The sequence below is a fragment of the Festucalex cinctus genome, chromosome 13 (assembly GCF_051991245.1).
Source record: "Festucalex cinctus isolate MCC-2025b chromosome 13, RoL_Fcin_1.0, whole genome shotgun sequence".
Lineage (NCBI taxonomy): Eukaryota > Metazoa > Chordata > Actinopteri > Syngnathiformes > Syngnathidae > Festucalex > Festucalex cinctus.
This window is the reverse complement of record NC_135423.1, coordinates 20,726,628-20,870,806: the sequence shown is the minus strand read 5'-3', so window position 1 is coordinate 20,870,806 and position 144,179 is coordinate 20,726,628. Positions and strand designations below refer to the sequence as shown.

The 144,179-nt window shown below is 39.7% G+C and overlaps 2 protein-coding genes across 2 annotated transcripts in view; one reads left to right on the top strand and one right to left on the bottom strand.

Annotated features, from left to right (window-relative positions):
• Positions 1-29,482, bottom strand: part of lsamp (limbic system associated membrane protein) — a 380,427-nt gene extending 350,945 nt beyond the window's left edge. Inside the window, exon 1 of the mRNA XM_077494301.1 lies at positions 29,259-29,482. Within this exon, the coding sequence (XP_077350427.1) occupies positions 29,259-29,322 (64 nt within the window). The 5' untranslated portion in view covers positions 29,323-29,482. The remainder of the gene's footprint in view (positions 1-29,258) is intronic.
• Positions 29,483-92,979: 63,497 nt separating this feature from the next.
• LOC144033574 (uncharacterized) lies at positions 92,980-128,700 on the top strand. The gene is made up of 3 exons (XM_077541759.1): positions 92,980-93,051; positions 94,310-94,915; positions 128,397-128,700. The coding sequence occupies exons 1-3, from the start codon at positions 92,980-92,982 to the stop codon at positions 128,556-128,558; spliced, it is 840 nt and encodes a 279-aa protein (XP_077397885.1). The 3' UTR covers positions 128,559-128,700.
• The last annotated feature ends 15,479 nt before the right edge of the window (positions 128,701-144,179 follow it).

The window sequence follows — 144,179 nt, the reverse complement described above, 5'->3', positions numbered from 1 at the left end:
CACTTTTATATATATATACATACATACAATATATACTGTATGTGTCAAGAGTTAGATTCCGAAGCTGGCGGCCGGACCGCCAAAGCCCCCGCCTGATTCTGTTCGTAACCTATATGGACAGAATTTCTAGGCGCAGCCAAGACCTTCACGGGTCTGGTTTGGTGGTCTCAGTGTCTTGCTTTTTGTGGTTAAGTTGGCTATTCAAGCCTTGGTCTCGCTTGAGCTGCAGTGTGCAAAGTGTTGGGGATGAGAATCCACACCTATCAGTCAGAAAAGGTTGGATGCCATCTCCAAATCGGGATGAGATCCCGCTTTCAACTGGATGAGTTCAAGTATTTTTAGCTCAAAAGTCAGGGCAAGGTAATTGGAATTGGAGATCAACAGGTGGATAGATGAAGTTTGTGAAGTGATGTTTTCTGTTTCTCACCTTTGTGGTGAAGAGGAGCTAAGCCAAAGGGCGAAGCTCTCACCTTATCGGCCGATCTACTGTATGCTCCCATCCTCAGCTTTGGTCACAAGCAGTGAGTCGAGACCAAAAGAACAAGGATATTAAATGAATATCCTCTGCTTGGTGTTCAAGCTTGTGTTTACAAGACAGAGTGAGATGCTCAGTCATCTGAGAGAGGGTCGGAGTAGAGCCACTGCTCCTCTGTATCGCGAGTCAGACGAGGTGGCTTAGGCATCTGGCTGGGATGCCTGCTGGACACCCCCCTGGTGAGGTGTTCTGGGCATTTCTGACAAGGAGGATCATTCTTTGAAAAGATAGAAAAGCTGAGAGCTCTGTTCACAAGAACAATAAAGACTTAAACCATACAGAATCTATTGGAGTACTATCTATGAAATTGAATGCCAGCTTTGAAATATATCTGCAAACTGAATCTCGCTGACCTTACTTTTACATGTGCTTCACTTCTCAGCAAAAACCTTGCAGAGATTCACGTGTTGTCATTTTGAATTCCGATCACAGTCCAGTCTTTTATTTTCCCTTTTGGGGATGATTATGACACTTTACTCCCAACACAAACACAGTTGCCATCCTGGCTTCTCCTGCTGTGGCAGGCTGCTTCTTGTCATTCGCCATTGCTAGAGGCTTTTAATGTCAAGCAGCTGGTTCAATGATGGGGGTTCTTCTGACAGATGGGTTACTCCTGGCTGTGTTGATGTGAAATCTTAAGGAGATGTTGCCTCTCCTCCTCTGCTTTCTATTGTGTTTCTTAACATACTGTGGCTCACATTTACGAGGGTAAATTCTCTTGACTTCTTACACCTGAACAACAGACATGGGCGTCATAGAGAATGAATGTGTCTTTAGACATCATTTGGTCAGGTTTTTGCTCTGAACAACAGACTGCAGCAACCCAAAATACAAACTTTGTTCTTTTAAGCATCAGATCTGGCATCGTAATATTATTTCAAGATATATAACATTAGGGGTGTGCTCGAAAAAGCGATACGGCAATATATCGTTGCGGGCCTCATTACAATACACATATCGATACGCAGGCATCAGAATCGATAGTGCTTGTTAACTTTAAATAGGCAGTTAACGTTTGCCTTTGCAGCTTGCATTGTACCTAAAAAATAAAAACCAGCAGCATCTTTGAAGTTAATTGCCTTCAATTAATGCAAAAATAGCTCACCCGTGATTGGACACTGTGTCTTGCTAAGAAAAATGAAAGCAGAGGAAGAATATCAACATTTATTTACTTATAAACTTAACATGGCACGTGTCTTAATGCACCGATTTTCCTATATTTTGTTTAAAAACAAAATAGAATGTGCTACATGAGAAAATGCTGTTTTTATTTCCCCAAATATTTCAAATAAGCACATTTTAGAGCTGTAATTTTCATACTTTGGTATTTTTGCTCGGCTCATGCCTATTAATAAATGTTCCCGGTGTGTCTGTGAAAGCTGCTCCTGGCTCTGCACACATTTTAGACCAGGCATGCCGCTAGGTGGTAAACCAGAAGTTTGTGTTTATATATCACACAAAACTGTTTTATCTACTCACTTCTTCTTAATCTATTGGTCATGCAGCATTCTACCTCCCACAGGTTCTGTCTCTTCCCCTGCTCATGAGGGAGGCACTCATCAGGTGGCACTGGAGTTGACTTATTACCTCTCGAAATCAATGGCCACATTTAATCATCGAGCATGGAAGGCAGTGGTTTTAACAGAGCTCCATGGTCGATTGGTCACAATCAGACAGCAATGATAAATGACTTGTATGCTCACCATAGTTCAAAATATTTGAAGGGAAAACACACAGATCACATCAACCAGTCTTGACACGGACATTGCTGGCAAAATGTCTCTTGAGTCATTGAATACCACCGGACACCGAATTGTCTAATGTTTGAGTACAACAACATTAAGACAAGTTAAATTCATGATATGTTAAAACCATTTGAAATTTAATTTAAGACGATGTGACATGCTTGCTTGAGTTTCAGTACATAAATGACATGCACGTTTTAAGAAAAACATGACTGTTTTGTTGGTTCTGCTGTCACTAATGCACAATGCCAACATGAGAGTCATTGACTATCGGTATCGGCCTTGAAAAGGAAAAACAAAAGCACAAGGGTCTATCTCTAAAATTTACAGCAATTATTTTATGAGCTCTAAAACGATCACATGCAAAAATCTGGCAGTGCATGTGTCTTACACTTGCCAATATCCCTTCAGAAAACAGGTGGAGAGTTTAAAGTGGGTCACAACAAAAACTGTGAGTGTGGAATATTTGGCGACGATGGCCAAATATAAACTGGTGTTAGGGTCATGATGGAAAAGGGACAGCTCACCGAAATGTTCCCAGGTCACGTTTGCACTACATGCAAGGTTGATCGCACAGATTTCAAAAGTTGACAGTAAAAATAAGAAAATAATGTGTTCATTATTCGAAGAAGAGAGGGCATACTTCATTTGGCATGAAATATGAGAGAGTAAAGAAGACAGGATGATGATAGCACAGGATGTGTGTCACAGAACAGGCAGATCTGGTAACAGATGAAGGAACAGTCCTTGCTCGCTGAAGTTCACTTTGTGTTTTATACAGTACATGCATGCAACTATTAACTAAATGATGTTTGGAGTTCAACTCAAATTGGCCTACTGGTGGAAATGGCGCCTAAAATGCTACATAAAAAATGCGATAGCGGAGAGACAGAAGTGCCCAAATCTGGTTACAAAGATACTCTGGGAATGATGTACTATTTTGAAATTGTTTAAATGCAGAAGACTAAAGATGAATTGCATAAAATGGCCTGCATTTATAATGAAGGGAATGAATATCGCATGAATCTTTCATGTTTCACACTTGATCATGCATCTACATTTACAGGAAGGAGCTTTTTATACAATTTCCAGCAGTGTGTCTCATTTTCTGTGGCCAGTAGTGCTGCAGCCTCCACCTACACAAAAACCTTTTGACCCACATCCTGCTTCAAAGCGGGCAGTGCCTGAGCTGCGGCCACCTGCCCGCTCACCAGAACATTGCCGCCTCCTGCCTGCCCTTCACTCAGAGTTTTCTCTGGAGGTGTTTTGTCCCTGCTGGGCCTTCAGTTCTCGCTAACTTCACCCATATGTGGGTCCATCTGCACATCACACCACATACCAAAATAATACTTTGGGCAAAGGTCTACAATTTTTCATCTAGATTGTTTTCGTTATATAATGAAACAATAATAAATATTTTGAATCGCTATACATTTCAGACCACATGTACCAAGAAAAAAAAAAAAAGACTTTTAGCCACCCTAAACCTAAACCCATTCTCAGATATCTATAGTCTATTGTCTTGAATCAAAATACACCATTCGCAAACAAACATTTGTTTTCACTTTGGAAAACAATGATCATCATTTTTGCCTACTTTCTGACATGTTATGGACCAAACCAGTAACTGAATGTTAATTTATGTTTGTGGATTTTCTGCACTGCCAGTTCAAGATAATGTCTTGCTTTTGAATAAAGGAATGTAAATTAAAACAGATTTTATTTTATCCGATTAATCAATTAATACACAAAACAATCAACATATTAATCAATTATTAAACTAATAGTTAATAGTTACTAATAGTTAATTGATTTTTTATGAGATTCTTATGCGTCACTGCACATTTGAATATCAAGGATTATAGCAGGGCGGCACGGTAGTCGAGTGGTTAGCACGTCCGCTTCCCAGTTCTGAGGTCTCCGGTTCGAGTCCAGGCTCGGACCTTCCTGGGTGGAGTTTGCATGTTCTCCCCGTGCCCGCGTGGGTCTTCTCCGGGTACTCCGGTCTCCTCCCACATTCCAAAGACATGCATGGCAGGTTAATTGGACGTTCCGAATTGTCCCTAGGTGTGAGTGTGAGTGTGGATGGTTGTTCGTCTCTGTGTGCCCTGCGATTGGTTGGCAACCAGTCCAGGGTGTCCCCCGCCTACTGCCCAGAGCCAGCTGAGATAGGCGCCAGCAGCCCCCGCGACCCTTGTGAGGAATAAGTGGTCAAGAAAATGGATGGATGGATTATAGCAGTAGACAGGGCTTAAGTTGCAGAGTGGTAGAAAGAGGTGTGATTCTTTGATTTCTTGCTGCACTATTTATTTTACCACATTACTGTTTCACTCTCACCCAACCCTCATATTAAAAACATGCACACACACACACACACACACACACACACACAAATACAGCTAGTGCTCCTGTGAGGGAAAACAAATTACCCAATGACAAGACATTAGTTCTCAAAGGTGGCCTGGCGCCATAGATATGAACAAGAGGTAGATATGAGGCGCCACTTGGTGATGTCAAGCTACTGGGGGGGGGGAAGTGTCAGCATCTTCCTTCTTTCTTAACTTCGCTTCTTCTCTTCTTCCGATCATAAACCTTTTCCAGAACATGTTTATTTTTGTTAGATATATTTAATTAGGTCATGTCTCTATTAAGTTATTCAATATGAATACATTTAAAGAACACGTCTCAAAATATTGCTATACTCTAGGCTACATTGATTCATAAAAGTACTAATAAATCCTAGAATCGCCGCTACCACTGAGTTTGGTGGTGGGAAAATAACGAGCACCAAGCTCTATTGGGAACAAACCCAAGATTGTAATGCGCACCCCTGGTTATACAAAGTAGTGCTCAGTAAAATGTTTACTTCTCTTACATGATTGGATATTATATGCATTTTAGGTTTTCTTTATTCAAAAGCAAATTGTAAACAGTTTCTCATTTACATTGACAACTTGGGGTTCCTGCCTTGCCCAAGGACACTTTGATAGCGATTTAAAAATACTGTTTAGCATTCAAATTGAATAACAGTGCATCAGGATCGCACAGTACATAAAATAGGCTGGCAATTAATTAGATCCATTGCATTACATCTGTCATCATACGTTTACTAAAATAAGTTTGGATTGTATATAACAAATGTGCATATAGTAATGTAGATAAATATACAGTATGCATACCATAAGGTGAAAAAAGCAGACATATTCCCTAACCTGCTGTGACGCTTATTTTCCACATCCTATTGCGTATTAGTTACATTTTATGAAAGCCTGCATTTCAGCATACCCACAGCTATTATGATGGGAAGCAATTCGCTCCATCTGCCCTCTCAAAATTGGAGAAGTACAGAATCAAAGTACAGAGGGGAAAAAAAAATGCAAAGCAGATCACTGTTGCACAGCTGCATATTGCAAACACACTTCACTGTGCTTGTTCACTGCACCACTTTAAATTATTGATCTAATTTTTTTGTCATCATTTGTTCAAACTAACTAATCAAATGTCTCTGGATCAAGTCTGCTCTACTGTATCCAAAAGAACTTCTCGATAAAATCCGTTTGTGTACTTGTGGTTTAGGAATGTCTTGTGAAAACACATTTTTGCTTGCCAAGTCTGCTCCTTGGTTGAACCAAATGTCTCAGCAGCTGTCTCTATTCTTTCAAAACTGCCATTTTTAATCAGTTAAAAACCATTCATTAATTTTACCCAGATGAAAAAAAAAGAGAGCAAGGATTCATAAGCATATAAATCAAACATATATGCAAATCATTCATGACCGCCGTTTCTAATTTGCAACAATTATTAGAAAGCTCTTGCTAACCCAGGACAGGGAGGGCTTCAATCTCTCTGGCATGCTTCATTAGTCTTGTTAATTAAAGCCTAATTTGCAGTTTGCAGAACAACAGCACTCTCTGATTCACTTTGTTTTTTTTTCCCTTTAGAAAACAACCATCATACAAAAGTAGTACTGCAAGTAGCTAGAGCAAATTGCAGTCATTACTAGCTTGTCAGAATGTAAGTATTGTTATTTGAGTCAGAAAACCAGCTAGCCAAGTAAAACAGTCTCTCTCTCTCTCTCTCTCTCTCTCTCTCTCCCTCTCTCTCTCTCTCTCTCTCTCTCTCTCTCTCTCTCTCTCTCTCTCTCTCTCTCTCTCTCTCTCTCTCGCTCCTTCTGATAAAACAACAGCAAGTCAATCAGGTAGAGGTGAATAGGGCATGCAGCAAAACATCGCACCTGCAAAAATGATTGAAACCTTCAACGAGAGCAACCTGAAGGGGACTGAGAAACCAAGACTACAAGTTGCTCAAGTTAACCTTGGATCTATTTTTCTTCACTATAGCCTTGTGAATCACTCACAGTGATTCATGAAGAATCTTTGCACTTTCCTACATACTGTAGATACCCAGATGGATAAGAGCTCCCGGAATGTGCTTCCCTCTTGTGTTTCTCACCTCTTTCTCAGTGCACACTGTTTTCCGATTTTATTCACAGTGAGCGGATCAAGTCACAAATGTACAAGCCTCAAGCAAGGCAGAATCTTCAAGTCTCCAGCATGTCACAGTGTCATGTTCACTTGGGTAAGTCAAGTGATAAGTCAAGTCCCCAGTCAAGTTACCTTATTGATGCAACTGTAGCACAGTGTCTGTTTGCAAGGAAAGAACCGATAGATTTTGATCACATGATCACATGGTCTTTGTCACATTGGAGGTCGAGATTTGAAGGGCATACTCGGCTTGAAAATGAAAGACTAGTAGGCAGAATCACGTTTGTTTTCTCTGTGTAATCAGTTAATAACTATGTTGTACATTTTTAAGTCTTGTTAGATGTGATCAAATGAATACTTAGAAGTTGACAGGGTCATGAGAAACTTTGAAAGTCGTGGCAAAGACATGATACAAATACATGATCTCTGATTGTGGTTCAAATTGTAAACAACAACCACCAATACATCAGGTCATGGGAAGGAAGAGCATGGCAGTCCATTTAAGATGATGCTAAAAACTAAAACATAAACAAAAGATGCCCAAACAGTACCAACAACAGCTGGTAAATGAGTATGTACAACATCCTATCAAAGCAAACGTGATCAAAAAAGTGTTCACTACAGGACACAACACAGAGAGAAAGGTTGGTAAATGTTTTGCTACATTATCAGTGAGTACTGAAGCTAGTGGTTAAACAACTGCAGCAAAGGTTTTCATTAATTTTTAATTACTCCAAGGTCTGGCGTAACAGGAATTTCATTAAATCCATTGTCTTTTATCAGGCATTCCTCCTTTATGGAAAAAAATAATAATCAAGGCTGGTATGAAAGTAATTGTCCACAACAACAAAAATGGATTATTTTCTACTGTTTCACATGCAGCGACACGGTGAATGACTGGTTAGCACTTCCGCCTCCCAGTGCAGAGGACATGAGTTCGAGCGCAGGTTTTTGGGTGCGGTGGGTTAGTTACCTGTGTCTGCGTGGGTTTTCTCTGGGTTCTCCGGTTTCCACACACAGTACATTCCAAAAACATGCATGGCAGGTTAGTTGAACACTCTAAACTGTCCCTAGGTGTGATTGTGATTGTGAGTGGTTGTATGTCTGTGTGTGCCCTTGATTGCCTGGCAACCAGTTCAGGGTGTACCCCGCCTACTGCCAGGTGGAATAGGCTCCAGCACCCCCACGGCCCTTGTGGGGAAGAAGTGGTTCCGAAAATGGATGGATGGATGGATGGATGGATGGCTGTTTAACATGCATCAGTGTTGAAATTACAAAAATGATGAACATTTTTAAGACAATGTTATGAAATAAAACTAATAATAATAGAACACTCAAAAGTTGAAACTATACACTTTAGTTCCTTCTGACTGTTAACATGTTCACAATTTAATTTCTCTAATTTGAGTTTCAGTTGCAGATCAAAGCAGAAAATGAAAAATGGTGTGTTTTGGATTACAAATTGATCTTGTTTGCTTTGCATTCACACAGTTGTTGACATCGGACCAAAAGTTCCCAAGTAAATAACAATAGGATTATTCAATAGATAAGATAGTTAGTGATGAATGTTGTGTAACAAAATTCAGACTTCCAGGTTACGTATATTTAATTTGCTTATGTAATGCCACACTACATACCTCTCAGGCTGTCAGAATCAGATAGAATTCACTATTAATTAGTGATGCTTGATCACGTCAACAACCAAGTCCCAAATAAACTCAAACCGCTTACATCTTTGACTTTTCCCGAAAAATGCTTTATAGTCCAACGTATGAAAAATCTAATTTGAGCAAAATGTTAAGTGGTAAATTGAGTGCACTTTAAAATCGCTTATCTTCATATGTTTACAAAGCCATATTCACTTCCCTCATTCATCCATCCATCCATTTTCTTGACCGCTTCTTCCTCACAAGGGTCGCGGGGGGTGCTGGTGCCTATCTCAGCTGGCTCTGGGCAGAAGGCGGGGGACACCCTGAACTGGTTGCCAGCCAATCGCAGGGCACACAGAGATGAACAACCATCCACACTCACAAGCACATCTAGGGACAATTCGGAGCGCCCAATTAACCTGCCATGCATGTCTTTGGAATGTGGGAGGGGACCGGAGTACCCGGAGAAAACCCACGCGGGCACGGGGAGAACATGCAAACTCCACCCAGGAAGGCCGGAGCCTGGACTTTCCCTCATTCAAACATTTTGAATTGTTGGTACACTGGCTGTTGACACAGTGTACAAAAACCCACAAAAAAACTAACTTTAAAGGGGCTGTCTGCCGGTTTCACTCAGGAAAATTCACTTTTTAAATACAGGATTTAAACAAACAAACTATCAATTTATAGATATGGGCTTTTCATAACGTGTGGGGGTGATTTTGTCCTAAACTCCCACACCCCCAGCCTGTATTTTGCCATTTTGTATTTGTTTTGTAAACAGCGGGGCCGTTTCTGTGGAAAGACAGTGTTTACACATTCACACATGTAAGCTTCTGTGAGTGAGTGAGTGAGTGAGTGAGTGAGTGAGTGAGTGAGTGAGTGAGTGAGTGAGTGAGTGAGTGAGTGAAAAAAACAAAATAATCCGTGTGTGCTTTCAAATTGCCGCGGGAGTGACGTCACGCAGCCGGCTAATTCGCCCCGGCCTTGTTTGCGACACGCCACCCCCCGCTCTGCGATTGGCTGGAGGGGTGTAAACACTGTCTTTCCACAGAAACGGCCCGCTGTTTACAAAACAAACACAAAATGGCAAAATACAGGCTTAGGACAAAATCACCCCCACATGTTATGAAAAGCCCATATCTATAAATTGAGAAGTAGTTTGTTTGTTTAAATCGTGTATTTAAAAAGTGCATTTTCCTGACAGGAAAAGCTTTAAGTACCAGTACCTAAACTGGCCGACAGGAGAAACAATTATGCAGTTTTGTCGCTGGTTGGTATGTAGCTCGAGCAGCAAGCAAACATCTATCCATCTATCTATCTATCTATCTATCTATCTATCTATCTATCTATCTATCTATCTATCTATCTATCTATCTATCTCAAACTGCCTTATATGTTCCACAGTGGATTCACTTATGGAGGAAAAGGTAATATCGGAAATATAAAATGAAATGTTAAGTGGCATGCAGGCGGTGGATTGATAGTTATTATTACAGTGTATTTCCAAATGGCCACCTTTCTATGATGACGGCTGTGCGCATGCATGTGCGTGTGTGTGTGTGTGTGTGTGTGTGTGTGTGTGTGTGTGTGTGTGGGTGTGTGTGTGTGTGTGTGTGTGTGTGTGTGTGTGTGTGTGTGTGTGTGTGTGTGAGAGCGATAGAGCAGATTGACAGTCAAGGAGCAGAAGAAATTGTCAGATAAAAATAAAGTTATAGACTGACAGCTCATATGAAAACCTGTCAGATGTGAGACCAGAGAGCCCGAGTCTACTGACCTCTCAAGCTACGACTCAGGGACTGAACAAACTAATTACCCACAGTCTGCGTTAAACAGCGGCAACATAACTGTCAGTCCAAACGCACATTACTGCAAAGTGTATAGTGGGGCAAAAAACGATTTCTCCCCCTTAAAATGATGACAGTGGTCTGTAATTTTCAGCAAAGGTATACACTTCACCTGTGAAGGGCAGAATGTCAAAACAATAATATTTCCTGAAAATCATATTGTAGGATGTTTACAGAATTTTACATTACGTACTACATTATTCATTCTTTCATTCATTTAAATACAATTTACTGTTCAGGGTTGCTTTTAAACTGGAACCTATCCCTGCTGAGATGCATGAGGGTGTTTTTTTTTGCCTGATCTGTATTTGACTGGATAATTCAACTTCACATTCTCGAACCCTTGACAAAGAACCATTGAAACTGCTCAAACTGAATGTAACCTTTCTACTTAGTGGAATGGATGCTCATCCACTCGCTCACATCCAACTCTACATCAACTATCATTATCTTACAGTGCCGGAAAATATATCTAAAATTGAGGTTATTTAATTACGGTATTAAATCCATCTGCCAAACCAAATTCAGCAGCTTAATTCATAGATGAACAATACTTTGAGGAGACAGCATCATTTAAGGCAACAAAAAAGGTTGCACAATGTCATTTACACAATCAGATTTTCTTCCAGGCATGGCGCTATAAAATAGGAACAAAGAACACACATATCTGACCCATTCCACAGACACAGAGAACAATAAAAAAAATAATTACAAATGATCCACAGTGGTAGGATTGTGTGGATGCTAAAGATTACAGTTAAAAAAAAAATGAAAAAAAAATAAAAAATACCTAAATAGTAGAGAGGCTGTATCAGTTGACAACATCCTAGACTCTTCTACTACAGATGTGCTCAAATTCTACACACAAGGCACGTATTGAAAGATGCCACGGATAACCCCCCTCTAGATTCTGCTTCAGTTGAACTATTGAGCAGATGTTACATGCAGAGAGAGAGAGAGAGAGAGAGAGAGAGAGAGAGAGAGAGAGAGAGAGAGAGAGAGAGAGAGAGAGAGAGAGAGAGAGAGAGAGAGAGAGAGAGAGAGAGAGAGAAAGAGAGAGAGACTCAAAAACAAAGACCTCCATCTCAATGATTTGGAATCCCCTGATGCCATGCATTATTTTTCCAAACATCAGCACGTTCAGAAAACCTGAGTGAGACTATATATCAATGTCTGAGTCTCTAAAGAGTTTTTTTTATTACTTCAGCTCACACCTTTTTCAGAAATGACTGAAGAATCCCTATGCCTGAGTTTAAAAGTGCTATATGTGTATTTTTTTTTATTTTTTTTTTTTACTGTACAGTAACTATGCAGCCCGATGTGATGTGTATATATATATATATATATATATATAAAACATCCACACATTCTCCTTTATTCTCTGCTGTTTCCTCAGGACAATCTACTTTTACTTCTACGTTTTCCTTTAACATTGTACCCTGTTAGCGGTTCAATAAAAGCATAATACAGGATATTTCCCAATTAGAACACCAGGGGTTTCTGTTTTCCCAATTGTGGTACATCTGTAGATGTGCGGTGGACGTGGGGAGGGGTGGTAGGGTCGCAGACTGTAATTTGAGCCCCTTGGTGTGCGACGGCCAAAGGGCTGACTTGGAGCCAGTCCCCCATGACAAAACTCTTTTCAAATGGGCGTCTTCTTGCTTCTGGGTCACTGGCACACGCCGACAATTGTCTAGTTCCGACCTCTACCAGAGCTGTTTTTCATGTGTGCTGTCCCACTTTTTAAACGCAATGGCATGCAGGATGAGCACTCAGGACACACTAAATCAAACAAAGAAATACTTTTATGCAGTTGCATCACAATTATTATATTTTTAACACTTACAACTCCATCACTTCAAACTTGTGGTGCTCTCCCGTTTGCGTGAAAACTATCAATGCTATCTAATGCGCAAAATCTCTTTTTAAACATGGGAAATCACTTGCAACATGTCCCCATATAAGAAGTGCAGTCTGTTAGAGCACCTACCGCACAGCCACAGACAAGTTCAGGACTGCAGGACATTTGGTAACAGGCTGCAAAGAAGACTCAGGCACGGCCCAAGCCAAGTTTTTTTTTTTTTTTTCTCTCTCTTGGGGTTTAGGGGGGTCTTGACCGATAATCGATTTTCATCACTTCTCTTTATTGAGAGGTTCTATTTTTTCTTTCAATGAAAGAAAAACAAACAACACAAGCATACTCGATATACAAGTACTTTTAACTGGATTTGGCCAAAGAACATTCAACAAAACAGTTAAGACAAATACAAGTGACCACAGGGCTATTACAAAATCTTTAACCTAAAACACAAGTAAATTAAAGACTCCCACAGCACTCCCATCCCATCCTCTCACAAACAGGTGCAGCACAAACATGGAAGCAGGGCCTGAATTGTCTGCTTGAACCCTGACATGGGTTTACATGGAGTGTGAAAAGATTCAAGGACGTTTTGATTTGAAAATGATGCGACTTGATTTGGGTCAACTCAGTGGCGTTACAATTCAATCCGATACGGTCCAGCTCAGTTCGAGAGGGTATGATGCAATGACTTCTTTGTTGTCATTTTACATACATTTGAATGAACTTATCAGTACTGTGAATGTCTGATTTCCTTCTAAGATATGTATCTTCAATATAAGATGATATGTATCTAAATGATTCAATTTGGTTGGATTCGATGCATACATATTTTTTAAACTTAAAAAAAGAAGATGAAAAAAAAAAAAAAGTTCAAAGCGGGTTTTGTTGCACCCCGATAGGTCGCCTCCGATGGCAGGTCACTCGTGTCAGAATGAAAAAAATATTTTATTGTGAAAATCAGATACGTCCGCAGGCGCTAAAACACTCGATCATCTCGGTCACTTGATTTGGGGAAAAAAAAAAGTTAGCACAAAAGCTAGCCAAAAAGAGTAAATGAATGAATGAATGAATGAATGAATGAATGAATGAATGAATGAATGAATAAATAAATAAAATTACAAATTGGTTCAAAGAGCTTCTTTGTCAACAAGAACTGACAAACTAAGAAAAAAGAAAAAACAAAAAATGATGAAGATTGGAGCAGCTCATTGAAAAAAAATAAACACAGGCCTCCCTCTTATTAAAGAGATACATTGAGCCTCTTTCAGTAGTTTCATATTTTGCCCAGACTTAATTTGATAACTTCATTATTTTTCACGTACAACTAATACCTTTTCAAACAAATTTTTCCACTTGCTGTCGAATGAAGGTGACGTCACTGATGAGGAAATCGTGAGCCATGATTGGTCGTTACCCTTTTCCCGACCATGTGTGATGTTATCTTCCCATGACAGCAAAGGGCAAAATATTGTTTTTAAAATGTATTAATTGTTCCAGAAAATAGTGAAGTTATCACAATAGTTATAGACAAAATATTATATTCTTACTAGGGGTGTGAATTGCCTAGTACCTGATGATTCGATTCGTATCACGATTCACAGGTCACGATTCGATTCGATACCGATTAATCCCGATACGAATTTATAAGTTGATTGTTGCGATTTTTTTTCATTCAAATTTAGAAAATACTAATCAGTAAGCTTGTCGGGTGTAAGATTTATATGAAAATGTATTATTTATTTATCTTAAATTTCAGTCTTACCCCGGGTTTTCACCGGTTGCGGTTGCGGTGCGGTTGCGGTGCGGTTGCGGTGCGGTCCGGCGACGCAAGCAATTAGATTCCATTCATTCGAATGGTGCAGTTTACACCGCTTGCGGGTGCGTTGCGTGTCGACTGCGGAAGGCCTGCGGCGTGCCGCAAGCCTTCCGCAAGGATAGACCTATTTTCTATTTTTGCCGGACGCCGCAGCGGTAGGCCTCCGGCAAATGGCAAGCTAGCACAAAACACATCGAGCGGGAAAGGAAGACCGAGGCAGTTTCAAAATAAATTTCCGGTTACCTTTCAGAATAAAACACTCGCCAGCTCCTATTTCGCAAGTTTTTCAGCAAAACGTGACGTGGGCGTCGCCGGGCCATGTGCTCATTCACGGTTTAGACACCAGCGAACATGGACGAGGAGAGGTTTATATTGGAGGTGGAAAACCACAAAATAATATATGACACGGCACATCCTTTTTATAAGGACTGTAATGTATTGTGAGTTTGATGTTCGCGATTGCTTGTTGTGCCCGTCTCGCTTGCCGTACTGAGCGGCAGCCGGACGGGGAAGACAGAAATAAAGAGTGGACCCGCACTGACCCGACTCTCGTTATTAATATACTTTACAAGGACAACCAAAAAAAGGATGCTGCATGGAATCTCATAGCAGAAGAAGAAGAAAATGTTAAATAAAAAGAAGTCCACCTCTCGTTGTGAAATGCCACATGATCGCGCGCGCGCGCGCGCGGTCCCGCGAGACACGTTGGGAAGTGGGCGGCGACGGAGCTGCCGGACCGCAGCTGTCCGGTGTGGATTGACAAAAAAATTGACCCGTCCGGAGCACGCAGTCAAGACGCACCGCACCGCAACCGCACCGCAACCGCATCCAGTGAAAACCCGGGGTTATAGAGGTTGTAATCTGTTTCATGTTTGAACAGCATTAAAATAAAATATTAAGGCTTAATGTACCGTTCATATAACATTCTTCCATGCTCAAGGTGTGAATCCTAACCCGAAGTCAGACGTTTTGTTGAATATTTTTCCATTAAAAATGGAAGTTTAAAAATCGATTCACACACACACACACAAAAAAAAAAAAAGGCAATGATGATAAGACGTTGAATCGGTAAGACTACCGAATGAACAATTCTGAGCTTTAAAAAAAATAAATAAATAAATAAATTTGATTTTTATTATTGAATCGATTCGAGAATCGCGCGATGTAGTATCGCGATATATCGCCGAATCGATTTTTTTTAACACCCCTAATTCTTACTGTTGTAATTGTAAATGGCTAAATGAGTCAAATACCCCTTTAAAAGCATGCATTAATTGTAAAACCAAGTAAATACCATAAGCATGGGTCTATTTATTAAAGACATATATTTATCCATGTGTTTGCTTGCAGGAATTCTCTGAAACCTGTAAAGAATTATGCTGTTGAACGTTCATTAAAGAACATATCTAATAACTCCTCCACAGTGCCTTAAATTAGACCAAGGAAAAGATTTATTCATAAGAACTGCCAGTGAGTGAAGTCCAATGACTGCACTCACACAGTTCAAGTAATTTCCTTTTTTGAAAGAAAGTGATTATTATTCCTCACCAAAGTGACATGCACATTAATTATAGTACGGGTCATTTATGAGCCACTAAGGGAGAAATGTAGGTTTGAATCATTGCAAATGTCAACATCTGATGTTCATCTTAGTAAATGTGTTAAAGCTCATACAGAGGTTCTAACAGAGTCCAGACGGGACTTTGTGAACATAACAATATATGGGGAGAATAACAGATTACAGCTGCTCAAGTAAAAATGATGTTCAAGCTCCCAAAATATGATGCGCTTGAAATATTTTGTATTTATACTTATGTGGTTCAGGAATGGTTTAACATAACAGGGAAGTTTCGGAGTGATTAAAAATGTCACTCAGAGTGTCAGGCGCATCGGGTCTTAAAAGAAGCCAGAAATCTAAATGAAATTGCATCGTAAAGATGTTTGCTGGTTGATAGCGATAACACGTACAAAATCTCATTTTCGTCAAGAATAAAGTTATTTACATTTGCGTCATTCCTTCAGTTCCTTGACAACTAACAGTGCATGAATAACAACATGCAAATGGAGAGCAACACTTTTCCACCAAAGTCTATCTCCTGCTTCCTCCTCTCCAACACCAACTGCCATCATGTCTTCTCTCACTACATCCATCAACCTTCTCTTTCAGTCTTCCTCTTGCATCTCCATATCTAACGATATACTTTCTATCTCTCCTCTGGATGTGTCCAAAACATTTAAGTCGGTTCTCTCTAACTTTTCCCCCAAAACATCGAACCTTGGCTGTCTCTCAGGTGAGCTCATTTCTAAACTAATCCATCCTGATAACGCTGAAAGAAAGGTTCGACATCTTCATTTCCACCACCTCAATCGCTGATTCCTGTCGATTATTTGGTGGCACTGTTTCCTTCCTCACCACTGTCTTCGAAACTTATGTCTTACTTCTGCTAATCTTCATTCCTCTTGCATGCCTACACCTTTCTAAATTTCCTCCACCTGCTTCCATTACATCATAATGTCATCTTCAAATATAATGATCCATGGGAATATCAGCCTAACCTCATCTGTCAGCCTATCCATCACTATTGCAAAGAGGAAGGGGCTTAGAGCTGATCCCTGATGTAGTAGATCTGCACCTGAAACTCCCGTCACACCAACAGCACACCTCACTACTGTTCTGCTACCTTCATACATGTCCTAATCAAACAGTTCTCTGTCATAGGCTTTCTCTAGATCAACAAAGACACAATACAGCTCCTTCTGACCTTACTCCTCTGTACTTCAATAACCTCAAGCCAAACAATGCATCTGTAGTATAGGTAGGCATAAAACCATACCGTTATTAACAAATGACCAACCGGTATCTCCTCACCCTCTAGAATTCTATTTAACTACTTGATCAAAAACTTCACATCTACCTATCCAAGATGTTCCCATGCCCCCACGGGCCAACAAGTAAAGATCTTCAAATGGTAATAACCATTCCTACCATAAAAAAAAGACACTTCAACTATGTTGATTATCCCTTTGATGATTGCATATTTTTGCATCCATGAAAATGTGGGTTGGGGTTAATTCTATTTGCTTCTGTAATGGTTCAGTTTGGGTTTTGTTTGAGTTTTTATTATGTTACTTCAGTTTTGGTCATGATCGGTGTTTTGTTACGTTGTCCTTTTGTGCCTTCATTGTCTCGTCAAGCATTATCATGTCCACCTGTGTTTGCCTGCCCTTCCTCGTGTGTCAACCAATCAGTGCCTTCAGCCACTTCTGTCTTGCCCAGGTGTGTCTCGTTAAGTGTATTAGTGTTTGTGTTTGTTTTGTCCTGTGTTTCCGCTCTGTCGTTGTCAGCCCATTGTTGTTGGTGCCATTGTCTGTCATGTTGCTGAGCTCTCAGTGTGTTTTCCTTGTCTCACAGTGCCTGATTAATGAGAGGGGCGTGTCCCCTGCACCACACCTGCAGTGCATCACCTATTAGGCCTTCATAAGGACTGGGACTCCTTGCAGCCACTGTCGGGTCGTTCCTCCGTCTGCTCACAGCCATCGTCTAGTGTTTCTACTGTTTTTCGCCTTCGCTAATTATTGTAGTCCAAGATTCTCGATTTTCATCTATGTAAGTTTTGCTACGTCTCTTTTTGTTCCCACTTTTATGTGGCGTGTTTCATAGCTATAGTAAGTTGTTGCTTTCTTGTGTTTGCGGTTTGTAGCCTTCGGGTGTTTTTGTGTTGTGTTAATTTCCCTCCTTGCAATTTGCAAGCACTTTTTGTTAACCTTTTTTCTGGCTGTGTCCAGCGCTTTATGTTCATATTCACGTGTTTTGGTGAATAAAACCTCTCGCTTACTCCTCTGTGTTCTGTGATTCTGGGATCCACTCTCCGGTCGCACCGGAACCTTAACATTGTCCCTCCTCGCCTCGCTTACCCTGTTTGGAATTTGTTGTTTTGCTTTCCCAACTTGTACCTTATTTTTGCCTCCTTGTTTTGTTTACTAAACATTTTTGGACTTCATACCTCTATCTCCTCACTTAAGCCTACCTACACTTGGGTCCTCCACCACCACACCAACATAACAGAAAGTTGACATTGCTTTTCTATTTCAAATGGTGTTCCCTGGGTTTTCCGCTGGGGTTAGGTTCCAAAAAATACCCGCAATAAATGAAATCCGCGAAGTAGTTAGCTTTATGTTTTACAACTCTTATAAATGTTTTAAGGCTCTAAAATCCCCGACCGCACAATTTATACACTTTTCTCATTGAGGCATTTACATGTTCTCACATTTCTCTCTTGTTCAAACATTGACAATGTTCAAACCTTCATAAATTTTATAAAATGGGTATATTACTGTAAAAAAATATGCAAAATTGCACTTAAAAAAAAAAATCCGCGAGACCGCGAAAAGTGAACCGCGTTATAGCGAGGGAAGACTGTAAAACATACATATCAATGCTTTAAGATTGTATTTGGATTTTATTTTATTTCAGTAACATCCTGATAATAGGTAACTGAAATACTGCTGAATGTCTAACTGTGCGATAGGAATATACCTGCCCTTTCGGTGGCCCTTTCAATTTAAAATGAGGCACTATGAATTAAACTTTAATAAACTTGTGCATTGACATTTACCAAGCATCTGGAGAAATGCTACAGTAGTTGCGCTTAATGTTCTCAATGTTCTCAAATACAATCTAGTACTGGATATCTGGGTTTATCTGTAGAAAGAACATATCCAAGTTGTTCATATGTCCAGCTGTACAGTCCAAATTACATTTAATCTAGAAGGTTTCCAGTAGCTAATTAAAAGAAGTATCATCACTGAATTTGGCTAAGAAGATTGCATTGTGTGCCGCCTGTCCAGCTGTCCAGAAATTTGCACAGTGGATTTATTCACCATCACTTGACATCATGCCGAATGCGATTGCTGCAAAGCATTAATTAGACACAATTTGCCTCATGAAACTCACACAGGCACATTCATTTCTCAGAGATTCACTAAAATGAGAATCCATCAGTATGTGCCAGTTGTATTAGCTGTTGGAATGACATTAATAGAATCCAGACATGTGGGTGTATTTAACGGTTGAACACACAAACTATTAAATACCTTTAATCCTGTAATCCCATTTAAAAAAAAAAAAAAAAAAAAAAAAAAGCCTTGCGCCTTCAGAAATTCAGATTCCGATTATTCAACAATACTCAGCAGTGTGACAGAGTATGTTGACTGGCTGTAAACCCACTGGCCACAAGATTAGGTAGAAATGCACAATCAACATATTTCTTCTGTTTTCTCACACAATTAAAAAAAAGAAAAAAAAAACAATCCTGAAAAATGTTGAACATGCGTATTGCGTACCCCATTTTGTGAGCAATGGGGTACACAGACTGATACTGCAATATGCGTATAATATATTATTCCTACTAGATAAACAAACTCTATTTGCATTCATTATTTTATTTCAATACATTGGCAATACATACTTGAAACCTATCTAAAAAATATACATCTAGAATAAAAAATAAACACTAGAAACACAACTGCCTCACTTATCCGATGAACCCAGTTTAATACTGTGGCGCTAATAAGCACCATAAAAGCCACTCAACAAAGACTTGAAGGCATTCTAAGCAGACGCATAGTCATTAACATTCATCAGAAGTTAGATGTTCTGTCAGATTGTTTCTACTTCAGAGTGGCTGAGCTCATCTAAAGTAACGACCTATTTTCCTCCTACATTGCCAATGTGACAAGTGTCATTGTGTTAAAAATTCAATGACTATTTTACATTCAAACCACAAATGTGCTCACTGTCCAAACTGTGAGCTTAGACGTTGGTGATGAACAATGAAGCATAGACAGAAATAATGTGACTAACAATGAAAAAGAGAGAGAGAGAGAGAGAGATCAACATCTCCAAAAAAATAAAAATAAAAATAAACAAATAAATACCGGTAACTTGTTGGTCTTTTCAAAATTGAACAGCAGGGGAGGGAAAGATTTTTATCAGAAAGGAGACAAAAGTTGAAAAAAGAAAGATTAGACCTTTCTTCACTGAAATATCAATAAAAGTTTTTTTTTTTTGTTGTTGTTGTTTTTTTTCTATCTGAAATCAACTGTTGAGGAGTGGCGGCTTGTCAATAGATGGCGCTAGGGCATCGCCCTCACGCACACCTCAGTCACACTGAAAGGGAAAAAAAAAGTATTTTAGAATAAAACTATTTCAAAATGTATGTATACTGTATACAGTGTGACAGACCAACTGATCAACGATTACAGGTTGGTTCATCTTGAAAAAAGCTAAATGCCCAGGGCGCTGATGAATGATGGACCAGCAAAAATATGTTAAATACCCACTTCTGACAATTAACATGTATATGAGAATAACTCAGTCTGCTCACGGGCTGGCATGGCTCAGTGGTAGAGTGGCCGTCTCCCATTCGTGAGGTTGTAGGTTCGTTCCTCACCCCTGGAAATCATGTGGAAGTGACACTGAACCCCAATTTGCTCCCAGCGGACCTGGCAGCAGTCAACCACTGCTCTGTGAATGGTGGAATGTGAGGCACTGTAAATCGCTTTGGGCACCATATGTTGTAGTTAAAGCGCTATATAAAAAGCAGTCCGTTTACCTTTTATGTAAACGTGGCCTGGCAAGCCACACCCACTTTCTTGAACGAAACAAAGTTGATCTGGTCACTCGGCCATTGAAAGCGATTTCAGTCCCTCTCAAAACGAACCATGCAAACAAATTAGCTGTGACGTAGAGTATTTTGTATTCTTCGTGAGCAACCTCACTCTTTGATGACATGAATCATCAAGTTTTTAACGGAACGGGTCATTCCAATTCATCCCTTACTCATTCCAAGTCATCCATTATGCTCGTCGAGTAGCTATGTTGAATTTGCTCCGTATCCGCCCTTGGCTACTATTTACTTGCGGACTTACATTATAAATATTATATGTTTCATATGTACGTCTGTGTATTTACTGCTCTTCCACACATAGCCTACTTCCTGTTTTTATGATGTCATGTCCGCTCTTTGCTGATTGTTTTGTAAGGTTTGCCCCACCTCAGAAATATGCTTGATGCCGTCAGTGACTAGACTCATCCATCGGTTACAGCGTTGAGTCTGGTTTCCAGACCAACCCCAACGTGCGAGTACCCAAAAATGGCCCGGGCTGCGAGAGCCCTTCATAGCTGCTCGCAGCTCTAGTCTTTGTTTGTTTGTTTTATTTATTTATTATTTTTTTTGTACATTTCTGCAATGGTTTTAATTAACCAGTTTGTAAAGATGAAACTGTATGAAACATTACACCATGATTATCATGGTGGAAATTATAATTAATAGTACTATCAGATTATCAAAATAACTGTAAACAAAATATAATATCACAGTACTTTTTAGACTTTAAAAACTGTCAACAACAACCAATCCAGCTGAATTGAAAATTCTTGTTTAAGGAAGTCAAAGAAGTGCATATCAGACCCAACTGGAACAAAATGTAAGGCTGGAAACAGGGCTTACTATTTTAAGTTAGACGGTGGCATAGACAGAACCCATTAATTTATGCACAGCATCACCATATATTGAGGTACCTGTGCAGTAAAGAAAGACATAAAGACAATGAGTGACGTCTCTAAGGAGTACACTTCACCAATAGCAATAAATAAATTGTAATATGACATTTCATAGTGTTACTGGAATGTATTAAAAACAACAAATGGTGAAAGTTGTATTGAGTATGCAAATTGGAGTTCAGCTGTTGCACAAAAAAAAAAAAAAACTCCTAAAGTACCTTTCCACACAAAATGTGCAAAGCAATATATGGGCAACAGCATCCACAAGCAATGTTGCTGAGGCAAGATCAATAAAGAATGTGATTGTAAATTGTGACAATTATGTCTGAAGTGACTTTCTCAACCAAAGCACACTTTCTCACACGTCTTCTTCATGGATCGTCAATCAGACTAGGAAAAAAAAAATAACAAAAGGCATACAGGATGAGTCCAGAGTCTAGTTTACTGCTGTATTCTATTTGATGTCCTCACTGAGTGATTTTGATAAATGCCTTTTGATCTGCATATTATTTTCTTTAAGAATAATTCAGATCATTTTCAATTCTAAATGTTGCAGATTCAAGATGACTGCAATGATTTTACCATATTATATTTTATGTAGAACAATACTATATATATATATATATATATATATATATATATATATATATATATATATATATATATATATATATATATATATTTCATTAGGATCAAACTGCTACCCGTAAAGACAAACTATGAGCACAATGATGACAGTGTGGTCCCATGAAGCCAATCAGTGATTAGCACTATGGGAACTAAAACCACAAATATAATCTATTATCCCTCCTATCTCAAAAATCTTGTATCAGACACTACAGCGGAATACATACTTCAAGATAATCCAGTCGATTTTGAACCGTATCCCCCCTTCTGACCAAAGCCTGATTATCTGATGCCCCTAAAGATGATCGAGTGGATTGTGTTACCTGTGATTTTCATTAACCCCTACACCTTTGCGTTGGATAGCCCTCTGACGTAAAGAAGTGAAGTCCAAAGTGCATACATTTTTAGTTTTAAAACATTAATGAGGGACATGTAGGCAAATAACCAAACATTACTTTCTCGGGCAGAGAAAGGCAATTAATTTTTCCAAAGAAGCCTTGGGAGGAACACAAATAGTTATAAAGAAACACCATGCTAACCTAAATTGTGTTTGGTATGAATTTAATATATTTAATTAGGAAGTAAAAATGTTCAAAATCCTGTGAAGTGAATTCAAAGATTTATTTCTAAATTAATATAACTGTTGAAAGTAGAATGAGAACTACATAGTACTCAATAGTCAATGTAGAGTGTTAAACACCATTAAGTTTTCGTGATTTTCTTGGGGCGTGTCAATAATATTATGAGTCAACCCTCCCCCATTATATAACGGTTTTCTGGCTCAATTATAACATACATTTCAGAAGCTAGCTACGGCGCATACATGCAATTGTGAAAAAGGCAGAAGCGGACGGGGACTTTTTTTTCCCTTTAAGTCCATCTTGACTGCCAGTGTGTGGACTTGGGTTTTTGGATGGCATGGCCTCATTGTTGTGACTTGGAAATCCTCGCAATGACTCAGTAGGATTTATTCCAGCCACTGCAGGCTTTTAGCATCTATCTTTCTGCGACTAAACCATAAAGTTAGGTGAGGGCATAAGAAATACTGTATGCTAGACGAAGTATTTGACTGCCAGTTGTTAACAACAGTCTTCTCTGCGGTGTGTCAAATTTAGACAGACTTATTTTCACTTAACTAAATTGGAAGTGGTCATATACATACAATATGTGAAAATATCCTCAAGGAAGGCCGAAACCTGGACTCGATCTTATGCCCTCAGCACTGGGAGGCAAATGTGCTAACCAGTCAGCCACTATTATTATTATTATTATTATTATTATTATTATTATTATTATAGTCATTCCAAAATGTAACATGGGGGTGGGGACCATTGCTGCCATTGTTTTTTCTTTTTTTTTTTTTTTTTGCTGCTGGAGTACGACGGCGTATTAGGGCCACGTATAAATATATATTTTTTAGAGGGCGGGGGGCAATATTCCGAGAATTTTTTTTTTTCATTTTAGAAAGTCACAAATTTACGACCTTATAAAGTGGCAAATTTGCGAGAAAAAAAATAATGTAAATTTGCAAATTTATAAAGTGGCAAATTTGCGAGGAAAAAAACTCAGAAACGAGAAATACAGTTAGCGTACTACTCGACTGTTTGTGCCAATGCTTTTCAGTCAGATTTTCAAATAAAGAGATCGTAATTGCTTTAGCAGAGATTAACAAAATTATGATGTTAAGCATTCCCTCTTTGAAACGTTTACGGCCACTGGCCAGCAACAAAGATGCTCACTTTACGAAGGTCAAAAATCCTGATGATCAAGCATTTATTTGTTAAAATCTATATTTACTTGTACATTTATGTTTCCAGAATTATTATTTACACGTTCATACATTTTGGTATTTTTTTGTACAAGTATCTTAGTTGATGTGTTGAATCTGCTGCTCTCCGTCATTCACTTGCATTTACCTAAAGTAGGCTAGCTTCTAATTGGTTAGTGTTAGTCAGCTGATAGGGAATCAGGAAGTGTTGTCGCTGTAGCTGCCTGTATGACGAGTAAAGTTTACATTTAAGTATGACTCTGTCTCCAGCTTGCCTTTTCATTTTATAAACAGTGTCCCACACCAACGAATCCATACATGATTAGACTATGTCACGGTTGGTGGATGAGGAGTGAACGGGGTGGATGTGAAGCAAGGACCCAATGGTGGAGACACGTGACGGAGAGAGGAACGTGAGGACTTTATTGTCAACAATCAAGAAACGAGAGGACGGGACGGGCCAAGACTGTGACGAGGTGAGGGATGACGACAGAACGTGGACGACTTGACAGAGCGTGGAAGGCTCGACAGAACGTGGAAGACTTGGCTGAACGTGGAAGACTTTTACTGAACATGCGGGAGAGTTGGCTGGACGTGCGGGAGACTTGGCTTGACGTGGGGGAGACTTGGCTTGGATGCGGGGAGATTTGGCTTGATGACAATGACACTAACAACAGGATAGGATAGGACAGAACAGGACAGGACAGGACACAACAATGTTCCCACACCAAGTGAACAAACACCACTACATACCCACACTAACAAGACACACCTGGAAGACACAGTAGGCTGAGGGTACTAGCTGATTGGCTACACATACTGGGAAGGTAAGACACACAGGTGGACGAGGTTAACTATGACGAGACAAGGGGAGACAAACCAGACAAAAGACAACATAAACACTAGGGCTGGGAATCTTTGACTGTCTCACGATTCGATTTGATTACAATTTTTAGATCTACGATTCGAATCAGAATCGATTTTCGATTCAAACAATTTTTGGTTCAAAATTATTATAATGATTTCTGCTTCAATTTACAGATATGTCATGATGTACTCCAGTCTGCTTTGCAAGACAAAATGACAAATAGAGACATTAAAGTCTTTTTTTGTTTTTTTGTTTAAACATTTATTAATTTTGTATTGTAAGTGCCTTTTTCCACAAAAACAGCATGTGGGCTACAACTGCCTTTTCCCCTTCTTCTTCATTTCTAATTTAAATGAAATTGATTTTTGGATATTAATATCGATTCGATTCAATTAATAAATGAGAATCTCGATTCTCTTATGAATCGATTTTTTGGCACACCCCTAATAAACACCCAAAATGCAACAAAAACCCAAACCCACCAAACCGAAACATGACAGACTATAGCTATGCTACGTGTATTTCTCGTTTCTGAGGGTTTTGTTTTTGTTTTGTTTTTTGCAAATCTGCCACTTTGTAAAGTGGCAAATTTGCCACTTTATAAACTCAACAATTTCTGAGTTCATAAAGTCGCAAATTTACGAGTTATTTCTCGCAAATTTGCAACTTTATAGAATGGCAAATTTTTAAAAAAAGAAAAAAAGTTTTTTTTGTTTTTTTTTCTCTGAATATTGCCCTCGCCCTCGGAAAAAATATATTTATATGTGGCTCTAATACGCCGTCGTATTGGAGGGGTCGAGAAGCAACTAAATAATTTAAGTCACTAAGCTGATAACATCTTTTTTATTTTGCAAGGGCCGGTCTGAGACTGTTGGTGGGCCAGATGAGACCCCCGAGCCGTACTTTGCGTAGCCCTGTAATATGGCAAATAGAGTCCCATTTTTTTTTAGACTCAAACCACATGGAGGCTGCTGGAAATCTTTCCAAGTGGGTTATTAACATAATATATTAATGAGTTCAAGGACTGTATTGATTATTGTGTTTCTATCACTGACACACTCCTTCTTCAGTCACCATTTACTTTATTAAGTCTCAGGTCCAACCACCATCCATTAGTGTGTTGCCTGTGCCCCTGCATTACTCAGCTGATGCATTCAAATGCGTAATTGCTGGCATTTAATTACACAAACAGGCAAAGACATTTAAAACAATCAGGCACTGAGCACATTATCAATTACTGCAAGATGCTGGTCAACCTCAATGTTCTTCGTCCTAAGATTTCCTTTTTTAGAATTGGATATAACTCAACTCAACTTTCTTCATATAGAGCCCTTTAAGAAGGTGTCAATTTGAGCCGTTTTCAACTGTGTTTTCTCTATCTAACAACTGGGTGGCACACACGTAACAATAGCTGCTTTTCCACCAACAAGCCCAGGATCTTTGAGTTTTGGGTAAAGGCAGTTCTTGTTTGTGAAAGTTCGCAGGGAATTTACAATTGTGTTTCCACAGCGTCTTAAGAGTTTTCGGTAATTAATTCAAATGAGTTTGATGACATATGAATTTGATGAGCCCAACTGAAAAAAACATCCCCCTCCCCCAAAAAAAATTTGACCAACAAATCAGTCTTGGTCATCGCAGCACGCTGCCAAAGTTCCTGCCTGGCTCAGCGAGAAGAAACCTGAAGTGACGTCATTACATAGCGTTTTGCTACACAGTTGTACGTGAATAAATAAAGAAACACAAGACAAAATATTGACAATACTACAGCAACCAGACGTGAATGTCCAATACATTTGAGAAACTCTTTGCAGCGATTTGCGGAGGTTTCCAATTGCTGAGTGTAGCGCAACGAGGCTAGATGCTAGTCTAGATAATGCTAGCTGCTAGGCAATGCTAGGCAAAGGCAATGCTTGTGTATTGAAAATAAGGCATCAATTGCTTAATTCAAATCATTTTCATGAGGCTGTATTTGTTTTCAATGTCAAAACCTTTCCAATCAATACACATGTGTACCTACATCTTTGATTTGCAGAGGATTTGTGACGCCAATGAACATAGCACGCTTCACCACTTTGCCGGCCTAATGCACTAAGAAGACTGCACAAGTGTGTCATATCTAGCCACATAAAATTTGTGAAGATTTAAAGACGATTAACCTTATATATGTGTTTGTGTTACTAGTTGAACGTGTGTCATATTTAATTCATGTCAGGTTTTTTTTTTTTTTTTTTTTTAACAAACCGTGTAAAATAGTGACATCCAAGTCAAGGTCAATTCCTTGCTTTGGACATTGCTCATCAAAATTACATCCATCCATCCATCCATTTTCTTGACCGCTTATTCCTCACAAGGGTCGCGGGGGCTGCTGGCGCCTATCTCAGCTGGCTCTGGGCAGTAGGCGGGGGACACCCTGGACTGGTTGCCAACCAATCGCAGGGCACACAGAAACGAACAACCATCCACACTCACACGCACACCGAGGGACAATTCCGAGCGCCCAATTAACCTGCCATGCATGTCTTTGGAATGTGGGAGGAGACCGGAGTACCCGGAGAAGACCCACGCGGGCACGGGGAGAACATGCAAACTCCACCCAGGAAGGTCCGAGCCTGGACTCGAACCGGAGACCTCAGAACTGGGAAGCGGACGTGCTAACCACTCGACTACCGTGCCGCCTCAAAATTACATTATATATAGAAACATTTACATATTGTGTTACTGATTGTGTCATTAAAAAGGAACAAAGTCATGATGTACATTTCTCTGTGACAGAATATCACATCATTGTTAATTGTTTTCAGCTGCTGCAAATGGTAAGACTGCATAATGATTAAGATCAATTGGCCACTTTAGAGCAATCAATCGGCCATTAAAGGCTTTGATCTTCAACCACCAATCACAGACTTTTTTTTTTTTTTTACGAAAACTGGCTGATCACGATCGGTAGTCGATGGATCAGAGCTCCCCCAATCACCACTCTACAGTTGATAACAATTTAAGCCACTGGTGTAGGCCCTACTTATCAATGGCTCACTTGTTAGCTGCTAATATTGCTTAGTTAACCCTTTGGTGCTGGCTGGACTGAGCTCTCGTGAGGTATAAATCTATAGGCATAAATCTATTGCCAATCATACTACAGAATAATAGCTTGGTGTTCAACTAAAAGACCCACCGTTCACAGTCACTACATCCATCCATCCATTTTCTTGACCGCTTATTCCTCACAAGGGTCGCGAGGGGTTCTGGAGCCTATCTCAGTTGGCTATGGGCAGCAGGCGGGGTACACCCTGAACTGGTTGCCAGCCAATCACAGGGCACACAGAGACGAACAACCATCCACACTCACAGTAACTACATTTGTGTGTAAATTAGACGTGAGGTCATACATTCGTCAGTACATACTTCATCTGACATGAATTGTTTGGTGGTGTGTCGTGACAGATTGCTAACATCTGCCTTGGCTCTGTAAAGGTTGGGAAACGCTTCTAGTGTGGTATCAAATATGATGACTTTAGACACAAAATGTTTTTTGAGAGACAATTGAAGTATTATAATGATGCAACTTTTGTGGCATTCATCTTTGACAGAGGCTGTAATCAAACATGCTTCACCAAAAAAAAAAAAGGTCAAAAAAATATATAAGTCCCACGAAATTTTGATGTGGATTATGGTAGTTGTTTTTGTTTTAGTATTGCAGGCACTATACTGGCAAAAATGTTTTTTGGATTTGTATATTAAAAAGTTTGGAAATATAGGTTGCACACAATAAAATTGTTTCATCAACATGACTATAGTGCACAAAATCAAATTATAGCCATGTTGGTAAAAGATGATTTTTATTAATTGTAACCAATGCAATACTTTTTAAAAATGTAATTCAACAACGAAGCTTCTTGTCAGTGCAGTTTCACTTTTCGGCAATAAATCCATATTATTTATTACAGGCAGTCAGAAAATGGGATTGGATATCTCTCTCTCTCTCTCTCTCTCTCTCTCTCTCTCTCTCTCTCTCTCTCTCTCTCTCTCTCGCTCTCTCTCTCTCTCCGTGTGTGTCAAAAAGCAAGTCCACAAAATGTAAATGTAATGGGTCACGATTCGGTGTTCCAACCCATATTGTAGCCATCTGAAGTGAAAGGGAGTATGAATCTGCAAGTCTACGTGTATAGTCTGTCGAGAGGCGCGCGCGTACACACACACACACACACGGCACCCACGCATACGCTCACATCCACACACACTACTGTATTTGTGCAACTTTGTTTTGGGAGAACGCCTGCAGCTGATGCGCTCATGAAGCAGAATAAAAGTCAGCGATGCCAACAGCGGGACTTTCAGACAGGTGTTTTTACATGAACAGAAAGTCACCTTATCAACCCGAATCACAAGCAACACACAACAAACCATCCTCTGGGTTATTTCTCTCCTCTTAGAACAGTATTTGCATGTGAAAAAGGCGAAGAAATTAAATAACAATTAAGCAAAACGTTTTCTTGCCTTGAAATCCAAAGAGGAACGCGACTCCAGAAATCCATACGGTGTGTATCCACAAGTAAGCCATGCTGTAAACTGGTTCGGTCCGAAAGCTCCGCGCTCAGCCCGAAGATGTTCCGTCTTCAGAGGATAATTTCCAGCAGAGAAAAAAAAAAAGCGCTGCAACGGAGGCTGAGAGAGCAGCAGAGACGAAAAGCCCAACTGGACTGAGACTGTCACTTCTTCCTCCGGTGCCTTCACACACACTGAGATATTAGCGACCTCTAGCGGAAAGCGGCTCTCTGGATTTTATGCATGTGCGCGTGCTCGTGCGTGTAACGTCATTTTGATCATCCTTGTCAATCATCCATTCTCCACTGTCATGCTGATTGTATCAAGTCAAAGATAAATGTGTAAATTCTTGGCTAAAAGTGTTTTGAAGATGTACTAACCACACACGGCACTGCACTGCCCTAATAAAATACAATTCATGAATAAATCATGACTTTTGATCTCATGTTATTCATCTTAAGGGGTCCAATTCAGTGCCAATGGTCTAGTTAGGTTGTGTGGGGAATATTGTCAGTCCGTCTTATATTTTTGGTTCCTGGCAGGTGGAGTTTGCTGGATGCACTCTGCTAATCTCCCTGAGTGCATATGTCCCATTCATTCTCCTTCTAGATTGCTCACGCTGCAACCACCTTGACAGTAGTTAGTTTATTTTGGAATATTTAATGATACTCCATTGCTGTTTTCATTTCATTTTTATTCATTTATGTATTTGTTGATTTGGTGTTGCCATTGCCAACATTGATATTTACTAACCGCTTTGTAACTATTTAAAATTTACAGTGACAAATCCAGAAATTATTTGTGTTAGGCCTATTTGGGAATCATTCATATGATATTTTCACAGTTTGGACCTTGACAGAGAGCAGAAAGGGTAGAAAACTATTTTTGCTTGTAAAGATTCTGTTTATTCGCCACAGTGTTATAAAGTGTAATGTTACTCTTTAAATTGCAAATAGTTTGCATTTAGAGAGGCTTTACCGTATACAAAACACATTCATTAGTAGCAGATGTAATTTTTAGTATATGCCATGAGCCCTTAAAAATGGATGGCGGGGCACAAGTAGCCCCCGGGCCATAGTGTGGACACATTTCATGAGTTTGGGCTCATTCATGAGACGCATGAAGAAAAATTTCTTTCAAAACCAATTTCACGTGTATTGTTAGTCTTCTGCAATTGGCTGGCAACCAGTTCGGGGTGTACCCCGCCTACTGCCCAAAGCCAGCTGGGATAGGCTCCAGCACCCCCCGAGACCCTTGTGAGGAGCAAGCGGTTCAGAAAATGGATGTATGGATGTTAGTCGTCTTTGGTCTCAAATGAGACCAAAGCATGAGAATATGCTTTTTTTCTGATTTTCTCTGCAAATCATTTACAAGACTGAAAGTGATGCACAAAAAAACACTAGGAATCATAGTTCTCTGGGGATATATTCCTCGATATGCAATACTTTCTGCTGATGATTGTGTTTAATGAGGAATTCTATTGTGGGCAGATGGCAAATTTAATGCATTTGTAGAAAAAATGGTTCCTCATTAGCTTATGCCACTAATAGTTTTCCCAACAACAATGAGACGTGCAAATGTTGAAGGAGAAAATTAACATGATGAAAGGAATAAAGAAAAGTTGTTCTTGTCGATCTGTATATTTGAGGTTTTGCACAATAGCTTTCACACAAAATCCTTCACATTGCTTTCTTTCATTGAAGACAAACATTGTCATTCATTTCACAGAAAGGAGCACATTCAAGTCTTACACAGAACACAAAGTTCAAAGCTCCTGGCTGCTACGTGTCTTGATTCATTATTAATTGTGCTCTTACTGTGATTCGGTCCTCCAGCAAAACCTTGAGTGTCAGTGTGAAGCCGCAAGCGGGTTAAGGTGGATATGGATCGGCGGCTACGTGTATACGAATAGAATCTACTGCATTCATCCACAATTAGCGGCCCGTGGGCCACCACACCACATTTCATGGCATTATACACAAAACATTGCTGAGCATTAAAACAAGTGGAGAAGTTTGGTAAATGATGGATACTCTGACAAGAATTGTTGACTTGGTGCATGAACGTTCTAGTCTACAATGTCTTTTCAGAGTATTACTGGAGGAGATGTCAGCTGAATACAAGGATCTTTTGCTGATTAATGACCTTTGCTGGCTGAACAAAGGCCGTGTGTTGAAGAGAGCGTGTGACCTGCAGGATGAGCTTGTATAATTTTCGTCTTATCTACAGAGCAAAAAACCCCACAATCATTTCACTTTTTAACTGATATGTTAAGTTATTTCATCATGTCCTATTCAAATCCCCCTGATATGCAACTGCAGGGTAAAAACCACATTGTTGTCAACATGTACAAAGCAGTTGAAGCTTTCCAGTCAAAGCCGAATCTCCTGGAGAGAGAAACTCATGCAAGAAAGCTGCACTTTTTCTTGTCTGTGAAAGATTTGTGAAAAGCATCACATGCAGGAACATCCAGCGCTGAAGGATTTTGTGTTGAGGGAAGTCTGGCAGAAAATTTTAAGGAACAATTTGAAAGCTCCTCTGAACTCTCATGCAACATCTTACTTTTCCTAAGACAGCCGTTCTCTGTTCCAGCTGACGGCCAGTGGACAGCAGAGGCCAAAATACTGAGAGGCAACTCTTCAGATGGTGGCCTTGAAGCACAGCACAAGGATGTCGGGCTGAGTGACTTTTGGTACCACAAGCCCTATTCAAAAACACCAAAGCTGCATGCTCCACATATTTATAAAATATTTGTCATAATTTCCATCAATTAACACTATTAAGTTAGGACAGACAAAAACTACAGCGACGTAATAGTATTTTTGTAATAATGGACTCTTGGTGTGCATTCTACTCACATCAATTAGGCCCACTTGGTGTACATGACCTGTTGCTAGATTTCAGCACCATGGACAGAGGCACTAACTGATTTCCTGACGTTCTCACTCAGGCAGAGGCAGCATGTGTTCACTTCCCAATAGCGCGAATGTGAATGAGTGGTTGTCTGTATATGTGCCTGGTGACCAGTCCAGGGTGTAATCAAAATCAGGTGGGATAGGCTCCAGCTCCCTGCAACTCTAAACTTGATAACAATGGATGGATTAATGTGAAGATACAGTATCATAGGTCTGCAATGGCTGTTTGTCAGGACGTCACTTTAGACTGGATGTAGAATGTTAGAATCCTGCAGCTGAGACTTTCAGCCAAGTCTCTCAACCAGTCTCAGTTTCAAGACAGAATGCTTAACTAACATAGTAGACCACCAGCTCATGTGACATTAATGCCACAGATTCCCTAAAGTAACAGCAGCATTGGTAATTTAAAAAAAAAAAAAAAGGAAAAAATGGTAAAAACAATTTGCCCTCACTGTTTTTGACCATTTTTAAAAAACATTTTTGTGTACACTTGCTCGAAGAGAGGTCAATGTCATTTTGAGACACACATAGAGGTCACAAACACCAATAAGTCAATTCTCTAGAGAGTAAGAAAGGAACTTGAGACCTCTCTAATGACTCCTCCCTTTCGCAAACAACTGTGCCAGTCCAGCTCAGGAACTCAATCATGTTTATGTTTGGTTTGATTGAGAATATCAGGATCAAGTGCTCAGGTCACTTTCCTCCAATAATATCATACACATACACATTCTGAGCTAACAAGACATTTAGCACCAGTAAGGCGATCACACCACACTGTGAGATAAGCACTTCCTTTCCTTCAGTCCCATCATCTCTGTTACCTCAAAAATGGATCATAAATAAAAGTTTCAGAAGTAAGGTGGTACTGTTACTCTTCTAATGAGTCTTGCAGCTCTAGTTTTTGCCGTTGCGCTCTGTCCTGAATAACAACTTTTCTGTCTATTTCTAGTGACTCCATCCCAAAGGTTTTTGTCCCACCCGACCCACAGCTGATTACCTTAGACTCTACTGAGAGAGTTTGATTTATGACTGTTTTCCTCATTATGGTTATACCCTTAGCACCAAAACGGTAACTCTCATCAGTAAAAACTTGGGGATGGTTCCCGAATGTGTCTTAATTAAAAAAAAAAAAAAAAAAAAGGAAAAGGGAAAAAAAAAAGTCCCCAAAGTGACCCATATGACATGATGTTCGAAGCATTACTGTCCCAGTGAAACACTTTGGTCTTTTTTTATTGGGCCTATTTTCCACATAGAATAATATCCTATTGTAAGCAGTAATTTCAATATTCATAAAAGATTTTTTTAATGCAAAACTGAAAATGATAATGCAACTAAATGTCTTTAGCCATCAATCCATTTCCTGTTCCTATTGTCCTTTGGGTAATCTAAGCCGAACCCTTCTGACATTGAGACAAAAAAAAAATATTTACACTCACTCACATTCATACTCATGGACAATTTTGGGTCTTCAATTAACCCTTGAAACAATTATTTGGGGATATGAGAGGAAACCTGCTTACCAGTTAGCAAGAGAGCATATGCAAACTCAAACCTGGACACCTTGACTACCTCTTGACTATGAGGGTGATCACTAACACTGTGCTACTGCTAAATTTGCAACAATTAGAAAATATAACATTTCCTGTATTATGTTCTTATTCTGAAAGAAAAAAACGCACCATTTTCATTGGTCGAAGTAGGAAATTATTTCACGTCAACTTTCACTAATTGGCAGCATGTAAAACATTATATTGATGCATTCTGGTGAAACAAGTCGCAACTCGCATAGTCATTGACAAACACAGGCCAAAAAGTTTTTGACTCTCTACAGACTCAGTCGCATCCTTTGTGACACCGGCTTGTCAGAAAACATCTATTTTCGTATTTTAAAGAAGTTAGTAAAATGTTTTTTTCTTTAGTTACATAGTAGAATGTCTCACCACCATAGGTGTAACCACACTATATATGAATCCCAAAATTGTTAAATAAACAAGGATATTCGTTTAGTTAGCCTTTGTCACAAAAAAAAAAGAAAAGAAAGAAAAATGTGGATTGGCTCCCTCACAAATTGAATAATTTAAAAATGATTTAACAATATTTTTTTAATTGGAAAAAAAATATGCGCATAGATGAATCATCTGGTGTATGTATACAGGGGTCCATTGTATACAGCAGGGTTGTCCAAACTATTTCGGTCAAGGGCCACTTTGAAAATTTCCAATTTAATTAAACACCATTCAATCACACAATTATGCAATATAATTATTTTAGCTGTTTTTATTTTCATTATTTTGACACCTGTTAAAGGTTATAAGGGAAACAGTTTATTATTATTATTATTATTATTGTTATTATTAGTTCGTCTCTGTGTGCCCTGTGATTGGCTGGCAACCAGTCCAGGGTCTCCCCCGCCTACTGCCCAGAGCCAGCTGAGATAGGTGCTAGCACCGCCCGCGACCCTTGTGAGGAATAAGCGGTCAAGAAAATGGATGGATGGATTATTATTATTATTATTATTATATTTTATTTTATTTTTTAATGATTTTGGAGTGGCCCAAAGCACTAGAATTGATCCGCCCCTATCCTGAGCAGATGTCCACATAGAGTTAAAGGAAGGGTAATCAATAATAAGAAAACTATTTTTTAAAGCGGTGTTTACTTGGGGAGCTGAGTTCATTACAAATGTGATATGTTCACGTCAGACCTTGGCACAGACAGCAGAAAGTGGAGGAAAACATTTTCGCTTCTGAAACTGAATTATCTTCATTCATGAGGCATTACAAAGAAAAATGCTATTACTATTTTAGTTGGATATAGTTTCTGTGCATATCTAGAAAAACTGATTGGGGGGTCGGCTGATGGTGGGTGGCTCTCATGTTGTATTTTGGACACTCCTGGTATACAGTAACCACTATATATTCTTAACTGATCCTTCCACAATATATAATGAACTGTTTAGTTATACCACAAGGAATTGAGTCCCATTTAATTCAATGTTTCTTAGGAGGTACTGAACCCCACCAGTTTACTATGCACATTTTTTCTTAATTCAACACATACAGTAGGTACAGGGTTTACTGTTGAATAAAATTAACAAGGTGAGCAGTAACCTTTTCATCGAATCTGACTCTCTTCACCTTGAAAGCAGAAAGTGTTTTGTTCTTGTATTCCCCATCTCCATGCAGCTTAATGAAGTGTTACTTTAGTTTTGCTTTGCTCAACTCAACTCTAGAGCACTTTAAAACAACCAACACTGTTTTCTTGTAACCCAGCGGCATCAGATACAATGAAAACAGCAGAGGCCCCAGAACTGAACCCTGTGGAACCCCATACGTTCCGTTATACATGTGAATTCATGTTGCACATATTCGTTTGACAATTTCTTTTTTTAACTTAAGGGATTAAAATAATACAGAAATTACAAGACGTACCATCACAAGAGCTACAAGTCGACTACTAAGTGCACCAAATTCCCTGCAGCAGATAGGCCAAGCAATGTAGCGTTGACCTGCAGTCAGTGATGGCTGAGCGAGGCGTATCATCAACAATCATTTGAATCGGGTGTTTGTCTTGAACTCTTTATTTATTTATGTATTTATTTATTTATTGTTTTCATTATTTTTGTTAATCCTCTTGTACAAAGAACCAAGCAAAGGCAGTGTTTTACTACAAATTTTGCTTTTGTTTTTAAATGAGTTACCATTTTCATGTGACACACCAAAGCCCTTTTCAAGGCATCTTGTCAACTCAGTTCAGTATCAAGCCAAATTCTTTTTAGACAAATAATCCCTAAAAGTTGTTCCCCTTAAATGTGTATGCATACAGTAAATATGTGCACGTATGTCAACATTTTTTAAGCATAACATCCTGTTGAGGGATGTTTATTTGATCATATTTATGATTATTACTACTTGGCTTCCTCCAAGCAGTATGTGGCCTGACTGAACGGAAAAGAAGGATACATCTCTTAAGGATTTTCTAGTTAGGTCTCTGCAGACTTGTTAGCTCGTTTCCTTCCATACTGTTACTGTCAGTGTAAGCCCCCAACACACATCAAAATGACTGATTGTGTGCCGTCTAATTGTTTTTCCTGAAACATACTGAATTGTTTGTGGTCTGCTTAGTTATTTTGGATTCCATTTCATTTTGTTAACTTACTATAATTCAAAATTCAAATCTTGAGGGAATTGTTGACCCATTCTTGTCTTCCATTTGTGTCTCTTCCTGGTTGAATGGTTGCAGTGTTTTAAAAATAATATGATTGATGAACTGTTCTTGAATGTTACGGCTCTGTGTAAAACATTACAGTGATACTGTGCGTTTGTCACTTGGACATTCATGACATAAATGTAACATTCCTTCCACTACATCCCAATGGAATAACTTTTAAATAAGATTTAATGTGTGTCTTTCTTGAGTTATCTTTTCCCATATTAAGCAATACGTAGGTCTTCTCGGTGTCTCAAAAATATCCCCCAGTAATACCTTCCCTTGCCAGATTACAGAATGTAGCCCTGCTTTGCTGTACTTTAGTCCAAATTTCTCAACCATTGAATGTCAGCAGGGATTTTTGAAATCACTGATATATTTCCGGTCAGGTTGCTTCCTACTACGGTAGTTTAACTATTCTTCTCTGGCCTTTACCTTCCAGATTCTTTTCCCTGGAAAACTGCCAATCACTGGAGGTTTTTCTTTCCCTTACTTTACCCCCCTTCCTTTCATTTATGAAATGTGTTTTTGTATGAAAATGCTCACGGTTTAGTAACTTCTTGAAATAAGATCATGTCTCGCACCAACAACAATGCCAATTTAAAAGTTGCTTACATCGCTTTTCTTGAGCAGTCAAAAAGCTTTTCTTAAACAAAAGTGTCTGCCGACTATTGTTGTGTTGTGTTGTCATTAGCAGAAAAAAAAGGGTACTACATAACATTGGTGAAACTGACTTGAAAGAGGCACAATAGAGTGCTGCTCTATTGTTGACAAATGTAGGGTGCGCTTAATTAAAATATAATTGTGCTGAGATTCACAGAACTGCACTAATTGTTTAACATATTTTTTTTTATGGCTGTCACCCACTTTCAGTCACTTAGAGCTAACCAACAAAAAAGATTAAGAAAAAGACTATTGATCCCACAGTGGGAAAAATTCACGGTTGCAGCAGCAAATAAAATGAAGAAGAAAAGCATGATCAAAATCAACCTGTTGCGAGGACAAAAAAATGTGATTTACAAAAAAAAGGCTCAAACCAAAAAACAGCAATAACATAAACCTTGTACAAGATGTATTTCACCTTGTGTGTTTTACTGCACTGAATAAAAATTACACCGAACTGACGGAATAGTGCAATTGAAAGGACTTACTGCTGTGCGCAGGAATGACCTGCGGCATCGCATCAACACCTCTGCCGTGCAAAACATCCCTGCAGGCTGCTGGCCATTTCATGAAATAACTTTTAATGCCTCCTGTTGGTAAACATCACATCATCTCACTTGCTGCTCAATATTTGGTTCGTATAATCAGAATCAAGGAATGTTTTTAGGTAGAATGGGGTATCAGTAACATGCATCAGTAGTTCCAGTTTCCTGCTGGATGTAGTCTGCATTGTGGTCGTGGTTCAGTCACCCGCCATGCAGGCAGTGTGGGTTCGGTTGTTACTCAGTGACGGTGAGTGTGAATGTTTGTATGCCATTGATAGACTGGCGAGCAGTCAAGGGTGTAGGGCGCCTTTTTGGAAAAAAATACAAATAAAAAATCAGCTGGGAGAGGCTCAAGATCCCTGTGACCCCGAAAAGCTGGGTAGATAAACATTTACACACTACCTTTGGGAGTTATAGAGTTTAGGCTACAATGTCTTAAAAAACAAAAAAAAACAACAACAAAAAAAACGGAATCTTGAATCATTAGAGTTTGATCCTATTTATCTTGTCCAAATCCTCCAAGACTTTATGCTTGTCAGTAACTCCGCACCTGTTTCTCGGAGCACGGATGCACTTTATAACTGTTAAGATGAAAACAGAGTAGTGCTCCTGATTGGAACACAATCTAATTGAAGTGGAATAACCCAAATGTTAATTAAGCACTGCTTTTAGATTTGTGATTGTGTCAGCGAATCTGTGTCAGGTACATGCAAGTACTTGCATGGATGGATGAATGAATCATTTGTGACTAGGTGAGTTTTCCTGACAAGTGTGGATAGATTCCAACAATAAAATTAACAATTAGGTGAATTGGCAAATGTTGAATCGCAGATATGTGGGGCATCACTGCATGGTATAATTTCATTGCAGTACAATAGAGACATATAATAGAAGAAACAAACAGGAATGTGACCTTTTCCAAACTGAGATTGCTGATGTGAGACAAAAGTTTTCAAAGAGATGCAAAAGTGGCTTAAGTTTTGCCGGACAGGTAATTTATCTTGATTATCCTGCATACAAGCTTGTAAACTGTGAAATAAGGGACGGTTGCACCCTATGAATAAAATAATAATAAAAATAAAAATAAGCAGCTACTGTCTGGACCGCCGTAAATTCCCAAGCCAATTTTTGGCCCCAGTACATCTATGGGTGATATTTATATTCCTGTTTCTGTGCCCTAGTAGATTCCTCACCAACTCCAAAACTTGTACATTGTTTTGAATCAATGCTGATTGTGTGCAGGCATTATTGTAATACGAGTTGAATGGACGCCTGCCTCTCTTTGTTAGTGCTTTGACAACTTGATGGTCAGTCCATGTGGAATTTTATCATTTTCAGTATGAATCTTTTTTTTTTTAAACATTTTTGATGACTTTGATTTATTTCATCTTTATTTATTTATTTATTTATTTTTTTCTATTTGCGCTTACTGTGTGAAGTCATTTCCTGCCATCACTTTGCCTTATTATTCTTATTTTTTTAGTCCTTCTGTTATTCTTTTTTTTACTACAGTATTGGCAGTTGGGGGCCTTTTTATATAAATAAAGCCTAACAATTGCATACACCATGTTTCAAGGCAACAGTTAAGAGTTCCAGATATTAAAAATACAACTTGGTGGGAGAATGTGCATACCTCAATGCAAAAAAACAAAATCAGTGTTTCCAACTCAACGTATGTGTGTACTGCGTATACACACTCTTGTAGTATGAATCCTGTATGCGCTTATATAAATGAGATGCTTGGCACTTCCGTGCTGTGTACTTGGTGCTTTGCCACTACATCTTCAATTTCCTTGAACAGAGACCAACATCTTCATTTGTTGTGTGAATCAGAGGGACAAGAACAGGGCTGGTAAAAAATAAATGAATAAATAAATAATCGATTTGTTGAGCCAATGGTAACAAAAGGTTTTGGTCAGCAATTCACGGCCTCTTTACACCACTGCATAGATGGATGAACGAAGATATTTTTTTTACTTTTCGGACCAATAAAGTGAATTGCATTATTTAAAACACAGCTGATGAGCTTTCTCACTAATGTTCTGTCCATATCACAGTGGTTTGGGAATAATTGTTTCAGTTCATGCATCCAATCCATGTTTTTTTTTTTTTTTTTTTTTTTTTTGCTCTGTTGAAAACCAATTTCCCCCAAAAATCCCCTCATATAGCTAACTTCACCTCATTTAGTCCTACACTTCCCTTTCCATCATTCTTAAATCACAAAGGACATCAGTCAAGCAACCCACATTGACTGCAGTCAATAAGAGACAAAGCCATGTCTGCTCGAGCACCTCCTCCTTCCTCCCATTGCTTTGTCTGTTTTATGCTGTTATAGCCAGCAGAGCTCAATTTACTGCAGAGCACTAGTCTGTTGAAGAAAAGAGAACCGCATCTCTAGTCCCTAACACTTTTGCTTAATCTTTAGTCAAGTTGAATATGTCCGGGCTTGGCAAGAAAAATAGAGAGGGAGTAGCATTTAAAGTGGGAGGCTTGATGGACGCTGTTGACTTCACATGCTTTTAACCATTATTTACTGTCATACAGTTGTAAAAGTAAGTTGTACAGTAAAACTAAACAATAAATTGCGTACCCTCAATTAACTATGGTGATTCGTGAAGTACACAGTCAAATGTGTGGAAGAAGGTAATTAAGTGATGGGTTTGTGATGATTCTCTTCACATTAACGATCCACAGTTTTTATCCTAATATTACTATTATTGATGTTGACATTCTCGACCCTTTGTTACTTTTATATATACATTAAAATATATACATATTACGAGAAAGGTATGTAAATTTCATGGCATAATTTTTCCAGGACTTTTGTTTGCTGGGTTTCTCAATTGTACAGCCTTTAGGATCGATCCAAGTTTAAAGGTTTAAGAATAATAGTTGGCCTGGCTGCCATCTTTAATACACAAAAGATGTCTGTATGAACGGACAGCCAAAACGAGGAAGAATAAAAAAAATATGTAAATATCTGACTCTCATTAATTGACAACAGTTGTCATGTCACTGTTTGTGTCCTCCCTCTGTCTTGTGCTTACCTAACCCTTATTGTGTCATGTTTCCACACTCTTGTCTCATCAGTTCTGGTTATGTCATTTATTTAACCTCGTGTCTCGCCACCAGTTGGTTGTTCTTCATATTCATATTCCAACATTTTTTCTCATGCGACTGACTCATGTAAGCTTTTTGACCTTGCCCTTTTTCCTGACATTTATGATAATATTGCCTTGCATGTACCGGACCAAACCTGTTCATTATACAGTGCGTTTTGTTTTTTCTTTTTTCTTTTGCCTTGAGTCGTGTATTTGGGTTCACAGCCTCCATGGCAACAATTGGTGGCATCAACTCCAACTTGCAATTCCCTGACAGTGTGTACAGTGTGCTGCTGAGTGCAAAAGTGAAATAGGTTGTTGCGGGGGCAAAAATGTCAAATTTAATTAAATCAATTGTTGAAAATGTGTGTAGAATGCACAACATACCCTTAAATGAATGAATAAATACATTCATTAAAATACCAACAATGGTAATAGATGATGTATACAATGTAAAAACAATAGTTATGAAACACAAACAAAAAACACAATCAATAATATCAATTCTGATGTGCATTTAGAGTAAGTAAGAGTGTCGCATTTCTGTGTTTAGACTATGTGGTTGAAATCTGTTGAGAAATGGTGACACTTTTTAGTGATAGTGCTTTTAACTCATTCACTCCCAGCCATTTTCACAAAAGCAGTCCCGTTCGCTCCCGGCTGTTTTACTGGATTTTGACTGATTTTGCAAGGCCCACAGAATATTGTGTTCTATTGCTATAAAAGCATGGAACCTATCAAAAGAAAGATTAAAGTCTCTTCTTTCATCAGGAAAAAAAAAAAAAATTCTATCTGTTTCCGTTTTGCAGCAATTAGCATTAGAAGAGAGCTAAGTTTCATCAGTTTTCACAAATCTATTTAAAATTCTAAGTAATTTAGCTTTTTTCTAGTTGGCCCTGGTTGACCTCCTTTGTTCTGCTGCCACCTGCTGGCCGTTTGTGTAATAACTACCATTTCTGCAACCGTTCTTTGTAGCTGAGAGGCTGCATCAAAGCCTTCTGTATGCTCTAGCATAAAAAAAACAACAACAACAACAACAAAAAACGTATAAATACGTCTTTGGGACACCTACAACATAAAAAAATGTATTTACACGTTATTCGGAGCAAATGAGTTAAGTGAACTGAATCATTAGAATCAGCGCTTTTTGAAAGAATCGTTCTTGTTGTTGATTGGTCGTTCGCAAAGATTGACAACATGCGTGTGGCTGAGATCAAAAGAACTGACTTCTGGAATTGATCCGTTCACCCACGTGCACTGAAAAGATTTGTTCCTTTGAACAAAAGCGTTCATGTGCGACACAACACTATTGATTTTATGTACTACTAAAATGAGCATGAAACGGATAAAAAAAAAGTGCACATTAGCATTTGAGAATATCTTCTGGTCATTCCTGCTCTGTTTTTTTTGTTTTTTTTTTTGTTTACAGCACTTCTCATGCTCAGTCAAACAGCGAAGATGTTCTGAATGGTCTGAATGTTTGTCCTGCTTTCAAAGGACAGTCGATGGAGGCCAGTTTGTGTGTGGATGTGATATCATCTACGCGAAGAGATTGTGTTCCGCTATTGATTGGCCTCAAGAGAGCAGCTTCATCTCTCCGTCTCTGACAGACAATACACTCGGTGAGACAGTTGGATAGCTCTCAATATGGAATTATTTGAAAAGCCTGCATCAAGGAAGAGGTAAAGAGCATTCTAATCATCCCTCTGTTCAACCATGACTGTGTAATTCCACTAAATTCACAGTGTGATAATGTGTTACATGTCATGTAAAACATGAATAAAAAAAACACACAATACAATGATATGCAAATCTTTCAAACCTATATGTATTCTATTGAATATACTACAAAGATAAGACAAATTAATATTCAACCAATGGTCATTATTTTGTGACAAATATTCTCTGCTTTTGAATTGGATGCCCTCCAAAAAAGCTGGCCACATAGTCTCAATGAGAGGGAGGCAGGTCTGGACAGGTGGCGGCCTTTTGCTATAGGCCTATGTACATTTTATTTATCAAGTCAGTTAATGTAACTCCGTTTGCCCACATTATTTCGTCAAAATCTACATTTGAACCCAAACTAATAATGCAGACAATTCCATTTTGAATCGCTACTGCCACCTGTGGCCGAACAATAAATCTGCACACACCCTTCTTCACGTACACAATTCGCAAATGAATTTGCAGACAGAGGGTGGGAAATTCAAACCCGAATCCATTCTGAAAACCAGCCAGAGGTTCGCAAGAGTACCCACTCTGAACAAGTAAGGTGTTAATCTACGAATTGGAAGATGCTTCAGTCATAAATTGTCAAATAATATATAAAGATATTTTTGGCCAAATTGTTAAAGACAACAATTTATCATCATGAACTAATTTTATCTTGGTTTAAAGGTCCCCTTTCATCATAATCCAAGTTTTCCATTTTTTAAATGCAAAACATAGGCCAAAATTAGTCTGTAACATAGTAAGTTTGTCATTTACATCTAACGGTCTTTGAAAGGCAAAAGCGTGCAGAAATGAAGTGCCGTTGTAACGTAGGATTGTGGCCCATTATTCAAGTAGCTACACTTTGTGTTTGCTACATACCCACTCAGCTCAGCAAAAAATGACTGATGGCAAAAACGCATAAAACTTTACATCATCTGCCAATCTCAGAGGAGTTTGAGGAATAGTTTACCTTGTGGAGAAATGCTTTAACATGGCAATCAAGAAATGTAAATACAACATTTAGCCATATTTTGCAAAGGATATGCACATTCTTTAAATTCTAGCATACTTGTACACATAAGCAAAAGTTTTCAAGCTCCCTCATTCAGATTCTCTCTGTCACAGCTGTGTGTCAGTGGGATTTCTCAGTGCCGCTTTGTTTGTCCAAACAGAACAGTGATAATTAGATTCTGTCAAGTGATTTGTCTGCAGACTGACATGCACACATACACACACACTGTGTTGGACATCTTTCACCTACTTTGCAGTTGTGTAAGGACTGAATAAGGTGAAGAGAGGACTCAAACATTGATTAACTCCTCCTTTCTGCCTGGTTCCACTCCACTGGTTATCAGCAACTCCTCATAAGAAAGTGTCAGAGGTTACTAAATCTGTCTGAAGCTGAGGCTTTAGGAGCCCATGCTGAAATAAAATGGACAGTCTCTCTTCTAGAATGTCAACAAATACACATCAGTAATAACTAACACATTGTGTAGTTGCACATTTCAAATAAATTTGATTTAAAAAATTGTAAAATTATTTAGATGAAACATTGCCTTTAACTATCGGCAGGAGTGTGCTGAAAAATACTGAATGTGGACCAGATTCCTATGTGATGTGACGCTACACATTTGCATAACAAGGATTTGAGTGGATTTGAGGTGCCAGGTGAAGCGACAAAAGAGGTCTTTAATTTCTGACCACTCCCAATCCAAACACTATCAGAATACTGTTTCCCTCTCACCCAGCCCTTATAGGGGGGAAAAAAAAAACCCTGCTAGCTCTCTCTCCGGTGAGAAAACAAATTACCCAATGACAGGGCATTATTTCTCAGAGGTGGTCTGGCGCCATTGATATGAACAGGTAGATACGACAAGCCACTTTGAGTTGCGTGCCTACGGCGACGCTACGCCAGTGGGTGCAAAGTGTGAGCACATTCCATGTTTGTGGATGGCATGAAAACGAAGATAACAAGGATGCTTGCACATTGTGCTGCATACGGATGCACACAACGATGTATATCAAAACAAGACTGGATGGAAAATTTATGGCATTAAGTCGAACACAAACGAGTTACTGTTTTATCTTAACTCCTAGTTTTATCTATTATCTTAGTTCATTCTATTTTGTACATGTATTCTCCGACCAGAAACCTTTTCCAGATCATATTTATTTTGGTAGAACTGTTTAATTAAGTTAGACAATGTGAATACATCTAAAGATAGGAATGTAACGATAAGGGCAATATCGTGACATTAAAACTGCCACAATATTGTTGTTGTCATGTTCACAATATTTAAAAGAACACATCTGTAAAAAAAAAAGTCAGGTTGATTTCCATGTATGTAGTTCTAGCACCCTCTAGAGGCTAGTTTATTAGTGCAATTTAATTTTCATTAGGGATGTTTTGGCCTTCTATGTTTAAAATCTATGCTAATTGTCAGATGAAGGGGAACCTAATTTGCTTGTGAAGCGATCAATGTGTGATTGCATTACCAAGTAAGTGCCTCAATATTGTTATTAGCCATTGTAGGTGGTTTATATGCATTGCTGTTATGTACAAAAGTACAATATTGTGCTTGTATTTATTTTTTTAGTATGAGCTCTCTTTTTTACAATATTGTGAACTTTTTTAAATATCGCCAACGCCCCCACAATATCGTGATAGTTATCGTATCGTGACCTTCATATCGTGATAATATCGTATTGTGATGTTTGGATATCGTTACATCCCTATCTAAAGAGCACTTGTCAAGATATTGCTAATGCAGTAATTGATACTAATAACCTAGTACTTAATCCTAGAATAACCACTGCCGGTGAAGTTGGCCAGTCAGGAATAAAATTAGCGCCAAGAAAGCAACCGGAGCTTCTTTGAGAAGATTTTTAGGTGGATCCTTGACTATAGTTATCCATCTATCCATCTATCAATTTTCTCTTCCGCTTGTCCTCACAAGGGTCACAGGTGAGCTGAAACCGGTCCCAGCTGACCAATTGCAGTATTTAGTTATACATAATAATTTTGCATTAATGTGCAGGTAACCTTTGCTAAAATAACCAATCAATATGCAGATGTAGGGCATCAAGTTAATGTTAACACAGGATGATTATTCCACATTTGGCAAAATAAATTATCACTCATACTTGCCACATAATTGGCATGCTAATAGCAGGTATTGCCATCAGAACTGTTGCTTGTGAACGGAATGTTAATTACAAAATCACAAGAAACAGCAAATATATTGCTTGCAATGGCCTGTAGACTTCGAACTTAAGCTTAATTCGTTGCATGTTTGTTTTTCGTTTTCAAGCGTGCATAAGGATGAGTAAGTACAATCACAAATTTTATTTTATTACTTTTATTTTATATTTACCAATGCCCAGTAACGATGCCATTATAGAATGGAGCAATTTTAAATGTTTCGCAATTAAAATTCTAACCATTGTAAAGGAGATTCGTGCCCAAGTCAGGGGTATGGTGGCCAATCGCAATTTCGAGAGTTTCCCGAGCGGCAGCTCCATGCCAGGGCCAGCCCCACATCTGTATTTATATTTTAATTTTACCATAATAATTGTGTCTGAAAAGGTGACTGGTTTCACAAGAGACATATTTTGGATGGATGGAAGTTTTCCCGCTTGAGCTTGGGAAAGGGGGTGGGGGATAGAGGGGGGTAGAAAGGATTCTCCAGCACAACAATGTTCTTTTCAGCCAGGAGCTTTTGGATGCTCATGTTATTGCGAACAGATGCGCTGTCATCGTAAAGCAGCCTTGAGTTGTCCTGCCACAATTTTCACCTTTTCTTGTGTGCTGAAAGCCAAAGGATTGCTTTGTAGATGCGATGGTCGATCAACTCGCCCACTTTGAAGGAGAAAATTAATTGGTTGTCGTTTGGGTTCAAATTAATGTATACCTTTTGTGACACCTGGACCCTTTCTGGCACACATTGAATACCTGATAGCTGAGTGCAGCTCTGCATTGCGTTAAATTTCCACATAGTTTTATAGGCAGCTTTGCTTGAGGTGTCATAAGTTATTTAGAGATCAAATCTCCTCCACTTGCAGCTGCTATTTCAATAAAAGGTCTTACCCAGCCACAGCCAGCTGTAATATTAGATCACTGAGGTCCAGACCTCAGTAATCGTATTCCTCCTCTCAAGCTGACAGTTGCATTCTTCATTGCGTGCATGTGACTTGACAGACTAGTTATGTGATGCAACAAACCAATATGATGGTTGTCATATAAACATTTTTATCCTGGTTTGACAGTTAGAGAATTTGGTTTAAGAAACACTGCCAGTAGACAGGCAATAATATATAGTAGCTTAAATGGATGAATACTGGAGATACTAAGGTACGAAAAAGTCAGACAAGAAATAATTTATGCCTACAACCTTGACGCATTATTAAAACCTGATAAATATCTGAACACTGTCATTGACTGCCAATGAGTCCAGGGTGTACCCAACCACTCTACAAAAGTCAGCTGGGATAAGCTCCAACTCACCCGTGACTCTAATAAGGACAAACAGTATAGAAAATGGATGACTGGGTTATCTGAACAGGAAAACAAGGATTTGGAGTGTGAACACTAGTTATTAGACCTTCACAGTATACCATGTGCCTAAAAGTATGCAGATCTTCAGTAATAAGGACAGGGTATACTGAAATTAGGTGGGGACAAAGCAAAACAAATTAAGTTGAAAGTGACAGGAGCGAAAAATGAAAACATCACAATCTTGCCAGCAGATAATGGGAGATGTGTGTCCTTAACACAACAGAGTACTATAGAAATGTGCTCGCACTTCTCAATGATGCCAACACATTACGAAAGACTGAAAAGAGACCCAATCAGCAGGTACAAGAGAAAAATCACGGAATACTTACAAATGTTACAGAGGGCTGGAACCATCTGCCGTGCACTATCCACTGGAGACCAAACCTGGCATTTATGGTCTGCCGAAAATACACAATGAATATCGACGATAAAAATGGGACCTCCCTGCTTACGCTAAGATGGTCAAACATAAGTGAATACATACATACATATGTCTATATATTACAGCTTGGGGAAAAAAGTCAGTATTACCGTATTTTCCGCACTATAAGGCGCACCGCATTATAAGGCACACCTTCAATGAATGGCATATTTTAAAACTTTTTCCATATATAAGGCGCTACAGTAGAGGCTGAGGTTACGTTATGCATCCATTAGATGGTGTTGCGCTAAAGGGAATGTCAACAAAACAGTCAGATAGGTCAGCCAAACTTTATTAATAGATTACAAACCCGCTTTCTGACAACTCCATTCACTCCCAAAATGAATAAACAGCTGTTTTAATATTTTCTCTGAGGTAAAGTATTGTCACGCCGCCACCAGGCGTGGCGGTTCATGCTTTTATTTTTGTGTTTCTGTTTCCTGTTTTACGTTGAAATCCCAACTCTCCTCTCACCCCAGGTCACTTGCCCTTCCTGCCGCTCCATAATTACCGGTCCCCGCCCTTGATTATCACCACCTGCCACCAATCACCTACTGCAATAAAAGCCACCTGCATTCTCCCCTCAGTGCCGAAGTGTCACCGTCAGTGCATGGAAGCGTCCCACAGTCCTTATGTCCTTGTTCATGTTGCCTAGCGTTGTTGCCTTGTTTTTGTGCCTTTTCCTCCCTTTTGGAGCGCCTTTAGTTACCCCTTTTGCCTTGTGCCCTTTTTCCTCCCTAGCGGAGCGCTTTCTGTTGTCCCCAGTACCTTTTGCCTGTTTTTTCCTCCCTAGTGGAGCGCTTTTTGTTCTCCACTTTTTCCCCTCCCTGTTCTCCTCTCAGTTTGAGAGGAGACCTCTGTTGGCCGGAAATAAACCTGCTGCCTTGGTGGCCTACCTTACGCCTGCGTCTGAGTCCTACTTGACCCCGCCTTGTCAGTACACTTCGGCCAGCATGGACCCAGCAGGCACGGTCGAGGCCGCACTGCAGAGCCAGGAGGCCCGGCTCAACAACCAGGACCGGATCCAACAGACCATGCTGTCCCGGATGGAGGAATTGACCAGCCAGGTCCACGAGCTGGTAAGCCTTTCACGGCGTCGAGCGCCAGCTCCCACTGGACAGATTCCTCACCCTGAGTTCTCTGTATCGACCACGCCATTCACCGGGGTAGGATTGAGACTGGCCTCCCCAGAACGATACTCCGGTGAACCCGGACGCTGTCAGACTTTCCTCACGGAATGCGACATTGATTATGAACAGTTACCACAGGCATTTCCCACAGCCCGATCCCGAGTGGCCTTCATGGTGTCTCACCTGACGGGTCGGGCCAAAACCTGGGCGACCGCGGAATGGGCCAGGGGTTCCTCGGTCTGCCAAAGCGTACAGGACTTTCAAATCGCTTTGCGCCAAGTTTTTGATCCAGAAAACAATGACCGAGAGAAGGCACGAGCACTGAGCCGACTTCAGCAAGGCAAAGAATCTGTCAGCGACTATGCAGTTCGCTTTCGAACGTTGGCAACAAACAGTGGCTGGAACGCCATCGCACTTCACGACCATTTTTTGAAAGGACTCTCACCTGCCATTCAAGAGCTTCTGGTTCCCGTAGATCTCCCCGCGGACTTGGACGCCTTGATTTCCCTCACCATCCGGACCGATCATCGTCGTCAGGAGCTGGCCAAGATCGGCGGACCGCGAAGGAGGGAGGAACCCACCCCCTGGACGCGGCCACCGGAGGCCAGAAGGCTGCGACCCATCTTTCCTTCCCGACCGGAACCAGGAGAGGTGGACCTCGCCAGCGACGAACCCATGCAACTGGGAAGGGCTCGGCTTTCGCCGGAGGAGAGACAGCGCCGACGCCGAGAGGGCCGTTGCTATTATTGTGGTGGTCTTGGACACTTGGTGGAAGCCTGCACCACGAAGGGCAACCCTCCGGTGAGTTCTCCGTCACCCCGACCAGCCAAGAACCACAGACTCACGCAAATTCAGATAACTCACCACAATGTCACCACAGTTCTGTCAGCCCTTATCGACTCCGGATCCGACGAAAGTCTCATGGACTGGGAGCACGTAAGGCAAATACGATGCTCCACCGAACCCCTTTCCGCGACCATCCTGGCTAAAGCGCTGAATGGCAAGGAGCTCTTCAAAATCACCCATATTACTGAACCTCTGGAAGTCCGAATCGGACCTCACTTCGAGACTCTCCGTTTCCACGTTTTCCACGCTGCTTCCCCCACTTTGGTGCTGGGATACCCTTGGCTGTGTCTACATAGCCCCAGAATCGACTGGAACACTGGAGTTGTTCTGGAGTGGGGAAAGGACTGCAGCTCTCACGGGTCGGAACAACCCGCACTCCGAAACTCCACAGCCCAGGTTCACCAGGTGACTCTCGTCCCACCGGCTCAAGAAGAGTACCCGAACTTGCACACTGTTCCCTCCTGCTACCACCATCTGCGGGAGGTCTTCAGCAAGACCAAAGCCATGACTCTCCCTCCACACCGCCCATATGACTGCCCGATCGATCTGATTCCCGGTTCAACCATTCCCAAGGGGAGACTGTACTCAGTCTCAGGACCCGAACGCCAGGCCATGAACAACTACATTGATGACTCCTTGAAAGCCGGCCTCATCCGACCGTCTTCCTCGCCTGCAGGAGCAGGCTTTTTCTTTGTGAGTAAAAAGGATGGATCCCTACGCCCCTGCATTGATTACAGTCCTTTGAACGACATCACTGTCAAGAACCGGTACCCATTGCCCTTGATGTCCTCTGTGTTCGATCAGCTGCAACAAGCCAAGATCTTCACGAAGCTCGATCTGCGGAACGCCTATCACCTCATTCGGATCCGTGAGGGAGACGAATGGAAGACAGGCTTCAACACTCCTCGGGGACATTATGAATACCTGGTCATGCCATTTGGCCTCACGAATGCTCCCGCCGTCTTCCAGGCAATGATAAATGAGGTACTCAAGGACTTCATAGATCACTTCGTGTACGTTTACTTGGATGACATTCTGATCTACTCACCTGACCTAATGAGCCATCGAGACCACGTAAACAGAGTACTCCAACGTCTTTTGGATCATCATCTGTACGTGAAAGCTGAGAAGAGCCTATTTCATGTTAACACCATCTCCTTCCTGGGATTCATCGTGTCACCAGGGAAGGTGAAAATGGACGCGGACAAGGTCAGCGCCGTACGAGAGTGGCCCACGCCAGACTCCCGGAAGAAAGTTCAACAGTTCCTCGGATTCGCCAACTTCTACCGCAGATTCATAAGAAGCTTCAGCACCATTGCCGCCCCCCTACACGCCTTGACCTCCCCACAAGTCCGTTTTTCATGGAACCCGGAAGCCGAAAAGGCATTCAAAGACTTAAAAGCACGCTTCACCAATGCCCCAATTCTCAGAGTCCCAGACCCCAAACGCCAGTTCGTGGTGGAAGTAGACGCCTCCAGTGTTGGAATTGGGGCGGTGCTGTCCCAGCGTTGTCAAGAGGACGGCAAGACACATCCCTGCGCATTTCTTTCACGAAAATTATCCAAGGCTGAGTGCAATTACTCAGTCGGAGATCGGGAGCTTCTCGCTGTAAAAGTGGCCCTAGAAGAATGGAGACACTGGCTGGAAGGCGCTGAAATGCCTTTTGTGATCTGGACCGATCACCGAAATTTGGAGTACCTACGCCAGGCCAAAAGACTCAATCCCCGACAGGCCAGGTGGTCCTTGTTTTTTAACCGCTTTGTATTCTCGTTAACTTACAGACCAGGCAGCAAAAACGTCAAGGCGGACGCATTGTCAAGAATCCACGAATCCGAGCTATTGGAGGCCGAGCCTGAGACCATCCTGCCCCGGGATTGCATTGTTGGAGCCATGAGATGGCAAATTGAGGACGATGTCAAGGAGGCATTGCGCAACGTCACTCCCCCCACGTCTTGTCCACCACGTCGACTCTTCGTGCCTGAGGAACTACGATCTCAGGTGATACACTGGGCTCACACTTCACAGCTGTTTTGTCATCCTGGAGTCCGCAGGACCGTGTATGCTGTTGCCAGGAGATTCTGGTGGCCGGCAATGGAAACCACCGTAAAAGAGTACGTCGCTGCCTGTCCAACTTGTGCCCGCAACAAGTCCTCAACTCAGTCCCGGATGGGCCTTCTTCAACCACTGCCGATCCCATCCAGACCATGGGCAGAAATCTCATTGGACTTCGTAACCGGACTACCCTCATCCCATGGTAAAACCACAATTCTCACAGTTGTCGACAGATTCTCCAAGATGGTTCACTTCATTCCACTATCCAAGCTCCCATCCGCCAAAGCAACCGCCGACGTTATGATCCACCACATATTCAGATTTTATGGTTTTCCCTTGCACATCGTCTCCGACCGTGGACCACAGTTCGTCTCCCGATTCTGGACACAGTTCTGCAAAGCCCTAGGAGCCAAAGCCAATCTTACTTCTGGATACCACCCTGAGGCCAATGGACAGGCAGAACGACTGAACCAACAGCTTGAAACCGGTCTCCGATGCCTTGTCTCCCAGAACCCGACCGCCTGGAGCAAGTATCTGGTATGGGTCGAACTTGCGCACAACTCATTGCCCACATCTGCCACAGGTCTCACCCCGTTTAAATGCGTCCACGGCTACGATCCACCATTTTTCGCTGAACTGGAGGAGGAGGCAACGGTCCCCTCGGTCCAGGCCATGATCCGTCGGTGCCACAAAGTCTGGTCGGCGGCCCGGACGGCGCTTCAACGCCAGGGAGACCGGGTGAAGAGGGCCGCCGACCGAAAAAGGAGACCGGCACCCGAATACCGCCCAGGCCAGCGGGTGTGGCTATCGGCCAAACACCTCCGACTCAAGGTACCGTGTCCAAAGCTGGCCCCGCGATTTGTGGGGCCTTTCCCAGTAACCAAGTCCATAGGACCTGCCGCCGTTCGACTCCGTCTGCCACGATCCCTCAGAGTTCATCCTACATTCCACGTCAGCCAAGTCAAGCCTGTTCAAGAAAGCCCGCTGGTGCCCTCCGTACCCGACCCACCCCCCCCGGAGATGATTGAAGGCGGCCCCGTTTACAAGGTCAGAAAACTTTTGGATGTTCGTAATCGGGGCCGCGGAAGACAATACCTAGTAGACTGGGAGGGATACGGCCCGGAGGAGAGACAATGGGTCCCCTCCCGGTTCATTGTTGACCCCTCGTTGATTGATGAATTTTACGCAGAGCACCCTGACATTCCTGGGCCGTCAAGAGCCGGCCGTTGAGGGGGGGGTACTGTCACGCCGCCACCAGGCGTGGCGGTTCATGCTTTTATTTTTGTGTTTCTGTTTCCTGTTTTACGTTGAAATCCCAACTCTCCTCTCACCCCAGGTCACTTGCCCTTCCTGCCGCTCCATAATTACCGGTCCCCGCCCTTGATTATCACCACCTGCCACCAATCACCTACTGCAATAAAAGCCACCTGCATTCTCCCCTCAGTGCCGAAGTGTCACCGTCAGTGCATGGAAGCGTCCCACAGTCCTTATGTCCTTGTTCATGTTGCCTAGCGTTGTTGCCTTGTTTTTGTGCCTTTTCCTCCCTTTTGGAGCGCCTTTAGTTACCCCTTTTGCCTTGTGCCCTTTTTCCTCCCTAGCGGAGCGCTTTCTGTTGTCCCCAGTACCTTTTGCCTGTTTTTTCCTCCCTAGTGGAGCGCTTTTTGTTCTCCACTTTTTCCCCTCCCTGTTCTCCTCTCAGTTTGAGAGGAGACCTCTGTTGGCCGGAAATAAACCTGCTGCCTTGGTGGCCTACCTTACGCCTGCGTCTGAGTCCTACTTGACCCCGCCTTGTCAAGTATTAGTATTAGCTAGCGATCCAAGATGGCGGGATCTTCTGTGCATGCGCGTCACCGATCATGCAGGGTCACCAATAGCGTCTTGACAGCGAGACCTGTTGCAGCTCAATATTGATCCATATATAAGGCACACTGGATTTTTAAGGCGCATGGTCAGCTTTTGAAAAAATTGAAGGCTTTTAGGTGCGCCTTATAGTGCGGAAAATACGGTACTTGTTTTTAGTGTAAAAATAGTATTTTCAAGCTGTAGTTGATATGGGCCTAGTATTTTCTTCCATCCATCCATCCATTTTCTTGACCGCTTATTCCTCACAAGGGTCGCGGGGGCTGCTGGCGCCTATCTCAGCTGGCTCTGGGCAGTAGGCGGGGGACATCCTGGAGTGGTTGCCAACCAATCGCAGGACACACAGAGACGAACAACCATCCACACTCACACGCACACCTAGGGACAATTCGGAGCGCCCAATTAACCTGCCATGCATGTCTTTGGAATGTGGGAGGAGACCGGAGTACCCGGAGAAGACCCACGCGGGCACGGGGAGAACATGCAAACTCCACCCAGGAAGGTCCGAGCCTGGACTCGAACCGGAGACCTCAGAACTGGGAAGCGGACGTGCTAACCACTCGACTACCGTGCCGCCCTAGTTTTTTCTTATTTTTCAAAATATTGCCAAGTAAAATTTTCTTGTTCTGTTGGCAGATATTTTTGCTTATTTGAAGTAATACGTTTTTTTATTTACTGTATTTCTTTCTTAAATTTCCTACTGTCACTTTTGCAGTGCAATGCTCCCAAATTACATCAGTCCAGTTAACGTATTGTGTCAATGTCTCCAGCAAATTAACAACTGGTTGAACCAAAATGTCCTTCTGCTAAACCAAAACAAAACGCAGGTAAATGTTTTCGGCAACAAAGAAAAGAGGATAGATCTTAGCAAACACCGAGAATCAGTGTGTTTTAGCATGGGATACATGAAGCAACCAGATCGTCGATACCAAATATGGCTTGGAGGCAGACACTACCAAATGTCATTGCGAACAACCAGGACAAGATCCTGTAGGACCCTGAAATTACAGACAGAAAAACTGGTGACAGCCAACCAGCCTGACATTATAGACATAGCAATTCTGAGAGACAACATCTGGGAAAAGAAACACGGAAATCTGCAGAAAAATCAAGGACTGAAGGAAGAACGACAGAAAACGTGGGTAGATGGTGAAGGCAAACAGTTGTCTCAGGGCACTTTGGACAGTAACCCCCAAGCTGGGTGGATGGCTCCAAAAGTTACCCGGACAGCTAAGACCATGCGCAGAACCCTCAAGTCAAATTAGCTACAACAACAGGTGCAGTGTAGTTGAAGTTTGTAATTAATTAGAGCTATGTTTGTTAAAAAAAAATACATTCTATCCATTATAATCTACGCATAATATATAGATTAATACAGGAATAGACTCACTCAACTATAGTGCGCCATTTTTTCATTTCTTAGCCAAGAAAAGGCGAAAAAGCACCAGTGAAAAACACATTTCTGGTGCATTATTCATGGTGACAGAAACACAATAGGATTTAAAGAGAGCTCATTCCCATCACTGAGTTCAATCTAATGTGAAGTGCAATTCAGCTGAAGCTCTGCAGGTAACCCTGCAGTGACACCCCCATGACGGGGCCCTTTTCTATCCTCATAGTCTAAAAGGATTATCAATGCAGCTGCTTTGAATGAGAATCATATTATCTGTCACAAGGAGAAAGACACATTTGTATTATAACATTACTGATGTTTTGATACATATTGTATTCATATCACTCCATATATCCACTAAGATGTTTAATGCACTAAAATTACTATTTTAAACAATAAACACCCTCCCCCTCACCACCAATTTACAACTTATTTCTGTTATCAACCAGACAACAAGGACCATGGAAAGACTTAATTAAACTTCCAAAGGTATATAGTTATATAGTTTTGTTTTGTTTTTTTTGTTTTTTTTTTAGCTATACAAATGAACATATGCTCAAAATCTTTCTCCATGTCACTTTGCATATTTCTGTGTCTCTGTAGAGTTAATTGGACTCAATCACAAATGCTCTACAGGCCAAATAAGAGAATAATAGAGTAAGACAATAATTTCACAACTGAATCACTACTCTGTATATAAATATGACAAATTTGGGAGATAAACAAAATCACAAGAGCTACTCTATGATGGGTCACTGACTCTCTGGCTTGATGGCAGAGTTGCCACTACTGCGCCGTTAACCAACACATTTACGTATAATGTTAGTGGTATAATGGCTGAGAATGGTAACATCATAAAACTTTAATGTATTCAATCAATAGGCACACTAGTCTACCCCATTCCCTTTATTTTTCTCAATAAATTGCTAAAGGTTAACTGAAGCATCTCAAGATCCATGCATCAATGAAAACTATAACACACCTACACATAAGGATTTATTTCTTTTCCACATACTGAATTTCACACCTACACATAAGTATTTATTTCTTTTCCACATACTGAATTTTGTGTCGTTCAGTAGAATTGAATTGTTTAGTCATTCCATTCAAATCTACAGACAACCCTCATCCATCCATCCATCCATCCATCCATCCATTTTTTTTAACCGCTCATTCCTCACAAGGGTCACGGGGGTGCTGGAGCCTATCCCAGTTGGCATTAGGCGGAGTACACCCTGAACTGGTTGCCAGCCAATCGCAGGGCACACAGAGACGAACAACCATCCACACTCACAAGCACATCTAGGGACAATTTGGAGCGCCCAATTGACCTTTCGCATAAGCGCCCTTAGTTACTGTTGCTAGTCCGTCAAGCTTGGTGACTCCGACTGCACAAGCCGTGACCGGCGTGTATTAGTGATTTCTTTTGGAGCAATACCAGTGCAATATCCTCCAGATCGAGGCAAAAAGGTTTACAATATGCAGTGGAGGAATATTAAATTAGCCAGCGAAGGGGAAACGTACAGGACGCACGCTAAATCTTAGAAAACCCCATGACCTATACTTCAGATGCAACCAGCGCAGCATTATGGACCAGTCGTGCTCTTGTACTGCCGGGTAAGTTTTCTTACTTATATTAATCTAGTATTGTTAAAATATGAGGATTACTGTTAGGTCAGCAAGTTAGCTAAACCTCGATGTTTATAGCTAGCTAAACATTAGTGGGGGGGTTTTTTGTCTTTGAAAGCATCAGATCAGTCATTGTTATTCTTTGTCCATTATAAAAAAAAAATATTTATGTCACCCTAGCCATGGATTTAGTTAAGGTTAACAGCCTTCGAGCTGCTCCCTTGTCTGGTTCAACACTTGTACAGCAAGCACAAGGTTGGGATACTCCGGAGACGGGTGTCCGTTCACAAAATGCTGCATGAAAAATGAAAACAAGATAAGCTCGGGGCACTTATTAGGACGCTAAGTTTTCCAAAATTGACGAAGCTTTGTGTTAACGTTAGCTCGCAACATTTAGACAATTGCAAAAGCTAACAGAAGACATTAAACTAACATTAACCACTGACTGAACAAGCTTAACTTAGATGGCAATGACATTCTAGTAATATATATTATTCATTAATAGTAACTACAATAACTTTGATATCGTTTTGTTATTGCCCCAAAAGCAAACTACACTACAGCTAGCTAGTTAGCCCGATAGAGTTAGCATAGTCTTACCTTAGCACAGTCCGATTTACATACTCCGTAGGCACACCGCTTCATCATTTTGGAGGTCCGGAGCTTGTTAATGGTGGTCACTCTTCTTCCGTAAAGTTTTATAGTGGTTAGCAGTCTCGTAAGCCATCAAATAAAATCAATCAGACTATGGACGTCATCGAGAGCTGAGTAAAGCGTGACGGACTATGCTTACATAGCAACGGTTGCTAAATGTGTGATTGGTCAATGCTCGTTTGAGGGGCGGAGTTTGCGAAATGTCAATTAACCTGCCAAGCATATCTTTGGAATGTGGGAGGAGACCGGAGTACCCGGAGAAGACCCACGCAGGCACGGAGAGAACATACAAACTCCACCCAGGAAGGCCGGAGCCTGGACTCGAACCCGAGTCCTCAGAACTGGGAGGCGGACGTGCTAACCACTCATATACCATGCCGCCCTAACCCTCATTCAACAAAATCAAAATTTAATCCAGAGAACACAAACTTTTGAACATTAGCCATCCATTTTCTACATTTTTAAAATAATTTTGACACTTTTATTTCCAAACCCTTCATACTAGGAATGACATTACACTGTTACCAGAATGACAAATTAACTCGAGAACCGAAACCTAGAGGTTAGTTTAGATTTATCTTAATATTGAATATAGAATACACAAAAGGAACACTTTACTTAGAGCAAGTGAAAGCAAAACAAGAGTATCCGAACAACGTTGAACAATGGCTTCCAGCAACCATTACAGGTGCAGTGTAAAGCATTGGGACAGATGTTGGTATCATGGAAGAACTTGCACTTCACACTTTTATTATTATTTTTTGGTGTGTGTGTGTGTGCGTGCGCGCGGGCCGAAGCGTTTAACACTTCCCACATCACAAATATTATAGTCATAAGAGTTGAAGCACTAGTGTGAGTTTTATGCAAAGAGAACAGATGTATGGCTAAAACATAGCCCACAGATTCTAAACAACCTTCACAGATATACTTTCCACCCTTTGAATAACAACTACAATTCAACATGTTCAAAACACACTTCCTGAAACAATTGAAGCAATATTTCTTCCATCATTGCCTCCATGAATATTGTGAAAAATAGGTACAGATACGGTAATTTCTTGAGAATAACATACAATAAAAAAAAAGAAAAGAAAATGGAGGGGCCGCTGAAGTGGACAGGACCGGCTGAAGAGTCCCCCAGAGGACCAGAGGGTCTCTGTTTTTTTGTCTTCAGTGGCCGACATCTTTGTTGAAACCTTTCGTCTTGAAGCATCAGGTGCAGATCAAAAATCAAACAGGCTAAAATTGAGACTGGACACAAAAGGCTGAGCTGCTCACAAAAGGATTTATTAAGCAGGAAAATAAAATCCTGAGAATTCTGTCCCTGGAGAGACTCTGACTCTCAATGAGCAGTACACAGATTTTCATACAATAATCTTTGAACTTTTTCCCAATTGGTCAAAGGCTAATGAACCTTTCTCTGATTGGTCAGGCGATAGAACGAGCTGACTTCTAATGGCGTCTCGAGTGACGGTGCCCACGCAGAATACATCACAGCAAATAGACACATTTGACCGCACAGTTCATTTTGAACCTGGCTGAGCCGCGGTCAAGGGCAGGCTCACCAGACTCAATTTCTTTCGTGTAAGAACGTGTGCTTGCCAGCTTCTTCTTTGGTTGTGTGAGATCACATGTGATATGCGACAAGGCTTCGTGAGTCACACCAGGATGCAGTGACAGCATCAACAAAGGCTCGAGATTTGTCAGCTGAAATTGTTAGGACAGGAAGAGAATGATTTGATTTGATTTACATGCACAAAACAAGTGTCTGAGCACATAAAATGCCAATGTATCAAACTTCTATGAGGATATTTCAATTTTGTGTGTACATACCAGCAAAATGAGTACAGTACAAACAAAAATCACCTTTTAATGGGTGATTTTCATGGTGCGTATAATATATGAGTATGTGTTATGTGTTAGAAATTACTATATTTGAGGGGAAATGTGTCCAAAGTGGAACAGCTGAAATTTCAAATTTAAATTCAGTTAGGATTTCAACCTTTTTCCTATAAATGCCCCCTTCAAAACTATAGGTTTTCCAATGAAGAATATTTGCATATTTGTGTAACTGAACAAGCTGGGTATCACAGTTCCCATTTACAAGTCATGTTTAATTCATGTATAGGTTATTTTTTGTGACAATTTTAACTGAGAGTGTGACACATTTGCCGTGTTTTTTTCTTGTTTTCGTGCTGCTGCTTGGTACAGGAAAAATATGTCGTTGACAGCTCAAATTGACACATTTGTCTCATATCCCAGGATGTCAATAACCAACGGGATATTTTCACTAATTCCAATGTGCAATTGCACCTGAAGACACATTTTTCATTCCTCATCCAATGAGCTGCAACAGAAACTGACATTTTCTCAATAAGATGGCAGGTTGTTTTTTTTTCCCCCCTATGATGGATTTTAATTACAGTGAATTTAAAATGGAGCCAGAAATGCAAAGAGGCTAATTTAACATCTTGTAGTTAATATACAAGTGTGCTTTGTGTAATAAATGAAGGTCAACATGGAAAAGTTGTGTCTTTTTAAATGTGATAGATAACTGAAATGCAATAATAAATACATAAATAAAATAATAAATATGCTATGATACGATAAAGGTGACATAAGTGTATTAGAATGAAGAGAACGAAAACTGATTGACCAAATGGAATGTCAATGCTCCATATAAACAACTCAATCAAAATAAAAAGGCAGAATCTGAATGCATTTCATTCGGAATCACAGGTGTGGTATATTAGTTTTGCCAACCCAAACAGACATCACCCAACAGGAAATCCTCGGAGGTGAAATGCTAGTGTAGACTTGCGTGCTGCCCTTTCCTGATAATAAAATGTCTTTAATCCCGCCGAATGGCTCGATTCCCTTTCTGTATTATCCAGTACGATACAGTGGCTTTTATTTTTCGCCCGTGGGATTCTTCCAATCGCTGTGAACGACACCGATTTGTTAATGTGCACAACAATCACTTAACTTTCGGGTTTTGTGAACAAGGTCTATGCCTCTCGCATTACCAGCCAAAATGGCTAGTAAATATTTATGACCACCAAAATGAAGTTTAACCCGCATTTGGCGGTTAATTTATAGCCCTTCTTGAAAATGTGGCTTCCTACCACAACTTGACTTCGACGAAAATGAGTGTTTTAAAATACTTTTTATCAAGCTGTTGTTTTGACAAAAGTGTAGGAACATTTACAACTATTGTGCTCAATAGATAGCTGAGCTCCATTTTGATCAATCACCTGATGTTTACATCAGTCTGTGCATCACATGCCTGTTCTGATTAATGTGATGGCACATCATCGCGGCAGACCGGGACAGACAACGTCTCATCGCTAACAGTTGACTAGAAATCTTCAATCGGAATGACAAAAATGTCTCCATGTAAACTCAGTTGCCTGTAAGCCATTTGTTGTGCCTTTTGTTTTTAAATTATCATTTGATGCATTTTATCTTCTTTTTTTTTTAGCTCACAATTTTCAATCTTTGGTTACATTATAATCAAATGAACCTCAGTTGAACCCCAAGAAGTGTGAAACTAATGGCTGACAGCATTAAAGAGAAATAGAAAAAGTCACAGAATCAAAGAAAGTCCTGCCAGATGGATGGAACACACTTGTGAAGAAGCAAGTCCAAGATAGGATTGACCAAATATGGTCTGTTCTATGACACAATTATAAATCAGGATTATCCAATGAAAATAATTTGGAATCATTGTATTCTGTTTTTATTTACATTTTACACAATTTTTAAACATCATTGAAATTGGGGTTTGATTGTATTACATCTTGATCTTCTATTGGAGGATAAGCACAGCCATTGATCACTATACAGTATTGAATAGAAGAAAAATGTGCTATTTAAACAGTGGAAATTATTGTTTTTGTTTTCATAACATATGCTCATTGGGTGAGCTTGGGAGCCGGGATACACCCCAGAGTGATTGGCAGCCATTTAGACAAACACAAATCACATTCATAGACAAATGATAGTCTTCAATGAACCTTAACATGCATGCATGTGTTTGGAATTTGGGAGGAAGCTGGACTACACAGAGAAAACCGCAAAGACACGGGGAGAGCATGCGAACTCCACACAGAAAGGTCAGAGCAGATATTCAAAGTCCAAATCTCAGAAATGTAAGGTAGAAGTGCAAATCATTAACCCACCGTGTTGCCTCTGGTGTATTATTGTCATATTAATGCATTTCAACACTGACATGATCCAGTTGTATCATTGCATATTACCGTTTTTACCATGATAAATATAGACAAAAAAAGACAAGATTTTTATGGTTAAAACACACATTTTCCCAAAGAAAGTAACTTTATGCCATTGTATAAATCTGTATTATTATTATTATTGTTGTAAAACATCTCAAACTATTATGTTGAGTGCCCAAATACATCATGTTCTTGCTGATAATGAAAGGCTCTAGGGCTGGAACAAATGTACTCAGAAAATAGTTTTGTTGTGATATTGTAATCTCGTTGCTTGGAGCAATTTTGTCCTGTGCCTGACACAAGTGATACGAAGAGTGAGACTCCAGACCATGCAGCTGCCTCTTTGATATTTATGTGATAGTTACATGAACAGGTTTGTTGTTGAACATGTCCCATTATGATAACCGTAGTCCACCGTGACAATTTGGACTTTTTAAAGTCACAAGATTGTTCTTGTTCTTGTCACGCCGCTACCGGCGTGGCGGTTCATGCTTTTATTGTTGTGTCCCTGTTTCCTGTTTTACCTTGAAAATCTAACTCTCATCTCACCCCAGGTCACTTGCCCTTCCTGCCGCTCCATAATTACCGGTCCCCGCCCTTGATTATCACCACCTGCCACCAATCACCTACAGCAATAAAAGCCACCTGCATTCTCCCCTCAGTGCCGAAGTGTCACAGTCAGTGCATGGAAGCGTCCCACAGGCCTTATGGCCTCGTTCATGTTGCCAAGTGGTTTTGCCTTGTTTTTGTGCTTTTTCCTCCCCAGTGGAGCGCCTTTTGTTACCCCTTTTGCCTTGTGCCCTTTTTCCTCCCTAGCGGAGCGCTTTTCGTTGTCCCCAGTACCTTTTGCCTGTTTTTTCCTCCCTAGTGGAGCGCTTTTTGTTCTCCACTTTTTTGCTTCCCTGTTCTCCTCTCAGCTTGAGAGGAGACCCCTGTTGGCCGGAAATAAACCTGCTGCCTTGGTGGCTTACCTTACGCCTGCGTCTGAGTCCTACCTTACCTCGTCGTGTCAGTTCTCAGGTGTTGGCATTCTGGTCATTCGCACACTTCATAATTTGTGGATGCATGGGTGGATAGTTTTTTTGTTGTTGTTGTTCTTCAATGTTTTTTTCCCTTAAAATAATGTATTATACCAAGAATGCAAATTACAATAGAGAAACCATGTTCAATACTATATTAAATACTATGAAAGTGCATGTGTGTTTAGTTAAACAGTAAAAATAGTCCATAGCATCGTCTCTGTGATGTAGCCATTTTGCCTTGCCAATTGCCACATTCTGATATTTTAACTGAACAAAACAAATTAACAACACAATATGTATGTAAGTGAATAAGCAAATAAAATAAAAAGAAGAAAAAGTGTCCTTTTTTGAATGTCCTTAGTCAGGGAGTTGACCAAGAATCTGATGGTCACTATTGTCAGAGCTCCAGCAGTCCTCTGTGGAGAGATGAGAACCTTCACAGAAGGATAACCATCTCTGCAGCACTCCACCAATCGGGCCTGCATAGTAGAGTGGTCAGACAGAAACCACATTACTCATGTCTCACAGACCATGAGAAAGAACATTCTCCGGTCTGATAAGACAAAGACTGAACTCTGACGTGAATGCGTCGTGAGGAAACAGTGAACCACTCATCCCTACAGTCGAGCGCGGTGGTGGCAGCATCACACTGTGGGGATGATTTTCAGTGGCAGGAATGGTAGTGATTTATCACGCGTTAGTCACATTTCATAAAAGAGGCTTAGGAGGATTGATTAGAAGACACAGATTAACCAAAGATGCTGTTTATGATGTTAATAATGTGTTTCCAACAACTGGAGTATGACACATAAAAAGCTGTCTTTTGTTTGTGTGGCGGAGTTTTTTTCTTTAGAAGGATTTAAAGCTTAACTGGCTTGCTTTACTCCACATAAAAATAATTACCATAGCAGTATGATTGTCCATATCTTCCTACCTTTCCTAAGATAGTTTGTCCTTAATTTTAGAACATTCCTATTTTAATAAATACTTGTTTTTAGGAGTAGCATTAGAAATGTCAACATCAAACCTATGCTGTGCCTGTGACCACATTAAGCACTGTGCAAAAATTATGCACAAACATGAAGAGTTGATGATGGTGTTGGCTTGAAGCTAAACTTAAAAAGCCTCCTGTTACTCAACTATAATGTGAAGTAATTGGATTACAATTTACTAGGCAAGATTCTGAAGTACCTGGTTAAGGCGAAGGGTAATGGGATATTTATAAGGTTTTAGGTGAATGAATGAGTATAAATTTATACGTATTTGCACGCACGCGCACGCACGCAAACGCACGCAAATGCACACACGCAAACGCACGCACGCACGCAAACGCACGCACGCAAACGCACAAAAAAAAAAAAAAAAAAAAAAAAAAAAAAGAGCAATGATGACAAGACGTTGAATCGGTAAGACTACCGAATGAACAATTCTGAGCTCTTTATAAAAGAAAAAAATAAATAAAAAAAATTGACTAGAGTTGTCAACAGACATAAATCCGTCAAGATTTGGGAACATGTTTTCCCTTTAGATGTGGCAGTTCGCTGATCTTTCGATGGAAATCTAATCTACAGTACTTAAGTAAACGCAATGATATGTTGAATTTTCCAAAGCAGTTACATTATCTATCACCTAATAATGACTATATGGCAGTATTTCTCAATTATTTTTTTGTTTTAAAGGAAGAAGAAAATGTGAATTCTTCATTTTAAGTACACCTCTGCAGAGAAGCTAATACTCCTTGCGCACTCTGACAATGAGAGCGCTACTGCCACCTACTGTAATGAATGTGCAATTACACTTTATTCTAGAAACATGTTCCCTGAGGAAATAGGTGCGCCTCATTGAAGTCTGAGGCTCGCTATAAATTGGAGCATTGAATTTTCCTTAGACTTGTGAATGCCAAAGAAGTCAATTTAGAAATCACAGCACACTTTAAATGTGAAATTAACTCCTGTAATGAATATGTTGTCTTGCTCCATGACGGCAGCCTGGCACAAGGTTACATCAACAACATATTTGAGCTGACGAGAATGCGCACAGCCAGAAGTGTGCAGCTGCGTGCCTTTTCTAACTTGACACACCACTTGGGAGAATGTGGCCTTTCGTGTTGGAGTTTCAGCAACTAATAGTAGTTCGGATCAGCACTCCACAATAAAATCTCTTTTCAGGATACAATGGAGCAGGTCATAAATAAACACACTCGTATGTTAATTGCGTATTTTGATGTGTCTGGGTCATATTCACCAAAATATGAAAGTGAAGAATGGCCAAGTGTATTTAAACTGCATGTAAACAAGAATTATGTGTGTCTTATTTTGCTCTAACACTGTAAATAAGACGGAACAAAACAGCCAATTAGTGCTGTAGAACTGTTTGATATATTAAGGTTGATGTCGCACACAAAGCTGACCTAGTTACTTTCTGTGAAGCCATTAGGTAAACAAATCACTCATTAAAGATACAGTTCATGATTGATCCTGATTTGTATAATGCTCCTCAAACATCAATAATGTGCAGAATGAAACTACCAATTGCATTACAAGCACCATCTTGGGCAATATTAGTGGTGCTAATGCAGTATAAACTGCAAATGTTGGATGTCTTGCATTTTCTCTGGTCAAGAAATGCTCTCTTCTTCTTTGCTGACCTAAGCCACATTCAGTGCTCCTTATGTATTTAATGTTTTACATTATACTAGGTTCTTTTCACAGGGAGGAAAAAAAAATATCCAGAGGTCAGCAGTTACGAAAAAGCATACACAGCAAGTATTCTATACTGTATGTGGAAAACAATGATCAGGATCAGATACATAAAAAAAAAAAAAAAGAAGTTTTTTTTTTCTTTTTTTCTTTTTTATAACAGTATTAAAATGTCACAAATGAGACAACCATGAAGACAGAAAAATCATCTTCATCTGTGCCCTCAAAACATTCCCAAGAAGAACAAATAGCTCTTCTTGACAGGCATGTTTATTTTTCCTCATCTTAAGGTGTAATATTTTCAGCTGCAGATAGCATTTGCTGTCCTCGCCACAACCGTCTTAGCAGCTAATCGATCTCAAAGCAGCATGTGCTGCCACTCCATTAACACACTTTCACTTTCAAGTGCTATTTAGAACTAATGCACTTACAGTCTGGAGCACATCATTACTTACTGCTGACATTTAATTAGAAAAGAAGGCTTGGAAAAAAATGTATGGAGAGTAACACTATTACTGAGTAAGGCTCATTCATTTTTCAGCCCCCAAAACCCCCCTTTTTCATTATTATTGACTTTTTTATTTGGTGTGTCACAATTTGATGAAACTGGCTTCTAGCACTTGTTTTGTTGCCCAAGTGTCTGAGTGTGTTGTATCTCAATTTGTTAGATAAGTAGACTAAGTGCAATTTCTGGAGAAATTGCGTGGGAATGCTGAAAGCTGAATGCTAATAGCTGAATGCTAAGATTTGAATGCACGTGGAATGCTTATGAAGCAAATTGAGAGATAAATTATGAAATTATAACCTCCTGGTTACCGGACAATGTGCTTTACCAACTCTACCACCAAGCAGTATCAGGCACCTGGTAAGGATGATGAGTTATATGTTTGGAAGTGGGTGTGGAATGTGATACTGTGAATATGTGATATGGTAAAAAGTTCAATGTCTGTCCCATTGAAAATGAATGGGGAAAAGTTGATATTGAATGTTAAATTGTGCAAATACTGTAAGTAATGTGAAATCAGACGATATATACCCCGGGAGGCGTGAATTTTTTAAGCTAGTTGAAATTTGAACAATGTAAACTGGAAGTATTATGTGGGGGTTGTTACGCGGCAAAAAATAATAAAAAATAAAAATCACAATTACATATGTGGGAATGCTTCAGCATTCCACAATGATATTTCAGGATGTGACATTACAAAAAATTTTTGTCAATCAGTAATGTTTGTATGGAGTTATAGCCTACTTATTATATATATTTTTTCTAACACTTAATAAATCTGAAGCTTACTTTTTAAGCCTAATAGTGAAATCATTTGATTAGAAAGATCTGTTTCGGAACATAACCAAGTTGGTGGAGCCATGATGTTGTCATGTTGTAACATTTAATAATAATAATAATCATCATCATCATCATCATAATCATAATAATCATAATAATCTATAAATATGTTCCTTGGTCAAACTGTTGCCATCATAAACACTTGCAATGTTTGAAGTATATTTGACATTCATCACTGTCATGCCAATGACAAAAGAAGGCAAGCTGCTAAAATAGTTTATTTTAACACGAATACTAACCATGAAAGATCCAGCCTACTTAATGTAAATGACATTTAATGTGAAGGCAAAGGTGGCAAAGGTGCTCACACTGTATTTAAATGGTAAATGGACTGACACTAGAAGCATCCATCCATCCATTTTCTTGACCGCTTATTCCTCACAAGGGTCACGGGGGGTGCTGGAGCCTATCTCAGCTGGCTTTGGGCAGGAGGCGGGGTACACCCTGAACTGGTTGCCAGCCAATCGCAGGGCACACAGAGACGAACACGCATCCACGCACACAAGTACACCTAGGGACAATTCAGGGTGCCCAATTAACCTGTCATGGATGATGTCTATGGAATGTGGGAGGAGACCGGAGTACCCGGAGAAGACCCACGCAGGCACGGGGAGAACATGCAAACTCCACCCAGGAACGCTGGAGCCTGGACTCAAACCCGAGTCCTCAGAACTGGGAGGCGGATGTGCTAACCAGTCATCCACCGTGCAGTAGAAGCACAGATACTTTAAATAAAGACAAAAAGTACAAGAAATGATTAATTCTGTTCAGACTACGGCATGTACAAAATGATGAGTGAAAAAAAACAACCTGTCAATTATATACAATAACCTTTTGATAATTTTGCACAAAAAAAAAAAAAAAATCAGTGCAACCAAAATAATGTCTTTTATTAACTTTAACAAAGCAAAGTGATAATAATAAGATAGCGGTGAGAAAAAAAAAATCACTGGAGATGCTATTAAAACAGTTTTTTCCCATGGCTTTGCTAACATTGTGAATGCCGTGTCGCTGCTGTCACTGTTTTTGCCGCCTTAAAAGTCCCCAAGCTCTCAATCAATCAATTAGTTGTGGTTGACTCTACCCTCTTTTTATAGTGCCTCTTTTTTTTAATGGGTGTCAAGCTCTACAGAGTAATTAGCTTATTTTGACAAGGTAAGGAGTAGAATGTGCAATGTTTTCAGATGTAGGGAATACAAGCAAAACTCATCAGAAAAATAGGTAAAAATGAAGCTAGTAAAGTGCAGATGAAGGTGATTTATGTCACAGAGAAACCTCACACAACTGTGAACATTAGTTAATGACAGGAAAACAAAAATACACTGCCATAACTTTACTGTGCTGTATATCACATGACAGCATGCTGGAAGCTTACTAAGCATTGAGACTGGTTGTTGTTTTTTGTGTCAAAAAAAAAAAAAAAAAAGCTACACACTCTCGCAGGCTTAATCCTTTGATCCATGCTAAGTTGAAGTGAGGGATGCTCAGATCCCACGAGACATCCCAAGTCTCAAGTGGCTGTGCTCCAGGTCTGTGTTATACAGAGGTACGTTTATCCTTAAAATTTAGTATGCTTCTTTATTGTATGACCACTGGGGAGCTGAACTTTTGAGGTTCCACAGTTAAAATTTGATTCTGCACATACATTTATTGATTTCTTTTTGTCCTTGTTTTGAAAAGCTTGATTACTTTTTTCATAATTACCAGTTACTAATTGTGATTGGATGCAAATCAATAAAAATATTGCAGCCATGTGCAAAAGATTACAAATAAAAACCCAAGCAACTCAAGAAAAAACTTGTCAACCTCCGCATTGTCAAAAACAGTCCGATTCTGCCTCCCACCCAACCTGCTGTGCTGACACCAAAGACCCACAAATGACCTGTGACAATAAACAAACATTTATAAACTGACCAATGAAAACCAGATATTACTTTTGAATTGTGGCTCAACAAAATGATTATTAAAGAAAAAAAAAAAAAGAAACAGGCCAGAAAAAAAATGATGGTCCTCTTAACTTCGGATTTTGTTACACAACTTTTTGCGATATCAAACATGTTTTCTAAAATGCTTGTGGATATTCTCATTCATTCAGTTCATTTCATTCTCAGGGAATTTAATCGATCACAAATAGACTGCCCTCGTCGTCTTTGAAGACAATTTCCATTTTTTTTTTTTTAATAACTTTCAGTGAGACTTGTGCAACTCTCAGCAGGTGATTTAGCCCACTCTTCATGAGAAAACTGTTATCCCAAGTTTGAAGGGTGCTTTCTCTGGGTGGCATGTTTGTGCTCCTTCCACAAATATTAAAAAAAATAGAAATAAAAAATAGATCAGGTCTCATTGAAGGCTACTTAATAGTAGTGCAATGTTTTTACGTAGTTTTTCTTTGGTATTTGGACCATTATCATATTGCAAGACTCAACTGTAACCACAGGAAAATCAAGCTGCTTTGAGACGGTCTTATAGCCTTTTCCTTTAACATGTTGTCTATTATTTTCTTTGTAACCACCTGGAACAACTTTCTCCTTCACTTCCTCTGGTCCATGTTTAGTGTGTTTACACACCATGTCACCAAACAACACTGAGACTACTTGTAACACTAAAGAAACTCACTTCTTTCTTTCTTTCTTTCTTTCTGTCTTGCCACACACCTTACTTGTGATTTTTTTTTCAAGTGGTTAGCCTCTTTTACGTCTCACTAGTAAGTATGTTAACAAAAAATGACTTCATGAGTGCTTTATTTACACAATGGGGTATATGCCACATCGGAAGGGGGACTTTCCGACTTCCACCAGCTTTGTTTCCACTTCCTGTTGCGGACGTGTGGGCCACGTCCTAGTTCTTGTGCTTCCGCCTGTGTGCCCCCTGGTTACGAGTGTTGTAACGCGGCCAGCAGTGGCCGGAAATGGCGCTGATGTGTGAAACTCGGAAGTTGGAAATCTGTGGCATCTACCCAATTCCCTATTGCAAAAAGATGAATCAGATGAACCAGAAAGGATTGTGCTTGACCTCAGAGGTTCCACTGCTTTGTACTCTTCTGATTATATTGAACAATATTGTATGACTAGAACAACAAATACATGCCATGTAGGGGTGTTAAAAAAAATCGATTTGGCGATATATCTCGATACTACATCGCGCGATTCTCGAATCAATTCAATAAAAAAAAACTCGATTTTTTTTTTTTTTTTTAAGAGCTCAGAATTGTTCATTCGGTAGTCTTACCGATTCAACGTCTTATCATCATTGCCTTTTTTTTTTTTTTTTTTTTTTGTGTGTGTGTGTGTGAATCGATTTTTAAACTTCCATTTTTAATGGAAAAATATTCAACAAAACGTCTGACTTCGGGTTAGGATTCACACCTTGAGCATGGAAGAATGTTATATGAACGGAACATTAAGCCTTAATATTTTATTTTAATGCTGTTCAAACATGAAACAGATTACAACCTCTATAAGACTGAAATTTCAGATAAATAAATAATACATTTTCATATAAATCTTACACTCTACAAGCTTACTGATTAGTATTTTCTAAATTTGAATGAAAAATAATCGCAACAATCGACTTATAAATACGTATCGGGATGAATCGGTATCGAATCGAACCGTGACCTGTGAATCGTGATACGAATCGAATCGTCAGGTACTAGGCAATTCACACCCCCATGTCTGTTTTGGCAATGCTTATTTCTGACAACATTCTTAAAACATGTATGCTGGACAACAGAATAATGTTAGTCAGTTGCTAAACGTGTACTGTACCCTGCCGGTGTGTTCCATCTTCATCCATCCAGGTTTCCTGCTGAGTGGCATTAGGACACAAAAAGCCACCATGTAGGGAACTCTGTTATATTATGACACGTTTTACAAAATGGTGCCAAGACATATTTAGCTATCATCTACAGTGTCAAATTTGTCTCAGGTAAATGAATGCCTTGCTAATTTATTGTTCCTGGCCATAAAAATGTTATCATGTCAGCCAACATGGTTCATAATATGTTTTAAAATGTCTCCTTTATACATATCCAAAATGAGAGTAGAATTTTATTTTAGTGGCTATAAAAACAAGAGATAACAAATAATATAAATAAATGGTAAACTGCCCCCCGAAAAATGTGATCCTTCTACAGTGATACCTCGGCTCACGAACGCTTCAGCTCACGAACTTTTCGCCTCACGAACATTAAATTCGCGAGAATTTAGTCTCTGCTGACGAACTACTTTTCGGCGGATGAACCAAACCACGCGGTCGAACAGCACCACGGTGGCGGCCACAAGAAGCTGACGCACGCTCACGGCGTCCCAGTTCGTCACCCCCTTTCTTTTAGTGCGGACGCGGTTTGTGTTTGATAGACATTTTGAGTGTACTTTTGCTATTATGTGACCGAAAAAGACCCCACCACAGGCTAGTGTTAAGCCTAATGCTTACCAGCGAGGGACGGCGATTCGGCGGCGCGTTTGCATTGTAGTCAATGGAGTTCGCGCCACTAAAAAAAGCGAAAGTGTCATCACGTACCTCAAAAAAGGAGAAAATCGTGCCACGGCTGTTTAGTCCCAGGAAAGAGGTGAAAGTAGTTGACGGTGCTCACTTGTTGACTCGCTAAAGTGCTCCACTTCCTTGTTCACCAAGGGACACGCCTCCTCCGCTCCAGTGAGCACGAAAGTGCGAATGAGCGACAACCGTTCCATAAACACTCTACGCGGTGAAACGCTCGCGAATGAAGTAAGTCTACCATTGCTACTATCCTTAAGAACTACCATCACAAAGTAAAATAAAACGACTTTATTATACAGTACAATTTATTTCTTTAATTACAATACAATAAAAAAATAATAAAAATAAATAATAAAAATAAGGTATATTTTTGTGTAGTTTTAAGGCTTATTTAGTAGAAAATTATGTTTTATAGGGACCTTGGAACGGATTATTCTCATTTTAATGGTTTCTTATGGGAAATAAATGTTCGGAAGAAGAACTTTTCGGTTTACACACACTCTCTGGGAACCAATTAAGTTCGTAAACCGAGGTATCACTGTACTTAAAAGCCTAACCGCTAACTGTCACAGTTCATTACACAATGCAGTACAGTACACTTGAAGTCGAGCATACTTAAATACACTCGGGACCGATTGGAGGCACCAGTAATGAGAGGTTAGTGGATTTTTTACAGTCATACAGGGACATATAGTATGTTTCTTTTTACTTAATCCTCCTGTCACATTTCACTTAATCCCTTATCCCTTCAGATTTCATACACTGTCAGAAGAATCTACTAGTTCATTCATTCCTCTCTTTGTCCACTCATCTTCCTTCCCATGCACTCTGAGCTGATTAGCGTCAGGATTCCTTTTCTGAAATAAGAATTCAATATTGTGCCTTTATAACAATTTGAAAAAAAAAAAACAGAGTTACTTCTCTCTAAATGTATTTGTGAATCATGTCTCCTCTTCCATCGACAATCCCTCATCAAAATCATTGTGGATTCAGATCAGCATAGCAAAACAAAAACTTGCTTTTGTACTATTGCTGGCTCTCTCTTGGTCTCTATTCATGAATCTTCTTTTTTAATCTTTATTTACACCTTTATGGTTTACATAATCTGGATTTAACATTTATTTGGCTTTTTTCTTTTTCCAAGCATGCATCATGCCTTTAAGCACATTCTTATTGTTTTATGAATCTTCCCATTTAAAAACGCATCTCCAAACCAACACTAAAATAAAATCATGAATAGAACGAACCTGAGATGAACTGCACATAACTGACCCTAATCCTTGAACAAAACAGTTGACAGCACTTTGGCTCCAAGCACTTAAACGTGTGCGTGTGTGTGTTGGGAGGTTCTTCTGTAAGAGGGTCCAAGGCAAAATTATCAACAGAAACTAAATCACCCCATTGTACTGCACACTAAACGTATATCATTCCATATCCTACTCACAACCACTGCAGCATCTCTCAGCAGAAATCATGAATACACTGTACATCATACAGATATATAGTCTACAAATCAACCTTTAACCAAGCAGCCTTATACTTCATCCACTGATTTCACGACCATATTCCTTTCGAGTGTCTGCCTGCCTGACGTCAACCTCCTGTCTCCACCACACCAAAATGCACTGGACCTCTGCGGACAGATATATGCTTAAAGTGACAAAGCGATCATAATCGGTCACACACGCACACGCACACGCTCCTGGGCATACACATCGTAGTCAATGGGGGAAGGTTTTGAAATGTTTCATGTAGAAATAAATGGACAGCTTCAGAACATGCAGACAACAAAGTCAAATTCGCAGTGTTAAGAAAAAAAATGTAAACCTAACTTTTGTTCAAGGCAGATTGCAGTCATTAAATCCTTTTGTAATTCTAAGTGTACGTTCAGACCATTGATGCGAGCCTTGAGGTTTACAATGCTTAAAATGATCAAAAAGTTTATGGTGCAGAAGAAGAACATAAAAAAGTACTTTGAGGCTCTCATTTAAGTTCAGCTGTTCTTTATGTTTCCCAAATGTGTCCTTACATGGCTGCAGAGCAACAATAACTTCATTTGTGTACTTTACACTACCGAATTACCTCAACATATTCAACCAATTTTAAGACAAGATTAGAATTTATATCTCATACCTATATTTTATATTATTTGGTAAATAATTGTGTCACTGCATGAGGATTTTTGTTCCTTTCAAGAGTTAGACAAAGAACTAGAAATGCACGGTCAGATGATCACAGCGTACTTGTTTTAGTATATTTGCTATATTTAATATTTTTAGCATAAACATTGTTTGGCAAAACTGATGGCCATATATATTATATATGATAATGTTCTATGGAGAATGGTCAAAGTTCAGAATTACCCAATCACAATTAAACTCACGTTAAATGGGAGTCATCACACTCCAGAAACCCTTGAAAGTGCTTCTGATTAACACCAAATAAGTTTCAAGTGTTCTAGTAGGCCATTTCATTTCTGATATATCCATGCCTGAAGGTTTTGTACTATTTGGAACTGTTCATATAATAGTTCCCTCCGTCTTCACTAAGGCCCCTATTCCAGCCTGAAAGCATGATGCTGCCACCACTGTGCTTCACTGTTGGTATGGTATTTTGCTTATGAGCACCATTTATTGTGCTTTTTTGAAATTATGGCTGAAATGTTGCTCTAAGTTTTTCATCAGACCGTAACAGATTTTGCTATGGTATGATTTCTTAGTAGTCCAAGGAAAATAAGGCCTCCACAGACCCGCCAATTGCTGTGGATTGTCCGTATTGTTACGGTGTCGGTACCATATGTGTTCGGCCTGCCAGATCCATTCGGGGGCCTTCGCGTCTGGTCGGCGCTTGCTGATGACGTCAGTACAGCAAGCGAGCAGTGTCAAATGTGTTCACGTTGGTTTGGTTTCCGAATTTTGCGGTTCACGTATCACAATACATCACAAATACAGTCGTAATGATTTTAGGAACACATTAGCACGTCAACTGACAATATTTCGTCCCATCGCAGTTTTACTTTTTTGCATTTATGTGCTATTTTACCTCAATTTTTTACATTTATTTTATCTAATGTATTTTTTCAATCTATTTCATTATTTAGTCAATCTTAAAGTATCCTGCTTTTATACTTACGTTTATTTACGTTTTGCAATCTCAGCCCATACATTTTGTTATTTAAATGACATCTTTAATATTTTCTTGCCAATGTCACCTCAGAGGTGACACTGCACTATGAGTTGCGGAGGGTCGTGCGTATTGCAGAAAATAATTACCATGATGATGATAATAAAATGATGGAATTATTGCCTGAGATGTGACATTTCCTCACCAATATGTTCTGTACTCAGCCTCAGGTTATTAGGTAACTACGAATTTATTTGTAACCTTCATGTGTGTGCATGTGTGTCTCATGGACTATTGATATAAATATTAATCAAAGGTAATGGCCTACTACCGTAAAGTCGAAACTCATAAGTTAACTTCATCAACTACAGTAGCACATTTTACTTTTTCTTTAAAGATGTCAAATGCATTAACAAATCAATGAATGACACATGAATGAATGAATGAATGCACAACTTTTCTTTATATGTTCAGTATTTTTTTCCTTCCACAAAACAACAACAACAAACAAGTCTGAAAGGGTTTCACGGCAAACCTTTAATCCTAGACAAGGGAAGATTAGAATAGCCACGGTGAGATGTAATTGATTGATGATGATTGATGAATGATTTTGACGCGTTACGAATCCTTGCCTTTTGGGTCGCCGAACAGTTTGATCCAGTAGTGCGGCTGTGATAAGTCCCATTAGATAAATAATAATAAATTTCTTCGTAAAAAGCGTCAATGTTTTCTCTCCAACGACTGGAAAGTTGCCTCACCAATCACAATCGCCGACATCTCAGCCAATCCTGTAGCGTAAAACGTCTCAGCCAATCCTGTAGCGCAACGTCATCTGTAGGCGAAGGACCCCGAATGGATCTGACAGGCCGAACACATATGGTACCGACAACGGAATTTACTTAATTACCTCGTTACGCCCATAACACTGATTGTTCTGGATATTTATAGAAGAAATCATGTGTCCCGTTGCTCAAACGGGTTGAGAATGAGCAAAAATACTTATAGCGACGTCGCTTTTTGATCCTTCGATGTCGGCTCTTCCTATCATTGTGAAGCAGAATTCACCAAGCGTTGGATTGTTCACCCACTAATAGGGAACGTGAGCTGGGTTTAGACCGTCGTGAGACAGGTTAGTTTTACCCTACTGATGATGTGTTGCCGCGATAGTAATGCTGTGGAGCGGCAGGTGCAGCGGCGGGAGTGGCAGCAGGGGCAGGCGCTGTGGCAAGTGTTACGCCCGGCTCGTCAAGGGGAAGGGAAGTAACACAATAACAGAAAATATAGAGTAGATAAACACGGGGTCGACTTAAACATCTGAGTAGTTTTAATTGAAGTTTCAGGCAGGGGTTTGACAAGGGAGTGAAAGTGGAAGGTGAACAAATAATAACCGCATTTGACAGAACTGACAGAACGGAGGAGAAACAACCATAACCAAAAGGGGAATAATACAAGGATACACAAGAGCACAAAATGGGTTACCCAGCTCACGGGTCTAGCGAGTGTCTCACACCAATAGCAAAACGAAAGAGACACGAACGAGGCGAGCTGCACTGGGAAGTTCCAGCCGCCCCGAGGAGCGGCAATGCAGCGCTTTTTATTGTGGAGCAGTCCGGCCAGGTGGTAGTCGGCGATTGGCGGAGAGGGCTGGAGCTGCTCCACCGAGGGCGTAGGGGCGGACGACCACCGCCCAGGACGTCGCGCCAGCACATCCGTCCAATCAGCGCGTCGCGCTGGCACAGTCGTCCCATCAGAGCGTCGCGCTGGCACAGTCGTCCAATCAGCGCGTCGCGCTGGCACAGTCGTCCAATCCGGGTGTCGCGCTGGCGCATTCAAACTGCAGTACCATTATACGGGCACCAGCCGACACAAACACACAGGTACATACTAGGAGAGCGTAGCCGGCGGCGGGCCCGAGCCGCCAGCCGTAACAGCAAGAGCGGCAGGTGCAGCGGTAGCAGGAGTTGGAGGTGGTGTTTCAGCAGCTCTTTGATGCAGGAGAGTCTGCGTCAAGTTCTGCAGGCCTTCAACTTCCTCTAGCAGCATTTTCAATTGTTCCTTCACCATAGCCAACCCAACGGCCACATGGGTCAACGTTAAACTTTGATCAGCTGCTGCTTCTGTGGGAGCCATCGCCACTCGCCCGGGGGATGGAATGATGAGGTTCCTCCCTGGTGTCAGTGGCACCTGGCACCCGGTAAGCTCCTCGCGGTGGGGTGGTGTGCTGAGAAGTTCTGGGGGAATTTGAACCGCTTCTGCTTCTCCTTGTTCGGTTTCTATAATGTTCCTCAATTGCCGCTTAATAGCAGCTTTTTTGGCTTTTGCCATAATTTTGGCCAATGTCTTTCCCTGTAGAATAATAAGAAAAGATTGAACATAATATGAAGTAAAATTACAGTGTGTGTTTTACAAAGTTGCTGTGTAAAGTGTACATACTGATTCAAGTCCATGGAACGAAAGGAGGTGCTTATCGAGTCGCTTGTATTCTTTGGAATCGCATTGCTCCACGGGGCACCTGAGTTTCCCGCTGTAGCTATAAGTATATGGTAGATAATTGCAATTGTTTGATAACATGCGACAGATGCATCGTTCTGGTGGTGGCTCAAATGACGGAGTGCTCACTGATGGGGAGTGGAAGTAAGGATTAAAAGGATTGTACGCATTTTCTGCATTTCGAGTTGAATCAGAATCAGAATACACACCCAATTAAGATATCATTCTTACACCACCGTGGCACTATTCCGTGCACCTGTTCTTTATTTTGAATGAGAAAGTTGGCACCCCTAATACATGTTTTGGGAACATAGCGTCCAGTGACGCACGCTATGGAAGATGTTGGCTGTCAGTAATCTGACTCCCTGCTTATTGAGATAAATCCCATTGCGTTGGAAAAGATGGCGACGTTCACAAAACATAGAAAAATTGTCAATAAAGTTCACTGAGTAAGAAGCACAGATGCTTTTCAGCCATCTCGAGAGTGATATAATCCGACTGAAACGCTCATCACCTGGTCGGACAGTAGGCAGAGGACCACTCAGAAAAACCTCTGCGTTTAGGTATATTATCTTGTGTAGAAGGGTAATAAAGTCTTGCTTCAGTATCTCCGACTGTTTTTTCAACACATCGAATGCTCCTGTGTGAATCACAATCGATCTCACAGTCGGGTAGTCAGTAGCAATCTTGTCGACTTTTTCAGAAATGTCCAGCACCATGTCATTAGCAAAACACAGAACTTTGGTGTTTTTTCTGCTGCACAGACGTTTAACACCAAACAAGGCTTTGTCGCCTATTATCAGTGTTTGTGTTTCAGTAGCTGAACGGATTTGCTGAGGAGGTCCGGTTTCATACCTTTGACTGGTGCTGTGATCCCCCGAGGCTTGCTGGCTCGGCGACAGCACGGCAAACCTGTTTCTCAGTTCGATATCAGTATTTTGTCTTCGTCGGCCAAGAGACGGTTTCCTTTTTCTTGCTGGTACCAACGTCCAAGACTGATTTCTTGGGGTTGAGGTAGCCTTTTGCATAGGCCGACGTGTTTCCTCAGGCATTAGTTGGCGGTCAGGTCCAGCTGTTGGGCGACGACTCCTCAGTTTTGGCTTTGCTCCCAGCACATTCCACAGAGGGTCGGTGGATGGAGCTAGCTGTTTGTTAGCATGCTCATGACCACCGTTTGGAGACATTGGCAGTGTGGTGTCATTCCACGATTTTCCATTCACCTCCACAAACATTTCAAGGCGGTGCATTCTTGTCTCCAGCACTGCCATCTTCTGAAGAAGTTTGTGGTATTCATCGGTCGAGATGGAAGGCATCATTCGTCCAGCCATGCTGCTAGTAGCAGTCGCGTGCTGATTAGCAGGCCGTGCTCACGTTATCGTGAGGAGTTTCCAAAAAGATAAAAATAAAATGTTGAAAAATGCGCCCAGCTGGTTGTATCTACCAAACAAAAAGGTAGTACAGGCACCTGGCACCCGGTAAGCTCCTCGCGGTGGGGTGGTGTGCTGAGAAGTTCTGGGGGAATTTGAACCGCTTCTGCTTCTCCTTGTTCGGTTTCTATAATGTTCCTCAATTGCCGCTTAATAGCAGCTTTTTTGGCTTTTGCCATAATTTTGGCCAATGTCTTTCCCTGTAGAATAATAAGAAAAGATTGAACGGAATATGAAGTAAAATTACAGTGTGTGTTTTACAAAATTGCTGTGTAAAGTGTACATACTGATTCAAGTCCATGGAACGAAAGGAGGTGCTTATCGAGTCGCTTGTATTCTTTGGAATCGCATTGCTCCACGGGGCACCTGAGTTTCCCGCTGTAGCTATAAGTATATGGTAGATAATTGCAATTGTTTGATAACATGCGACAGATGCATTGTTCTTCTGGTGGTGGCTCAAATGACGGAGTGCTCACTGATGGGGAGTGGAAGTAAGGATTAAAAGGATTGTATGCATTTTCTGCATTTCGAGTTGAATCAGAATCAGAATACACACCCAATTAAGATATCATTCTTACACCACCGTGGCACTATTCCGTGCACCTGTTCTTTATTTTGAATGAGAAAGTTGGCAACCCTAATACACACATGCAATCAGAGGTGGCAAATCCAGGTCCAGAAAGTAAAAACCCTGCCACAGTTTGGTTTTAGTCTAAGGTGCTAGCTAGCAAGCTCCCTAGCTAGCTCCCATGGTGCTCGTTTTCCTGCTTGGGAGCTAGCTTGCTGGCTCGATAGCTAGCAAAAGCCAAATTGTGGCAGGGTGTTACGAGAGACAGAATGCACTCCCCTTCTATGGATTAATGAGTGCACATGTTTTTGTTGTGACAAATGAGGCTACTGTAAACATTATAGCTACGTGGCTCTTTTAGTATCGCTGCGGCTAATAAACAACCGGCAACTTCAGAAAAAGTTAATAATTTACCAACTTGAGTTGTATTTACGGTACAAAAATGATGAATGAGATCATTTAAATCCCCGTCAGTCCACCACCATTGCATCTTGCCTGATGTTTCCATCATTAGTCCCGCCTGAGGCTCTGGTCGCTACATGTCCCCAGTCGGAGAAGCTACAGTGTTCATTCACTCCTATTTGGTGCGCTCTGAATAACTGAATGGCACATTCCAACAACACTGTGTTTATGAATGGTCGGAGTGGGGCAGAGCACGCTTGGAGTATATTTACGAAAGCACTCACTAATTGTTACCATACAAAAAAAGTGTAAGATTCATTTCTCAAAAATGTCATACATTTTGTAGAGGCTTGCTTTGCATGTACGCCAGAATTGTTGTTTACGTTGCAATGCATTCTGGGTAGCGATGATGAATGTTGCTGCTCAAATTGCGGCCCTCTGTCAACAAAGCAAAACAATTGCAAACTACTAAGAAAAAATGCCGTACTGACGGAGTTTTGGATGTTATTTTCAATCAAAGGGGAATTTAAAAAAAAGAAAAAAGAAAAAAAGGCCATGTTAAAACCTGCACACATATCACAGTGACAAAGACTAACTTAAATTAAAGGAGGAAAAAGCTGCAGTAATAAATAGGTTGAATAGATTGGGATGAGTAGAGGATATCCTTATTAGCGCTCTAAAACTCACTAGGCACTGCAGATTAACATTCAACTGCAGCTGCTCAAGTAAAAAACAAAAAACAAAATAAGTTCCGGTAATGCAAATGCAAGATGGCTAAGCAGCATGAATGCCTCATATAATGATGTGGTGAGACTCCATTTGGGATAAAAGATCATCTTGATCATGATAGCGACGCATAGTTGAACAAACTGATTAAAAGCAGCAGATGAGATCTCAGAAACTGATCTCTTCTAGGAAGTTAATCGTGAAGTGCAGAAAAACTGTCTGTGATGCTACATGGCTGACTATTTTGATCTCCAGTGAGTCTTGTGGATTGTTTTAACATGAAAAATCAATTACAATTATTACAAACCCAGCTATTACTGTTTAATTCCATTTCTCCAATCATTCTCATTATTCTTTATGTCATTTTTGCGTTCTCTAATCACCCTTAGTTTTACCTTCCCTGTCCATCAGCATTTATTGTATGTCTTCAAATTGCCTTTTATTAACTGTTATTATCTGCATTTTCTTGTCCAATCTTTCTTCTATTTCCCCACTTATCACTGTTTACAATCTTAAACCACATCTCCACACCTCTGTTTAGGACAATTTGGTCACCAAATGCCACACCTTTTGTCAAATAAATACGCTTGCTCACAAATCTATTTCATTGCGCTCCTCATCTTTAATGCATACATTTCTCTATTCATTCACCTCACCCTACTTATTGCCAAACTGATAAGGAAAATAGATTTAACTTCTTTGACAAAAGTTGTATGGAGATGCGATTGAGGTAGAAAAATATCTCAAAGGGGAAATACTGCATTGATGTTGTATTTGTTGTATTTTGATTGAATAGATCACCAATAGAACAGTTTAAACACCACCATACAGGTAAGTAGTCTTCATAGGACATATATATATATATAACATGCACTCTCACACGGACACAAAATGGATGCTATTTACATTCCAAGTAAGCGATGTGTGATGTGTTTCATTGGTGAATTACCATATAAATAGGTGCCACTGCTTATCAAGCTTTATTTAAAAAGGTAGAACAGAGTGATTGTGAGAAAGACAAAAAAAAAGAATGTAAGAGACTTAAAAAATGCTTGTTTGTTATCCCCAGTACTTCTGTACTTTATAAATCTCCATACAGCAATGCATAGAAAATGACCCTTTACATATTAAACTAGGATGCAGGACGACCCCATTGCATAAACTGCTACTGGCCGAACGAATCATCATATCCTATACACTGAAGGAAATCATTCAAATTAAAAGCTTTCATATTAACAACATTTTATTGTAAGGCAATAATCAACAAGTGACAAAAAGATGGGTCATTATGTGCATTTACTTTACACCATGTCACCAAGTTACACTAGCGATATACCGTATTTTTCGGATTATAGGTCGCTCCGGATTATAAATCGAACCAGCCAAAAACTGTATAATTAAGAAGAAAAAAACATATATAAGTCGCACTGGAGTATAAATCGCATTTTTGGGGGGAAATTTATTTGGTAAAATCCAACACCAAAAACATACATGTCATCTTGAAAGGCAATTTAAAATTAAAATAAAAGAGAGAACAACAGGCTGAATAAGTGTACGGTATAATAACGTTACATGACTGACATGCCTGGTAATGTCAGTAATGGGAGTCGGAGGCGGAGTGTTGAAGCACGGAGCCAAAGGCTGGCGTTTTATTGACATCAGCTTCTGAGGTCTTAACAGCAACTCCCCACTCAGCTAGAAGCTAACAGGCTAACTCCCCTTTTCCACATAACAAAACCTTCCCACCCGGAACTCTCCCATACGTCCCAACGTTCCGTGGGTGAATTATGTTCCCATCACTACAAGTTATTCATATAACTCTAGCATAAAGAACATGCTAACAAGTTTACCAAACTATCAGTTTCACTCCAAATCACTAAATCCAATGAAATCTTCATCCTCTGTGTCACTTTTAAACAACTCCCCCAACTTGGGAGGTAGATGATGCGCCGCTTCCTCTTCTACCGACAATGTTGAAATTATCAACACAGGCCTAGAGCGCCCTCTTGCGGTTTAGTGTGAAAATAACATGTGAAATGATAATGTGAAATGATGATAATCATGTGTTGATAATTTCACACATAAGTCGCACCAGAGTATAAGTCTCACCCGCAGCCAAACTATGAAAAAAACTGAGATTTATAATCCGAAAAATACGGTAACCCGAATTTTGACTTAAGTCAAATTTCGCTATTAACTCTTTGACTGCCAGCCATTTTCGGAAAAGGTAACCCCATAGTGCCAGCTGATTTACAGAATTTTCCGATCTTTCAAGCTCCACAGAAAATGTTGTCTTAGGACTATGGAAACGCGGATACTACCAAATGAAAGATTGAAGTCTCATCTTTCATCTAAAAAAAACCGTTTGTTTCTACCTTATTCAGATCTTCAGTAATCAACAATAGAAAACAGCTTCGTTTCACCCAAATCCTCTATTTTCTTCCAAAATATGGAGAAATCAAGCTTTTTGTGAAACGATGTTATTTCATGCACTCTAGTGAATTTGGCACTTTTTTTTTTTGCATGAGTGATTCTACAAACACCTAAACTTCTAACCCCAACAATAAAAAAAAAAGTGTTTTTTGATTGCAAAATAACAGTTTATTTACATGCAACAGTAGCAATCCGAACAAACAATTTGGAAAACGCTTTGCAACCTATTTACACGTGCGCAACTGCGCATGTGTGGTGTGTGGGTACGTGTTACTATTTACAATTGTGTGGATGTTTCAACGACACAATTTTTCTTTTTGTGTGGTATATTGTGGAGCAATCCCGTGCGTGCTAGGGGGATGCAGCAGGATTTGCATCACAGTTTTTGTCAGTCTGCTTCTGCATGGACTGATTTGCGTAGAGGTTGGCATGATGAACGATGTGCTGGAGAAGTTCATCCATGATGAAGAGCTCCAGGATGTCAGCTGGCAGGTGGGAATTCAGCTCTGCTGCAGCATCCCTTGGTCCTGGTTTTGCAGCAAAGGGGAAGATGGTTGGCTGCCAGCCAACTTCATCAACTTCAAGCCAGCCAGAATCTTTGGGATCTGCAAATATACATTTCAATATCATATATTATTTTAGAGCACTGTGATGCAATGTGTGTGTGTGTGCATGTTTACCTTTTTTTCTTGGATGTATTGGTTGATGCACACTCTGTAAATTATAGAAGACGTTTACCATCAAATATTTTATTAGTGCTGTGGAAAATCTTTTTTTTTTCTTTTTACCTTTGTTCTGCTCACTGTGAAAAGGGTCACTTTGGGCCCTATGAGGAGGAGCTGAAAGAAACATATACAATTACAATACTATCGAAAAACTTTCCTTTTATTGTTGCGGTGTATTGAAAACGTTTTTGTTTTTTATTTATTTATTTTTTTACCTTTCTTTGTCATAGAACCAGCGGTCGGACGTTGCTGTGAGCACGATCTATAAAATATACATTCACGTTTGTATAGGTAATAGATGTTCTAATGTATATCAGCACATTTACACACGCTTCTAGCGGATCGCCCGAAAAGTTAGGAAAGTAATCTTACTAGCAATCTCTTAGCATGTTAGCGCTTACCTTCATGTTCTTTGGAGGACGAAAGACTGTCCAAGACTGTCTTGCATCGGACCCATTGTAGTCGTCATCGTCCGATGAAACGTCATCTGTGCAGACGTGCTCGGTTGTGCACCACTTTCTCCGGTGTTAGCATCGCTAGCCGGTGGGGCCTTAGGACGTTATTAGCATCGCTAGCCGGTGGGGCCTTAGGACGTGGTCGAAACGGCCGCATCACCGCTTCAACTATGAGTTAACCCCGTTATCATTGTGCTCTTGAGCACTGGTCGATGCTTTTGAGCTTTGAAAATAAGGATCAAGCGTGAGCTGATTGCCATCTGTAGCCTTTTTGACTCCCTTAGCCAAGTTAGTCATTCTCTCCCCCTCAACACTCAGCCTCTCTTCTTCTACTGTTGTCTCCTACCCGATCTTGTCCAAAAGACTCATCACAGCCATCTAGTGGCCAGGAATACTCATTATAGTAACCCGATCGGCTTGATACTTGGAGCACAGCTGCCCAAGGCTTTCCTCCACCCATTTCCATAAAAAAACATAGTAGACGTCAATAGACGTCTATGGCGGCCTATCCTAGGATTATACTGAACGTTTTTAAACGTTTATGGCGGTCAAAGAGTTGAAGTCAATATTTACATCAAAATAATTTGCATCTAATCTCAAATTAAAATCACAAAATACAGCCAACCGCCGGCAATTAAGCCATTTAACAGTATATTTAAAACAATACTGAACAATGTCAAACATTTCCTATGTAGGCCTACCTGTGGATGAAATAGTGAACTGTGTAAATTCAGTGGCCAAAGTGCAACGTGAGTATGCAGGGTGCACCGCTTAAATATCCAAGCACTAATTTATAAATAGTTAATAGTTTAGAAAACCTGCATGTAATAATGTGTAGTATAACATGTCTCGACATGAATGATAATTACATTGAGTCATGTTTAAAATTAAACATTTTTATTTGATCAAGAATGACATCTCCCTATCTCTGTCTTATGCGATCTCTCTCACACAAGCGTACGCACGCGCACACGCCTACACACACGCCACACATACACACACGCACGCACGCACACGCACAAAGATGAAAGTCATTTAAAGTTGCAAGAGGAGAATGGAAACTCATCTACTTCCCATCAACTGTCTAATTAACGAGTTATCAATGCCCCCTAATCTAATTCAAAAGTGTCTTTCTAGATTCCACTGCCAGGAGTAAGAAGTTGTGATGTAGGCAATCAGAAATGTGAGGCCTAAGCGAAGAAAGCAACTAGGCGAGAGGGAACATGTTGGCTCGTCAAAATAGAAGCAAATAGAGGTAGCAATCTAGGAAATTATAATTATGATATTAAAATGGCAGAATTAAGGAAAATTTCTGACAACAATTGGCTAAATCAGCGGTTGTTCTTAGAAAAAAATCTAATATGCAAACAGTTTCCAATCACTAAATCAATGTTTGTTGTGTATTTGTAGTTGACTACTGCATGGACACCGGTTCCCACACATCAAGCACACTCTTAGAGTAATTTATTATCTCATTTGTGTGATGTGTCTTTGTGTATCTATGCTGAAAAGTACAATATGAATTTGATGTAGTATTATTATTATTATTAGTAGTAGTAATAGTTGTAGTAGAATTAAACAATCAAAAAACATTGCAGCTGTAATACAGAGTGTCCAAAAGTAACTTCACACTTCCTTTGTTCTGTTTCGCTTCAGGTATCATTTGGACAGACCACATTTTACAGCTTGGACTTTGCTGTTTTTGTAAGCATATCATTCCCTTTGCCCAGGGCGCACTAATTGACACTGAAGCAGAGTTGCAAAATTTCTGCCTGGCAAAATGTTTTTCTGTCCCTGTTTGCAGTTTATTGGCCTTTAGAGAAATCTTATGGCTGTCTCACTTTCCCAACGCATAGGAGACTTTTACGCTATTCATGGAAAGCTTCTTGAAACAATATCTCTTCTTGGGAAGGCCTGCTATCACTATCCATGTGTAGCAATGGGCAGTCCATCGGGGGGCCAGCTTAACCCACAAAATACATGTTAAACATTTGAGGCACAAATCTGCACAACCAAACAAACATTTTTTTATTTTTTTTACAATATAATTTCTATTCTACTTTGTATTTGATCATCATTTTATCATCTAAAACATTAAAGAACAAAGACAATAAAGTGACTTTGTTCGATTGATGGGAATAGACACTCAAATAGCCGTAAATATAAAAAACAATTTTACTGTAAACTAAATCATTGTCCATTTCAAATAGTACAGTGTCCAGCAATCCACTCTTTACTGCTTCTTGTCCTTATAAACATTATGGGTATTATGTACTGTAATTAGTTCATCGAAAATTTCTAAATGACCTCAGCATGAGGACAGTTAAGACAAAGAGGTGAAATTTATAAAAAAAAAAAAAAAAAAAAACAAAAGTACATATCATATCCGAAGATGAAACAAATTAAATATTTCAACAGCACGATGTATAACAACACAATAAGCAGCTGCAAGACCAGGAAATATCCGAACAATACAATTAAAGAATGCATCCAGCCAAGGGGAAAATATAAATCTGCATGCAAAGGCAGCAACATTGACCTTCTTGAAAAATGTTTGAGTGGTTAAAAGGTGCTTGTGTCGAACAGAACACTCAAGTGTTTTTGTCTACTCTAAATCACAACAAGTGAAAGTGTTATACACCCTTGACAATCAGTACTGGTTCTCTATTGACAGTCGTCAATGTCATAAAACAAAAAGTGAGGTAATATTTTGTTTAGGGATGTTCGATACCACTTTTTTTCAGACTGATACCGATACCGATACTCAGAACCTCAGTACTCACCGATACCGATACCAACTGTCGATACCAGTAATACATTTTCCATCCATCCATCCATTTCCTTGACCGCTTGTTCCTCACAAGGGTCGTGGGGAGTGCTGGCGCCTATCTCAGCTGGCTCTGGGCAGTAGGCGGGGGACACCTTGGACTGGTTACCAGCCAATCGCAGAGACGAACAACCATCCACACTCACAAGAACACCTAGGGACAATTCGGAGCGCCCAATTAACCTGCCATGCATGTCTTTGGAATGTGGGAGGAGACCGGAGTACCCGGAGAAGACCCACGCGGGCACGGGGAGAACATGCAAACTCCACCCAGGAAGGTCCGAGCCTGGACTCGAACCGGAGACCCAGCTAGGTCAGTCAAACTTTATTTATAGATTACAAACCAGCTTTCTGACAACTCCATTCACTCCCAAAATGAATAAACAGCTGTTTTAATATTTTCTCTGAGGTAAAGTATTAGTATTAGCTAGCGATCCAAGATGGCGGGATCTTCTGCGCATGCGCGTCACCGATTGAGCAGAGTCACCAATAGCGTCTTGACAGCGAGACCTGTTACGGCTCAATATTGATCCATATATAAGGTGCACTGGATTATAAGGCGCATGGTCAGCTTTTGAAAAAATTGAAGGCTCTAAGGTGCGCCTTATAGTGCGGAAAATACGGTACGTAAATCGGAAAGTAAAACTACCTATAGTCCATGTTAATTCATCTTCCCGCCAGTGACTCTTCCAAGTTTGGCTGTACACTGAGATAACTGAGTAAAAATAATAATAATAATGATAGTAAGAACAATACTTTAATACATTTAAATTAATCTCCAGTTAATGCTTTAATTTTGACAGCCCTAGTATTAACTAAGGCTGCACAGTAAATTCTGTAGAGTAAGTTGACTCTGTTTAGAGTGGGACCAAATAGACTCAGTTTTAGAGTAATCTTTACACTTGGAAGAGAGTAAAATAAATAACTGAAAAAAAGGGGAAAAGGTCTGCTAAAGAAAATAACAGGAAATATGCTGTGTGGCTGTACTTTTGTGGAATATTGTCAAAGTCTGCACTCCCTCCCTCATCTCCAGTCATGAAGGGCTAGGTAACGATCCAAAAAATGAGATTGCAAATCCAAGCAGACAGCTTCGTCTGCAGGAAGGCTCAACGGGGAGGTCAGATTTATGTTCATGCATTTGTAAACATGTTTCTGTGTACATACTGGGTGGTGAACTGTCACTCTTAAAGGATGCCCAGAGGACAGCAAGCTGATGTTGGCTCTCTGTCACAGTGAGACACAACAAGACCAACATGCCAGTCACAACATCTCATTTATCACTCTCCTTGAAGGACTGATGTTGCACAGATTTTTATGTCCTCGGCACTCGTGTTTATTCAGCATATACAGTCAAGCCAACACTCGTGTTTAATTAAAGAAATAAAGTAGAGTCTGGTGGTTGCTAATTTTTCAACGCATTCCACTGTTAGGAAAAAAGGGTAGTACAATTAGAGTCCATTTATGTTCCTAAATGTACAAGCTACACTCATAAACTGTGTGTGTTTGAGAATTGGCATGTTTGAAATGAGAGATGTTAGAAATTTAGTGCACTGGTCCAGATGAGGTTCATATGGCTAAGCAAAGTGCTATAGGTGGGAAAATTGAAATGTTGATATTGAATCCTTGAAGTTAAAGCAGTTGAGCACGTAAATGAAGTCTGTGGTTGTATTCTGTTGAATTCCTGTAGATGTTACAAGAAAGATGGTTGAGGTTAAGAATTGGAAAGATAAAAGGTGCGTTAGAAAATTTAATGAGGCCTTGTCCACACGTAGAAGGTTATTGCAATACAGAATATACTGCTCTCTCCGTCTAGAAAAAAATGTAGCTAGACTGCCCTTCAGTGTAATGACGCAATAACACCAACAATGTCAGGAGCGTGGACCAGGACATACGGAATTTTTCACGCCACTCCTGCGGGAGCACAATTTACGTCTCAAAGTTCTCCCACCAGCTGGCAGTGTGTCCCGATCTGACCCAAAATCGGCATCGGTGTCTTTGACGGAGAAACGGACTAGGACTTGGAATGGCAAGGTGGTAAAAAATAACCGTCCTTAATGTCGTCCTTTGCCTGTGGTTTTGTACGTGGAGCAGTATCTGCCCTTGTAAAAACCAGGAAACTGGAAAAGTGACATTTACAGCACTTGTATTTATTTCTTTATTTTATTTTTTTTACTGTTTTCCAAATGTAAACACAGGTCACATGTGCTTTCAGAACATCTTTTGTCACAGGCAGTGATGTTCTGAAATGCAAAACCGCGTAAAAAAATTTAGAAAAATATTGTCGTTTTGTGAGATAACCTGCTACATGTGAGCAAGGTCTGATTTTCCAGGGGCACCAGACAACTGATGTAATAAAATATGGATCAACAAGACAATACCTTCAAACGAAAGGATGGAAAAATGGGGCAGTTTTTGATTGACTGTTACTGCAAATTCACCTCCTCTGCCATCAGAGCGTAACTCATTCACTGCCATTGACGGAAAAATATGTCAAATGATGCATTTTTTTTCTGGGCTGGCAGTGAATGTGTTTTAATAATGGAGAAGTATTTGGCCTGTGTCCAAATTCACAACACTGGATCCTCCGAAGGCCGAATTTGTCGGCTGCATGACGTTACTCCTGGCGCGATTCGACAGCACGCACAGACTTGCATACGAATGGATTGTCAATGCTGCTTGGGTAGCACAAATTGACCATAGGGACGTAATGATAATGACAATATTGTATCGTGATATTAACTGCCACCATATATCGTCGTGGTCATGTCACGATATTAAAGGTGGATTCAATGATTTTTTCGAAAAGTGGAAACCAAACATCTCTTTGTAACATTTAAAAAACTGCGCATGTGAAAGACCATCCTACCAGCTCTCCTGCTCGTCCGGGGGAAACGCCTCTCAAATGTCGCTAATGTACAAGCTCATCTTCATCATCATGTTCATCAGTCTCTGCAGCCGGCCTCGCTTCATACAAATGTCCTCTTTTCAAAGTACGCGGTCACCTCGGTGGAGCTACAACAATGAATCGCCAAATCCGATATACATACTACAAACAGTCAAAGTGCGCACGCACGACCTCATTATGTAGATTGATTGACAGGAGAAACAATCGTTAAGATGATCGTAGAGACAAAAAATAAATAAATAAAAATAAAAATACTGAATCCACCTTTAAAAGCAGCACATCTGTTAAAAACGTCGGGTTGATTTCCATTTGTGCAATGCTAGCACCCTCTGGTGGCTAGTTTTTTAGTGCAGTTTAATTTTTACAAGGCATGTTTTGCCCCTTTTATGTTTAAAATCCACACTAATGGTCAGATGAAGGGGAACATAATCGACTTGTGAACCGAGTCAATATGTGGAGGAAATCAATGTGTGCTTGTATTGGCAAGTAAGTGCCTCAATATTAAGTGTTATTAGATATTGTAGGTTGTTTATATGCATTGTAGACTCCAAAAACGGCATGTTTATTCAACCATTAGCATTGCATCATCAATGCAAGCAAGTCATCTTGAACACTTTTCATTGAGAGCTGTTGACCTATGTACTAAATGAAATAATTGACGTAACACTAATTAATCATGTTCACTTCAATTATTTTATTCTTTAATGTCATGTCATCATTTTAAAATAAATGTTCATTTAATGTTTCACAATTCCATTCATAGCATTGACACATTCCCTCTCACATGCCTCCTGAATGCTTCAATAAATCACTGCTAGACATGCTGTGAGAATGTGCCATTTACATAGTACAATACTGTATATTATAACATTGGGGAATTTTCTTTTAAAGATCCAGCAGTAGCCCGTGGGCAGTATTTTATTTTGAAATGGCTTAGTTAGAACCATCAAAAAGCCCAAAACGGGTCACAATACTGCCTACGGGCTAAATTAGTATTGACATTTTGTAATACAGTACATGCATGTTAATTGGTTAAAAAAAAATATAATAATTAAGAATGTGTATGATAACATGTTTTCATGTGAAACATCTGACAGAGATTAGTGAGGAAGAGTTACTTTGCATTCAGCATCACTGTAATTTGATGCACAATAGATACTATAGAATTACAGTAACAAAAGATGTACATACATACGCATAAAAGTACCTACTGTGCCTTAAAAATAATACAAATGTGTGATTATCATTTTATTGGTACAAATTTTCGCTCCACTTGTATGAAAGGATTAGAATCTGTGAATCAGAATTATCTCACAATCACCTAGGGCTCCTCATTAATAACCAACCACAGCTTGTGCACAAAATATTTCTGGTGAAGAAAGTATTTGCCTTCCACCACTGCTCTGGGATGTGACTTGACTTTATAGTCAGACTCATTTTTCTCTCCTTACAACCACTGAACCAGACTTACTTCTTCTTAATTGCTTTATTCCCTGCAGTAAAACCTCATTTCTAAGGTCTTGGAAAAAGAAAGAGAAAATGTATGCAATATGTTTAAGTGGGGTTTAGGGTTATGTGGATATAGTCAGATGGAGGTAACGATACAGCTATGTATATGTGTATGTCAGTCCAACAAAGAAAAGTTTAATTGCGAACACGTCACCATCCACACAGTATTAACATAAAAGAGTTTGGGAGCAATTACCATTTGCCTAATCTCCTCATTCTATAAATTCTAACTTTCTAAGTAATGTATAAATAAAATTACATATATAAAAAGCCATAAAAACGACAAGAAGCAAGCGCAATTATTCTCAGGGAAAAAAGAGATACATGTTCTGTACACTGTTGCAAATGATATGACGGATGGCTTAAACAACACAGTGAGACAGTACAGAGCAAACGTTTAATATAAAATTCATGTGCAACTCAACATGATCAGTTACTGTATGTTAATTAAGAGTGTCTTCCCTGTCCCTTAAAATAAATCCTTATTTAGTCAGGGCAGGGGGTTCAGATATTTTTAGGTTTCAAATAATTCTGTGACTCTTCATTCACTCTGACCTTTTGACAAATAATAAATAAATAACGTTGACAAGGTTGTAAATGTGATCAAAGTAATAGTGTGCAGAAGAAATCAATAAAGGAACAAAATAATGCAATGCTAACCTCCGTTGTGATCACAGTATGAGATTTATAAAGCTAAACCAAACCTTGTCCCGGCTCACAAAGTCACCGGTACGAAAATCACATTAGCTCCTGCTTCTGAGTATAATCATTTCCAAAGAACAATATTTTCGCTTAATTAGATTTCTAAAATAGACTATTGAACTGGCATGAGCCAGTCTGGCATTTCATAGACTGTTCAATATAATTTTGCTCAAATTAATTTAAATTATATATTTTTCATTATGTTAACAATTCATTTAGCAGCTGCAGACATTTGTTACAAGGCTTCAAAGGTGCAAGCCTTTTGTAAATAAGCACAGCGTCAAAAAGAGAATTTGAAATCACACATTTTATAATAAACAGCAACTAAAAATAGGAGCGAAAACTCAAACTAAACAAAGCAAGCAAAAATAATAGTGTTTGTTGTACGCTGTTGTCATTTTTCTGAACAAAATACTGTGATATCCGCCAAACATATTCAAGGATTTCAGAAATTGACTACCTGCACCTTGATGAAATTCATCAAGGTCATGTTACACCGCCTGCGCCACAACTTAGACCTGGTTACAGCAGGCGTAAAGTTTGGTTTGCTTGGCCTTTTCCCCTTTTCAAATAAAGTCTCCAAACACTTTTTTTTTTTTTTATGGTAGCTTGTCCGCTTTTTTTTTCATGTATCACATGACCAAGATGAGTGTTTCGACAAAGACACAGGAGGATGCTCCTCATTTGCAAAATAAAACCTCTTTAATACTCTGATGTTTAATATTTTTGCTGCTCTGACCCATAGGCCTGCGATTGGCTGGCAACCAGTTCAGGGTGTACCCCACCTACTGCCGGACAACAACTGGGATAGGTTCCAACACCCCCGCGACCCTTGTGAGGAATAAGCGGTTAAGAAAATGGATGGATGGATGGATGACCAATTGACACTTATGACCCGCCTTTGGTGTCACCTTCCTAGCGCCAGGGTTCGAGTCTGCGGTTTCTCCACTCTGCATGTTCGCCTCTGCTGTCAAGGAGGGCGTGCCGCCCACCAAATGACCTGGCCAGCACTTGCGCTCCTCATCAGTTCACTGCTGACCGCTAACTGGCTGGCAAACAATCCACAGTGTACTCCACCTCTGACCCTCTCTTCTGCAATGTGGTTAATGAAGCATTTGCCAATATAATGTGGCAAACAAACCTAACAATATAATTTTAACAGTTCCAATTATGTGAAAATAAGAGTATCTAAGGAAAATAATCAGACCTGATTTAGTTATGATGCTTTTCGGGATGGCGAGCAACTCTAGGTCATAATACAATAAGTTAATTATGTGAGTGGCTTGTTGAAATCTTGTATTGCCTGGATGGAAGCTGTTACACATCACACAGTGCTCAACTTTTTACAGACTATAATTACCAATGGTTTCTTATAATTGACAAGGAACAGAGAAAGTCGTTAGCAATGTGTATTCTCATTAAGCTGCTAAGCAGTGTGCGAAATAGGCAATCCAGAGAATAGTTCTTACAAAAGTGAATAAGAATCCTTAATGTCAATACTCAGCAACCCTCCCCTATTTTTTTTTAAATAGTCTGAATCAATTATCACGGCATAAATGTTGCTTGAGTAGGTGAGGAAACATTGCAGTTGCTGAATATGTAAAAAGTGGGGTCAAATTACAATAACAGCCATAAAATATGGTCAACAGAAACTAAAAAGTGCATATATTTGAGGAACAAAGTTGTTTGAGACAACTTAGCTCTATAGTAGGCGAAATTACGAATGAGGATTGTCGTAATTTTATTTTATTTAAATTTTCTAGAAAACCAATTCTTAAATCCTGCATATGTAAAGGTAGCTTTGCACCTCGTTTTCGCCCCTAGTTCTCTCCATTCGCTCTTTGTATTGTCCACGTTTGCCTCATTGGCTCTCTGTTTTCGCTAATGTGTTTATATGTTAGCCCCTCGTGCCAAAGATCCCATCAAGGAGTCGAGGAAATTACCTGAGGAGCAAGAAGGGGCAAATGTGAGGAGAAATGAGATCATCAAACCTCCATATCATCAGTGAATGGCGACGTCAATTAAAGATGATGTGCTCACAAATTGAATGAATTGAAATGAATTATTACAGTCATTAACACGTCCTCTTCATGTTTCAAGTTTGAATAAGAATTGAAGTTAGAAATTATCAACACTGTTACTCAACACAAGTGTATGTATTTTACAGTTAGGCTGATTGAGAGTGGGGCTTTCCCAGCCTCCATCCACCCACAACACTCACATACCGTTACACATATTGACAAAATATATCAGCAGTGTTGATATTTTGCTGTGCATCAAGTAGTGAATAAAGTAAAGATTTTTTTTCAAACACTGACTAATTAATTAATAGATTTATAGTATAATTGTAGCATTATTTAAAAAAACAACAATGTGTTGAATAGGAAAACTATAGAATCATCAAAACATTATATAGGACTTATTTTTTACTTTACTCATATGACTTAAAGTAGCATTGTGTTTCCTCGAATATAATTCCTTTCTTGGGGGCCTCTTCGATCCTCACTCCTCAGCGTGCATCTAAAAACATCTTAGATCCTTGATAACGATAAGTAGAACGACTAGTACTTGTATCGCAAAGTACAAAATAAAATAACTGTGGTTGTAAAGTGCAATAGTTATATATAGTGCCGTATTCTTAAAAAGAAGTGCAAAATACTTTTGAAATCAAAATAATATTTCAATGATATAAGTGTGACGTTCCCATTTTAATGAGTTGGATAGGTTTAATTACTGCAACTCTGGGATAAGAGTCAGACGCAGTCATGCATTATGCTGATATTTAAACAGAAACCAATTGTGGCATTTTACAGACTCATATTGTCTTATAAAAAATACTTCATGAACAAATTGAAAGCCCTTAAAATGCCTGATTCAGTGACCTTAAGTTCACATGAAACACAAGTTGCAATGAAGCAAGATTGTGTACTGGCAAGATGAGTTTAAAACACTGAACAAATTAATGGTTTTAATTTGACCCAGTTTTGAACCACAATGACGCAAGCTGTGAAATGTGCCTTTGTCTCTGGCCTGAATGACCCAAAAGCACAATTTATTGCATTATCACTATGATGGCCATATCATTTGTAATTTCTGGTTACCAGAGGTGGGTAGTAAGGAGTTACATTTACTCCGTTATATTTACTTGAGTAACTTTTTGAACAAAATGTACTTCTAAGAGTACCGATAGTTTTACCACACAATACATTGTACTTTTACTTAAGTACAGTAGTGCAGCCTCTTCTGCTGCACCTGGCATCGAATTGGACTCCACAGTGCCCGTCCAACCTCTGGAAGACGGCCGTTGGAACGAGCTTGGAGCCAAACCTAAAAGAGTGGGGCGTGTTTCTCTCACTCCGAGTCCTAACATCCAGTCCTCCACTCCCCACTCCGACTGGCAAACTGCCCATAATAACAGGTCGAGTAAATCGCCTCATCTGCCCGACCCGTTGAATCCACGCGATATCCAGCTCTCTAACCGTTTTGGGGTCTTCCATGAGGAGGACTTCCCGCCGCTTGACCGCCATTATGGGTCGGGTAGCCGGGACCAGAGGGGGAATCAGCCGCGCTCTCCCGGAGCCCGTCCAGCGCAAGGCCGTCCGCGGTCTCCGTGTTCGCCGTCGGCAGCCGGATCCGCAGTGACCAAGGCTCCACCCGCCGTGACCAAGCGTAGCCGTAACCGGAGGGGAAATAAGCCACGCTCTCCCGGAGCCCGTCCACCGCAAGGCTGTCAGCGGCTTCCGTGCTCGCCGTCAGCAGCCGGATCCGCTGTGACTAAGGCTACCCCCGCCGTGACCGAGGCTGCCGTAACTACTCGGGGAACGCGACCGGTGAGTCCCACGTCCATGGCTCGTGTCACAGCAGCTCCGACCACTCTCATCATCGGAGATTCGATCGTGAGGAACTTGAGAGCGGAATCCACCATCACGCGCTGTTACCCTGGTGCCAGAGTTCGTAATATTTTAGAGCGGTTTCCTAGCATGTTGGCTAAATTTCCTTATGTTCGGAACATCGTAATACATGTTGGAGCCAACGACACTTCTCTCCGTCAGTCCGAACTTCTAAAGCAAGATTTTATTGATTTGTTGGAAGCCATTAAAGACTGTGGGAAACATGTTTTTATTTCGGGTCCGATTCCTACTCTGGGCCGAGGAAGCGAGCGCTTTAGCCGACTTTTGAGCCTCCATTCTTGGCTACAGTCTGAATGCTGTTTTTATAATATGTCTTTTATTGATAATTTTAATTTGTTTTGGGAGCGGGCATCTTATTTTAGAAATGATGGTATTCACCCCTCAATACTCGGTGCTCGGAAATTAGCCGAGAACATTGTTTATTCGTTACATGTGTTTCGTCAATGACTAACTGCCCCCTCGGTGTCTGAAGTTCTGTATCCAATTCCTACAATTAGTACAGTCACTACAGTTAGAATGCATACAGATAACAGTTTCCCAATTTCTACTATCACAGGCAGACGATTTCCCCCCACACACAAACAAAACATTTTTAACATTAATAATCTTTTATATGTTAACAATTCTTTTAATTGTGACTATGAGCGCACATTCGGCACAAACATTAAATTGGCTGTGCTGAATGTGCGCTCTCTTTTAAACAAAACTTTTATTATAAATGACCTGATCTTAGACAACAACCTAGAAGGTATTCTTCTATCAGAGACATGGCTCGGCACAGATGCCCCAGTTGTTCTCACCGAGGCTTGCCCATCCAATTTTAACTTTTTATTTTCTAACAGGGATGGTAAACGTGGAGGTGGGACTGCATCAATTTTTAAAGTCACTTTAGCTTCAAGGGAAGTTATTTTTAATACTTATCTATCATTTGAGTATCATGCTTTTGTTTGTAGCAATCCTCCTATTCTCTGTGTTTTAGTTTATAGACCTCCCCATCATTCTACTTCTTTTATTAGTGAGTTTTCAGAGTTCCTATCGATTTTACTTACTACTTATAATCGAATTTTAGTAACTGGCGATTTTAATGTCCACGTTGATAATATCTCGGACCCATTGTCCAGAGAATTTTTAAACCTTTTAAACTGTCTTGATTTTAAACAGCATGTCACACAGCCGACTCACAACAGAGGACACACTTTGGACTTGGTCATAACCTATGGCCTGTCCATTGGTGTGTCCTCTGTTGTTGACCTGGCTGTGTCTGACCACTATTGTGTATTTTTTAACATCGCCAGTTTTAATCATCAGGATGCCCCGGTGAGAACAGTGAGGAAACGCTACCTAACTTCTGAGGTGGCTGCAAATTTTATTGAGAATCTTAAGAGAATCCCTGCAGACTTTCTACCTGCTTCATGTGATTTTATTGTTGATAATTTTAATAAGAACTTAAGAACAACTTTGGATGAAGTAGCTCCACTTTTAACCAAAACTATAAAATTAAAGACTATTCCCCCGTGGAGAAATGACGAGATTAAAAAATTAAAACGAAAATGCAGGTGTGCTGAAAGGAGGTGGAGAAAAACTAAACTTTCAATACATTATGAAATTTTACGTGAACAACTTAAATCCTACAATAAAACAGTCAAACAGGCAAGAATATCTTATTTCTCAAATTTAATCGCAGTTCATTCAAAAGATCCTAAATTTCTTTTCTCCACTTTCGATCGTTTAACCAATCCTGATTTTAAAAAGCCATCACAGACTCCATCAAACACTCTCTGTGATGGCTTTGCAGACCACTTCAGAAGTAAAATTGATGGCATTAGGTCCAGTCTTTTAGTTGATCAAAATATAATTTTTAATAAATATGGACAGTCACTTTTACCTGAGGAAACACTGGAAAGTTTTACCCTGGTTGATGCAAGGACACTTGGTCGAGTTTTCTCCCAGGTCAACCCAACAACCTGCCTTTTAGATCCGATTCCCACATCACTTTTTAAGACATTTTATGGATTTTTTGAGGAACAGATTTTAACTATAGTCAATTGCTCTCTTCAGACGGGTGTTTTTCCTGCCGCCTTTAAAACGGCGGTGGTGAAGCCCCTTCTGAAGAAAAGCAATTTGGACCCCAGCAGTTTTAATAGTTATCGACCTATATCCAACTTACCCTTTTTAAGTAAGATTTTAGAAAAAATTGTTTTTATTCAATTGAATTCATTTTTAGATACAAATAATATTTTAGAGAAATATCAGTCTGGTTTTAGGATGAACCACAGTACCGAGACTGCCCTTTTAAAGATTTTAAATGATATCAGGTGTAATGAAGATATGAAAAAGCTTACAGTCTTGGTGCTACTGGATTTAAGTGCTGCCTTTGATACAGTAGATCACCACACTTTATTAAACAGACTTAGAAGCCTGGTGGGCATCTCTGGTACAGTTTTTAACTGGTTTTATTCCTATCTCACACACCGATATTTCTTTGTAAGTATGGATACATGTTCCTCTGAAACCCATGAAATTAAATGTGGGGTTCCCCAAGGCTCAATCTTAGGCCCATTACTTTTTAATCTTTATATGCTTCCCCTTGGGGAAGTCATCAGGAGACACGGCGTCAACTTCCACAGTTACGCTGATGATACACAGCTGTATATCGCCGTGTCACCTGATGACATGGGGCCTATTGATACCCTTTTAAATTGTATTTTAGATATTAAGTCATGGATGGCAGAAAATTTCCTGCAGCTCAACCGGGACAAAACAGAGGTTTTAGTCATCGGTCCTGAAGGTCAGAGAGAGAAACTTTTACCTAAACTACAAGATTTTAAACCCACGCAATGTGTAAAGAATTTGGGCGTCCTTTTTGACTCTGAGCTAACTTTTAATCCTCATATTAAAAATGTAGCCAAGATCGGTTTTTACCATCTTAAGAATATTGCCAGAGTCCGCCCGTTTCTCTCACAGGCCAACACGGAGGTGCTGATGCATGCTTTTATTTCTTGTCGTTTAGATTATTGTAATTCCCTGCTCTCTGGTCTTCCCAAAAAGAATATTTCAGTCCTACAGCTCCTTCAGAACTCAGCTGCACGTGTGCTGACGGGGACCGGAGGGCGGGAGCACATTACACCAGTTTTAAAATCGCTGCATTGGCTCCCCGTGCGTTTCAGGATTGATTTTAAGGTGCTTTTATTAGTTTTTAAATGTCTTAACGGTCTTGGCCCATCTTATTTATCTGACTTGCTTTTACCCTATTACCCCTCGCGGCCTCTGAGGTCTTCTGGCAGCGGCCTTTTAACTATTCCAAAGGTGAGGACCAAGACACATGGTGAAGCTGCCTTTAGCCACTATGGTCCTCACCTATGGAATGGCATGCCAGAGAGCATCAGGTCTGCAGAGAATATTTATGTTTTTAAGAGGAGGCTTAAGACTTACTTTTTTAGTTTGGCATTTGATTGACCTTTTTTATTTTTATTTTATTTTATTTTATTTTACTTATTATTATTTTTACTTTTTTATCCCCTTTTATTTATTTAACTTTTAATCTATATTGTCCTGTAGCTTTGTTTTTATTTATTTATTTTTTCTATCGTGTTTAACCGTTTTCTTTTAGTGTTTAAATGTTTTTATTTGGTAGTTATAAAATTTTTAGCTCCAGTGTTTTCTCATGGGGGAGCCTCCACAGTGAGAGGGATGCTTGGTCTTCATCCATCTCACTGTGGATGAACTCCTCCTGGGTGCCTTTCCTTACAGGGTACATCTGTGCCCAGCCATGTTGTGGTTTTCATGTGTTTGTTGGGTTTTGGGTGTGTCTGTGGGTACGATCATGGGGATGGGGGGGCTTTTTCTTTCTTTTATTTTATTGCATTATGGATGTCCAGCACTTTGAGTTGCATTTTAAATGTATGAAAGGTGCTATATAAATAAAGTTGATTGATTGATTGATTGAAGTAGACGCGTGAAGAAGAAACTTTACTCTTACTCCGCTATATTGGGCTTCACTAAAGTTGTTACCGCCCTGCGATTGGTTGGCAACCAGTCCAGGGTGTCCCCTGCCTACTGCCCAGAGCCAGCTGAGATAGGCGCCAGCAGCCCCCGCGACCCTTGTGAGGAATAAGCGGTCAAGAAAATGGATGGATGGATGGATAAAGTTGTTACCCCCATTTCAAACATTATATTTACCTTATTTTACGGCCATAAGGCACACTTAAAAGTCTTAAATTTTCTCAATAATTGACGGCGCGCCTAATAATGAAATGTACCTTTTGTGTACTGTGCACCAAGTTCCAAAATCTGTAAAAGTTGTTGTGCAACTTTGGCAAGCACTCTGCTTAACTGACTGTGTGGGAGCATTTCCACACACATTGCTTCGATACAGGAAATGCAGGCCTGATGAGAACCCAAAAGCCAAAAGAGTCAACTGAAAGATGACGTCTTGGTGCTTTCGTTTTAAGGAACTGCCACCTATGATTATACTGGGAGGCAGCATCGAGCGAGTTACGCCACAATTTGCGAATGGTTTGTCCATGCTTGGGTTAGGGTGTCTACTTGCACTGTTGTTCGAGCTTAAAAAATTACATATTTTTTAATTTATGCTTTGAAGATGCCAGTATTTGCACATAATTTTATATGATTTTTTTTTTTTTTTTTTTGATGGCTACTTTTTACTTTAGTAATATTTTTTAAGTAACGCTACTGTTACTTTAGTACATCCTTTGGCTACTTTACCCATCTCCGCTGGTTACGTGGTGCAACTATAGTTAACAATGAGATGATGTTTCTTTAACACGGCTTAAAGGTGTCACCATCCATTTGAGTAATACAGGTGGCAATAACCAGGCCGGTGGTAGGTTTCCACTATGTACAGAAAAGTTAGTTAAAATATTATATTATATGTATATATTATATTACCGGTATATGTAATATGTGCATTGATATGGTGCCCCCTCTCCAGTGCTACCATCATTCCCTTTTGAATCATGTAGCAGACTCACTTTTTATTTGGTTAACTTCTAAATAATTTGGCATAAAACTTATAGTTAGTTTCAAGCTTATCCCAACCATCCCCTTATTATACTGCTTTTCGGATCCCAATCAATTTCCCATGATGCACAAATCTCCTCTCTCCATCTGTTCACATTCATATACAATTGCCTGGTGCTGCTAATTTATGATTTTCTTTCTCCTGCTGTAACTTACTGCAGGTATTTCTGGCTCAGGAGCTATATTTAATTTACTCCTATTTGCCATTGGAGACAGATGGTAGACCACTCTCGGTTGTAGAACTGATGCCAATTAGCGTGTTAGAGTTGACCTACAGCGGAACCATTACACTCAAATGTGCCTGTTGTTATACAACTTGTAATTTGGTCATTTTCTAGAAAGAAATACACTTTGAAAGCACAAAATGTGTAACATCACACAAGGCGTCAACATTTCTGGTAGGACTTCAGCTCATTGCAGGGATACTCAAAAACCAACACTCACACAATAATTAGTCGTACTTAAAACAACCACAGGATGTCCTTCACACATTAGAAAAAATGTCAACGATGTAAAATTTGTGGTGGTATTGACTGTGGAAAAATTGATACCAAAAATATATCAACAATTCCCACCTGAATCAAATTTAACACTAAGCAATTTTAACTTGCATTGCACACAACTGTGTTTAATCTATGACAGAATCAATTCAACAGATTACTAGGAAGATGAATTTGGCAACTCTTCTGCCCTCAGTTAGCGCAACTTAGGCAGCGAGCTAAACATGTGATAGAGTTCCAAATAAAGACACGTGGTTGCTGTAGTCGTGGCTCTTTACTTCCTTCTTTCCTAATTTGTGAAACTGCAACATACAGATTAAAACAAGACATAAATGCTTCTGTCTACAAATAAGTGTACAGTGTGAAAAATACCATTTAACTAACACAAGTAGGCCAACAATAACTTTAGCACAGGTTAGCAGCTAAGGGCTAATAGCATCGAATCACCGCCTTTTCAAAGAAAGTTCACCACCAAGAAACCTAAAATAATCACAAACACAAATACGTCAAAGCGTTATGACTTACAGATTATGCTCTGCAAAGGCTCCGAAATAAAAAACAAAGATGAGACTAGAGGAAATTCTTGCGTTTCCTCCCGTGCTGTGACTGCGTGTGCAGGTCCTCAAAAACATAGCTGCTATTTTTCATTGCTTCGCCACTAGGCGGCTCCGTCTACTGCCAAAAATAGAACATAACATTTCTACCTAACAAAAATTGACTGAACAATATGCCTCAATTTACTGACATATGAGGGACAGAACAGCAACTAAAACATCCATCCATCCATTTTCTTGACTGCTTAATCCTCACAAGGGTCGCGGTGGATGCTGGCGCCTATCTCAGCTGGCTCTGGGCAGTAGGCGGGGGACACCCTGGACTGGTTGCCGCAACTAAAACACATTTCTTTATTTATTTAGGCAACAAAATAAAACACGGGGTGTGGGGGCACTGCCCACAATTCCTCTGACCCACACAAATTTATCACTTGCAGCAAGGGTACAAATCCCCAGCAGTATTCGATGTTAATGACCATTGGAACTCTTGTTCCTCCCTGAATAGACCTCCTTGACTATTTCAAGTAAAGTTGAGAATATCTGATCTATGACTATTTACGTAACACCCACTGAGAAGCAAAGAATCAACAAACCTAAAATAATAATAAACACACTCTCATTATTTTTCTTTAGATTTCCAGCGTATTTCCTGGAGCATTAAAATGAAGGTTGTCAAGGTTGTCACATATTATGGTCTAGTAGATTTTACTTCTAAGATCAAATGTTTTCATTCTTCCACCGGTTACTTGTGGTTTGCACTCACGCTGTGAACCCTCTTTATTTACATTCATGTTCACGTTTTATAATTCGTCTTCCTTCGTCACAGTATTTTTATTTTATTTTACTTCAACTGAATGTAGTTTGTTTTTTTCTTCACAAATGAAAGTATCCTCATCAACTTGTGTTGTCTTAATGTGAGTTACTACTGGTTCGAGTTGGTGGGGTGAGATAAGGGAGGTTTGGTGAACTCAAGACATAGACAAACTATGGAATGCTCTTCAATGGTCAAGTCAGTTGCCTGAACTTTGTCTAATTGAGAGGATGACTTTAATTAATTACTTACTAAACAAGTAACAAGTGAATCTCCAGGGACAAGTCTAATACAATTGAGCCCCCTAAAAATGTGCAACTGTAATTTCTAAATGATAAACGGCAACTGGTTTCAATTCATATTCATTGTGGTGGTGTGTACTGGCAAAAAACAAAAACAAAAAAAACACTGTCCAAATATTTCTGGACCCAACTATATGACACAATCCATCCATCCATTCGTCCTATTCCATGTCTCGGGTCTTAAAGGCAGCAAAGAAAACTCTTCGTCCAGGGCCCCAATCACATAACCAAGGAGGTGTTCAGTTGGGGTGTACTCAAAAAATCGATACGGCAATATATCGTTGCGGGCCTCATTACAATACACTTATCAATATGCAGGTGTCAGAATCGATATTGCTGATGAACTTTAAATAGGCAGTTAACGATGCGTTGTTTGCGCTAGGCTGTACAGCCTCTTTGAAGTTGCGCAGGAGAAGTGGGAGCAGAGGAGACACGTGTGCCTTTGCAGCTTGTATTGTACCTTAAAAAAAAAACAAAAAAAACAAAACAGCAGCGTCTTTGAAGTTAATTGTCTTCAATTAATGCACGTGCGGGAGGAGCGAGGGAGTCGTTGAGCGAGGGAAGAGACATGAGTGCCTTAGTTTGCATTGTACTTTGTTAAACAAAAATAAACAAGTGTACATGTGATGTCTGTTTTAAAAATAGCTCACCAGTGATTGGACACTGCATCTTGGACACTGCATCTTGCAAAAAAAATAATAAAACAGAGGAAGAATATCAACATTGATTTACTTATAAACTTAACATGGTACATGTTTCTTAATGTACCAATTATCCTATATTTTGTTTAAAAACGAAACAGAATGTGTTACATGGAAAAAAATGCTGTTTTTATTTCCCCAAATATTTCAGATAAGCACATTTTAGAGCTGCAATATTAATACTTTGATATTTTTTTGCTCATATCGGCTCATGCCTATTCATAAAGTGTCTGTGAAAGCTGCTCCTTGCTCTGCAGTGTGTGCTCATTTAGACCATACCCCTGCACCCATGCAATAATTCTTAGCGTGATACAGTCAAACCATAACCTCTTGCCTCAGGTAATCACAGTATACATTTAAACAAATACAGTTATAAAGTAGTGTTATTGAGATGGCTGCATTTCCATCAAAATGAAAATGAGCAATTAGGACATTCTCTTAGACAGGAAGGACATCATCAAAAACATCTACGGATCTGCTAGGGGACAATGCTAAAAATTTAAGATATGAGAGGATGGGGACCAAGGACGGAACATTTAGATGAGACTTCAGGGCGTTCAGGCGGTCCAAGAGGAGAAACAGAGGGAGCGATATGAGCAAAGTTCACACTGTATGAGGATGAGACACTTATATTAAGTAAGGCTGGAGGGTAGTGTCCATCATTATAATTTCACTTTAGATTTTCCAGAAACTTACATCCAAAGGTCTAATAGTCTTATGCCATTCTGTAGGGGGTACATGAACTTGGCTGTGTTGAAAATTACAGTACGTACCTGAAAGCAGAAACATGCATAACTACAGATTGGTATAGTTCTTTTGGAGAGCACTGTTAGTTCCAGTTATTTTATTGCCAAACTATATGTCTTCCTTCTACTTCTACACATGCTAAAAATTGTGATATGCCTTAACAACTAGTTTCAATAATTGTGCGTGCAGCAGTGGTCTGCATGTGACATGGTTAACACATGTGATTTATTCTTTTTTTTCTTTTTAGCATGTTATTGTTCTATTTGATATAATATTTGGTCTGACTACAGATTCAGACTCAGAAGAAAGGTGAACAAACATTTAAACATTTGTCATGATTTAGGTTTTGAGTGCTTGGTTTCTTTTAGTTGGTTGTGGTCTGGTTTGTTATGGATAAAATTATGTAAATTTTATTCACTTGTATACTTACAATGTTTTGTTTTGTTCTTAATTTACTTATCTTACTCTTTACTGCATGATCACTTTCTGTTTCATGGACACCACTTTGTATACAGCAATTCTTGTTTAAGGCAAGGCAAGGCAAGGCAAGTTTATTTGTATAGCACATTTCATACACAAGGCAACTCAATGTGCTTTACACAAGGAAAGACAACACATAAGCATCAAGAAACAGTAGTTAACATTCAGAGGAAGAAAAATAAATGAAAATAGGTTACAAAATTTACTAAAAAGAACATACAATAACAATCTTAAAACATTATAAAACGAACTTTAAAACATTTAACATATGGAAGTTTAAAATAATAAAAAAACACTTAATTAAAGCTGTTTAAAAGTCCCTAATCAAAGGTATAAGAAAAAAGCAAAGTTTTTAACCTGGATTTAAAAGCATTTACCCTTGGGGCTGACTTCACTTCTGTTGGTAGCCTATTCCATCTGTGTGCAGCATAATAGCTAAATGCAGCTTCACCATGTTTGCTTCGAACTCTGGGTTCCACTAGTTGGCCCAAGTCTGTAGATCTCAGAGCCCTGCTGGGTTTGTACTCAATCAGCATTTCTTGGATATATTCAGGACCCAAACCATTTAGTGATTTATAGACAAGTAGCAGAACTTTAAAATCGATTCTACAGCTGACTGGGAGCCAGTGTAAATCCTTAAGTACTGGAGTAATATGTTTTGAATGAGCTGCAATTGCCTCATGTTCTTTTGAGAGAGTCCAGTCAGAAGACCGTTACAGTAATCTAGTCTGCTGGAGATAAAAGCACGGATAAGCTTCTCTTGGTCTGCTTGAAGCATGTAGTCCTTCAGTCTGGATATGTTTTTCAGCTGGTAAAAGGCTTTTTTAGTGATGAATTTAATATGATTGCTGAAGGTCAGGTCTGAGTCTATTAATACCCCAAGATTTCGAACTTGTGCTTTAGTTTCTAAAGACAGTGACTCAAGCTGTTTTTTTAACAGCAATCCTCTTTTCTTTATTGCCGAAAACAATGTGCTCCGTTTTGTTTTCGTTCAGCTGAAGGAAATTTTGGTTCATCCAGTTGTTAACTTGCTCTAGAGAATGACACAATACGTTAATAGAACTGCTGTCATTTGGGGACATTGATAAATACAATTGTGTGTCATCTGCATAACTCTGATAGTCAACATCGGCGTTCTGAAGCATTTGACCCAAAGGTAACATATACAGACTGAACAACAGGGGTCCAAGGACTGACCCTTGAGGGACCCCACATGTCATGGCCTTTCGATCAGAATCAAAATTTCCAATGGTCACAAAGTAACTCCTTTCCTCCAAATAGGACCTGAACCATTTAAGGACTGTTCCATTTAATCCTACCCAAGTTTCCAGCCTCTCTAACAGTATATTATGATCAATCGTGTCAAATGCTGCACTGAGGTCCAACAAGACCAACAAGTTTAAGGTTGTGTTTACACAGAAGCAAAGCTGGCTTTGTTCCTCAACCAACTCTTGTACAGACAGAACTGTCTCAAGACATGCGAGTGTCCAAAAGAAGACGAGTGGCGGTGCAGCGCTGCCACAGGGACTAGTACTTGAATCATCCGCCATTGTCTTCTCCTGTGTTCGTCTCACTGCTCTGTATATATTACTGGATAGCTAATATCACATACACGCCAGTGCAAGCCGTTGCAGCGACAGGGCAGCCATCTTACTCCACCCATCTCGCGAGCATACTACTGTTTAAACTACTTTGAACACGCCCTTTTCTTTTATCGCTCAGGTCCTAGACCCCTGTTGTTTCTACTACAAGTAAATACTGTGTCAAATGTTCTCTAATTTCGATACTGTAAATGTATAGGATCGTATGCCAAGAAACATTTCTTGGGAGGAGTAATATGGCGGCCTCGCAGCTTCATAGTCTTGGCCTATCGGTTATTCAGATCAGTGGTTCATCTTCTTCGCTGATTCTTCTTCTACGTTTTCCGTTAACTCCTTGTGGCAGCGCTACTGCGCCACTCCAGACTTGACATTTATGCCGTTAAACGTCCTCAGCGTCTTCAATTTGGTCACTCGCATGTCTTGAGACATTTCTGTCTGTACAAGATTTGTTTGAGGAACGAACTTTGCCGTGTCGCATGTCATGCTCATCATTGCCACGTCAGGTTCTCTGTTTTTGTTCCTTTGGTTTAGTTTCTTGGACTTGTTTAGTTTTGTTTACCGGTGCCATTTTCACCTCTTTGTTTTTGTTTGATTAAACCTCACATTTTTGACCGCATCCCTGCCCCGCTGCCTTGCTTCCCTGTACTTTGGGTTCGCCTTCTCTCACTGCCAACCTCGCAACACAACATTGCAGGATATCACATGGTGAAGTTCATTAAGAATCCATTTCAACTCCATTAAGTTTCTACATGGCAGCTTCCTCAAGGGAAAATACATTAAATAATAGCAAAGACTGGAAATCACAGAGAATCGGGTATTTTATAAGCGGATATAACTTTTATACATACCTGAAGCAATAAATAGTGTATTCTCCATGTTGGGTTTAAAATGTATTGTCTAATAAAGCTGTATATCAGATTGAACTCAAGGGCACTGAGATGCTAGGAGGTGGCATGTATTATTTATGTCATATATTTCAAACTAGCAATTTTTGGGGAAGACCTTTAGACCCCCCCGCACCCCCTCAATCTTTTTTTACGCATGTGCACACACACACACACACACACACACACACCCCCACACACACACACACACACACTGCACCAGATAGTTTTTTTTGAGGAGAAAGAGAGGCATCACACACAATTTCTTTGATAGCAGGATTTGCTTCAACCCGTCTTTCTCTTTCTTGTACATCCTCAATGTTGCAAAGTAATCGAATGACCTGACTACAAGAGATAAACTCTGACATTGTCTGGACAAACAGAAAGAGACACCCGTACTTGTTTGCACACCTATCCAATTGACAGCTGGTCTGGTACTGTGGCACCTGTGACTCTCTCAATAACCGCAGCCTCCTGCCTGAAAAATACTTTGCAACTTTCTGGCACAGCCCTTGAAGCCTATTGAGCCAGTTCAACATTCTCACAAGCTCACGTGCAATGTTCCACAACAAATAAACTGCAAACATAGAAATTAGGTGTTGAGGTGTGTTTGTGGATTATTACTGTCTAATTTCAAACGCTGAAATAACATTTTGTTTGAGGTGATTTTAATAAGTTTTAATGCAAAGATTTTCTGCCCTGATTGAAACATGTTGCTTTTTATGAAAAATGCTTCTTAATAATAGTATCCAGAGGTAGCACAAAAGGGGCAGATGAACAAAACGACACTTCTTTTGAAACCAAACTAATCACTACTAGTTCATCCATCTTCTTTACCGCTTACTCCTCACAAGGGTCGTGGGGGTGCTGGAGCCTATCCCAGCTGGCTTCGGGCAGTCGGCGGGGTAACAGATTACCACAGTAGGACGCTCTGTCAGTCAAAAATCAAATCAGCTTCATGAAATACCATTATTTTATATTATGGTACAAACTTTACCACATTTTAAGATATGTTATGTAAATTGACTAATAACTGCAATTGCTCTATAATTGCTACATTTTAATAAAAAATACATACATTATTTGGAATTTACAGATTCACATGCTTGTAGACACATCCTCTAGCCACGCTGTCATGTGTTTACAACAAATCACCCAGAAAACAAAAAAAATTAAAATGCGGAGCAGAGTGTAAATTGAATGTTGCAAATTCAACAACACTCAAATAAGAAATACTGTTCACTCTCAGGAACAAAAAAAAAATCTGCCTTGGAAAATCAATACATAAATCAATGCAAGTAATCCCAAACTCTTTTCTGTATGAGGCTGAATATCAGCTCTCTCCGTCTCAATGAGGAATATAATATCAATTACCTCTTAAAATATAGCACAGAATGGTGTAAAAAAAGATGTAATTTATATTTATAGCAGAGAGCAGGTGTTTCATCACTGTACTGTTGAAATAACAACAACAACCAAAAAAAGACAGACTGGGTATAAACAGCTTTTCCTGACTTGACTAAAAATGTCTGCTGAATGTGGAACTGCATTGGTTGATTGTGTATAAATTAATGCCCCCGGAACATTAACAGGCCTCTTGGCCTCCTGTTAAAATGTACTGTTGGACATCTGTCCCATTCCGTACTGTATTAATATTTAGGCTATTAAATCTCATGACAGAAAATCATAAAAAATCTTTGCAATCTTGTCCTTTCAGTCACTTACCCAAACATTGTGATCACAGAAGAGGGCGGGAACATAAAGTACATTGGTGAATACATTTAAAGCTGATACTTTTGCCTCATTTTGCTCCCTTAACGACAAATGATCAGGATCAGGATCATCTCTTGCATCCAGCGTTGAGACAATGGCCAGATGCTGCTTGTCTTAACACCAGAATTATAATGGAATCATCTCTTTGTTGATCATCCTCAATGAACCAGGAAAGCCTGTTAGCAAATAAAGTAGGCCTACAGCAGTTCACCTTTTTCACTTGTGTGGTATTGTATGTCTGTCATTGACAAGAATACTTTGTGAAATATGTCTACTTTGCAAACAATTTTCACAGATGTTATTGTAATGAATCAATACCTCTTTTTAGCCACATATTATGTCCCTGTCTTCTCCTGATACTGTATCTTAGCTCCTTTCCTTTTTCACACCTCTTACTTCATGTCAGGCAATTCAGACGTCTTTTTTTTTTCCCTCCTCATTTCCTCTTCTCAATGTGTACGAGAAGCGAGGGGGAGGATGGTAAATGATTGTTCATTATCTTTCTCCCTTGCATTTTGCACGACTTTTGAGTTTCTACTTCCCAAACGTTTTTACACAAAAAAACAAGTTATAGGTCAGTGGTTCCTAACCTGTGTTCGATCGAACCCCAGGGGCTCGGTGAGTCTGTCTCAGGGGCATGTCAGAGGTCAAGACCTACACCCGACAAATGATTCGTGATGATACGCCTCATTTGACCATCATTGGCTGCAGGTGATCCTACTACTTTGCTCGGTCTATCTGTGCTGCAGGGATTGTGGCTGTTGTTATGGTGTGTTGTGTGATTTCTTTAGTTTTGCAATTCTTTCACGAGTGGTGGGACTAAAATGTGCAATATGAATTCACATGTGCAACAGAAAGTATGGCATTCCACAGGGTTTAAATTCTGGGTCCCACTGTTTTCATTGTATCAGCAGCCCCTGGGTTCCATCTAAAGCAAAGGTGCCAAACTGCATTCCTCGAGGGTCGCAGTCCTTTAGGTTTTCGAGGTATCTCTACTCCAACGCAACTGATTCAAGGATCAGGATAATTACCAGGCTCCTGCAGAGCTTGCTGATGAGCTTAAATATGAGTCAGCTGGGTTGAAAGTGGGAAACCTCGAAAACCTGCAGAACTGCAGCCCTCGAGGAATGCAGTTTGACACCTATGATCTAAAGTAAACAGCGGTGGTTGTTTAAAAGGACTTTTGCAGTTAGTGAGTTTTCAGGTTTTACATGAAAACCTGCCATTTTCAAAAACTTACATTTGAATCATTTGAAATTGCATTTGTAAACTCTAGAACACTATTACAGATTGAACAAATGGCAAGAATTGCAGTTTCATAACTCTTCTCAATTAAAAATGGTCCCTTTTATAACTTTGGTTTGGACAATGTGGGGAAGTCTTTGCACAAAATCCCAAAAGAGTTACTTAGAGCAGTCTTTCTCAGACTTCTTATATTATGCATTAAATATTACCCACACCCTCAAACAATCACAATCACTGCTCTGTTTGTCTTGGAAGGCATTTCTCTGAATTGGTTGTCTGAAACACAGTTTAACGAATACGTTATATGTTTGGCATTCAGTAGACCTAGAGAAGCATGAGCTGACCTTTGAACTTGCTTGATGGAGAGACTCTGTAAAGACACTAAACGTCCTCTTTTTATAGTCATTCCTTTGATTCTGTCAATGTTAAAGCTTGTGGTCTAAAAATGTAATTATCTAAGATGTGGATGAAATTGACAAGGCCATGTCAAGTTACATTATACACGGCACAAAATGTCAGCCTAGTCAGGAGTGATTTTCTGCTACGCTCTACAGTACCGTATATATGACTTGCTGAAATGAAGGTGCTGAAATAAGAATCCATTATCCTGAGTCCATCAGGATCCAAGTCAATTCCAGCAGTCCAAGAAGGGAGGCCCAGCTCTGACACCACCTTAAGGAAACTGAGCAATTCTCAGGGGAGCTGTGAGACGGTGACCTTACAGCATGTCCTCGGTCTGCCCTCAGGCCTCATCCTATTTGGACATGTCTAATGTTTCTTCACAAGGAGGCATCTGAGATATGCAGGTGAAGTAGCTCTGTTGAGTCCCTCAAGATCCTCATCCACAATCTGCGGTCACCTTGAAAAGGAAAACAGACACCAAAGTACAATCCAGAGGCATTGTCGCTTTCCACCATTAAATGGTGAAGAGACTTGTCAGCCATGACAGTCCTACAAGGGCCAAAGTCTTGAGGTATTCAGAGTAAATCTTGTCACACATATAATTTTAATTATATATATATATATATATATAATAAATAAAAAATAAAAAAGAGCTCTTCAGAGGAAATTAATATGACAAACAAACAAATATAACTTACAGGCATCAGTGTAATCGTCCACATATTCACATCTTCCTTTATGTCACATATGGAGTTAAATTAGGGCCAAAAGTTTTGTACTTGAAAAAATAAAACTTGAAACTGAAAATTGTTGTGTTGATCTTGAATTTCACAAAATATAAAAAGGTATTCAAAATAAAAATAAGCATGTGAAAAGTTTTTTCGGGTCAAAATTAATTTTGATTCACTTCGGTCCTGCCTTTGAACAAATTATTTATTTTCATTTTTTGCTTCCATATATATTTTGACATTTGAGGTCTTATTTTTTTCAGTTGCATGTTTTTTTCTTTTCAGATTCAGATCTTATTTTTTTGGGTTTCAACACATTTTTTCAGTTTCAAAACTTTTTTTTCACTTTCAAATCGTTTTTCACTTTCAGATCTTTTTTTTTTCAGTTTCAGACTTTTGACCCGAATGTTACGTGGGGGCGTGGTGTCAACTGAGCGGGGCGTGGAATCATGAGTGACAGCTGCACAAAAGCGCTTTGGAAACACCCCCCAGTGACAGTGCCTTCAGGGAACGTAGGAATGAAAAGAACTCTTAACTCAACATATATACACCATATTCGTGTGTTTGGCAGCATGTGAATTGATATCAGTGACAAAATTCCACTTCAAAGTCTGTTTTAGACAGTACTCAGCACCATTTACGGTCTAGCAGCAATAGGTTGTGCCAGGTTTGCCGTACAACAGCGACGTTTAAGCGTCTAATATGTCCGATGTCGATGTCGGTATTGTGAACGCATCGTATTCTCCCGCTGGCGTCCGGCCGGTTGCCGCCAGGACAACCGAATGCACAGGTGAGACATGCTAAATAAGTGTTGCAAAATCATAACAAACAGTAAGGGGCTGTTTTTTTGTGACAACACATTTTTTGGCGTGACGCATTATAAATGGGGGACTTTGTCAAAGCTGAGCTATCGGTAGCATTAAGTATCGGCCACAAGCAAGCACTGCGTTGTAAACAACTGAGGTAAAGCTAGCCAACTTTTCTTTTTACGCGGTCAACTCCGCCGCACTTCATTTATTTCTTTTCGCCCTTTTGTAGGATTTAAGTTTGTGTGTTGGAAGAGACGCTTTCACGGAGAACGACATCCGCTTTTCAAAATAAAGGATCGGTTTTCAAAAATAAAATTCAATTCAAACGCAGTTTAAAAGATGTTAGTTATTATTATTATTATTATTATTATTATTATTATTATTATTGACAGTTTAAAATATGTATCACTAGAACACAGTACCAATTCACATTTCACTGGGAATGCACTCTTCTGGGGTGATATTGAGCAATAACATTGATATGTACAATCCATCCATCCATCCATCCATCCATCCATCCATTTTCTTGACCGCTTATTCCTCACAAGGGTCCCGGGGGGTGCTGGCTCCTATCTCAGCTGGCTCTGGGCAGTAGGCGGGGGACACCCTGGACTGGTTGCCAGCCAATCGCAGGGCACACAGAGACGAACAACCATCCACACTCACAAGCACACCTAGGGACAATTCGGAGCACCCAATTAACCTGCCATGCATGTCTTTGGAATGTGGGAGGAGACCGGAGTACCCGGAGAAGACCCACGCGGGCACGGGGAGAACATGCAAACTCCACCCAGGAAGGTCCGCGCCTGGACTCGAACCGGAGACAATACCTTTTTATATTTTGTGAAATTCAAGATCAACACAACAATTTTCAGTTTCAAGTTTTATTTTTTCAAGTACAAAACTTTTGGCCCTAATTTAACTCCATAGTCACACATATTTAGTTTCATCCACACAGGAAGAATTAATGAATAGTTATCGTAAAATGTATAGTGAAGCTAAGCCACACTTGCACAAGTCTTTCAAAAAAAAAAAAAAAACTCCACTCTGCCGAGCTGCATGTTAAAACCCTGGACGGCTGTGAGCTGAATAATACTCAGTGACATCTTGACAGTTTAATACAGTTAAAGGGTTTTACTGTGGAGCTTTAGATACTGTAGACTGTCAATGGTTGGAAGTCTCACAGGGTTTTACAGGACATAGAGGAGCAAAGCGAACGTCATAGAAAAAGAAAACAAAGGCATGTGTCAAGAATGTAGTGGTGAAATATTTACAGAATCGCCACAGAAATCTAAAATAACTCATCATTTCTCCCCAAATTTGGCCATATATTTTATCTTTTAAAATATATGCATGCCACATAACGTTGTTTCCACCTGGCATCATGTCTAAAGATTCAAAACAAAACAACTTTTTTCCATGCCTGATGAAGGGCTACAGCAGGGGTGCCCAAGTCCGGTCCTCGGGAGCCCCTATCCAGCCTGTTTTCCATGTTTCTCTCCACCAACACACCTGATTCATGGTCAGGGTCGTTATCAGGCTTCTGCAAAGCTTGAGCTGATGAGCTTGATTTTATTCAGCTGCGTTGGAGGAGAGAGACATGGTAAACAGACTGGATAGGGGCTCTTGAGGACCGGACTTGGGCACCTCTGGGCTACAGTGTTAATTTCCCTAGACCTCCAATGTAAGCTGAAGTGGACTTTTTAAATCACTAACTATGTGGAAATAATTTTTTTCCTCATCTTCACGATATGTTACATTATTGAAAGTTCCCTGCAATAACGTAAGTGTTACTGGTTCCACATGCATTACGTTGGTGGAGAAAATACAACAATCACATTGGAATTCCTTCTTAGATTTAACAAAAGAAAACAAGGAAAAAGTAACTCTTTGCTGTTTCGTTGTGAATATCCAACACCTGTGACCTTTGTTGTCCTTGTTGTGCATTCGTTCAAGCCACAAACAATTTCTCACACAATCATCAAAGAGCTGTCAGTGTTATGTGATGGATCACATTAAACACTCCTACAACAATCCAGTACTGATGATATGTTGTAAATGTTTTGTCCTTCTTTGAAGGGCAAAAGAAAAGATAGAGGTTAAACATTCTGTGGTTGCTCTGCCAGGGGAGTCAGTTGGTAAAGCAACTGAGGTCCAACCAATGACCAGACATAAGGGAGCACATTCAGGCCCCTGGCAGTGCAGTTGCACACCAGCTACGGTAGGACATCATCTAAAAAGGATGGTATCAAGGGCTGGACATTGAAACAGACACCGACCCTCTGGCTAACTAAGAATACAAATACTGACTTCACATTGGCACATTATAGACATTTTCATGCAACTACTTCACAACAAAATTTGTCAGGTTAAATCTGTATAACGCCAGTTTCCAATTATTTCTGCTACAGTGCAGTGGAATGCATCAATTAAATGAACGTAAATGTAACTTGGTTATTTCACTTATGTTTGAAATGACTGTGTTTTGGGGCATGTTCTGTGTTGTTAGACCCAGAATCACAGTCCAGTCATCTTGTGCCATCCTCTGTATACCAGACTTGTTGTGTTATTGATTTAGGCATGCCATTGGTGCTTTATGGCAAATTAATTACCCGTATTGCTTTGTCTGTGTATGGATTAACAAGAAAGAACTGCCATCTATCCCCTCGCCATAATTAGACGGCATCGCGTTGACTGCAGAAACTACTGTGCAAGGTCCGACCAACAAAAACAACAAAACATTCAACACAAGAATAAGTATGTCCTCATACCAGGCTTAAGTACTTGCGTCCGGACTAGACACTTTTTTTTTTTTAATTGTCCCAGACATGACTCGGACTCCGAGACATTTGACTCGGACTTGTCTCCGACTCGGCCATTGACAACATCTATATTTTTATCGACTCGACTTTTCCTCTCACCGTATCGGTCTGGCCACTCAGTAAATTTTTTTTTCAATGTTTCACAGAACCAATTATTATTATTTCTTTTTTTGTTTTTACTATTGTTAGCTTTGCAGCGGCTAGTTAGCAGTTAGTGGTGTAATATTCATCAGGATAAATCCTGTTGGTTGTGGAAGCTCTGGAGTAAAGCTGTGATCCACTAAGGTGTGAGACACTTGACTACAGCCCTGTCTCATAGACTGTACTTTGGGGCTTGTATCTATAATAGAATGTTGGGTAATGTGATTTAATTTAACCTAGTCAAGCACCTTTCCTCGGCACACTGTTGATGAACGCCCTGGGAGCCACATAATCACCAAAGAGAAGCACTGAAAATCTTGTAAGCAGCTTGCTGGGCTTTGAAGCCACATTTCTATTATTTCTGGAACCGCTCCAAAACAAGACATTACGTACCTTACATTGTAATAAAATATTTATAACAAATCAAACATTTGCAGCTATTTATCAATCTGTCTCATGTACCCATGGTACTACTGACAAGGAGTCATTGAGGGATAATTAATAGTAAATTACATAAAGCATCATCACAATCTTAGCAGAAGGTTTGGAATAAAGAAAACAATGTCACCAGTGTCCTTCTCTTCCAATTTTCAACATATGTCATACCTATATGCCTACAATTTCCTGCAAACTCTCTTACGCCCGGCCACTTCTATACGCAGTATCATGTGGCTCACAGCCCAGCTCATATCTGAGCTAGCCGCATATTGTGAAGCACCATCAGACTTGAAGAGAGGAAGTCAAGTGTAAATGCATTTCACACAGCAGTGGCTACACAAGTGTCCAAGCTCCTCTGATTTGCTTTTACAGCCCTTTGGAAGGATCGAGACTGGCTCTTCTTGACTGCAAAGAAAGATTATTTACTGTAAGAAAAGATAAGATAAACTAACATTGCCACTGTACAATGACAACCATTTAGGCCTTATTTCTTTTACTGTAAGAAATAAGCAATGAAGTCTGGATGTTGTGTAAAGAAAAACAATATATTTGCAATTAATTTCATAGCTATATTCAACTGAATACACGACACCAACAAGATATTTAATGTCAACACTGCTAAACTTTTTCTTTCTTTCAAATATAAATGTTCATCAGTTTGAACGTTACTTTCATTGGACAAAATCAGTACCAGTAATGTAAATATTTTGGCTTTGTCTGTATAATGTTTGTCAAAGATAATACTTTTTCAAGTTTTGTTCAGGTCACAAATGGCTATGCTGTTTTTAATGCAACATTTTATTTTCTTGTTTTAGCAAGAAACACAATTGATAGAGATTAACTGCAACATACTTTTCTTTACAAAAAAATAAAATAAAATACACAGGTGGGAGCAATTCCAAGTTATGTTCTTCAGCATAAAATAAATCATCATCATTTGATATTTTTTCCAAAAGAAACACGGATGTACCATGTACTGAATTGATGCTTCAGCTGAAGGGGTTCAATACATTTGAGACTACAGTATTCATTAAAAGTAGCATTTTGTGTTGAATTTAGATCAAACCACTTTTAATAATAGTTTATTTCTTTAATTTTGACTGCAACTGTATGCGGTGAGGCTGAGAAGTTTGATCCCGCTGTATTTGGGACACTGGTTAACCCAAACCCTGGGAAACGAAAAACCAAATGGTAAGCGGCAAAATGAACACAAAGTGGACGCACAACCGCGGAAACAGTAAATCAACACAAATGACTTACAAAAAAGAGCAAATACAACTAAACCATAAAATATACTTACAAAAAACACCCCAAAAAAATCCAAGGAATCAAAAACAAGGTAAGGCGAAACAAGCTATCAACGTTGGGAGTCAAGATTAACAAATTGGTACACAGAGGTTAACAAACAAACAGTCTGACGCCAAATGACTCGCTTCGCTGATTGCTAACCAGCAGCAGATGTGTCTCAGGAAGATCCGCCCAGTGACACTCAAGGTACACTTAAAAAAATATAAATAAATAAAATAAAATAAAATAAAAATTGAGCAGAGACATGACGTATTGTTATCTTTGAAAATTAGGTAGTACAATATAGATAAAATTTCCTCCCCAATATTCTCCGTATACTAGAACTTTGCTCTATTTTTTAATTCACTGTGTTCTCAATCGTTAATTTCATTTTGTGATTAATCACTAAGATGAAAACGCACATTGAGAACTTTTTTGACTATCAGTTTGACATTGTTCTTCTTATTCCCAGTGTATGATTTTTATACCAGATGTTTTCCATTATTTTCTTTCTACCTACATTTATTTTCATGTATTTGCAACACTGTCCATATGTGTGATTTAGTGTTGGGTGTTATCTATGTAAGGGCCCATCAACTGGAGCATTGTGAAAGCGATAACGTCGGAGGTACACCTTCTTATCTCCAGTGTGAGGTCACTCCAACAGAGTGCACTGTGCTCTATCTATAAGTAAGCCCCATTAAGGAAGTTAGTTTGCTGTCAATTTGGTAACTGTAGATACACTACTGTTGTTTGTATGACAGTAAGCTGCTATGAGATACATGATACACCACCAACCATTTCCAGTGTTGGGAACACACTGATACATACAGTAGCCAGAGGTGATTTAGCAGGCTGGCATAAAGATTATCACTATCAAGCCATGCAGCTTGCACTGAGAGCCTCCAGCCATGGTCAAGGACAAGGAGCAGCCTGTCACAGCAGGATGGAAACAAGCTGCTAACAGTGGGGTAGAAAAGAGAAAAAAAAAATCCCAAAGGTAAGCAGCAATAGTGACATGAGCAGTGATGGACAACTTGGCATAGTGCCTGGGACTGAGCTTGCCCTTAGCAGGGCTGAATACTGGAAAGCTTAAACACAGTTCTTAAACTACCAAAAAGTAGATGAGGTAGTCAGGCAAATACCTGACTACCTCATCTACTTTTTTCCACACTTCGAGATTGAAATGTAAGTTGTGTACACCTGAAAATCATATAATCCATCAGAGTTTATTTATCTGCCTTAAATGCGTTAATGCTCGGCCTGCACACAGCAACACCAAAGTTTCAGATTTTTTTATTTTTTTTTAACTGATCATTCTACTATTTGGGGTGGGGTAATGAAAAGTTGTTGGCAAGACTGAAAATTAACACCTGCCAACACGCCAAATGCGGGTAAAAATCCATTTTGGTGGGTGGTCATAAATATTTATTCACTAATTTGACTGGTATGCAATGCTGCTTTTCCACTGGACTGGTTCCAGACCGATTAGCTTTGGTCGGCCCCAGATGTTGGCGTTCCATTGTGACGTTTTCGGGGCTGAGCGGTTACAATGGAAACACATTTTAGAACCATTTCGGAGGTGATTCTGCAGGGCCGGTCATCTGGTGCCAAGTGGGGCTCTGTCGTCCCTGTTATCTTATCTGATTGGCCGACATCGACGCAGCAAGTACTATGCCAGTATTTGTTGCTCATAACGATATTATTTGCACAATGACAAATGAATACATATTGAATTGAATTAACTCTGTGGCACGGACATTTCCTGATTGTATGCGAGGCAAGGGGTGCCCGCCGTTCTTCACCAAATTCATTAAAAAAAAAAAAGAAATATTGTTGATGTTTATTATTATTATTATTAGGGGTGTGAATTGCCTAGTACCTGATGATTCGAATCGTATCACGATTCACAGGTCACGATTCGATTCGATACCGATTAATCCCGGTACGAATTTATAAGTCGATTGTTGCGATTTTTTTTCATTCAAATTTAGAAAATACTAATCAGTAAGCTTGTAGAGTGTAAGATTTATATGAAAATGTATTATTTATTTATCTGAAATTTCAGTCTTATAGAGGTTGTAATCTGTTTCATGTTTGAACAGCATTAAAATAAAATATTAAGGCTTAATGTTCCGTTCATATAACATTCTTCCATGCTCAAGGTGTGAATCCTAAAAAAAAAAAAAAAAAAAAAAATCGATTCTGCCGATTATTGAATCGATTCGAGAATCGCGCGATGTAGTATCGCGATATATCGTCGAAACGATTTTTTTTAAAAAAAATTTTAACACCCCTAATTATTATTATACTTTGTGACTGGATGGGTAAAGGATGTTGGCTGTATTCAATAAAGCAATCTTTGTCTCATAGTAAAGGTATATTGCTTTTGGTTGACACAGTAGGTTGATCATGATGTCGATCACGTTAATTGTGTAAAACATTGTTCATTAAGTCGTTTGAGTCCGGATAAACTTTTCGTTGCCCTATGTCAAAACCTTTCCAGCTACCTTAGTTTGCTAGCTCCTAACAAAGCAACAAACTGGCTTGCAACAAACCACTCAGCAGGCATCAAGTACGAGTACAAATTGTTGTAATTAACGTGTGAAAATAGTCAGCAGGAAAGAGATATTCCTTTATTATAAACAGATTAATGTTGAATGACAATGTGGTCTGAAACTTGCATCGATCTACAAAAAGGTCATGTCTGCCTAAAATTTACAGTCATAGATTAATCCTATGACCCACTACACATGGAAAAGAAACAAGTAGCAGATATGAAGTGATCAGAGCATATCTTTGTATGTCTTGTTTGTGCAAGGTGATTACGTTGAACATCTGATAGCCATACTTGATCCTTTTCTTTCACACAACTTTATTTTGTCCCCCCCCCCCCCCTCTGGTTTACAATCACTGCTGGTGTCAGAAAGAATGATTTCTTATCTCTAGTTTTGGGATTAAAGCAACTGTAAACAGCACAGATGTTCACTATTGTGAGAACAAAAACAGGCTTAGCGACTATTTTGCTTCTGTTTTCATACTCGACCGCATGCCCTCTAATGTGAAAGCCTTCGCAAGAAAAGAAAAATTCTGCATTATTTTCCTGAGTTTCTTAAAAAATAGAAAGTATGTAAATAGTTTCTTTACTATTGTGATTTAAAAACATGAATGTCAATGTTAAGATTGTTCTATAAATACTTATTCATACAACTTAAAAAGATTCACATTTTGACTTATTAAAAAAAAAAGCAGGTTCTGTAAATAGTTCCTTCACTTAAAAAAAAAAAAAAAAAAAAAAAAAAAAAAAGGAAGCCCCACCCATTTTTGGTTAAAGCCTCCTCCGAATACAGATACAGATACGGGTAGTTATGTACTCGCTCATCCCTAATATTAATGGAATACATGTTTTCACGCAGAATGAGAGTATTCATTGCTTTATCATTTCCAGCATGGCAACAAAGTCATGGGTCAGAATTTCCCAGAATTTCATTTGACACTGCAATTTTTTTTTTGTATTCAAGCAAGCGCAAGTTAACCTTTTGGGTTGAATGAGAACATCATCAAAATGATGTGTGAAGCTACTTGTGCTTTTCTTGGAAATATTATTTGCCAATGCAAGACTTTTCTCTGCTCCAAGTCCAAAAGATGTAGTAGTTCAGTTTTTATTACAACTTATACTGACAGAGGGAGTCAACTTTATTTTTTTTTTCTTCACTTCCTGCAGTTGCTAGATTTAGTTGTATTTCGATTTCCTAGCACTGACTCCCCAGAGAATACTTCTTTCCAATTGCTGCAGGCTTTTGAACATAAGCACTTGACTTTGTATGACTGTATTCCCTCCCCATGTGCATATCTCTCGTTAGAATAAATGCATCCTACCATTTGAATGCAACCAAGTCAGCCAGACTTAAATTTACCATGATAATCCTCTATGTTCCGTCTTGCACTGTCAAGCATTGTTGTCAGCTTAAGTTGTCCAACACATGCATCCTTTAGCACACCTATTATATACTGTATGCCTTTGCTGAATTTACCTGTTTAAGATATGGTCTTGAGAATTTCCTAAATACATACCATCACTATGTGGAGGTCCACTATACTGTAGGTTCTCAAGCTGGCATTTCTGACAAAGATTAGCGAGTTATCTCCCATGGCACATTTTGTATTCATAATTCATCATGATATGATGGGAAACAAAATCAATTGCCTAATCAAGAGTTTGTGGAACATTTTAAAAAGGGCTCACTTCTAAAACACAAAGGCAATCTTTCTTTAAAGGTGGTACAACTTAAGGTTGGTTCACTTATAGCAAAAACACAAAGACATGCACACTTAGAAAGTGAGGTTTAGTGCCTTGGACCCTTACTTTTGATCTTTGGGTTAAGCCTGTAAGCAGTGTTGCGAACAAGCAAGCAGCTACTGACAAATGTAATCCATCAGCCTAGTTGACCATATTCTTAATGTTCCGGGTGACACAAGGACAAAAAGCAACAATCTTTGTACTCAGTCCACACTTCAAAACAAAAGCAAACACATTCTAACAGGTGTGTTGCACGATAAACACAAAGGCTCTGCAAGAAATGTATCCTTGCACATTAATCATATTCGGGGGTTTTTAAGTCTACATTTCCAAATCCATGGAGAGCTTCAGAGTGGCAAAGAGCAGATTACCCTACCCATGAGGAAAAATAAACAAATTTATTAATGGACATAACACAATCATCAAGTCATGAAGTAATCAGGAGACTGACAAAACAGTCAGAAAAACAACACGTAGGATGGGAATTAAATGACAGTGAAGTGTTAAGTGTGGAATCAACCCACAGTGGCCTTCTTTTTCTAACTGCTTAACATTAAAGTGACAGCAAGCCGTTTTTGTATTTTATGGTGTGAAAGAAAGCATTTTTAGCATAATGCTGTCATATCTCATTATTTGTTTCTTAACCCATTTCTGTAAGTCCCTCAGATTTAAAGTTACTGCATACCGCGCAGACACATTTAAGCCACACACTGTATAGCTTCCAATTTATCCAGTCCAATTAAACATCTTGTTATTCTCAAACACCAATCTGTACTATGGATTATCTTGCCTCTGAGTATACTTAAGAATGATCCATCATTGAACAGAAGACTAACAAATTATTTTTGTTTTACCTCATTTCATTAGACTTTGGTTTGAGAATGTGGTTTGAACAGTTTGTACAGTGGTGACTGTAGAGTTCTGTTGAATGCACAGCGCAGTGTTACATGACAGCTGCCTTAGGCACCAGCTTGATTTCTCGATGTTGTCAACAGAGTTGGTTTGTGTGGGCAGGCAGTTTGTTTGGTGATGTGTCCATGCGCCACATGAGTTAAAATGATGTTTCACACTGTGGGCTTTGCTTCCACTCTTAAAAGCAAGCAGCTGGCAGCCTCTAGAGCTGAGCTTTTATTTGAGTATTTTTCTTAAGAAACAATGTCTTTACTCCATTAAATTGAGCTGCATCACTTTTTGTGTGCAACTTGTATTTTAATGCACAGGTTTTTGTTTTTGCTTGCGTTTTCGCCAATCCAACCTAAATACTAGTGACATTTGTCTCCATTTCAACACTCAGTTACAGCCAGACACTCCAATGGCTGCACACTATCTGACACCGAACACATAAGCAAAGTTTTCAAATTGAGCGATTTACAGTATGGAACATCATATTTACCATACAACTGCATCTCACTGTCTTAAAAAAAAAAAAAAAAAGTAAAAAAGTGACATTTGAGCCTACAAGAGCTCTCAACTAGAGAAAAATACAATAACATGCCTCGTCTGTATTTGTTATGCTTTGTGAAATACAACCAGCACGTGAATGCAATTTGGAGTTCCTCTGGGCTTATCAGGCCTGTTGTCTGTTATATGCTGTAAAAAGTGTTGTGTGCATTTAAAAGGAATACGAGAAAGCAATCTGCAATGTGTGCAGAATTGCGCCATATATAAATTGACTGAATTCAACTTTTTTTGAGCAACGAAACAGATGTCAGCATTGAAGATAAATGTGGGTGAATCCACACGTCGAAGTTCAATATAAACTCAAATTATGTAATTAATAATATCTCCCTGCCTGGTGAGCCTATTGCACTGATCCACATATTTAAACAAAGAAAGTTAAGACTGTTTCTTGTGCCTGAATTATGTTGATTAAATAAGTACGGTAACTAAATAAATATAATGAGGAATATTGTGGGGGGGTTTTCAGTATCTTTCCCAGTTTGATCAATAGATTAAAAAAAAACAAAAACAAAAAAAAACCATAATAATAATCTGGGAGCAGTTCTCCAAATCACCGGCTCATCTCATTGTTCCTGCCTGTGGTGTTAGCTAGACGGTGATATTTCACTTGATTGCCCTTCTATCAGGCGAAGCTTAGAATTCTAAAAGTCATTCATGGGCCAAGCTCACTTTAACACAGCAGGTGCTGGATTTCTACTGTGAGAAATTTGAACTTCAAAATGAACTAGAGGTGGCGGAGTTGGAATAACCAGTGCTCCACTTACTGGGTAATGCACTCTTCCCACTGAGCCAGGCAGAAACTCACTCTAGTCCTCCTAGGGTTCAAATGAAAAGCAGAACTACAGAGACTCTTGCACACACCAAAAACGTCATTCCGGCAAAAATAAATAAATAAATAAATAAACCTCATTAAATTTTTTCTTAACTCATTCACTCCCAGCCATTTTCACAGAAGCGATCCTGTTCGCTCCTGGCTATTTTACTGGATTAATGCCACTGGATTAGGCCCACAGAACATTGTGTTCTATTGCTATAAAAGCATGGACCCTATCAAATGAAAGATTAAAGTCTCTTCTTTCACCAGGAAAAAAAATACGTGTTTCTATCTGTTTCCGTTTTGCAGCAATTAGCATTAGAAGACAGCTAAGTTTCATCAGTTTTCACAAATCTATTCAAAATTGTAATTGATCTTTTTTTCTAGATGGCCCTGGTTGATCTCCTTTGCTCTGTTGCCACCTGCTGGCCGTTTGTGTAATAACTACCATTCCTGCAACCGTTCTTTGCAGTTGAGAGGCTGCATCAAAGCCTTCTGTAAGCTCTAGCATAAAAAAAAAAACCAACTATAAATACGTCTTTGGGACACTTAAAACATAAAAAAAAACGTATTCACATGTTATTGGGAGCAAATGAGTAAGGAACATAAGTGACAATTGCAGGTTCCCTTGTTTACTTGTGCATCGACTCAACTTAGCAATGTTTTGTTTTTTTTCTTTCAACTATAAACATTAACATATTCAAATATTTTTAAGAAGAATGTAATGGTTTTGGAAAAGAAATTAGGATAAATTGTTAATGCAACCTGTCTCCACAAAGATGTGTAGACTGGACATCATAGGGAATGTCGTCGGAGATGCATCTGGCGGAGTGACAACCGGGTGGCAGTAAGTCGATCTAAACTTAAGCCTGCTCAGACCATGAATACAAACAAACCTATCACTCACACAAGGATCTTTGGTGAGAACCAAAGGCAGGGGTAGAGGACTTCGTTGGATGTGGCCCGCTTCAAACTGATTTAGTTAGTGTTTTCACCAAAAATGTGTGCTGGGAAGTTCACAATAGATCATCATAGTATTTACCGAACCTGTAGAGTGTAGACTGAATAACAGTCTGACATTCTAAAACAGTGGTGTCCAAAATACGGCCCAGGGGCCATTAGAGGCCCACCGTCCACTTTTTAGTGGCCCGTGACATATGTTAAAAATGGCATTTGACTCAGTTCAAATAAAATAAAAACAAAAATGTTGGTCAAAGTAAGAAGGGAGGGTGTTGAAAAACACAGGTGCTATTAAAGTTTATTTTAGTTAACTAAAACTAACAAAATAACTAAAAAAAAAAAAAAAAAAAAATTCGTTAACAAAATAAAAACGAAGATGCTTTTTAAAAAAGGAAAACTAACTGAAACTACATTTTATGTTTACAAAACTAACTAAACACAAACAAAATAAAAAATATTGTGCACAAGTAATACACATTAAAAAACAAAAAACTAATACTTAAACTAACTAAAAACTAAGCATTTATTAAAGAACTAAAACTAATTAAAAAAAAAAAACTAACAGAACCACCCTGAAAACTAATTAAAGCTAACTAAATTTAAAAAAACGAAACTCAAAGCTAAATAAAAACTAAAATGAAAAATTCCAAAACTATAATAATAACCCAACTGCCATATTACAAATAAATTGGTTTATAAACTGTAGCATTTTTCTAAATATGTAAAAGCACAAATAAATTATTTGTACAATTTTTATTATGAAACGCAATTTATTTTCATAACATGTGGCCCTTGCGTCCTTCTGATTTTCCGTATGTTGCCCTCAAATGAAAAAGTTTGGACACCCCTGTTCTAAAATCATGAACTGGACATTAAAGAGGAAAAAAAAAAGGTTCTCTTTAAATGAAACCACAATGCTGAGATGTAGGGTAAAGTAAAAGAGCTAAATTAAAACACATTTATGCACGCACACTGTAGTCAGACCAGAAAAGTCCTTTAGTCCGCTTGTTTGGTCCGGACCAAAAGCGGACTTTATTTTATCAACGTAAAAGCACTACAGTAGTGTTGAGTGAATGAGGTAGACATGTTTGTGCATGTATGAAACATAAAAACAAATGTTCTAACCCCTGCATGTATGAAATAAATCTGTCAAAGCAAATTATAAATGCGAACATTATGAGCGGATATCGAGGTACATCTGACATTGTTTTAATAAAGTAATTGGTTTTTGACGATTACAGCAAGCACAGTACTATTACTTTGGGTGTAGTCATCCCAAACATTTGCTCTTCCTCCACTGTCTACACTTTGATCCAATTAGTGGTAAACAAACACAGACTCTTTTGGTTGAAGAAGTCTACATCATTCAGTGCTTTGATTTTCACAACATGCCAGAAAAGGCAGGTATATTTTGACACAAAATGAATTCAGACATATAACAATGGAATAAAAATGTAATATGTCAAAACAAAAGAAAAAAAACTACTTAGTTCCTTAAATGACTTAAGAAATTACTATTAGAAATAGCTTATGAAAGGTTTCTGCTAAGTCTATAATTTGGCTTGATTACTACTGAGTTTCATAATAGAGTTTGCAAAATTGGGACAGATTCCTACAGTTTCACCAGTGGACTTTTGTTAAGCACTGAAGCCCCGATTGCTAAGAGCCGTGATTTATTCTTAACCTCTTTAATTTGATATTGCCTCCGAAATTATTATTATTTTTTTTTTTCAATGCCCAATCAAAGCAGACATCTTCATATACTTGCTGTCAGCTCATATAATGCCACATATGACAGCAGTCATGATACTATGAAACCCACTAGTAAATCTAGTTTGTTGTATGTCTCTGTGCCCTCCGAATCTCAAATACCAGTGTCAATGTCAACATCAAGAAATTTCATCTGTGTGACAAGGGAATGAAAAGTGAATGTTTGCAACTGAAAAGCATAAAGAGTGGTTTAATGTTTTCAGTGCACTTATTGAGATCTTAGAGAGCAGTCAGGCCTCCAGCTTCAATATGCAGACAAGATGAGAAAACAAAATCAAATAAATAGCAGTAACAGTCACGGGATTAAGAGATGTGTGGTGGAATAAAGATTGAATCAGACATTTTAAGGACAGAGGGGACATTAACACACACACGAGCACACGCACACAGGGACCTATAGGGGATAATAGTGCTACATCGCCCACCATATATTGTCATAAGCATTAGGAAAAGAAACAACCAGATACTGTAAGCACCAAAAGCCTGCCGGAAAGCCTGCAAGAAATTCAAACAAAAGGTACCTCAATCTGAGCATCCTGCAATATTTTTTTGGTCCATTAGAGTTTAAATCGAAATGTCTTCACTCTCTCCCCACAGGCACTGACATTTTAGAAATTGAAAATCACACTTTAAGGATGCTTATTATCCCAAACAGAAGATCATTATATCCATTTGTGACATTTTACATTTTAAAAATACAAAATCCCTCAATGACTACCAAAAATGGGGCTTTGGTGACAAGTCAAAATCTTTTGACAAATCTGTTATAACAAATGTGCAACTTTCTATTCATTCATTCCCCACTTTACCTTGGTTGGGTTGCGGGGGCAGCAGCATAATTATAGAAGCTGTGCATTGTGCATTGTGCTGGACTGGATCTAGTTTAGATCCTTTCAGTCTTGCACATCATCTTAAGCTATTTCCCTGCCATGGGAGATGTTCTACCAGCAGCTCACTTTCTTTGGATCCTCAGGTAGTGAGCCCACAGTAGCTTTTTGTGTGGAGTCTGGAAATATTGAAGAAACCAAAAAATACTGTTTGCAGAAATAAATAAAACTAATTGTTCATTCATTATGTTGTCACGTTTTTGTTAAGAAAACCCTTGCATCAGTTCCTTGGGATTAACTTGAAAAATACATAAATAATCTCCTCCTGAAAGTTAGAATGTTGCTGCTCAAATGAAGTTATTGATTCTCAAAAACGCTCTGCAAAGAAAATAAATAAATAAATATTTAGTGCCTCGACAAATGCCAGCCACCAAAGTGCATCACTGGGAGCTGTTTTAAAATGTCTACACAATCCAGTACTACACCCAGTACTTTTCAGTCTTTCAACAAATTATCAATCATGTATAATGGATTTAGAAACACATTTTTCACTTCAAAGGGGCTTTAAAGTCCAAATATTGATCACATTCCAAAAAAAGAAAAAGTGCTGTAACATTAACGATGAATTGATTGAACATATATTGGCATGTAAACCCATTTTTTTTCTTTTTTCATTCAAAATGTAAACATGCATAAACCCTGAATATATACCGGTATGAGAAATGAAACTGAAAAATGACAAATTTAGCTTTTGTCCAGCATCGACAGAATCATTTTTTCCCCCCCCCTCCAAAGAAGGCTGAATAAAAACATGACAAAAAGGTGGACCATCATGCTATCTGATAATATTCTTCCTTGTATCCAGTAATCTGAATAATGTTTCACTAATGAGACATAGACGGTATCTGACACTAATCACATTCTCTACAATTTCATATTACATCCCACAATTTATCTTCTTTAAACTAATTACTATCAGCAGCCTCATTTTGTCTTTGCTTTACTTCATAACCTTGCACCAAAATTTGCTTCAAGAGACATTGATGTATGTGTCAGAACGGATGAAAATAAGGGAGGTCTGATGTAGATATCCATCACTGGAGGAAGAGCAAGACTGGGCCAACACAGACCACAGACAGTAGATGAATAAGTAGTTTAAATGTCAGTCATCAGATTGTCTTTAATGTATTATTTCTTATCTGAAATCTCATTGTCTACCCAAAAGCAACCCCCAAGACTTCAAAAGTCTTCTCATTAACTGCTTTGAAAAGGTGGACTGCATCAGCGCTCTGAGGCGATGTAAAGTTGTTTTGCTGGGATCATTTCTGTGATGAATGAAAAAAATGAGATGATATATCAGTGGGACACTGACAAATAATTTTATCTCAAGTCAAAATATCCATCCATCCAATCTGTCCGTTTCTACCACTTTTCTTGTTTGGGGTTACAAGTGAGCATCCCGCTCAGCCAGCAGACTTTTGGCCGAGAGGCAGGTTGTTCACTCATAAATCGCAATGCTCACTAGACAAATAGCAATATGTACTCAGTGTTCAGAAATTGAGAGTTTACATTTAACCCATATTTGTGTTCCAATTGTGTGAAATAACCAAGCTAGCAGTGGAGCCAAGAACAAAGAAAGCTTTTAGTAGAGATTTGAATCCAGAACCAGAACCTAGTGGCATACAAAGCTGAGTGGATGCCCAAGCACATTTACATGATGCCACACGCGCACACAAAATTGTCAACGGGGGGGAATCAGTGTGGACAAATGATTTTTGGACCTACTGGTCAATAAATAGCCATGTCTGTTAGGATTTATGAAAGGTACATTTTGCCATTTGCTTTCGATATACATTCTCCATCTGATGGGCTTTATGCCCTTCTGTCCGATTTGGATGCTATGCCTTGATGTCCTGTAATAAACGATAGTTCACAGGAGTGGGGACGGACGTGCTGTAAGTCATGGCTGTGCTCTCAGTGTGGTGTGTTTTTGTTTTTTTAAGTTTCAGATTGAGTGGAGGGGTGTGTCCTCCTGCGCCGCACCTGCTTCTCATTGCCATCAACAGAATATAAGGACGAGAACTGCCGACACTCCTCGTCGGAGTATTAACCTTGCTGCGTCCTCGTTCAAGTGCCTTATTCAGATCTCGTGTACCAGATTCTAATGTCTAGTTTTGCGTCATGGTTCCAGTATTCATATGAGTCCTTTTGCTCCATCAATTTATGTTCCTGTTTCTTCGGCTTCGTGCCTGGGTGATTGTTCTCCATGCAGTATTTATTCACGTCGCCTTTAGTTCTCCTGCCCTGCGCAACTCATTTTTTCATTGTTTGTGTTCTCGTATAGTGCAGTTTATAGCCTTTGAGTGTATTTGTGTAACTTTGGTTTCCTTGCTGATGTGCAAGCTATTTTTGTTAATCATTTTCTCCTGGCAATTATACCGTGTTATAAATTAAACCATTATAAACCCTACCTTTTGTGTCTCTGTGTTCCGATACACCCGAAACTCATAATAATGTGAAGCTTTTTCTGGCTGAAATTTGTCTGGTGAAGGCTATGGCCTGGCTAAAGACATTTTGCTTCCTATGCTTGGCTTTCATAGTCCAAAGGTTTGAAATTATAAGCCATGTGTTGAAGTTTTTATCAAAATATTGACATAACTTTTGCTATAGGAAAATATTGTTCATGCTTTTTCTCCCGTCAATCATAACTGACCCATCAGAATGTTCACTCACCTCTTTTTTTCTAAAACATAAATCAAAATGTGTTGTAAGGATTTGGCCCACATTATACCAATACTTTTAAAAATTAAGTAAAAACATTGTTTATTTATCACTTTTATGATTTTATTATGTCTGCAGTGCATTATGTATGTTCTGCATTTTCCAAATAATGCAACTGGGTATTGACTTGGGCATGCACGAGTAATACCCTGTGGCATTATGGGAAAATATGCTATGTTTGTAGCATTTACCCTACGAGTATGTTCGTATGTATTTGCCAGTACGTTTGAACGTTACATGCTTCCATATTTAACAATACGATGAGATTAGTAAACATTCATTACACTTTCGCGTCATAATTGCCCTTGGAGGGAAGCCGTAACTGCAAAGTGGCCCTCAATAAAAATGAGTTTGACACCCCTGGTAATACATTATGTAGGAGTACCTAATAAAGTGTCCGATCATTGTTTAGTATATGTCTAAGTCTGCTTACTTGTAATATGCTTACATGTTGCATTGTAAAGGAAAATATCGAGATTCACTCTCGCCAAGTTATAAGTGCTTATAATGACCATCCATCCCAACAATAGTTTTACTTTACTTTCAAATTGACTGTCCTTCGTGTAATAGAATTGTAATGCCTTTGTGCAGCCTAGAGACTCTGCTGTCAGTTAAACTGTCAGCAAATTCAAGGGCTCTTCTCTTCTCTCTGTCACACGCTCCAACTATACGGCAGGACTGCTGACAGCAAAGAATTGCTTCTCACTAACTGTACTTTGACCACACAGAGCTCGGTCACATGTACCCCCCAGAGAGTCGGGAGCCTCACCAGAATAGGTTATAATCTTTCTGACAGGAACTTTACATACTTTGTCTTTCGAATTTGAATCAGGGCTGAATACACAGAAACACAACAAACACCTCACAGACTACAAAAAGGACATATTAAAAGAAAAGACTTACTCAAGCAGTAGGAACCAGTTTTAGTCTACAATATTTTAAATGCTATCACAGTAAAAGTCAACTGGTTCCAAAATTAATGTAAAGACTTCCATGAGATAATTAAGGGAGATTTGACCACCCTTGTTGAAAATAAAATGGCTCGTGTGAAAAGAAGGAAATGTAAAGGAGGACTATAAAGAGCAGTGATGTATAGAAGTCTTGAGAAATGAACAGTCGAGGGATGAAATTCTTACACATTCGGTTTATTGACTTTATGAAGTGATATTACCTGCCAAGCAGAGACAAAGAAATTGCATGAGAGCTGCTGGATGAGTGTTTCACTGTAAAATGTGATTTTTATGCATTGGTCTAACGCTAATGGAAAGGAACAATGTAAAGTAGATATACTCAACCACAAGAACCAGTTTCCTCTTCTGGACAATAAACAAGTTGGTATATTTGCATTAACCCGCCTGCTGTTCCTGATCAGGTTTGTAAGCTCTGTGGTCATTACTGTCTGAAATCTACCATCGGTGCTCTGGCATGAATGTGCGGCTGGCTGATAGTGAGGAAAACATGATTAATTGGCACCAGCACAAATATGGCAGCCTTGGGGCATGTGAGGATAACAGCTGTATGTGTTCACTGTTCTCTGCAACAGCCAACTTAATATCTGCACAAAAAGCCTCTCCAAAGCCATTATGATTATTTCCAAACTTATATCTCCTAAGATCTAGTTACACTAGAGCAGGGGTTGGCAATTAATTTTGTAAAGTGGCCACATGAGAAACTGGAACGCTAGCCGAGGGCCAAGCCAACATGCTAACCTCAACTTTTTTTTACAAAATTTTTAATGACTTTAGAAGCATGTTGTCTTGTTTCAATAAATTGCTATATGTGTAGATATGGTATTTACTGTTCTAATTAGGAAATACAAATTTGACAAAATCATTATAGCTACATCTTTAAACTTTAAAAATTACATCAACAACTCATATTAGCTTTTCCTAGTCAGCTAGGACCCCTAAATAGATATAGTAATTAAGTCCTAAGTATAAAATTGAAAGTGATGTATCATGATAAAACTTGGCTTTACGAAATCAGGATTTTTTTTGGGCAGATTACCGATCCGCGATTGAGTTTGAAAAAACAATTGATCACCTACTTCATCCCAATTAAGCAACTTTTATATTTACTCTACAGTCAACCACCACCATTCGCAGGGGATAGGTACTGGCCGCGAACACCTTAAAGGTATTCAAGGATCTTCTCAAAAAGTAGAAGCCAAACGTCCGTTTGTCACGTTTTAAAAAGTGCGAATGGCAGACATCCTATCAGCTCTTCTGCTCGTCCGCGGGGGTGGGGCCGGGTGTGCATGATCAGCTAAGAACGAACATGCAAGAGGTCATTACGGCAGATTGATTGACGGGATCGAGAACCAATTGTCAAGATGATCCACCCAGAAGACGGAGACAAAAGATCCTTGAATACACCTTTAAAAAAGAAAAACATAGATAAAAAATTACTGGCGGCACGGTGGGCGAGTGGTTAGCACGTCCGCCTCCCAGTTCTGAGGTCTCCGGTTCGAGTCCAGGCTCGGACCTTCCTGGGTGGAGTTTGCATGTTCTCCCCGTGCCCGCGTGGGTCTTCTCCGGGCACTCCGGTCTCCTCCCACATTCCAAAGACATGCTTGGCAGGTTAATTGGGCGCTCCGAATTGTCCCTAGGTGTGCGTGTGTGCGTGGATGGCTGTTCGTCTCTGTGTGCCCTGCGATTGGCTGGCAACCAGTCCAGAGTGCCCCCCGCCTACTGCCCAGAGCCAGCTGAGATAGGCGCCAGCACCCCCTGTGACCCTTGTGAGGAATAAGCGGTCAAGAAAATGGATGGATGGATGGATGAAAAAATTACTCCAATGGAAATGCATGGAAAAATTAAACGATAACCCTCCCCCAAAATCTTGAAAAAAAATGCTGATAAACCTTAAAAAAAATACCATGTAATGTCATCTTTCGCGCATCCGATTAAAGATGTCATTGATCAATCTGGCAAATTAAGGCATTACAGCTGCTCACTGAGTATTTTGCATAAAATGCTATCATCCCATCCCGATCCAGCCAATCAGGAAGTCAAAAAGTCTCGATAAAACAGTGACTTATAATACACAATATGTACAGTATATGAAACTGTAGAGTTGCATACAGTATTATCAGTCCAAATCTTCTGTGTCCTCTACCTTCTACTGTGCAAGAAATAAGAATGTCCCTAACATTAGTATCACTGTCATTTTTTTTTTTTTTTTTTTTTTAGTCTCTTTTCGGAAAAACAGTTGTTAGAGTGGTTGCAAATGTTTCCAAATATAGTAAAAATAATAATAATAATAATAATAATAATAAATAAATAAAAAAAATTCAAAAAATTGCTGGGTGCAGACACAAGTTGTAGCTTTTGCTTACTACCTTGCTTGGACTAGTGTCCACATCTGTGCACATAAAATGAAAGCAAAATTTTCAAAATAAAAGCTGCACATATTTTACATTTTCCTTCTTGGTCATTGTGAGGGCAAGACAAAAACTATGCGCGAGCCAGATGTGGCCCCAGGCTATATTTGGCTCAAGTCTGCACTAAAATAAATTATTCAATAACAATAATAATAATAATATATGACCAGACAGAAGTGACTTTCCCAAGGGGGGTGGAAACTGCCTACAAGAGGAAGAAAGAAAGATTCAAAGCTAGCATCTCTGTGCTGCAAAGAAAGCTGATGGGCATACAAATAATCTGTGGAAGTCGGCTGCCGAGGGTTCACTGGAGCATCCAGCAACTGTTTAGGGCTCTGAGGTTTACATCAGGCTTCAAAATCAAAACGGCCACCCAAAACTTGGCAGAGGAAGCGGAACAAGAGACCTTGTGTCTCTGGCTCTGAAAAAAAAAAGACAAGAGTGCGGGGAAAACAAGGATCCTAGGATTGGCTGCAGGGAGCGTTAGGGAGATATCTACTTCATGTCTCTGCTTCATCACCTGGAGATTTTCTGGATTTAACGGAGCAAAACACCAGTGAAGGGTGGTCTCCGAGCTGATGGTCTTGAAGTCAACCCAGTGGCACTGTTCAAAATATATTCAAAAAGGGTGGACATAGAGTGAAATGCTGAAGAAATACAGAGACATTGAAAATTTCTGACATGTTTTTTTTAGATCCCCAAAATAAAACATGAGAAATGAGGCATGAGAAAATCAATCTGGTCATCCTATGCCTTTGACCTACAGAAGTTGACTAATGTGTCTGATAGAATTACAGTACGTCCATGATGATTTTGCACTTTGCTGCTAATGATGTACGGCGCTCCATTTTTTTATTGTTTTGTTTGAGTTTCTGTCCTGAATTGAAGAAATGCATTGCATCTGTTTCTAGTGACTTCATCCCTTTGTTTTATGCCCCGCCTGATTACCCTCAGCTGATTACCCGTGACCCCTGTGAGAGAATTTGATATATGACTGTTTTGTCGTTAATGTACTTGGACACTCAATTGTAACACTGCAGCACTCTACTGGAAAGTTGAAGAAGTGAAAATGTCACCGCTATCAACTGTTTTGTTTTTTGTTTTTTTCCCAGCATCTCCACTGCGTAAGAGAAGCAACAGGAAGGTTAAATTGAAGGTTGAACTGATCCATCCATTGTCTTGACCGCTTATTCCTCACAAGGGTAACGGGGGCTGCTGGCGCCTATCTCAGCTGGCTCTGGGCAGTAGGCGGGGGACACCCTGGACTGGTTGCCAACCAATCGCAGGGCACACAGAGACGAACAACCATCCACACTCACACGCACACCTAGGGACAATTCGGAGCGCCCAATTAACCTGCCATGCATGTCTTTGGAATGTGGGAGGAGACCGGAGTACCCGGAGAAGACCCACGCGGACACGGGGAGAACATGCAAACTCCACCCAGGAAGGTCCGAGCCTGGACTCGAACCGGAGACCTCAGAACTGGGAAGCCGACGTGCTAACCACTCGACTACCGTGCCGCCCAAGGTTGAACTGATACCTTATAATAACATTAAAAACACAAATATCTTAAAGTTGGTCTAAAAAAATGAAGTCTTTGTGAAAATGACACTACATTTTGTTTCTGTTGTCAGTGCTCTGTAAGTTTTGCTTTTATTTCTGTATTGTCTTTGACGGAATTGTCTTTGCACAGACTGCAGTAGGCAGCTATCTGATAAGCAGCTTTGGTCATTCTTTCACATTGACACACTTTGTTGTAATCAAACTCGCCTCTTTGTTTGGTGCGGTTCAGTAGGAAAGGTATGAGAACCCAGTAAACATTTGTTGTTTTGCAAGAGGTGGCATCATTATGGTCCCCAACCACACTCCTGGGTGGTTTGCATGCAAAGTAAAACCACACAACCTTGGTCTCATACAGCCGGCATATGGTACATTATCTTTAATCCCAAATGGCCCCGTAGGCTTCTCGCTGCATTATGTGATGTCTCATGTGTGCAGTAGCAAAACATTAGCCACATGCTGCTTGACCAAGTCTAAACACATAATTGCCTTATCCCATTTTAGCAGTTTCACTCAACCTTCTGACTTTCTGAAAAACTGACTGACATTTGCACAAGAATGTGTATCATCTACTTGAATATTAAGCATCAATTTGATCTAACCAATTAATATGTCACTACTCATTTGAGTTGAAACTGCAATGATACATACAAAACACACATACTACAATAATAAATGAATATAATCAAACAACAGGATGCCAATTAGCAACACAGCTCCATTGCCAACTCTATTGCGCCGACGTCACAAGCTATGCATAATTCCCAGGGAGAGGAAAACAGCCACGACATTGGTATTAAAAAAATCGACACTTTAACACATCCAAAACTGGTGACAAGTCCTTCAACTGGGAATTAGTTGGCATGCATTGAAGCACATCAGGTGGTGAGCAGCTGTGTTGAGCACACAGCATGGAGGTTGAACTAATGCTTCTGATGTCTGAACAAGTTCACTGTGACCAACACTTCTCTGCTGGGCAGTCATCACTGTGCCTGATGGCTGCTTAACAGTCTGTGTGAGATGCTTTGGGCTTCAGACCAAGTCATTTTACATGTCTTATATAATATAAAAGACCAGAGGCATCATACTGAATCACCAAGCCTTCCTTCATAGTGCCATGTGTGCTTTTGTCAAGTTTCCCTTTAAAGAAAATGTCTCATTTTCAATTAGAGCTATAGGGAATACAATGTGGCAGCATTAACTGCTTTCTGATCAACACATTGTGCTTTAATTAAAGCGACAGTCAGTGATCCATAGGACCATCTGGTGGTGAAATTGTAATTTAATTAAAAAAAACAAAACAAAACAAAAAAAACCCCGACTATTTATGTCAATAGTACACCCTAAAAGTAAATTTAGCTTGGCCAAACATGGTTAATTGTTAGCACCTCAATCAGGAAGTAATCATTATAAAGACCACAGATGAACACTTTTTTATTTTATTTATTTTTTTATCAATTTTTCAAATTAAATCAGAGCAACCTTAGTTCATCATGTCATCAACCATGGGCTGACAATGCGAAAGGCTGCCTAATTTTTGTTGCCTCTCTTTTTTATATATATTTTTTTTCTGTAATTTTCTTTCTCAGTTTACTGTTTCTTGAGCATATATTTGTTCACTCCAGTGTAAATGTATCTGCTGTGTATACGTTTCCTTGTTGGTGAAAAAGAAGAAAAAAAAAGTAGATTTAAATTGTTAAAAAGTTTCAACAGCATTTGTGGATAATCAAATATGTCTGTGCATGTGAGCAATCTGAAGAATGCTCTACAATTTGAACTATTTTAGTATTATGGCTAAGATGAAAGTACTTCGCATTATGCCCAGCAGTGTTTAGTTGATGAGACATAAATCTGGTAACATGAATGACATGTGTGCCACTTGGTACAAAAGTTTGATTTTGATAACGCTTTATGTAGTTTTGGTTGCAGTGCTTCCTTCATGTTGGAGGATATGTGGGCTTTTGAAGTTCGGGTGTGTAGCTTTGTGAATTGTGTTATAATATGGATAAAACAAGCCTAGTTTGCAAAATTGTGTTTTAGCATTTGGGAAAGGAAAAAAAACAAACTGTAAAAGGCACATTTCGACTGTTGCTTGTAGGTCTTTTCTAATACACATACTGCACAGTTTTCCACCTATTGCCGGTGGGTCTGGAACATAAACGTGAAGTCACTGTTCTTTCATCTATCAGCAGTTTAAACAATCGGACCACATCAAAAATTAGTACCAGATACATTATTCCTGTATCTACAGTCTACTGCATAGGTATTTGGACAATGGCAGAGGTTTTAATATTTTGGTTATATGCTGCACACATCCACAACTGATTTCAAATAAAACAATCAGTGTGCGGGTGTGTGGTGTGTACTAAGTGTATACATTAGCTTTAATTTGAAAACAATTTATAGTAGTGTGTTACATTACAACAAACGCTTTATTCAGTGTCACGATTTGCATGGGATCAATAGTATTGTACACCTTGCTTTAACCACATATTGATTATCTTATTTTAAATCAATTGTGGTGCTGTATTAAAGGGGACCATAAAATCTACTGTGCATAGGTCTTAAGTCAGCACTAGCTATTAGTATAATAGCCCTTTTTCCACACCATTCAATCTGACATATAAAACATGAACTACCAGGAGATAGCGTCATGATTTGTTTCAGTTCATTCGGTTTTGATTAGATTTGTGTTTTTCTATTTTTTTTTTCTTCTTTCCGTGAGACCTTCATTTTGTGTCCACCTGTGCTCGTCATCCCTGTCCCTCAGCCCTTTCCTGGTTTCTTTATGCCTGGGTTCATTATTTGTATTTGCTACCGGCGTCATGCTGAGTGTTTATCCTCGTGTTTGTTTTGTTACTTTGACTCGGGTTTCTTTGGGCTTTCTTTAATTTAGTTTTGATCATCCCAACATGCTTTGTTTACTTTGTTTTTAGGTTTTTGGGAATAAACACTTTTTGGGTGCACACCTGCCTGGCTTCCCTGTAATTGGTTCCGACTCCTCAACCTCATGTAAACCACGCAGCAGGTTCACACAAATAAATACAAAGCTACAAAACTTTGTGGAAAAATTGTGCTTGAAAGAAAGACAATTTTAACAGCTAATTATAGTTTAACCTAGTCAGGTGATGATCTAGGAAATTCTGTGGTATTTTATTTTATTGTATGAACTGTCCAACCCCTAGCATGCACTGTATTTCTTAATTTATTCTCCCTTAATCGTGAAGTAACTTATCTACCACACAAGCAAATCCAAATACAAAGCTGCTTGTATTTATCCATCCATCCATTTTCTTGACCGCTTATTCCTCACAAGGGTCGCGGGGGGTGCTGGCGCCTATCTCAGCTGGCTCTGGGCAGTAGGCGGGGGACACCCTGGACTGGTTGCCAACCAATCGCAGGGCACACAGAGACGAACAACCATCCACACTCACAAGCACACCTATGGACAATTCGGAGCACCCAATTAACCTGCCATGCATGTCTTTGGAATGTGGGAGGAGACCGGAGTACCCGGAGAAGACCCACGCGGGCACGGGGAGAACATGCAAACTCCACCCAGGAAGGTCCGAGCCTGGACTCGAACCGGAGACCTCAGAACTGGGAAGCGGACGTGCTAACCACTCGACTACCGTGCCGCCCCGCTTGTATTTATGTTTTATAATTTAATGTTTGTTTGTTTTTGTTTTATTTGATGTTATTTTTATTTATTTTATTTTTTTTAATCAACCTTGGTGGAGGTCTGTGCTACTTGTTACCCCAACAAGTATGGTGGCTTAATAGTTTTGCACAGTACTGTATGTCAAATTCATACAAATACTTTAAGAACTAGACTAAGTGCAATTTCTGGAGAAATTGCGTGGGAATGCTGAAAGCACATTGAGAGATAAATTATTAAATTACAACCTCCAGGTTACTGGACAATGCGCTTTACCAACTGTGCCACCAAGCAGTATCAGACATCTGGTAATGATGATAAGTTATATATATGGAAGTTGGCGTGGAAAGTGATACTTAGAAAAAGTTCAATGACTGTCCTATTGTAAATGAATGAGGAAAAGTTTATATTAAATGGTAAATTGTGCAAATACTGTAAGTAATGTGAAATCAGACGATACCCCGGGAGGTGTGAATTTTTGAAGCTAGTTGAAATTTGAACAATGTAAATTGGAAGTTTTATGTGAGAGTTGTTAGGCGGCAAAAAAGTGTGGAGAATAAAAATCACAATAACATATGTGGGAATGCTGAAGCATTCCCACAATTAACCATACATAACCTTGCATGTAAGCAACGTTGTATACCCAAGCAGCACTATCTTGGTCTCTGGTGTAAATGCACAACAAGCTAAACCTTAAAATTTGTCGTAGAATGTCTAGCTTATTGCCATAATTACACAATTTGACCGAGTTATAAGCAGCAGGAAGACAATTGAGGAAAATATCAATAACCCAAAATGAACTGCATTAGGCAAAGCAGATCAGTGAAATGGGACAATCAGCACAACTCCACAGGTGATTATAGTATAGTATTTGCTAATTGATTTATTGATTTATCCCCACTGCGTAGCCACAATTAGTTGGCAACCTGACCCAGTAAATCTAATCGCCAGTCTGTCCTTTGTGCTTGGGAAAGACAATTACTTTTTCTATCACTCTCCAGTGCTGTCAGAGTTCCATCCTGCTTACAGATTTAGGCTGACAGCAGATCCACATGGCACTAAATGATTTAAAGTGAGTCAGGCGCAGTTCACATCTTTTGTATGTGTGAGAGGTTGACAGTGCGAGAGAGGGGGTTGTTGTTTGTCTTCTCTGTATGAGTCCAATTAAAGTTTAATTCCGTACAGCATATTATGGCATATTTGAAGAGCTATTATCCAAAGAATGTCTCGCAAGAGAACGGCAGAGGGAGAAAAAAAAATGCTGACCATTTAATGGAAGTTGGAGCCGACCTTGTTTCTGTGGCACTTTAGTGCAATACCCTCTAAATTTTAACGTGGTCATTTAAATACTGCCCTTTATTTCTGGTGTATTCCTCTACTCAATGTTGTAGTCCATTAGCCACTTCAACATTAAACTACTGTGATATTACTCAGTGTTCCTGCAACAGTACTAATGGGACTGTAGATTTTCTGACCATCTTGCTAAGGTTTAAAATGGAATCTTAACGTTCCCCGAAGATGCCATTTAAAAAAATAAGTAAATTGCAACTCTAAGAGTTGCAGTATTATTAGATTTCAGTGCAGCTTGGAATATGATGGTCATACTGTCATCGTCTGGGTTGGGTTTTGGTTAGTTCGTTTTTTTTATTTTTTTTTTTATTTTTTATTTTTTTTATTTTACTTTTGTCAGGGTTTAGGTTTAGTTTGGGTTTCGTCTTTATCCTCATGTTTGTTTAAGTTTCAGCCATGATCTGTGTCACGTTTCAGTTTGTTTGGGTTTGTGTTTTATTTTGGTGAGTGTTGGTTGTCTGGTGTTCCTGTCTTCTTCCCTAGTCTCGTTATGGTTAACCTTGTCCACCTGCTTGTGTCTTCCCTTCCTGGGGTGTATTGCTGATTGGTTTCCCCCTCCCTGCTGTGTCTCCCAGGTGTGTTCTGTTATTGTCATTAGTGTTAGTATAAGGGAGTGGTGTTTGTTTGCTGTCTGATGTTTGCTGTTTGAAGACCTGCATGTTTAGTCTGCTACGCCAAGTCTGCTACGCCAAGTCTGCTACGCCAAGTCTGCTACGCCAAGTCTGCTACGCCAAGTCTGCTACGCCAAGTCTGCTACGCAAAGTCTGCTACGCAAAGTCTGCCACGCCAAGTCTTCAAAGTCTGCCACGCCAAGTCTTCAAAGTCTGCCACGCCAAGTCTTCAAAGTCTGCCACGCCAAGTCTTCAAAGTCTGCCACGCCAAGTCTGCCACGCCAAGTCTGCCACGCCAAGTCTGCCACGCCAAGTCTGCCACGCCAAGTCTGCCACGCCAAGTCTGCTACGCCAAGTCTGCTACGCCAAGTCTGCTACGCCAAGTCTGCTACGCCAAGTCTGCTACGCCAAGTCTGCTACGCCAAGTCTGCTACGCCAAGTCTGCTACGCCAAGTCTGCTTCGCCAAGTCTGCTTCGCCAAGTCTGCTTCGCCAAGTCTGCTTCGCCAAGTCTGCTTCGCCAAGTCATCTACGCCAAGTCATCTACGCCAAGTCATCTACGCCAAGTCATCTACGCCAAGTCATCTACGCCAAGTCATCTACGCCAAGTCATCTACGCCAAGTCTTCAAAGTCTGCCACGCCAAGTCTCTGCATCACGCCACGCCAAGTCTCTGCATCACGCCACGCCAAGTCTCTGCATCACGCCACGCCAAGTCTCTGCATCACGCCACGCCAAGTCTCTGCATCACGCCACGCCAAGTCTCTGCATCACGCCACGCCAAGTCTCTGCATCACGCCACGCCAAGTCTCTGCATCACGCCACGCCAAGTCTCTGCATCACGCCACGCCAAGTCTCCGCATCACGCCACGCCAAGTCTCCACCATGATTTGTGTCCACGTCCATCCCAGCCTACTCCCCTTCCGTCTCATCCAGTCCTTCCCCGTCATAATCAATAAAGTTCATTACCTCATCTTACCAGTCTGTCTTCCCGCCTGTTTCCACCGCTTTTGGGTCCATCCACTACACCTTCGTGACACTTTGTGTGCCTCCCTATCTTGTCAAGCATTGTCATGTCCACCTGTGTTTGCCTGCCCTTCCTTATGTGTCAACCAATCAGCATCCTCTGCCACTTATGTCTTGCCCAGCTGTGTCGAATTGTGTCAATTAGTGTATGTGTATTGAGTTTCTTGTCTCCCTGCTGTCCGGGTTGATTCATTGTGTTTTTCTCCTGTCATGCTGCCCGTTTTTGCCTCGGAGTTCCCCCATGTTTTGCGTTGCTATTTTTGTTGGATAAATTTGTTTGTTAGCCTGATCCTTGTTTTTGTTTAATTAAATCATTTTTGACTGCACCTCTGCCTTTAAGCCCTGTTTCCCTGCACCTGGGTCCTCTACCCTCCATACCATAACAGAATGAATCCACCCGGACAGCCGGGAGACAAGAAACTAAATACACATACACTAATTGACACAATTCGACACAGCTGGGCAAGACACAAGTGGCAGAGGATGCTGATTGGTTGACACATGAGTAAGGGCAGGCAAACACAGGTGGACATGACAATGCTTGACAAGATAGGGAGGCACACAAGGACAACAAAACAAAACACAGATCATGGCTGAAACTGAAAGAAGCATGAGGATAAAGACGAAACCCAAACTAAAGCTGAACCGTAACAAAAGAAAAAAAAAAACTAACCAAAACCCAACAACCCACACCATGACACGTACTAAGAATGCAGTCTTATGGCTATAGCTATTTGACAAACAAAAAACAGATTTTTAATGGGAATTTGTCAGAAGTAAAACTGATTTACTGCGGGGTGACACGGGGTTGTTGTTTAGGTACATTGTTTTCTCGGTAGAAATGTGTCAGTTATAAGAAGATGTGAAAAAAAAAAGTGCCACTAAATTTAAGGGCTAGTGTCATTGTAAGTCTAGTGTTACCACATTTCGACAGTTACTTGTAGGTTTGTTATTTTGGAATTGAAGCTGCTTTTTCCATTTCACAAAATCCAGATAGATATGATACTTGACAGTAGTGCCTGGGAGTGATGTAAATGAAATGCAACCTATTTATTGTTTTGTGGTTTGACCCATTCTACAGGGCAACATTAAGACATGAATTAGTGATGCTGAATTGTGCAAGGGAAATCAATTTTGCAGCTTTAGTTAGCAAGCAAATCCGTGCAATAGTTGAGCTGTCTGAAACAGTTAGTACAGATGAGTCCTCCAGCCCAGCAGCTAAGTAGTTCTGACACAATGAAATGTGACTGCAGGAGGGTACTGGAGGAATACAGTCTGTGTGTCTTTAGAGTTCACTTGTTTGTTGATTCTAATTCAACTTTGATAGTAGTCGATAACACAATCACGGGGGGTCATTCTGGAGGATGAGATTCCTACCCGCAGTTGATTCAGACATCCCAAACAGCTCAAGCCTTTTTACATAAAAGAATAATGAAAATCTCTTCTTTGTTATGTACACACAATTTGACCACCGCATTTGACCCATCACAGCAAACTCACACTGGAGCAGGGGCTGCTTAAGCACCCGGGGAGCAGTTTGTCTTGCTGAAGGACCCTGCAGCCAAATTTCTGGGGATGGTCTTCAACCAGGTGGCACAGTAGAGCACTGAGGTCGGCAGACTCAGGTCAATTAGTGGAGCCCAAAGTTCAAAGCAAGTATGGTAAGGCAGCATTTAGCTGTTATGCTGCATGCAAATGGTATATGTTGCCAGCAGAAGTGGTCAGCCCCAGGTATAAATGCTCCCAACAATAACTATTGATGGTCTTTTTTTATTAAGCATTTTTAAAATAAATTTCACAATATGGACTTTTAGTTTGTTTGTTTGTTTGTTTCTGACAAGGATGTATTTGCTTTGTGTCATTAAGCAAAATGTTCGGCATGTCTGATGATTTTGTGACGACATTTTGCATGGAGTGACAGACAATGAGGATCTGATTGGGAGGAGAGGATGGCAAAGTCTCATTTATCAAGTAAACAGAGGAAGAATGGAGAAATGAGTGACATAATGTGATGTGTGTCCAGTGCGCTCGAGCGGAACTGCAGCAATCTGTGGGTGTGAGACGTGTGTACATATGGTGGGGGGAGGGACACTTTTGGAATCCCCACACTTACAGCCATTAAAATTATTAAATTCGTTTTTTGTCATGTCATAACACATTTTATTTCTGAGCTGTCCTTGAATTAATCATTAATGGTGGATTTATCACACAAACAGAAACGGCACTGAAAACGTTGAGCACATTTTTCACATTAATATTATAGCCAATCCATGACAAAAAAAAAAAAAGAGGTACTGGTAATGTAAACATGAAATGATAGTGTGGTGGGTGCACTTAATTTCTTATGCATAAACTGTGATTGATTTAAATCAATTTAAATACCTGCTTTGTCATTTCTGTAGTAAGAAAATGACATGATTTAATCTTATTTTCTTCTGTATTCTGAATTTCAATAAGTCAATTATTTATTATGATGGATAAGAATGTTTACATTAAAGTACCTGGACTGATGAGTTGTTCTAAATCCAACCTGATGTCCCTGAATGTCTTGTTTTTCTTAAGACACAGACAATTTTTTCGCTTTTGTGGGGATTCAGGAAATCGGAAAATATAAACATTAGAGAAGCTAAGAAAGAGGACTGAGACGTGGATGGTTCAAAACATTTCCACATGGTTTCCATTTCCACTTCCTTCCTTCTGGCTTCCCTTCAGGCATCATTGGTTTCTTTCTAGTGATGTTGTGAATGAAAGTGTGAGTGTGCTGTTGTTTGACTTTGGGCTTACAGTATCTCTAATTATGCGCTATGACTGACTGGTAACCAGGTCATTATGGCAACTGCCTTTCGCTGAGTTTCAGCTGGGATAGGCTCCATCTCCCTGCTACAATGCATATAATCAATGTTGGGTTTTGCCTTTACAAACAATAATTTCAATTAGTATTTAAAAAGATTTTATTTAAAACATGTATTTGAGTGAACTCTAGAAAGAATGTCTTAAAAACAAACAAACAAACAAAAAAAAAACAACAAGTAGCTCATTTATGTTAAGTGGAAACCGGAAAAGACAAATTTTTTAAATATAAATAATGATGGTAGGTCAAATAAAAACTAACTTTAATTCATAAATGGCACTGTGAAAAAATGCACTTCCAACTAAATAAGTTACCTTTTCAAGGTAGCTGTAGCAGCACTACTCATAAGTGAATGCATCAAGAGGCTTCTTATCATTGTGCTATTTTGGTATTTTCAGAGAATTTTATTTTTGTGACAACCGAGCACAGTGGTTGGATATGATATGCAATGTACGTTCAGTAATTTAGACTGTAAAAATAAGCTATCCTGGCCAAATAACTCCTTTAACACCCCACTACAAAAGAATACAGGGGTAGGATAGCATCCACTTTAGAATCAGTAGTGGTGC

Coding starts and splice junctions, on each gene's coding strand:
- LOC144033574 (XM_077541759.1), top strand. CDS start 92,980: ATGTTAGCCCCTCGTGCCAAAGATCCCATCAAGGAGTCGAGGAAATTA. Junction 93,052..94,309: donor AGGAGCAAGAAGGGGCAAAT/GTGAGGAGAAAT, acceptor CTTTTACTTAAG/TACAGTAGTGCAGCCTCTTC. Junction 94,916..128,396: donor CTACTCGGGGAACGCGACCG/GTGAGTCCCACG, acceptor TGTTTTTTTAAG/TTTCAGATTGAGTGGAGGGG.